A 118,088-nucleotide genomic window follows, 5' to 3' on the forward strand; every position below is an offset into this window, starting at 1 on the left:
GACAGAGCCTTTTTCACTGGGGGCAAAAAAAAAAAAAAAAACTTGACTGTGCAGGTCAAACCAGACGTAGCGCCGGGATGTCTTCTTTACAAGGCCGGTGGCTTTGTTGAGCAATGTAGGGGCCCGCCATGGAGGGATCCAAGGGTAGAAAAGGAGACCACTGAGCCCTAGTGGAGCCGTTACACAAGCATCCGAATTCTAAATCGCCAACTTATCTGTCTAGTTCGTCAGATCAAACTGCGGTGCTTGCAGCCAGCGGTATGCGAACCTATTCAAGTGCTCTACTGGTTGCAGGAGGAGCTCTGTCAAATATCACTCTGCTGATTCTGTGAAGTGATTCTCTGAAATGAACTAAGAGGCTGAGAGCTGGAAAAAGTAGTTTCTCCTGATTCTGTGAAGTGATTCTCCATCCTGATTTTAAGAGTTTATGCTAGAGAATAAAAAAGAATCACTTTCAGCTATAGAATCACTTCACTCAGAGAATCAGCTCCCATAGAGAATCAGAATCAGATGGAGCTCTACCAAACACATTAAAAGGCTAGAACATTTGATTATATACCGGCCGGCCTACTTAAACTAGTCTAGCTACATGAGAGTGCGTTGATCTTAATCTCTTCAAGGGTGGTGACAAAAAGAAACATGTTCATCACAAAGAGAACAATCAGATTTGCGATCGTGAGTATTTCGGCGTCATCAACATTGTATTGGATTTTTGTTAGTTTGCCTGAGGTGTGTAAATTAAATTAAGATCTCGTTAGAAAAGTTTGTGCTCCTTTAATTTCATTTTGGGAGTAGGAAAGCACAAAGAAGTATCATGATATCAATTGTTAAATGTTTTAGTACACGTACAATGAGTGGATAACTCTGTGTGAAATGCAGCACAAAGAGTGGCAACTTGCCAAAGTTCTTGTTTAGACTATTGAGAACTTTAGATTGGGATCCTCACTTAACAGTCCTTTTTTCCTTCTCATAGCTCGAAGCTCGAGAAAGCAAAGAGCTTTATTAGGAGAGCAACTACTGGGTATGAATATATCAAACTCTAAAGTGATTCGCATGTTTCCGGGGATTCAATCAGATTTCCTGTTAGGATTTCAAATTTTGGCGGGAGAGAGCTTGCCATGACAATTAATTAAACTGTGGATATACTATATCATCATATCACGCACAGATATACATTGCTAAAAAAATGTTGAATTGTTTAGTAGAAAATGTTATCAGAAAATATCTGAGTGAATCTCTGCTAGAATATTCGAAGAAACTTGTTGGTTAACTCTAGTTCTCTTAAAACGGTCTATTACTCTCTAAATCATTCTTTATGTTCTTCATCATTTTCCATTGAGCGTCAGGAAATTATACTCCCTTATTCCCTTCTCCAAATGGGAGTGGAAGAGATGAATTTCACAAAAAAGATACCATTCCATCAAACAAAATTCACAAAAAAGATAGCAACTTCAGAAGGAATGCCATTCCATCCAGCAAAAATTGACAAAAAGATAGTAACTTCAGAATTGAAGGAATGCATTCCATCCAACAAAATTTCACAAAATTAAGACTCACATTAACATGTGCTACAAGAGAATTTGTACAGCTGCACTCACTCTATCACTCTCACTCACGCACCCACCAAGGCACCAACCGATGCATCATTGCATTGCATCACTCTTGCTCGAGACCTCGATCACTGCTTGGACTCAAGCACTACACTGACACGCGCGCATGGCCGGCCGGCGGCGCTGGCAGCTAATTCGCCTTGGCAGCTCGGCTGACAAAGACGGCCTCCAAATCCGCTGGCACGCGGAAGAACTCGTCGAGCACCTCGCCGTCGTCGCAGTTGCACCGGCGACCGGCGCCGCTCCTGATGATCGACACCGCCGTCCTGGGCTTCTTGGGCGCCGGCGGGCACGTCGCCGCCTCCGCCGGTATCCTGCACCCTTCCCCCCTCGGCGTCACGGGTTCCTCATCCTCTCCCTTTTCCCCGCCGCCGTCGCGCTCCTCGTCGTCATCGTGTCGCCGGCGACCGCCTGTCTTGACGGGCTTGAGCTGCTGCAGCGGCAGGGCGATCCCGCCGATCCCGGACATGCCCAGGACCCAGACCTTGGCTCCGTCTTGGCTGCGGTCTTCGTCTTTCACTTCCACATGCGCATCATGGCGGCGATGCTGATTACGCAACAGCTTCTTCACCTCTTGGATCCCCATGTGTTTCTACTATGCAGCTGATGAGCGATAAGCTAGCCTTGTGTAGTTGTGTTCTAAGATGCTACTGCTAGCTGAGAAGAATGCAACCAAGGGAAGAAGGGCAATGGAGTGTAGAGTGAGCTTTGAGCAGAGAAGACAGAGAGAGGGTACTGGAGGCTAAATAAGTGAGGCTTTAGGCTTTCTGTGCTGGCTTCTTTTGTCAAAGCTTAAGGGGTTTATACTCTATTTATAATGGAGGTATGCATGATGAAGCCAAGGAAGAATGGACACACTTGAAAAGCTCAAAAGAGGCAATCAATCTTTTTTTTTTTGAGAGGAAAAGAGGCAATCAATCAATATAGTCCTTTGTCAGACATTAGTTACAAACGGCCCATTATTCATGGGCTGCCAGTGCCAGGCCCATGTAGAAAACCGGGGACATGTTGCTAATAATACGGCCCAATGTAAATCTCACTAGCTGACAACACCAATTTTCCTTCTTGCTTTGGCAGAGTCAGTCAGTCAGTCAGTCAGACCAGTGGTACTCACACACTGTAGACTGTACCAGCTTCCACATGAGAAGAGATGTGACTGTGTGGTTGCTGACCGGTCTACATGCATGAATCCACGATGTATGATGACCACCGTCCTGTCCATGTCCCATCATGTCCCATCATACAAGTAGATCAGACTGCAATCAAAGATTATTAGTAAGCACCTAACTAACTCAGCAGGCCTGCACACTCAACTCATGAACACTTGTTACACTTCACCAACAAGTTCGCTGAAGTTACTGAAACTGTTACCAGCTAACTCTCTCACATTTGATCTCACTCAACCATGATGATAGCAATGCTGTGTTCAGCTCTGATTACTTGCTGACATTTCAAGCCAAAGCAACAAAACCCCTCCCTTTGTTGCTGTTGGGAGCTAGTGACATGGGAGCCAGCTCGATTCTGCTGCATTGCATATGGCACAAGGTCACCATGGCATGGCACCTACCGTTTGGCTTTGGCGATCGCCATTATAATACAGCTCCCATCTCTTAATCTCAGGCACCTAATTTGGTCTCAGATGGAGAAAAATTAGGGAAGATCTTGTGTACCTAATTGTCGTGGTGGGGCCCGCATGACGTCCGCGGCATGCGCAGGGACAGCTCAACCACGAGAGGCCACCCGTTCTTTCAGAAGGAGAAGAAGAAGATCGTTTCTGCCTAATCTGACTGTGCCTGCCAATCCAACATATGATCTAGCAATCATTCTTTCAGAACATGAGGACTCCAGGGTTATAAAAATGGGAAATCGGTATAAACAAAATGAAGCAAACAGCGCATTTCAACTGTCTTTTGTTTATTCCTCTGCAAGTGCAGTCAAGTATAAAGACACTGCTCAATCTTCAGTATGTCTTCTGATTCTCCTTGCATCTGCATGTGCTATGTTCCTAATAAACACTTAGCGAGCTCAAGCAGACATGCCATTTTCCTGGGCTCACTTGTCAATCACATGCTGGAAAGTGTGGGTCCACTGGATCCACTCTGGAAACCAGCCTCTTGCATTGCTTGGTGATTCCCATTTCATCATCATCCTGGTAAAAGGTGGCTGCTCCCTTGGCCAACTTGACCACTTGCCTGCAAATGCACAAGCTTTCCATCAGAAAGCTTCCCTCTTTGCCCCCTTTCTCCACCCTAGGACCTAGATGCCTGTTTGAGGTCCCAGTGTTCCTAGCATGCATGCCTGATCTGCAGTTGAGATCAGCTAGCATGTCTGATGATCTGGCGGCAATTCCTCATATACCATTAAAAAAGTTTGCAATTCCATATCCACCACTGAAAAACTTGAGGCGCCTCTCATACCATTACTTCAACTTGTTTTTGACCTCAATGCCATTGCCGTCTAATTTGGAAGGACTGAGAGCTAACAGCGAGACGGAATGTCTATTTTACCCTCTCATTACTATTTCCCCTTTCTCTGCCCCATCCAAGCGGCTCCCCTTGGCAGACCATGGAGCCCCTTCGTGTCGTCCACGCCCGCGCAGCCCGTCCTCTTGCTACGCCCCCGCGTCGTCCGTGGCGCTCCGCCCACGTAGCCTCCGCAGCGCGTCGCATCACTGGGATGGCATCCGCCACCCGCCGGAAGTCCTAGTGCCAAGGCCATCTTCTTCACTCCGAAGCCAAAAATGGCGCCCCGAACACACACTGCGAGTGCTATGTCGAGGGGTCATCGGGTGTGGGAGCGCGTACAACATCGGCTGTCAACAACCACGCCGACCTCCTCATGAGCTTCATCGCGCTCGGGCCTGACATTTTTCAGTCTCACCATTTTCCTCTGCAGCAGCCTGAGCAATCGCAGCAAAAACGCCTGGTTTTTCATGGATTGAATTTGCCCGGATGTCCATTCCGGGCAAATGAAAGGCTTCGATTCAGCGTTTATGCTTGTTTCATGGAAAATATGGAAGGAACGCAATGAAAGAGTGTTTGCAAGATCGCCACCAAATGATGCCTCACAACTGCTGCAGGAGATCATTCAGGAAGGGCAACTCTGGTGCGCCTCTGGTGCAAAACACCTAGCTGCCATAGGCTGGCCGATACCATCATGTGTTTTAGATTAACATTTCTGATTTCGGCCTTTCTGTGCCATTTGTGTTGTCGTTGCGGTGATGTAATGTAAGCTAAAACATGCATAAACCCGTGTGCGTGCGCCCGGATAGGCCCGCGATGTACAAAACTTTTTTCTTCTTAATACAAAGATACGCAGCTCTTCTGCGTATTCACGAAAAAAAATTTACCCGGATGTGAAGATTGTTCCTCACTGTTTCTACTGTCCTTGCCTCCTTGGTGGTAAACATTCATCTCCAACTGCGAGCAGGCAGGGAGCAGGGGCCAGAAGCCCAGAACAAAGCAGCAACGCCCCGCGACGCCGCGAGGCGAATGAGAGCGAGGCCGGCGTCCGCCCTCTGTTCTGCCACGGTCCGCGGCAGTCTGGCCGCTGGACAAAATGGATCGACGAAATCACGTGAGGGAAAAGACGGAGGCAAAAACCAAAAAGAAAAAGAAAAGAAAATGGATGGAACGTTCCTGTAAGCAGGGACAGGGTATTGAAGTCATTCTTGCAAATAACTGGCAAATAACTGTCATCTAACGGCGACTTTAACACCAAAACTAGACGGTAATGGCACTGAGGTCAAAAAAATGTAGAACGGATGGTATGAGAGGCGCCTCAAGTTTTCCGGTGGTAGATATGGAATTACAAACTTTTTTAATAGTCTGTGAGGAATCGTCTCAAAAAAATACAGTATCGTCTTCAAGACTTCGAGCACTGTTCACTGCTAGAAACCAGATTAGCCTTTTCTGTAGTGATCATTACAAGTCCCAAGTCATGCAATCGTACTCAAAGAAAGGAAGAAGACCAAAAGGGGTAAAATTGTACTCTATCCTTATCCAATCAACAAGGCAGTCAAGGCACAGATATAGGTTTGTTTGTTTGATTAACTTTTTTTCTTAAAAAAAGAAAACATAGAAAAGTACCTATAAAGTAAGTTTAAGAGTTGTAACACATGCAATCTAAGGCTTTGTGGATCTAGACGAGAACGCAGGACAGCGGCGGAGCTAGGATCAATACTTGGGGCAACTTGCCTCGTGAAAACTAAGTATACACATATGCTAGAGCAATTAGTCACTAACTAAAAAATTGCAAATCATATGAACTGTGACATAGGCCAAGATGGTCAGTTGTTCTCGTTTGTTCCTCCTCAATTGTCAATTTGATCAAGATCAATATGTGTGCTACTTATTCAAATTTTATCGATTCTAAATTCCCCGGTTCATATTTGCATTGGAAAATATAATGACATTAGATCTGGCGTGCTAGCAAAACTAAACTACACGAGAATATGATGCAAAAATTTTCATGCGGCCAATTAATCAGCCTCCAATTGCTCACGACTTCCTTGCGGGACGAATCTACAAATCAATGAACTGTTACTGGCAGTACAATGCCAGTTTCTTTTTCACTGCAGTAGAGGGGGCAAACATTAGCATCGTCGCCATCAGCATCAGGCTGCCAGCCTATCCATGCTGCTCGAGCTGGACGGATTCACTCGCTCGGAAGCTAGTGTGAGCTACGAGTTAGACGCGTACACGACTCCGGCATTGGTGATTGCTCCACGGAGCAAACACGTACTGACACGTGACACCCTGCAAAAGCTATAGCAGCCATTGTCAATACTCGGAGACCATATGCACCAGAGGAATTCAGATCATAGAAATTTTGCAGGAATTTCACAAGAAGCAAATAAATCTTTGTAGAACCAGAAAAAAGTTCATAGACCAACAAGCATTGGCGACATTTTGCAAGAATTTTAATTTACAATAATTTTGAATCGGTTCTCGAAAAATTCGTAACCGTGAATAAAATTGCTACGTTCCAAAGGAGGCCTGTATTCCAGGTGGGGCCTGGACGCCTCGATCTGAGGTGGCACACCGGATAGGAAAATGCAGTTGCATCCACGATGGAGCTGGCAATGGAAGATGCTCTCAAATATGGCTTTATGTGACGTATGGCTTTAGTACATCTTGTTTGTCCTCCACATCCTTCTCAAATATTCCGGGGCTGCCTGAAATTGCTTGAATTGACGTGCCATATGCTGGATGACGTGGATTAAGTGAGAAATCTGTAGGTTGCTATGACTTTGGCGGCATAAGATGACAATACGGCTTTAGCATGGCCGGTGCTGGTGTTGGTGTTGCCGGGTGCTCGTTTCCAATCACCACCTCATATTCGCAGCTGCTGTTGCCTTCATCCAGCGAAAAATTGGGCACCCCTCCTCTGCTTTTAGAAGAGAGAGGTCCATCATCTCTCTTCTTTTTTTCTGATCCACCTTTTTTCCTTTTCTGCCATGTCAGATCATGTCACATGTGAAATTTTGCCGTTTCAAAAAAAAAAAAACATGTGAAATTTTGGATATATTATGTCATATATAAAAATGGAAACTGTATATGCACAGTAAAAGTCCTTTTCTTTTCTTTTCTGACTTCGCTTTGACATGACCAGAATTGCAGAACAATTACGGCGTTGAAAGAAAAAGATTTGTTTTGATTAACTCATTGACCTATGCTTAGATTGATCTGAAAGGACCCTGACTGACGATTATATTCCAAGGGGCAAAAGCAAACAGTTCCAGGAAACAAAACATCAACGTCTGAAAGTTTTTTTCCAAGCAAAATGATAGAATCTACGTACGGTGCTGAGTCAGACCTGGAAACTTTGCTGATAAGGATTTTGCCGAGCAAGCATGTCAATCCTCCAATGGCGGCGCCATGAGCTTCCTTCTTTCGGCGAGGCGATATGCTAGGATAATAGCACAAGCGCTTAGCATTACCTGCCTCAGGTTTTCATAATTCGTAGCAGGTGATGGACCGTACCTGGCGGCGAGGCTTCTTTTCTGCTGGAAGAATTTGGACTGCGTGAGATGGATCCAGCCAGAGAGGCGCTTGTGGCTGGCCAACTTGGTATTTTCTTGTCCAGAGACCAGAGCGATTGAACATGTGGAATTCTTTTGCTGCAGATCACTGTCAGCAGCAGCCACTTGACTGAATTCAATATCCTGGGGCTTCCAATGCTCCGCCTTTCTCTGTCCTTGTGCTTCAGTAATCTTCAGAAATCAGTCCACAGTGAGCAACCTCAGCACCATAATTCTGAATGCTAGAACGGGTTAAGAGCTCTTGGTCATATACCGCAGCAATCATTTCATTTAAGATTCAGGAGTAAAGGTGTAGAAATAATGACATATTACTAACATAATGTGTTGTCACGTGAATTTGAAAGAAAACATTTTTTTAAAAAAAAATGAAAGCAATTTTGAGTGCAAGTTTAACAGGACATTACACAATAATGACACCAAAAGGTGAAGTTACTTTCATGCGGTACTGCTTTTCCCTTGATTTGCTCCGGGCTGCAGAGACATCGGCCGAATCTATTGTTCCCTTGCGCTCCAAGTGCAATCTGAGGTAAGATGAACACAGAGATCGAATAAATAGTCGAAAGTGACTAAAACATACGAGGGCAGCCTAACCATTAGGAGAAAAATTGCACCATAAGGGATTTTGTAAGGTCCAATCATGTTATCTGATATGTGAAGCCAAGCAACAAAAAGAGCAGATAATAGTATTCTCACACCAAAAACTAAACTTTTCTTTTGAGCCGCACTCGGGAAAAAACATTAAGATTACGAATGATGAAGGATCCAAAAATGATACTCCCTGATCAATTATCGATCCAATAATGTCACACAGAAAAGGTTCTGTGGGTCCATCAATGCAAGAACGCAGGCACACTTGTCCAGCCACCACGACCATGTGCCTCACGTACCAGTTGGCATTTTGGCACCTAATGCTGACTCTCCATGTTCATTGATCTGCCATTTCAGGGATAACTTCTCCCGCTTAATCAAGATCACACTTAAGCAAGTGCTAACTCCCTGTCAAGAGCACTGTCAGTCTGTCACTGCTTCCTAACCTCTGCTCAGCAATAGAAAACATATTGACAGAGGGGCAGAGGAAAGGTTGGTATAAAGACCACCAGCTTTTCGAGCGCCCACAAGCCTTTTTCAGGGAGAAGCCACTCCATCTTTCTTTTTTCCTTTTCCTTTCTTCTTCTTCTTCCTCCTCCTCCTCCTCCTCTTCTCATTCTGATCTGGAGCGATGGCAATGGAAGATGAAACACGAGAAGCAGCTGATGGGACGGTAAGAAATGGTTCTCTTAGTCTCTGAACTTCTGCATCACTTGCTTGCTTCTGTTTTCCTGCATGCAACATACTTGTGGAGATGAAGAGCTACGTAAGTAGCTTCATTGTCCCAGATGTTTATCAGCTTTATGATGAGGATATCGAGCATGCTTCTATTTATTCAGTAAATTTTGGCCAGTTTGCAAGGAAAACCATTGTGGTACCTTATTTCTCATTCCACAGTTGCTACGTGTTAATCTCCATTAAGTATCACGAAGGATTCTTCTTCTTCATGTAGTAAACTGTGTAGAATGGCACTGCACTCATTTCTTTTATAGTTGTTACAAGCAATCTTCTAAAGCAAAGAATTCTCCTTACAGAATGGAAGAAGTGAACCCAAATAAGAAGAATCATCTTGTTCTCGTCGTTTATAATAAACTTAGTTTATATGCCTTCCTTTTCAAATTTTATTCATGTTGATTTGAATAAGAAAAAGGTACATGCAGAATAGGTTAGTGTTGCAGTATATGTCTCAAGGATCAAGGGATCAAGAAAATAACTCAATGGACAAATAAATATAAGTTACAGTTCCATAGGCTATTACCTGTGGGCTGTGGTAAGCATCAGCATCACTGTGATATGCTCTGCTCTTCTCTTTTGATTACCTAGAAAGTAGTATACTGCAACAGTGCAACTACTTTTTCTCAACCTGGTACTGCTCTCCTGAATTTGATAGATGGCATGTGAATTCGCCCAATATTGAGAAAATAATGTTAGTCAAAGGATTATAATACATTTTCTGCTCCTACAGTCTACATATCCACATGGGAAAAATATTAACAATAAAGATAGACAAGTTTAACGGTTTGGTCAACTGTTGTGATGTGAATGACAGAATGAAAAGGTTAGGTTAACATGCATAAGCAATTAACACTAATTTACACTGAGCGTCAACCAACCAGTGTGGTGATGAAAGTCAGAGGCATGAAGAGAGAAAAAAAGTCTACTTAAAGCATGCCAAAACATAAAATCGCAGCACTAGCACACTCAATAGAAACATTCAGTATTTCTGACAACTCCTCCATGCAATAATTATCCGAGGTTTTTGTAGACGAAAAAACTCATCTGGCCGTGTACTTTTTGACAAGTCAGTATGTTCATGGTAACTCATACATGTACTCAACCTACATGTGCCATTTACTAGCAAGACAGTTGGCCAACGAGAAATGGCCACTGTCATGCAGGATGGTCTGCTTGCACTTTTTGCAGTGATGCAGTATCTCATGGCTGGATTTCCTTTTGAGTAAATTATGGCTGCAATTAAACAAAGTCAATGGATAGTGAATATAAGATTATATAGGCTAACATTTCCTATTCTCTTCCTACTTTTGGTTCATGACTACGGAAAATATTTATTCTAAAATATACTAACATTCATTATCTAATGTTAGCCAGTTAAATATGTATTAATATAGTTATGACTATCCAATGTGACATGAAATGCACTATTTTAATGCTGGATTTATTAATACCTTGTCCAGGAAGTCCAAGTAGAAGCTGTTGATTTAGGAACAGTCCATTTTGAAGCACACCCAGAAGTCAAGCTTCCGTCTATCATGGAGATCAAGAATGTGGGAGAAGCCATCGATTCAACTGCAGGAACGTTGGAGATTCCAGAGGACCAAGTTTTAGTAGAAGCACCCTCTGAACTCGAACTTCCTCCAGAACATAAGCTAAATGGCGAAGCATCTTCTCCGAATGGCCATATGGACAAAGAAGAGAAGATTTCAAATGCGCAGCTGCATGAGAATGATCAGGAAGAAGCAGAACTAGAAGGGACAAGTGCCCATCAGAGCAATGGAATCAATAAAGAAGAGGTGACTGATGGTTTAAGCCATGGAGAAAGCACAACAGAACATAGCAGCCTTCTGAAGCATGAGAAAGATGAAGAACCCAGGGATGACCGACAAGATTCAGAAGGTGTTACAGTGGATGATGACTTGGTTCAGGAAGACACACTGCAACCTGACAATTCTATTGAGCAGACAGATGATGGTCAGCGAGATCAGAATCAGGAGCCAGAAAAGGCAAACGAGGACACACAACCTGCCAGCATCGCAAACAATGCCGATAGTGAGGAAGCTGAGGCACCTACTGGATTCCAAACTCCTGTGGAGCCGCATATGGATGATTCTGGTGCTGTTCCAGTAACAATTGATGAAAAGATAGAAATGGAGGAACCAGCTAAGGCAGATGATGTTGTGAATCCTGACCACAAAGAGAGCTTTCCAGAAGAAACATCTATTGCAGGACCTACAGAAGAGGTGGCCAAAATGGAAGATCCACAGAGCCAGCAAGCTGATGCAGTGGATGCAGATGTGGTGCAGGAAGAGGTGCCTAAATTTGAACATGCTGATGAGCCAGCAACCAATGCTCATGAAGTGCTGAATCAAGAATCTACTGAAGAAACTGATGGCCCAGTGAATGAAAAGACTGAAGAAACTGCGCACCAGAGTAACATGGCAGTTCCTGAGGAGACAACACCAGAAAATGACACAATAACAGGGGAGCCACCTGTAAATATTCAAGTGCAGAACCAGGAATCAGTAGAAAAAATAAAAGATGCTGAAGAAGTTGATACTGGAGCAGCTATGCAACAAAGCAGTGTTGCTTTTGAGGAGGCAGTTCCAGAAGATCAACATAATTTAGGCATTACAATGGATGGTGACATCGTGCAGCAAGACACACTGGAAGCTATTGAGCAAACAGAAGATCCGCAAGGCCAGGATCTAGAACCAGAAAAAGCAAATGAGAACACACAACCTGCAACCATGACAAACATTCCTGATGTTGAGGTTGTATCTGAAGCACCTTCTGGAGTCCAAACTCCTGTGGAGATCAATCTGGACAACTCTGATGCCATTCCAGATACTGCAGGTAGAAACACAGAAACAGATGAATCAGCTAAAGCAGAAGGTACTACAGAAATAAGTGAACCACAAATGACTGAAACAGAAGAAGAACCGAAGGACATTGAAGCCACTGAAGCTCAAGAAATCACCGAACACAGCCATGTTACTCCTTCCAAGGAACTTTCAGCAGAAGATGATTCGACAGCAGATGAGACACATAATGATGATATTCAGCACACCCTTGGACAAGATTCGGTTGAAGTTAAGGAAACTGTTTTTACTTCAGAGGACACTGTACTAGATAATGTAACAGCAGAAGAGCCAACCTGTGATAGTCAAGAAGTAGATAATGCAGAATCAACCGAAGAAACTAAGGGAAACACAGCTGAGAATATAGAAGAAGTCTCTGATGTGGTGATTGCTGATGAGGCAGTTAAAGAACAGGATGTGCTACAGACTGAGGATATTGCTGAAACGCATATGCAGGAGCTAGAACCAGAAGAAACAAAGAACACAGAACCTGTTGAATCAGAAGAAGCTTCTGATCAGATGAATGATGTTCTATTCGATGATTTAGCTCAAGAAGATACACAAGAGATTGATATGCAGCAGACAGAGTCAGCAACAGAAACCACTGAAACTGAAGCAGCTCCCCAGGAAAGCAAAGACTGTGTTTCAGATGAGCCTTCTCCAGAAGATCATAAGATAGAAAGTGAAAAAGATTGTGACACTCAGGGAGTAAGCATCACAGAATCTTTAGAAGTAATTGATGGTGACAAAGACATCATAACTGGAGGAATCTCTGGCCAAAGCAACATGGTATCTGCTGGGGAGTCGGCTCAAGAAAACTATGTCCCTGAAAGCAAGTCAACTGCTGATATTCAGCCTGTGCAGGAACCGGAACCAGAAGAAATAAAGAACACTGAACTTACAGAAGTGAAGGAAACATCCCATGAAATGAATACTACTGTCTTTCAGACGCCAACCAAAGAAGATAATCCAGCCACAATTGATCTGCATGAATCAGCAAGAGAACTGAGCAACATTGAAGCCACTGAAGCAGGAACACCCCACCAAAGTGATGCTGCTCAATCAGAGGAGCAAGCACCAGAAGGAATAGCAAGTGAGCCACAAGTACTGGAACCAGAATCAGTCGAAGAAATGAATGACACTACAGCCACTGAGACTACAAATATCTCCAATGCTAAGCTAACATCTTCCTCTGGGGAATCTGTCCCAGAAGAAATTGCAACAGAAGATAACACAAGCACTGAACCAGATGTTGATCATCAACAAGTCCAGGATCAAGAATCAAGTGATTTCATGGAAACTGAAGCCGATAAACCTCAAGGAATTGCGTCATCTTGCATTCTTTCTACTTCTGAGCAGTCCACTTCAGAAGACAATGCAACGGCAATAGCAGAAGACAATGCAACAGCAATGGAACCAAATTCTGACACTCAAGCAGAGAGTTTACAGCTGGCAGAAGTAACTGAGGGCACTGAAAATGTGAAAAGCAACACTGCTCTTGGTGAGGCAGCAGCTCCAGAAGAAAATGTAGAAACAGGTGCAACTGCTGATATGCCATCAGTGCAGGAGCCAGAGCTAGAAGAGACCAAGGACGCTGAACCAGCTGGAACAGAGGATATTATGACATCAATTGACCTGCCAGCAGGAAATATGGACATGGAAACCATGGGGACTGAAGCAGTCCCTCATGAGAGTCATGTTGAAAGTATAAAGGAACTCACTGAAGATGGTACTGAGCCAGTTCTGGAGCTAGAATCGTTTGAGAACACGAAGTGCACTGACACAATGGAACATCCAGGAGAGCCCCATGGTTCTACTTCTGATGAGACTACTCCAACAGAAGAAAATACAACAGTAACCGAGCGTGCTTTTGACACACAGCAAGTGCAGAATCTGACATCTCAAGAAATCAAGGACAGTGAAGATGCCAAAACAGATGAATTCTCAGATCTCAGTAGCTTTCCTACTAAAGAGGCAGATCAAGAAAGTAATTTACCAAGGACTGAGCCAGCTACTGATGTCCAACAAGTGCAAGAAACCAGAGACATTGAATCCGAGGGAACTGAAAATCATCAACAACACGGAGTTTCTACCTTTGAGGAGCATGCAGTAGACAGTGAGCCCAATGTTGATGATCAACAGGTGCACGAGGACAAAGTACCAGAAGTAAAAGACAATCAAGCAATGGAGGCTGAAGAAGTCATCCAGCAAAGTAATATTGACATTCCAGATGATGCAACTGGAGAAAGGAGTGAACTGACAAGTGAACCAGAATCTTATGTCCAACCAGCACAGCATGTGGACAGTGAGAACAGTCAGCTTGAAAAGGCAGAAGAAACCGCAGGCACTGTCGCCATTGAAGAAACACCTACAGAAGATAGTATTGCGAGTGAAATTGACCCACCTGTTGATATTAAACAAGAGCATGAACTAGAACCAGTGGAAGAAATCAAGGCTACTGATGCCAATGAAGCTGAAGAAGAATTTCATACAAGCCAAGTTGATGCAATAGAAAAATCAGCTTCAGAAGGTAATATGGAATCAATAGAGCCAACTTCCGATATTAAACAAGAGCCAACTTCCGATATTAAGCAAGAGAACGAATTGGAGGCAACAAAAGAAATTAACGGCATCGAAGCCGTCAATGATGGAGAGCAAACAGAGAATGCTACTTCAGAGGACCCATCTCCAACAGATAATGAAACAACACCAGAAGGGCATTCTGCAGAGTTGAATGAAGAAATTACGGGGAATGAAACTGATGATGTCAAAGATGAAATACAGACGTCCGTGGAACTAAAGGTATCTGTATTCTGTGCATTAACCTCCCTTAGGTGTAGGAAATACTTGTTTAGGATTTCTAATTACTTGGAAAGATGAGATTTGTTTTTTATGAAGCATAACAAAAGGTGGTTTCTTATATAAATGTATGCATTGAATTGAAATATCATGATAAACCTAACATCATTGCAGCAGTTTGAACAGTAAGAGGCACATAAAAAGATGTAGCCCCCAAATTCTTATGTATGTAAATACTATCAGATCATAGATTGACTACAAGTTTTATCTTACATGATGGCACCTACCAAAAATAGATCAACTTTTAACCAATTACTATCAGACTTTTCAGTAAAGTAATTGAATAGCAAAAGTATACCTATCAGTAGTGCCAAAATGCAGACTTAAAAAATATATAAAAAGAACTAAGTATTGCAGTCTGAGTATGACATTACTAGTTTGAATGTGAGCATACCTTGCAAGACAACTCACTAGTATGTATTTTATCCAGGATGGTGCATGTGATTTGGGCGAAACTGTTTTGCCAACTCAGGGAAGTGAGAACATGACTGATGAAGATGCTGTTCAAAGTCCTGGTGATGATAGACTAGAGACTTCAAATACCGATCATGTCAAAGAAGAGCAAAAGGATGGATGTGAACATAACTCAAGCGAAATGTCAGGTGTGCATAAAGAAGAGAACACAATTCATGTTCAGGAAAGAGATATCAGTGGGCAACTTCTCACAAAAAAGGGCACTGAAGAAGCAACACAAGCTTCATTTGAAAGTGATCCTCAGGGAGCACAAGATGTCACAAAAGAAGATGATACCACAGAAGATGGTGAGCAAACTAGTGATCTTAACAAGCAACCTGATGATGTAGCACTTCAACTGCAAACATGTGAGGCAGATGCTTTATCCATTGGGAGACAAGATGAGGTTGTGCAAAAGGTTGACTTGGATCAACAACAGAAAAAAGATGAGGAGATTGAAAATCAGAAGGAAGAAATTCAGGCAGATGAACAGAAACATGAGGACAAGGGGGATGATTTCACCATGGAACCACTTGTGGAGCCCGATGATATCGAAAATGGTGCCAAAAATAGAACAGAAGACACTGATGTATGTGAGGTAAATACCACTTTAGGACTCATTGCGTGTGTTACCTTTTCAGGATTTCTTGAGTTAGAAACTCAAAAAGAGTAAATTCATACTCAATGCAATCTTTGCAGGCTGAACAAACAGAGGCACTCATTACTGAAATTCTTAAGCATGAAGAAGCCCCACATGTATCTGAGGAATCCACCCCAAGTAGCACGGATATGGAGGTTGACAATGTTAAGGGAACAGATGAAGGAACAGAAGAAGATGCTGGTGCTAAAAATGATAATAAAGATGAGAAGGAGAGTGCAGAAAATAATGACATAGTAGCAAACGATTCTACTGATGAACATGATGAAACAATTTATGAAATTAATAATGAAGAGGTCAGTTCAGAGTTTCCATCAATGAAGTGTGAGAAATTAGATCTACATTCTTTTGTTAATATCATCTGAAAAATGTTCTTTTGTTAATCATATTGGTGTTGGATTCCCAAAGATCAAATTAACTTTCCAAATTAGAAATGTAGAGAAAAAATAAAGAAAGCATGGCGAACAATGAGCCAGAACCTTCCTTATTGTTGGTCCATCGTGTCACCATCTTGAGAAAGCTCCGGGAAACGCCAGCGACTACTCTTAGTACATCAAATTATTATGTGGGATCACTATTAAGTAGAAGTAAAAGTAATATAGGAGTAAATATATAAGAATGGCATTTACAGAGACCAAAGAACAATGCAGCAATTATTTGTTAATAGCCTCTAATTAGTCATTACCCATACTAAAAGCACTGCTACATTTTACTCATTTTGCAGGTTGAACCTGGTTTGGCATCCTCTGGTCAAGAAGCATCTGAACCGGCTCCTTCAAATGATGCTATACTAGAGAATGTAAGATCTAATTGACTGAATATTCCTCTAAAACAATTGACTGAACACTGCCAATGATGTTTTGAAAGCAATATGTGGTAACCATTCCAAACTCCAAAGGTGCATTTTTTTTGGAGTCGGTTTTCCTTTCTTTTTTAAAAGAAATATAAAGAGACTCCCATAAGAAAATTTTAAAGTGATAGACATAATAATATTGGTATACAGGTAAAAACAAAATAACAAGAAAACAAAGAGTGGGGTTTAGTTTTGCAGCCCGTACAAAAAAAAAATCTTCGCTGCATCACCACATGCAACTTCAGGGCCCGTTTGGTTCCCTTTGCTTATTTTTAAGCAAGTGTCACATCAATATTTAGATACTAATTAGGAGTATTAAACGTAGACTATTTACAAAACTCATTACATAAGTGGAGGCTAAACAGCGAGACGAATATATTAAGCCTAATTAATCCATCATTAGCAAATGTTTACTGTAGCAACACATTGTCAAATCATGGACTAATTAGGCTTAATAGATTCGTCTCGCCGTTTAGCCTCCACTTATGTAATCGGTTTTGTAAATAGTCTACGTTTAATACTCCTAATTAGTATCTAAACATTCGATGTGACGGGTGCTTAAATTTAAGCAAGTGAACCAAACCAGGCCTCAGTGGCATTCATCACTAAATTTTTTGTAGTTCCAATGGTCAGATGGCTCTTCAATTAGGTCATCATGCATCTGCAGTTCGAGAAACATCCATAACAGTAATTCTGACACCATAATAATCTCAGGAGCTACTATATTTGCTGTGCAGGATCCTGCAGCTGTTACTCAGAATGTTGAATCAGGAGAGCATAGGGAGGATAAAGAATGCACAGACAAGGTTAATGATGATGTCCACACCATTCAAGCATCGGAGAAAGAGATTGCAGGTGAAATAAATGAGAATAAAGAAATTCAAAATGAAGACAATGCTATCCATCATGATGAATCACAGACAAAATCTGAAAAGGATGAGGCGCCTCAACTGCATGCCAGTGAACCATGCGACATGGATGCCAAAATTGATGATACAACAACTCCAGGCGAAGAAATAATCGATGGTAATGCAAGTATAAAGCCCAGAGAAATTGAAGAGATTGGAGAAAACAAGGGACTCGACTCCACTTCCAAACCTTTTGTAGAATCATCCATACAGAACAATGTTGAGCAGGACTTAAGCAGACATCACAAGGTCAGTACTAATATCCTTAACATGTACCAGTCTTATACGGGTCCAAATTCGTTTTTCTTGTCAAATCTTCTCTTAGTAAAATTCTATGCCATTTTTTTCCTGCAATCAGGTTGAAGACGAAAATCTTTCAATGATGGAGCAAAATGATGTAGATATTGAAGCTATGCAAGAAAAAGCTGATGAATCTGCCTCAGATATAAATCTAACCAAGCAATGTCAGGAAGAAATTAGTGAAGATGATGTTCAGCAACTTGAAATAGAAGAAAGTTCATTTGACAAAATTGATGAAACCATTTCACATGAGAAAACAGAGACAAGCACCACTGAAGCGGTAATAGTCAATGACACCATCACCAATAAGGTCAGTAAGTGAGAGAAATCAATGAATATTGGAGTTACATTCTGTATTGCTAATCTAATTTTCCATTTCCCATGTAGGCTAGTGGAGACGATGGTGAACCATCTGATGGAAGTCTCAAAACCTTTAATGACACTGGAAGGGATCTTGATGTTTCATCTGTAATTACAGCATCAAAGGAAGAAAGTGTGAATGAGAATATGGAAGACCATAAGCTTGCTCTTCCTGCGCATGCTGCACAGGACGAAAACACCCCTGAACAGAAAGACAAGACGGAAAGAGAGATGCCTTCATCAGAGAAGCTCCTTACTACTGAACCAGAAGAGAATCAAATTCCCAATGAAATAAATGAAGGGGAGTTACAGGATGAAAATCAAATTCCAAATGAAAAGAATGAAGAGGACATTCAAGATACAGAAATTGAAGATGCTCAGAATGATGTTGAACCAGATTTACCTGTTTCTCATTTTCTGATGAATTTAATATTAGGAAAAAAGAACAGTGTTGCAGATGAAAATTCAGAACCTGGGGCTGAAGGGAAGCAAGGAGAAACCACAGAAGACAATACCTGCGTGCTCATTTCTAAAGAAGAAGAAAGTGTGGGGCCACTTTGCACAGAAAATAAGGTGGATGACAATCTCACCTTTGAACAAGAAAAACATGATGCCAAATGCTCCGAAGAAACACAGGAAATGGTCAAAGAACAAAGTGATGATCTTAAGCTGGACACAGAAAGATCACTACATACTGATGAAGAGTCCAATAAGAACACTCAAGGCAATCCCCAAGACAAAATTTCTGATGAACTGTTATCAGAAGAAGCAGCTAGTGTTTCTACAAATATGAAAGCGAGAGATATTGAGATTTCGAACTTTGAGCTGGATGATAAAGCAGTTGATACTGTCTGTCAGGAAGACACGGAGGAGTCAACAAAAGTTGAAAATGGAAGCTTGAAGAGCAACATAAATGATTTAACAAATACAGAGGCTTCGGAAGAGGATACTCTAGGGGAACAACAAACAGGACTCTTGCATGAATCTTTACCTGAAGATAATAGTGCTGATGCAGTGTCCGCGCCCTTGCTGATAGAATCAGGTGTGGTTGATGCAAAAGATTCATCTTATGATGCTGAGGCTGCCCAGAACCTTACCTGTGCAAAAGAAGATGATCCCACTGAATCTTCCATCATTGAGGCAACAAGTAGTCCTCATATTCAACTGGAGTGTGAAGAAGTAGAGAAGAAAGAAGAGGAGCAGCATGCAAGCAAGGGCACAGAAAACGTTCCCAAAGAAGCTGTAGAAAGTTCAAATGACAATCCTCAGAAAAGCACAAGCTCTGAAGTAACACCTCATGAGCAAGAACCTCATATAACGGAACCAGTTAGTGACACTGAGAAGATTTTGGCTCCTGAAAAGGAAATTTGTGAAGGCTCAACATGCATGGATGAGAAAGAAAACTCTAACTTCTCAATTAAAGGAGTAGAAAACTTTCAAACAGCAGTTGAAATTCAGGCTGACAGTCCAAACATGCAGATCAACCAAGATAAGAAAGATGAAGTTGCTGACAACAAAACTGCAATGGGACCAGAAAAGCTAGGGGAATATGATTTTCAGGAGCAGCAGGAAACTGATAGGAAACATGAAGTTGCTGACAACAAAACTGCAATGGGCCCAGAAAAACTAGGGGAATCTGATTTTCAGGAGCAGCAGGAAACTGATACTGAGCGAAAGTCTCCTAAAGTGAGTGATGAAGGAGACCAGCAATTTTTGGTCAAAAAAGAGACCATGATCAAAGAACAGGTTGTGCCTGGAACAGTTGAAAGCCACGAGCAAACAGTGAGTATAAAATCTAACGAAAAGCAAGAACTGTTTGATTCAAAGGTCCAGGAACGTGATCTCAATGTAGTTTCACCCAGAGAAGCTTCTGAGGCTGAAGAAAACTTTGTGGGCGTAACCAAGCCAGAATTCAGCACAGATGAAGAGCAAAGTCCAAAGGCTGATGTAGATGAGAAAACTTATGATGAGAAGATAAAGGACGTAGAGGGAACTAAGGATTTCACTGATGGAGCAGCAACGAAAACTGAAGCACCAGGAGCAACAAAGAAGGCACCTAAAAAACTCAACCTATTGTCTGGCGTTGGATCAAAGGTAAAGCACCAACTAGCAAAGGTGAAGAAAGCCATCGTAGGTAAGCCTGGGAACACAAAACCAGACTCACCAAAGTCATAGTGATGCATTCACCTTAGAGCATGTATATTATTGTAATGTTTGTACTTTGTGAGCTATTCATTTGAGTGGTAGAATGTTAGCGACGGGACAGGAGAAGCTCCTCTTCACAACCATCGCGTTGAAATATTCCTGTGATGCTGAAGACGTTTGTAAATATGTCATAGCGTGTAAATCTAAGTTTCCATGGTATTGTTTCATGGAACTTTACGGTGGAGTCAAGGGCGTGGACCTGGTGGATTGCTTGTATTCTTTATTGATATATGCACATGCATTTTTGTGGTCATGATGCGGTACATTCTTCATTTTCCTAGAAAAACATGTTCTGTCACTCTGTGTCTTGCTCCTGTTCTGACCCTCTTCTAAAGTAAAATGCGTATTGCTATTCCAATCAGATCATGCTGGTGGAAACTAGAACCAAGCAGGCAAGAAATGACAATTCAGTTTTACATTTAGCAGTAACTATAAACAGGTCTTGGTGTTCAACAGAGTCCCAAATGTTGGTGGGCAAAATTCAGTCCAAGGAGCGTGGAGATGAGATATACAGTAGATACCTTGGTGTGAAGACCGAACGCGAGGCAGCTTTCTATGTCGCGGATCGCCGCAGCTTGACACCTCGCGCTGAATCCGCACCGCGTTGCGGACCAGACCGCACGTCGCGGACTCTGCAGCATCCAGGGCCGCCTCGCCGTGCGCGCGCGGGGCGGAGATGGGCGAGCGTAGAGCAGGCGGTGGGCACGCCGCGCGGCGGAGGCGGCGGCGATTTCTAGTTCTCGACACGTCCTCCCCGCCTGCACGGCCGTTCCCTTCCACTCCCCTCTCCAGCTTGGCGGCTGCAGGAATGGCGGATGATGGAGACGATGCATTGCAGGGCTGCAGGCGCGCGAAGGAGACGGAATCAAATTCATCAACCGGCGGCGGTCCTTTCGTATTGGAGTTCTTTTCCTCCTTTATTACCGTTATATTTTTTAAGATGTTGGAGTGTTTTTTTCCTTTTCAGACAGCTATTGTATTTCAATTTCTATCCACAGTCTCAATGAAGTTTCATGAGCATTTCCATCCACCAAGGCCAGTCTCAATGAAGTTTCATGAGAATTAAATTTGTTACGACGTCAGCTAAGTTATTGATTTGACAGGTTATTACGAGGGGGAGTTTCGTCAAATGAGAGAAAAGTTTCATCCCATGAAACCTAACATACGCAGTTCCTAAATTTCTCAATCTTGATAATAATGTAATGACTATGCATTAAAATTGACCTAAAAATAGAGGCTGTGATCTCATATGAACCTTGATGGTTTCGAAATAGAGAGCCTGTGTTGTTTACCTGGTGCAAAATTGACAACACAGGTTGCACAGTGGTAGCGCAAGCCCACAATCTCTGTTAGAAACTTGTTTATGTAGGCTTGGGCAGCCCCCGTGGAATCTTTAAGGAGGAAAAAAAATATCTTGCCGTACAGTCCCAAATTACTATTCATTTTGGTTTTTTCTAGGTTTATAGTCTTTACTATGCATCTAGATATACGCTATATCTAGATCCATAGCAAAAGCTATGTGGTTAGAAAAGCCAAAACTAATTGTAATTTGGGATGGTGTGAGTATAGTCTAATTTTTTGATTTTGAAGATAATTCACACGTGTTACACACCACAACCACCTCTCTCTCAGGGCAATACAACAAAGCGTTCCTTGTGGCTACCCAACAAACTTATTGACAGGCCCTTCCAAGGGAATATTCATGCACTGGCTCGTAATAACTAGTGGCGATTGGAAGGCAGTCAGGGACGAGGTATTCGGTCGTGACTTGTAAACCAAAATTGCACAGCCAGCACTAGGTAAGGCACGAAGACTAGGTCACTTTGTGCGAGATCTTTATGTAGCTCATGAGCCTTCTCAGAGCATTACCACTATCGATGGCTTCTCTCGTCCGGTCAAGCGCAGCGTTGATATCCTCGGCTCCGCTGCAGCCCAGCAAGTGGTCGGCCATAGCTGCGTTAAGAACTATTCGGTCATAGGCCGCTCCTTTCTCACCGCCTAGTGCTGCAAGACCCAGCTCCAAGTTCTTCAGGACCTGATACAGTTAGGGGGATCCAGTCAGAAGAATAACCCATACCGGCAATTTCTGTTTGAAACGTAGAGTGTTAACAAACATGAATGTATGACGGCAAGGGGCCATGGAAAAAAGGCTTACTGATCTATCAGTTCTTGGTGTTTCAGTGGACTCAAAACCAAGTTCCTGTGCATTCACAATAACCCTGAAGCTCTCTCTAGGAATACCTGAAAGGTAAGAGAGAAGCTCATCAGACTGAAATCACTTCATAATAACCATTCTCTTTTGCATTTCACAACAAGGTATCTGGAGTAGAATTATTTGTGCTTAGTTATTAATGCCATTAACAAAGCAGCATATTGTTTTATATGAATGAACTGCCAAGGTGAAGGAGAATTCTGAAAACAATTGACATATCCCTAACATAGGTAGCAGTAGTATAATCCCTTTTGCCATATGAGTAGTGACCTGTATCAGAAAAGTGTAGCAAATACCCTATAATTTGCAACATATGCTCAGTGATCACTAATAATATGAGGGCTACCTACAGTCAGTAAAAAGTGTGGAAGGCATCATTTTTATACCATCAGTCTCTGATGAATTTATGCTGTTTGGTGTCCGGAACCCTGAACAGTGGTTAACTGGAAGCCCTTTTGACGCATGAGCTGATCTTTCCTTGGTTGTCATTGAAAGTGCACCTTCCTCCCCCTATATGAGCAACATATATTTGTCTTAGGTTTTTGCAGGTGTAAAAGTCAATAAATTTGAGATAACAATCATATCCATCAATACAATTTGTGTTCTGACAAAAAGACAAAGGGACTGAAACTGTATTATCCATGGGAAATCACACTCAAAATGATTTAATTTATTCCATAGAGGACAGATTAATGAGTTCTCCAAAAAGGCACCAAATAAGATCATTGCGCTTACCTTTACAACTAGTCCAGCATGAACAGTTCTCCTTCTCATAAGCATAAGCAAAGGATCTTCATAGCCTTCATGATAAAATCCTGCAATCATTGATTCTCTTCCCCGTGCCTGACAGAAAAAATAAGACCAATAAGCCATTCGAGGGAAAAAAATCATGAACCAATACATGGCCAAGCTGCTTTTACAATTCTTTTTGTAACAGAATACACTTGAAAAAAATGTCAAGTAGTGCTATGACACTGCTCATTCAACTTACAAAGAATGAACAAGCACTCCCAGAAAATAGTAGGCAGTACAGATTATTTGCTTCGAAATTCTTTATGACACTAAATTGCATTATTACAAGAAGTAACTCATCTTGATTGTCGGTAAAAGTTGAAATTCTCACACGACTTTTGTCTAAACTAACCTATTGAAGAAATACTTTGAAAACCAAAGCTAATAAACCTCCAGGCAATTTATTGTGAAATGGTAATGGTATATTTTACTAAACCTTTACGTCAGTAGTTCATTAAAAATCAGTAAGCTTTCGATCAACTCTTTGAAGAATTAAGACCAGATTTCAGTCAATTAAATACATGGTATTCATAGTCACAAATGGAGATAAAAAATAAGCATAGAATCCTACAAAGAGTAGAACAGTTTAATCATCAAAATGCTCATGCATTATCTGCTCTTACAATAAAAATTCAGAAGTGGATGAGAAAGAGTAACTTACTCTCACAAATTGTTGAACTTTCTCAGAGGTAGCAATTGGTGGTCGTTTCTTAATATGCTCCCTGAGCCCAATAATTGAATATCTGCAAGAACGCTGAGTCAAAAAAAGTGCCCCTTCATGCCACATGAGTATATGAATTTATCACATAATAACTGCTTCATTTTAGCATGCATCCAAATGTAAATTGTTCATTTCAAATTTGACAAACATATATGTTTCCTGCACTTTTAATAAGAAAAGCTAGTGATTCCATCTCCACAAGAATATGAAGAAATGCCTTTGGTATCAGGATTATAAGGTTACCAAGGCAATGCCAAACTTACAGTGGTGGGCAAGCTTCTTGAAGATTTAAGTATGCAAAACCAGCGTTCTCATCCTGAAAGCAACCAGAAGGTTGATATGATCAGAGCAGTTAGCAGTGAAACGAAAGAAATATACTGGGTTGCAGAAAAAGTGCGCAGAAGGCGGAGAGCTGTACCGCCTACCGCACCTCCAATAGTGTCTTGGCATGTGTTGGAGATAGGCGTATGTTTGCACCCATGAATTTAAGCATCTGTCCTTCTGTTATTCCACCCTGAAAACCTTAATCATTAAGCCATACAAATAGCTCTCAAAAATAACTGACAGATAAATTCATCATAGAACTACAAGATAAATATTACTACAAAGTAAAAACACTTGCAGATGACTATTCTTGCTGTATATGTTTAGTAGATTACTGACCTTGGGTGGCATCCATTCAACACCGTGGAGCAGGGAAGACTCACCATAGCAGGCTCGAACCGCTGCAACAAACAGAGTACTCCTAAAAAAGCGCGTATTTCCATCATATGGTTCACCGTAGTGCGTCAAGGACTTAACATCAGCAACTGGAGGAGGACCTGATAAAAAGCCATGTAAATGCCACTATTGATTTCTCTATCCAGTTTCAAAGCCCACTCAGTGTTACCTAATTTCTCTGAAGTTACCTAGTTCATCATCAAAGGCTAGACAATATGCTTTGAGCTCACGATCAGTTTCTCTGTTCATCCGCTGTCCAATCAAAAATGCTGCTAGAAGCGCTTCACTAACCACAGTTGAACTTGAATTTGATCCAATTGGCAAAATATCCTTTAGTACACATTGAACCTCCTCATAACCTAAATGGCCACCAGCAAGTACTTCCCTCAAAGCACCAACAAGTCTCATCTCTCCAGTTCCTTGACCAACATAACGAGGTCCTGTTAAACCATTTGCACCCATGATCGTTCCTTCAGGGTCTGCTATAAACTTCACCTCAGGAGGAAGAACTTGCACAAGGCGTGGCCAAAATATGCTCATGGCTCGCCGCTCACCCTCACTCCACTGAGTGGCCTCTGGAAAAGAATTAGCTCTTATTGTCATGCCAGCAAAGAATGCACCCAGCTGTGCACTGGAGACTGGCTCCTCTTTGAGTTCTCCCATTGCTACAATATTTGCAAAGAAAATGCTGTGTAAGCTTCTTATGGAAGGCAAGGAAAATAAAGAAACTCACAGCAGCCCTACTGTCTGCAAGCATATAAGTCAAAAACTAACCAGTAACATAAATTCATTTCAATTATGCAGATTTTACGGGTTTCAAGAATTAAGACAAACAATGTGCATCAAATTTGCATTGAGCTTCTAAATTGTAATCATACAGAGTCATTCAGACTTCCACCAAAATTAAGCGGCAGAATTTATCAGCAAAACCAGCTCGTTTTCAAGCAGCCCGCGCCATTCCGAAGGAGGAAGAGCTAAGTGAGCTCACCGGAGCGGAGGATGGTGTCGAGGACGCGCATGGCCTGCTCCTCCCCGAGCGGGCGCGTCTGCCCGGGCCCCGTGCACACCCGCCCCTGCGCCTCCAGCACCGTCGCGTTCGGCCGCGGCAGCCCCGCCGGCCGGTACGAATCAGATACCGACGGGTTCCTCCGCCCGCCCTCCTCCAGCACCTCCACCCCTGCCTCCTCCATCCACGACGGAGCCGCCGACGCCGCCACTGACAGCCCGCGGCGGCATCTCCGCCCGCCAACGGCCAGCGCCGCCGAGCCAAGCCTCCTTGCCGCCGGCGACGGCGAGGCCCGGCGCCTCGCGCACAGGCTCGGGCCCGGCAACGGCGGCCTCAGGAGGGAGTTCATGGCGAGCCACCAAGGTCAAAGCTGAGGAGAGAGCACAGAGACGGAGCCGGCGACCACTGCACTGCAGCAGCCAAGCGACGGGAGGAAGAGCCGAGGCGGGCCGGATCGGGCCCACCGCGCACCGAGAGAAGGGATGGCCGAGTGGGCCCACTCCTCCAACGCGCACCCGTGGCCCGCGGATCTACGCGCGCTTTGAGATCCGTGCAAGGGCCACGCGGGGTCCGGTCGGAACGGACGGCGGAGAGCGGCGGGGGAGCTGCCACAAAGCGCAGCGCTAGCGCCGCCCCCATTTCTCCTCCTCCCATCCCCATCTCTCGCTCTCCCCCTCGCTCTCGCGGAGATCGAAGAGAAGCGGAGGCTCCTGCCCTAGCGCCGTCCCGCCGCATCAGCCATGGCGCTGGCCGCTCGCATGGTCTCGCGGTCCCGTCAGGTTCGTTCGCTGGCTCCCCCCCTTGGCCTCCTGCGTCGCGTCCCGGGGGAGGAACGGGAAGTCGGAACCCTAGTTACTCGGTAGATCTGATCCGGCGCCGTCTGCCTCGGCGTGACCGGGTGATTCGCGTGGGATCTGTGGTTTTCCTGTAGAATTTCTCCGGGAGCATCAATCGCAATGGTGGCGGATGTTCGGGTCCGATTCGTTTTTCCTGCTTCGTAGTATATCGCATTGACTGAGCGGTTGGAGTGTGGCGGGATTGTTTCGATTAGGAGGGGATGTTTTTGAGGTTGTTCGCTAGATTGGGAATTGGAGGTCAGGAGGGGGCAGCCAGACGAGACGATGATGTATCTTGCAACAGCTCCAGATCCTTTCAAGTCCGAAAACAGTTTTCCATTTTGACTATTTGGTAGATAACCATGTTTGCACCAATGGACATACTAGCTCTGGGCATTGCCAAACCCCTCAGGAAACAATGTTCCTTGTTCATGTAGTTTGTCCTCATTTCTATTGCCTTTGAGCGCTGTATCTAGTATGCTGGTGTATTTTGGAATTGACATCAATGCAATAAAACATACCAGTGAGTTAACTTCTATTGGTGATTGCACATGGTTTGATCCATCCTAGGTCTAGGTGCTGTTCTAGTTGGTCATTGCTGTCTTATTAAATGCAAGCATGAGAGAAAGGAGCCATTAGTTTACTTTACGTGAATGTGCCCATGGTTAATGGGATTTCAGTGTGGGGTTGTTTAGCATCAGCATATTCTGTTATCTGCGCTTGACATTCTATACTTATTGCTGTGTTTACGCTATAAAGTTCATTTGGTGATGCTCCTGCACCTGCAGCTATATTCGGCTCAAACGGCTTTGGTGAATGGAGGTGCCACTCAAGTTCGTTCCTTTGCCAAAGATGCAGCTCCAGCTGATCGTCCTCCCATCAATGGGGATGGTAAGCTTCTGATATTTTTATTTTGTGTGCTTTTATTGTTTGAAAAACTGCTTTGGTCATCACTATTTTGAAGTAACTGAACACTAACGCTTAATGGACATGTAATTCTCACTTCTGGATAAAGTCACAAAATCGTTCCTTCTTGAACTCCTGTTTGTAAGATACTAGATTTTCATACCATGTATCATATTGGCACTGCAATGTATGATGTTCCTGTATGACGAGCAGTGGTCACACATGGTGGTGCCGCAATCTGCATCATAGGAATTTCTTTTGAGCTATGTCTTTGAACAGAGCATATAATGACAAGTTTTAACTTTAAACTATATACCTATGGTGTTTACAGCACTTTCTTGAAGTTTTCTGACTCATTTAAGCTGTGTCTTTTAATGATCGACTGTTCAATTCATGCCTTGGCGTGAAGATGCTGCACGTTTTGCCATTTTGAATTTATGTTGGATTTTGTTAGATTAAAGTTTATCTTGCATGTTTTTGTAATTAGTTATGTAGAGACTGCTTTTTATGCATTCCGGATTCCTTACAGTTGTTAGTACTAACTTGACTCTTTTTGCCATCAAGATCTCCTGAAGGGCATATTCTTTGAGGTAAAGAAGAAGTTTGAGACCGCACTTGGTGTCCTTAAAAAGGAAAAGATCACTATTGATCCAGATGACCCAGCGGCAGTTTCTCGTTATGCTCAAGTTATGAAGACTGTAAGGGAAAAGTAAGACAATTTGTGGCCATTTGCTTTCCACTGTATTTCTTTCAATTGTCTTTGCTCGTCCAAAATTTTCTGAGTGTGATGAGAGCTGGCAATGCTAATTCCTGTTTAAACACAATAAGGCACAACCATGAATACCAGAGAAGCATAACTCTTTAATTCAGGATTACTTACTGTAATAGATTTTGCCATGCATGTGCTATAATGTTGATGTTGTTTTGTCATTCTATATCTAATCAGTTTGAATTCACATTTGTGAATGGAATCCTATCCTCCACAAAGCATTCATTTCTTTGATTCACTTTTGTTTTGTGTAAATTCAATAAATCTCATTGTTACTGGCCTGGTCATCTGATTATGCTACTGTTATGTAAATGCAGGGCAGATCTTCTCTCTGATTCTCAAAGAATCAAATATACTATTGAGACCTTTACCAAGGGCATCCCTGATGCACGGACTTACCTGAACACTCTCCAGGAGATCAGAGTAAAGTACGTCTATTGCCATTATCACATAAGCTTCCTTTATTTCCTGTTGAATTTGGCTGCTTGATTTCTGTGTAAAATCTTCAAGGTTCAATAAAACGCTAGGCGCTAGGCCACTGATTAGCGCCTAGGCTGAGTAAACGTAGATTAAACGTGATTAATCGTTTGTGAATTTATTATTATTTTCCATAATATATATTAATTTTTGGATTTATAAGTGAAAAAAATAGAAATTCATGTAACATATTATGTTGTGCAATCATTTATTATTGTCTAACTATCCAGATCAACATATATGTGGCCGGTCCCAGATTCTTAATAGATTCACTGGTTTAATAGAGAAGGTAAAAGGAAAAGAAAAAATGAAGGAGATTAGGCACATATGGGCCACCGGCCTGCTGTTTCCTGGCCCAGCCAGCCCACCACTTGACCTAGTTACCCCTTCAATCCAGCTGCTCCCACACGTACCCCCTCAATTCCACCCGCCGCCGCAACTCTTCCTCTCTTCCTCGCCACTCCACTCTCCTCGCAGGACAGCGCCGCGTCGCCGCCGATTGCTCGCCGCCGAGCACCATCTCGCATAAGAGATAAGTAAAATTGACAGCCAGCGACCTCCTCTTCACTCTGGTGTCCTCGATTTCACCTGGAACCATCTCCATTGATACAAATGTCGCTCCAATGGCACGGCCGGCGCCATGGCTGCTTCATCTCCGGCATAGGCCGTCTCGCACCCCTCTGCCTCCTTCCCTTCCCTTCCTATCCTCCCACCTGTTCTCCCACGTGCTTTTTTCCCGTCCTCCGGCCTGCCCGCCGGCACTCGGACTATTTATTGGGCGCCTAGGGCCTAAACGACGTGCTAGGCCTCCGCATCACGCTTAAGCGCGATTAGGCGTGCGTTTAATTACGTTTTCTCGAACATTGAAAATCTTGCATGTTCCTCATGTAAAACCTTAGTGTGTATTTTTTTCACCTTTATATACATTTTTGGAATCCAGACAGGCCTCATACATCTTGAATATGGAAAATATTACAGTTTCTCATTGTGTTCTGTGATACAGGAGTGGCCTTATAGATCATCTTGGCATTGAGCCTTTGATGATGGAAGCTCTCGAGAAGATCGAGAAGGACATTAAGAAGCCACTATTGAGGAGTGACAAGAAGAACATGGCCACCCTCTTGGCAGAGTTTGACAAGATTAACAAAAAGTATGCCAAATATCTGTATCTTCATCTCAATAGCTTGTTTTTAGTTAGCGATATGGTTAAATGGGTTGTGGAGATTTTCATTGATTGCTCTCCCAAGGGACGCATCTGTCATTATTAATGGTTATTACTGGAGGGACGTGTATAGTCTCAATCGAATACTTGACAACAAGGCAGTATTACCTGAATAGCTTTACTAGACATTGGATGACATTGATCCCTTGTGAATGATCCATAGATTGTATATTTCATCTGTCAGGATAGTCTGATTCTGTATTGTAAAGATAACGCTGATGATGGCATGGCCCATTTATAGGCATCCGGGTATTCTGTAGGGCTTCTTTTGGATAGGCAGAGATTAAGCCTAATCCCTTTGGATTGGAAGGTAGAATGACTAATATCCCTGCCAATATGTAGCGAGTAAGCCTGATCCCCTACCAGTGCAACAAAAAGCCCATTTAGGAAACCATTTTGTTTGCATTGAGTTGTGCGCCTTTACATGTCTAACTTATTATAATTAGTGTCATTCTCATGTTCTTTTGCATTGTGAACCTTGAAATAGGCTTGGCATTCGGAAGGAAGATCTTCCCAAGATCGAGGAAGAGCTCGAAATGGAAATTGCCAAAAGTGAGCTGACGGAACTTAAGAAGGAATGCATTGAAGCGATGGAGACTCAACTAAAGAGGTGTGTCCCTTAACTGAAATCACTAATTGCTTAGAAACCTAAAGAGGTGACTCTCGCTATACTGTGGTTAACCTTACTAGTGAGTTAATAGATGCTCACGTTTATATTTGTTGTCTGTGCATCTCTTATATTGCATGATTGTATCACGCTCATGCTGTCACACTTTTGACCAGGGAGGAGTTTAAAGATGAGGAGATGCCTGATGTCAAGAAGTTGGACATCAGAAACTTCCTGTAGGCTTGATCGACGATAATCCTTGCGGCATTTCAAATTGCCCGACCCACCCGTGATTTTTCTTGGTTTTGGTTTCAAGTTGACCGGTGCTGTAAGCTACACCTATGAATGCCCCTCTTCCCTTTTTGTAATAAAAAACTGCACCGAGGTACAAAGAACTGTCAACCGTTGAGTTGGATTGCTTCTTGCCTTTCCCGCTGCTCTAGTGGTCACATCTACAATGAGGTGTCGTGTGTTATGGTAGATGAACTGATAATGATACGAGGCATTCAGGCAATGATGATACCTGTTTTTTAACTTTTTTATTTTTGGTCTATTTAATATCGCCTAAGAGATTGTTTCTCTTCGTTTGGAGTAAAGATCTATTTCGGTCTTAATTCTGTTATTTCATCACGTTGTAAAGGAACCTTTTGCGATTTCTGCTGGGCTTGTCTTGCGAAATCTGCAGCCTCTGTTCAGCTAGCTGTGGTGACGTCTGGGGGAACGATGTACATACGTATAGTGGGGCCCTTTTCGATTCTTTTGAAATAGACATGGGCTGTGGCCATGCCTACACAAAGAAGGCCCACCTGATAAAAGGGCATCTTTAATAGGCCCACAACATTCATTTCTTTTGTCTAACTCTTTCTTATATAAACCGGACTTATCGCGAGTGTGAAATTCTTAAATGGTTAAGAAACAGTTTATGTCATGACATTCTAAAATGGCTTGCACTCTGATGACAGTAAAAGGCCGCCTAAATCAGCAATGGCAAGATGCGATAAGCTACATTCCACTCAAAATAAAAGTAAAACACAGTCATTAAAAAGAATTAACCACAACAGCACAAGCTCTATAGACGGCAATGGACACATCAGCCATAACATATAGTACAACGAGTACGCAGCATCAGCATGGAAGCAAGACCTGCATAGGCAGTCTACATGGAAGCATCAGCCAGGTCCTTCCTGAACGGCGCCGGCTGGTCGGCGTCGGCGGCGGACGCCACGGCCTGCGCGCCGCCGGCCTCCACCTGCCCCTGCGCCCGCTCCGACACCGGCACGTACGTGGACACCGTGTCCCTCCTGAACGTCAGGTAGACGACGAAGACGAGGTAGGCAGCCATGAGCGCGAAGACGACGATGGAGACGAGCGCGTTGGCGTACTTGGGAAGGTGGTTGTGCACCAGCCAGTCCACGTAGGTCCACACCAGGAAGTAGGTGTTGACCACGATGAGCGCGAAGCTCAGGATCCACGCGATCACCACCGTCTGCATCCATGATTCGATCGTCAGTTTATGATGGTGGCGTAATTGTTCATCGTTTTTGTTTCTGGTCAGGCAAATGAACTGGTGAGTAGTTTCAGGTATATCAGTATAAGGAAGCTTACGTAGATGGATTCCTTGAGGGGTCCTACTTTCTTGCTGCTGTTGCAGAACTTGAGGAGAGGGATGAGCGCGAACGGCATCTCAAACGACAGCACCATCTGCAGAGAAAATTTGTACCAGTTATTGCTCAGGTGATTTCCAATAGCGAGTGCTGAAACTGTGTCGAGGGATCATCTTACCGATGAGAAGATGATCAACTTGCCAGCACCAGACGGACCGCTGACAATGGAGACAATGAGGCTTGGGGCAATGGCGATGACTCGTGTGATGAGGTTCCGTACCCAGTTCTTCATCTTCATGTCCAGAAACCCCTGAAAATAGATCATAAAATGAGGATAGCGCAGTATTAACTGAATAATGCTCGAGAATGGACAGTGTTGGCTGGGTCAAACAATTTTTATGAACTCGATGACGCTTGGATGAGTATTCTCAGTAGTATTGATCACCTGCATGATAACCTGCCCAGCGAATGTGCAACTAATCGTTGTGCTCTGCCCAGAAGCTAGCAGTGCAACAGCATACACCACAGAGCTCGATCTCCCCAAAACGTTCTGAAAGGAAGCGAAGAGCGTGAGTTCATCTATATTTTCTGTGGTCCTAGATGAGAGCTGTTTGTATTACAGGACAACATGCTATAAATATTTTTGAAAGTGGTCACTTCTTAGGTGCTAAATCACCTAACATACCCTGAGCAACATAGGTGCGGACTGCAGAGTAAGGTCACTGCACGTGTTTGAATCGGTTGGAGAAAGATTGTCTGCATTGCAGATGGTTCCCGCGACAACGACCACCGAAACATTGATTAGGAATGCCACTATGAATGCAAGGCTACACTCAATAAGGAAGTATCTGCAAGCAGCCTATCCAAAGCAAACCATTAGCCATTCAGCAGGATAACAACCATGGAATCGTGACAGCATTATTTTGTCAGTGCAACCTACTCTGATGCTTTTAACTGATCGTGGCGTCTTTCTTGAGAGGACAAGGGCAGAGTGCAAGAACAAGTTGTACCTGTATGGCCGTCACAAGTTTGTCGTGTTTGAGGTTTTGAACATGGATCGAATGTGAAACAATCTTAGTGACCACACAGCTTGATGGGTAACAGAATTGCTTACGGTGTGATGATAGCGCCAAATAGGGCAATTGCATTAGCAGCAGCGCCCTTTCCCTGGAGCGAGGGAACAAACATGCCCTTGACGACTTCTTTTGCGGATGGCCTCAGGTAGCTCAACTCTCCGAAGAAGCAAGCCGCCATGGTGAACATGAAAGCAGCTATAATGAACTCCAATTTGCGGGCCTGTGTGGTGCACATAATTAGGCCAAGCCATCAACAAGTTATTACCATTATGAATGTTATGGTAATCATGCAGATATCCAAAAAACAGTAGGGTGTGTGTACCCCGAATCTCTGCACCCCAAGGAGCAAGAGGGTGCTGAATACTGTGAGGATAACTCCAGCCCACACTGGAATCTTAAGCAGTATATTGAATGCAAAGGCTGTGCCCAACACTGCAGTAGCGAAACAATATGTTACTCAATGGCAAACAGAGCACATCCAAAAAAGAAAGAAAGAAAACTAATAGTCTATTGATCAACCTTCAGGGATATCATCAGATATCACTGCAAGCTCCGCGATGATCCACAAGCAAATGTTGACGTAACGTGGGTACTCTTCCCTGCAGAGTTCAGCAAGATGTCTCCCTATACAAAGTTGACCAATAGCATGAATTTGATGAGGCTATGTGCCCATGCAGGATTTGATATACAGAGACCAACATGGTGTTAAGTGAAAGGTACCTGTCTTTACTCCAAGGTTGGCAGCTAGTGTTTGGATCAAAAGTGCAAAGATCATTCCAACTAAGACCACCCAAAGAAGCTATTTATAATAAAATTACATTACAGAGTGAGATGACCAACAAGTATTCAAGATTAAAAAGGAAGAAAAATGACTAGTAAGTTTGCTACTCTGCTCCATGTTGGTCAGTTAAGGTCTGGGGCGCAGCATTGAAAAAAGCATCTTGACGCTAAATAATTGTGGTAACTCGTAGTCCAAATTATGGTACAACCGATTTATAGTAAATTACGACATACAAGAATAGACATATCAATTCTAGTAAGTCGACTACATTGTTGGCTATTCTATAGCCGGCCATAGAGTATATATATATAGAGAGAGAGAGAGAGAGAGATAGATAGATAGAGAGAGAGAGAGATGTTTTTAGTTCAGGCGAAATATTATATGCAAACAATGCACTTTCAGCAAGAACTAAAGTATATTAATTTAGCTACGAAGTCAGTAAAAAAAAAATCTGAATGTTGACAGGTTAGTTGATGAGTGATCTATCAAACTTAAACTTTATATTCTAAAATGGACTGAATGGAACCTCAACTAGAATTTTTCAGACAACAATATCTTTTTCTTTTCTTTTCCTTTTGCACTTACTTTTCAGCTTTTCCAGAAATTTCTCTTTTTGCATCAATTTTGCAATTGAAATTTTCCATTAAGATATTTATGGGTTGGATCACAAAAACTTGACTACAATTTGCTAATTAATTGGTGGACTTAAGGGTCAGTCATAAAAAGAAGCGAAGAACTATGTAGTACCTCATATTTGAAGTCAGCCCCAGCTTGCATGTCAGTTTCCACTGTCAAATCATAGTTCAGAACCACACAATACCACTAAAATTACTTTCTATTTCTTCTTAAAGAAACACTATCACAAATTCACAACAATAAAGATCATGCAGCTCTGAGGAAAGGATGAGAGTTTACAGTTGCTAGGATCCAGGAAGCCAATGGCCACAAGAGCTCCAGGTCCAACATGAGCCAAGAACTTCCTCCATTTTGGCTGTTACCACCAACAAAAATTAGCTGGGGCAGAAACAAAAAAAAGGGACTGAATTAGAACTGCAAACATGGACAAATGTGATTATATACCTGCCCCTGGAATTGCTCATCTTTTTCGAGCTCGACAGTTTTGTCTTTGTGATCTCCAGTGTCACTGCCACTCTGAAGCACACCATGGCGAGCTTCCTGTCCAGTCTCTCCCACCTCACGAGCCCGCTCCATATTCTATACTGGCAAATTGGTATTACCCCTACCACTGAAACTTCGCCAGAGGCTCGCTCTTTTCAACACAGCCCCGTTCTTCTTCTGTATTTTATAGGCCAGAGACCCGTTGAAGACTACCCCATACAGACACTGAAATGTCAAGTACAGTACAACGCTGGGTGAGTAGCTGCCATCATGGTTCCTGCCCTGATTCCTCACCTGTTAGATGCTTTTGAGATCTGAACTCTTGCCTGGGGAAAACGTATGGCTGCGGTTACAATTGAGTTGGTGGGACTAACATAGCAGGCAGCATGTTGTAAAGCGTGCACTGCAGTTTTCACTCACCACACGATCCAATTAATGTGCTTAAGCTGCTCAAAGGCAGCAATTCACTCATACTTCAACAGTCCCAAGCACACAATGATTGATTTGGTGTCGGTTGCTAACCTAGATGTAGGAAATTCTGCTCACCACAGTTTTGGTGAAAATAAAAGGGTGTTTTTTTAAAAAAAAAGATGAAAAGAAATGGTGTCGATGGAAGGTGTGACAAGGCTAATGGTGGCGTGGCACAATTAGATTTGAGAAGGCCATCACCAATAAGGCAATAACTAACACATCGAAATTGCATGACTCAATGCAAGGGGAACAAACAAAAGGAATTGAGCTTTTTTTACAGTGCACAGCACTACCAGGTAGTAGTATAGAGTATAAGCTATTTTTTAGTATGTGTAAAATTATAATTAGCACAATATATATTATTCGGGGATTTTCCGCACGGCATTTTCCCGCTCGGCCATCGCCACCGCCTGCACGCGGCGCCCGTCTATCTCCCAACAATACCATTTTACATATTTCCAATCATACCCCTATATTATCCATACTACTCATGCATACTACCTGTACTACAGTTCAGCTTAAGGTTTTAGTAGTATACAATTAATCTCAACCGTCGGATCCTTACATGCGAGTCCTTTTTGAACAGTAGTATAAGGTAGTATTCGTAAAAGAGTTCAAAAGAATTAGATTTAGGAATCAAACATCTAGGCATAAAGATCCATGGATAACATGAATCTGGTCAACTGTTGAATGCGGTAATCTAACTACTAGAAAATTTAAGTACCTTGTATGTACGTCCATAATGATAATGAGTCTCAAGTCCTCCAATACTTGGGCTCATGTATGGAGTGTAGTCTGTTCTTTTACAAATAAAAAAACTAGGTGTTGTCAGGAAAAGCAGTAAACACCTAAATGCTACCAATGTGCCTTTTATTGGCTGTTTCCTGCCGAACATTTGGAGCCTTACGGGCAGCCCTCTTTTGGTGAAGGCAACCTGGTAGAAGAAGAAGAAGCTCAGACCTGGTACAGCCCACACCTGTGTATTATATGCATATCGTAGCCATGCAGGTGATATCCTTAAGAACATGCACGGCAACAGATGAAAAGACAAGAAGTGCACTGTCACATTGTATTAAAAACTCTATGATTAGGGGCCTTGAACTTCCTCTTTGTTGGAATCCACACTCTATTCATCAACTTGGAACTAGGAATGAGAGAGCGTGATATACTGATACGATATCCGCTCCATGGAGGGTTGACGATATTCCAATCCGTAGACCATGTCTCATCGATTGCCGATGATATTTTGAAAGAAGAGTGGAGTTGTTCCTATCAGTGCTACTTTTCAGTCAGCTCACCTTATCAAAATGAACGGAGCATTGGATGTATTACTAAAAAAGCACTAAATTATTCGGTTGCATACTAGTGAGCACTGTAACTTTAGTAATCAAAAGCGACTGATTGAGGTGTCCCTTGATACCTCGAACGGCTAGCCTGGCTGCCTGGAGTTCATGTGCAGCTACATGTACAAAAGGTGGCCCAAGAAATATCGAACCGCATCATCCAGAAATCATGGTGAGGCCGCGAGGGGGCAGATGTGCGAGAGGGAAGAGGTTAGGATGCTTACCAACAAGAAGGCAAGAAGCCTATGGAGACTTTTGTACAGAAAACCACTGCTACGGCTCCAATGCACCTGCAGCAGCAGAGGTGGAAACATCAATGGTAGTATGGTACTCCCCCACGTAACAACACTATCAGAAACGTGGATTGGTGAGATCCGTACTCCATACTGATCACGGGCGCATGAGCGACGTAGCCATGGTCTGCATGGAGCTCTGGGACGAAGGCCCATCGATGGCATTGTGGCATTGCATTGGCGTGTCTCCTGCCGCTCGGTGATCACCATTGTCTGCGGCTGGCAATATGAGCCGCGCGCACTGCCGCCTAATGCCGTGGCCATGCAGTGCACAGCGGCCGTCGTCAGTCGTCGCGCACGGGCCACGGGCGTGGCAGTGCCGCTCACGCATACCGTCGAACGGTTGGTGGGCAGGTGGTGGCCGCGCCCTGGACGGCAACGCCCACGCGACACATCATCCAGCGCCGGCATCCACACGGAGACCTCGAACGACGCTGCAACCGGCCGGTCGACGCAAAGGTTCCGTGGTGACCAGCGTCGCCAGCCCAGCAACGGAGGGTGGGAGGAGCTGCACCGCGCCGGACCACCTCGAAGGCGGAAGGCTGCAGCAAGTCCCGCCGTTTCCCCCGCGGTCCCCAGTGCGGCGCTGATCTCGGAGCTAATTAAGCGCGTGGGATGGCGCTTGCTTGCTTCACGGCATGGCAGCAGCAGCATCCATCAGCACGGCGGTTCGTTCGAGCTCCTATAAAAATGGCAATTAGCAACCGAGTTCCGGGGAGCGAGGCTCGAGTCGATTGGAGCCATCGTCTTCGTCTTCGCTGATCGATTTCTTCAGCTTCCTCCTCGCTCGCAGCAGCACGTGGAGATGGAGGTTCTCCATGGTGGCGCCCCCGGAAGCTCCTCATGCTTGGCTATCTTTCATCTCCGGCGATCTGCCGCCTGTCCTATGCTCAAGCTTCCTTTGCTTCGGATTCCGCACCATCGCAGATGGACAGGCCAACGAAATGTTTTTTTTATTAAACGGGCACCCTATTTTTCAAACGTCGCTCGAAATTAGCATCACCCGCTGCAGCGTGCCTCTTTGGGCATCACTTCAGGAACACGCTGTGGAGGGCCTAAGTGGGCTGGTTGGTTGGTGCCTTGTTGGGCTTTGCGTTTGCCATGCCACTCTAGGAAACTGTTGGGCCAGGAGCCCAGGATTACCAGTGCAGGGTCAGACAGAACTGCGGAACACTGACGAGAACAAGGCTAGCTTCAAACAACTTACATCGAGATCTAGGAAGCTACATGTTCAAATTTCAAAGTTTAGTAATGTTTCAAATACCACTGCAAGGATCAACTAAAACGGTCTGAACTACCTAACCAAAATTCAAATCAAATGAGGTAGTGCATGTTCCAGCAGAACTAATTAATAAGCTGCCCACGGCTGCGTCTCGAGCCCGAACCCGAACGGGAACAGGGGATCGTAGTGCGCGTCGCCGGCGTTCATCGGCAGCTGCTCCGCCGACCGGAACCACGTCCGCGAAAGCTTCCCGGTGAACCCGTAGTCGCCGAACAGCACGTCGGCGACGCCCTGCCCCTCCGTCCCCGGCAGCCACGCCGCCACCAGCGCGTCGACGATTCCAATGTACGGCTCCACCACCAGCGGCCTCCCGGAGACGAGCACGACGACGCACTTGATGCTGCCGCACACGTTCCGGATGACGTCGGGCCCGGGCGCCGGGATGGTGAGGTTGAGGTTGTCGCCGAACGTCTCGGCGTACGGCGGCTCGCCGACGACGACGATGGCGTAGTCAAAACGGACCTTGTTCTGCTGCATGAAGCCGGCGTCGGGGTTCTTGGCGTAGACGACGTCTATGGCGGGCTCGACGGCGCGCCTGATGCCGTCGAGCATGGTGGTCCCCGCGGTTAGGTTGTTCCCGGTGAGGCCCTGCCAGGTGATGGTCCAGCCGCCGCACTGGCTGCCGAGGTCGTCGGCATGGCTGCCGGCGACGAGGATGCTGCCTCCGTAGGCCTTCTTGGGCAACGGTAGCAGCGGTTTCTCGCCGGGCTTGCCGTTCTTGAGCAGGACGAGGGACTTGCGCACGGCCTCGCGCGCCAGGTCGCGGTGCTCCTGCTTGCCGAGCTCGCCGGTGAGGCTTGGGTCCGCGTAGGGGTGCTCGAAGAGGCCCATCGTGAACTTGACGCGTAGGATACGGCGGACGGCGTCGTCGATGCGGCTCATCGGGATCGTGCCGTTCTGCACCAGCAGTGTGAGGTCGTCGATGAACTCCGTGTACCTGTACGGGATCATCACCTGCGATGCACAACATGCATGTAAGAATCCTTTGCTTATGATTATTTCCTTTGTTTTGTGAACTGTTATCTTTACTTTTATTAGATCAGTTTTAAAGCTGAACTTCTGTAAAAGATTGGTTTTGTGCAGTCACGGAAACAATTCCATTTTCTAAAAAAAAGTATCCAAGTTATTTTTTTAATTAATGGTGAGATGGATCATGGGTAGGTGAGAAGTACATCGGACGATTGAATGGAGAGAAATCAACGATTGAGATAAGTCATGTGATCATATATTCACATGTACACATGATTTTGCATTTTTCAATGTAGTAGTGTTCAACTAGGTTATACCATGTCGATGCCGGCTAGGATCCCCAGCTTGACGGACAACACGTAGTCTGCATGTTGAGGGGTCGTCAACCTATCGATCCCTTCGTAGTCGGAGATTACAAAACCCTAAAATGGAGATAAGCATTGTAATTCTAGAGATGTCCATTATACATTGATGTCAATTGAGATCGATGTAATATTGCCATGTTCAATAAGAGTCTTTTTTGTTCATCATGGAGGGTATATGGAATTAATGGAACATTTAACAAAAGGTAAATTGTAATGACAGCAACAAACCCTGAACCGGAGTTTCGTTTTGAGGAAGTCGGTGACGAAAGGACGGTTGGCGTGCATCTTGACCCCATTGAGGCTGGAGAACGAGACCATGACAGTGGAAACACCACGGATGACGGCGTTGTAGTAGGGCGGCATGTGGATGCTGAGCAGCTCGTGGAAGGTGGCCACCGTGTTGTTCTCGTTGATGCCATTGGTCGTGCCGCCATCGCCGACGTAGTGCTTCGCACATGCCGCGACATTGCGCTGCCCGGAGACGAAAGGAGCTCCAAGGCGTCCGTTCGCCGGAATCTCTCCTTGGAAGCCTGATATGATGGATGTCATCTGCTGCACGAGCTTGGGGTCCTCGCTGAAGCTCTCATAGCATCGGCCCCACCTTGGGTCTCTACACACCTATATTCAAAATTAGTGATAATCAGAGATTCAGAGCATTAGATTTTTGGTCCTATATGTGCATTATTAGGAATGATGGGTCCCCCCCCCCCCCACCACCCTAATTTTGAAGGAATTAGACATTGTTTCTGTCAAATTTCTACAAGTAATCTTGTCTACAAATAATTAAGCTTCTACCTAGCTTAAACGGCATATGAATATGATTGTGTTCAAGTAAATAAAGGTGATGTTAAGGATGCAGGCTTGGTTAATTACCGCAATACATGGCGCGAAGACATATGGGATTCCAGTGGCCCGGACCTCAAGAGCAACCGCTGCTCCAATCTTCTGCACTAGCTCTGGATCTCTATAGAATGAAATTGATTCACAACATTGGTAAATCTTATTAGTTCATGATATATTTACAGTATTACTGCTAACATTTGCTAGTAGAACATAATCAAGTTGGATTTATGTCTGTTAAACTTTATCGGTGATCATTTGTATTGCTCTACTTTAGTTGTTGGATGTTGATCTCATATACGTCAAAGTTCAAAATGGGGATAGGATAAGTCTAACAACTTCGAGTGACCATGTGCAACTTGAGAGTTTACGGATCTTGATAAGTACACGGGAGAAGGTTAGAGACTACTTATAAGATTCACTCAAATTTTAATTTGCCATCGGGAAAAATTTAAGCTATTGATTCCCGCTAGCTCTCCATTTGAAATCGCACTGTTTAATTTACTGAACTGTGAGGGTCACGTGCGAATTTATTTGGTTATCATGCAGTACTACTAGAGATTTGCGGCTAATTCAAACGACCTATAAAGTACAGGTTAAATTACAACCAAGTGGGCCAAGTTGATCGAGTTGCCGTCTTGGTACATTTAATAACCTTTCTTCAAATTTTCTCCAAGTGGTATATTCAAATTGTCATTTCAGAATTGCATATCGTCTAGCTATCTTGTTCTTGGTGATTTCATAAAGTTTCTATGGAACCCATTCTCTCGGTCCGTCCTTAACTACTTATTGATAGTACTAGTTACACTGACTAAAAATAATGTGTGCGTTACTATCATGTAGTTGAAGCAAACCCATCTGTCCCACAAAGTTAATGTAATTAGATTAATATTCAAAAAATGCTTTCCTATACATAATCAGTAGTTTTATATCACATAAATATAAAAATAGTATTATATGGAGTAATTGTTGGTCGAAATCTTGTCCTAACTAAAGGAAAAACGTCTTGCAATATTCCAAATGGACCCAGTAGAAAAGAGTAGTGAAGGACCGCGAGCAATTCACCTGGTGCAACCAAGGCCGATATTGTGGGGGAAGATAGTGGCCCTGTAGACGTTGTTGTGGCCGTGGACGGCGTCGATGCCGTAGAGCATGGGGATCCCGAGGCGCGAGGACAGCGCACCCCGTTGGATCTCGTTGACCATCCGCACCCACTCCGCCGGCGCTGCGTTGGGAGACGGGACGCTGCCGCCCCCGCTCAGCACGCTCCCTGCACGCATGCAGAGATGATCGATGCGTCGTTGATAACAGCAGCATGCGTTTTTCTGTTTCTGTTGACCTCTCGATTTTAACGTCTCGATGCTTAAAACTGACAGGTCTATTTTACTACATTCAGTGGTTCACTTTATCCGTTTAAACATCTGTCTATCTGTAATGAAGTTTCGTTCTCACTAGTTAGTATGCTTATATTCGGATTTACATTAAGCTTAGATAAATAGAGAGAAGAAGCAGCTTCATCTAGACGAGACTAGATGTGCTCCATGAACCTTAAAATTAGAAAAAAAATCCATTTTACTCCCTCACCTATCCACTTCCGTTTAACCTCATATAAAAATTTAGGTTTAATTTATTCTCCTCAACTATTTTAGTTGGCCCAATCTACCCTAATGAAATTTGTCTTTTATATTTCTTCATGTATAAGTTGGGTTTTGAGTTCAAATTTTGTCGGGTGACTTATAACACAATACCCAAAATACATTACAAATTTGAATTTACTCAGAAAATTTGTAAATAGAGAAATTTGTACGTAGAGAAATAAACAAAGACAAATCTCATTAGCGATTAGATTGGACAAAGCAGATGGATAAGGCAATTAGAATTAAATGCTACTATGTGAAACCTATGAAATAACAACATCATGGCTGTATGCTGAACTTATGTACACGGTATCGGCATGAACACATACGTACCTATGAAGTAGTTCCGCATGACGTCGGCGGTGGCGTTCTCCCGCTCGATCTGTGACATCTGGCCGATCTTCTCCGCGAGGGTCATCCGCCGCAGCAGGTCGTTGATCCGCGTGTTCAACGGCTGCTTCGGGTCCTTGTACCTGGCGGCGGCGCCGTACCGGTGCTCCCCTCCGCCGCCGCCGCCGGACGCCATTGCCGCCGCTGCAACGACGACACAAGCGAAGTACCACAAGATCAACGGCGCCGCAACACCGGCCCAGCTGCGGCTGCGGCTCTTCTTCACCACCATGGCTGCCTATGGGCCAGCAGCTCAATGCAGCTCGCAAGCTCTCCGGCTGTCAAATGATCGGCGCTGGCCTTAATCTGTTCCAACTTCCAACTACATTGTTAATTACTGTATCAGAAGCAAGAGAGGAGATTATTTGCACAAGCAGAACCAATCTCATAGTGAAGAACCAAAGAGAGAGAAGCTAGCAGTTTACCACTGACGCAGTGTCTAACTGCTTGAGCTTGAGCTGTGTCAGATTCAGACACAAGCTCGCTGTCACCACACTACTGTCTGAAATGGAGTTGTTCTTGGCTGGTCCCTCTGTGTATGCATATTTATTGGCTTGATTAGTGTGATCTAGTGGCCGTATAAAAACTTTACGAGCTTCACTGAACACGTTGGCCAATTTGCAGTTTAAATTACCTAGGAGTTTGGAAGACAAAATGAATGGATAAATTTGCTGCTTGGAGTGAGAGCCTTTGCATGATTGAGCCGTTAGAGACCGTGCTTCTCAGGACCACTCTCAACGGGAGTTTCATTCTCCATACGCCACGTAAGCGAATATGGTGACATGATGTTGGAGTTATGGAGAGAGATGAAATGAGTTTTATGGGATGAAACTTAGTTCACACAATTACCAAAATAATGAAACTCTTCTATGTATCTATTGAGAGATGGAGTTTCATTTCATCCCATTCCATATCCAATTATATGCTTCCACATCATTCATGAATTAAATGTTATGGGTAGTCTAGGAATGAAATGAAACTTTGTATTGTAGAGGATGTTTCATTCATGATTTCATTGCACTCTAGATGATCTGGCAGTTTTGGTAATTGTGCGATGAAACTGGCCATTGAGAATGGCCTCAGGAAACGTTTGACCGGCCACTTCTCTGCAGGCTGCAGCTGCCAGCATGACACGTGTGCCATGCCCCTTCCTGCTTCAACATGCGAGTGAGTCGGCCATATATAGCAACCTTATCAAAGATAATCACTAAAGTGTGATTGTAATTATATTGTACCGCTGATTGACAACATCGATTAATTTGTTTCAAAACCATCTTAGCAGTCAATTTTGAGCTTCTGTTGGGTTCAGCTCAAACGTTCATGCTTCTGTATCTTATATTTGTTGTCGGTGCTAGTCATGAAGCTTATAAATTAATGCAAGGTTGCTAGCAGGCTCGCTTATGGTCCCTCCATCAAGAAATGACAAAAAATAGAGTAAACCAACTATTTCCTTTTGAACATCTCAAGGACGAGGGATAACAAAACCTAAACAACTAATTCAGAAAACTTCACAGAATCATTTTCAAGGAAAATTTTTTCTAGAAAATATCTTTTAAGAAAAAGCTTTTCAAGAAAATAAAAAGCTTTTCTATGAAATGTTTTTACAAAAAAATGTTTCCTAAAACAAATGTCAAAATTTTTTTCAAAGATATTCTATTTGGAAACCACTTATTGTCATACTAGCTTAGGCTTTCCTAGTGCAAAGTCACATCTTATTGTCAATTGCGTACCGCCCTGCACCAACCTCCAACCTCGTTCACTCTATAAAGGGAGACTATTACAGTATTCGTAAGCTTATTATGTTTGTATCACTATGAATTCATAGTTCAACTAAACATAAAAAATCCAGAACCAATTAACCAACGAGTCTATTCTCATCATTAAGGGTCTGTTCGGATTTTACAGGAAAGTCTAAGAATTTAGCTCAAATTTGAACTAAATTTCCAATACTTCCAATGAGATACCGCAGCTCCAAAACACCCTCTAATATGTCGACGGCTTTGTCTCAAGCCCAAAACCAAACGGGAACAATGGATCGTAGTGCGCGTCGCCAACGTTCATAGGCAGCTGATCCACTGACCGGAACCACGTCCTCGACAGCTTCCCGGTGAACCCGTAGTCACCGAACAGCACGTCGCTTATGCCCTTCCCCTCCGTCCCCGGCAGCCACGCCGCCACCAGCGCGTCGATGATGCCGATGTACGGCTCGACCACCAGCGGCCGCCCGGAGACGAGCACGACGACGCACTTGATGCTGCCGCAGACGTTCTGGATGATGGCCGGCCCGGGCGCCGGGATGGTCAGGTTCAGGTTGTCGCCTGACGTCTCGGCGTAGGGATGCTCGCCGACGACAACGATAGCGTAGTCGAACCGACCCCTGTTCTGCTGGATGAGGCCGGCGTCGGGGTTCTCGGAGAAGACAACATCCGTGCCAGGCACGACGGCGCTCTTTATGCCGTCGAGGATGGTGGTCCCGGCGGTGAGGTTGTTCCCCGTCATGCCTTGCCATTTGATGGTCCAGCCGCCGCACTGGCTGCCGAGATCGTCGGCGTGGCTGCCGGCGACGAGGATGCTGCCGCCGTGGGCCTTCTTGGGCAGCGGCAAGAGCGGTTTTTCGCCGGGCTTGCCGTTCTTGAGGAGGACGAGGGACCTGCGCACGGCCTCGCGCGCCAGGTCGCGGTGCTCCTGCTTCCCGAGCTCGCCGACGAGGCTCGTGTCGGCGTAGGGGTTCTCGAAGAGGCCCAGGGTGAACTTGACGCGGAGGATCCGGCGGACGGCGTCGTCGATCCGGCTCATCGGGATGGTCCCGTTTTGCACCAGCGTCATGAGATCGTCCCTGAACTCCACGTACTGATACGGAATCATGACCTGGGACATTCGTGACTCATGGTTAACCAAACTATATATACCTTGCCTAACCATCTCCAACTCCAATAAGAGAACGGCCAGTAGGGACTGGAGGTGCTCCTTACCATGTCAATGCCAGCAAGGATACCCAGCTTGATGGAGAGAGGGTAGTCAGCATGTTCTGGGCTTGTGATCCTATCAAGTCCTAGCCAATCCGAGATTACAAAACCCTGAAACATAAAAGTGAGAAAAAAAAATTTAAAGCCAACCTACTCCATCTTTTTCAATCCATTTCGAAATGTAGGTCGTTTTAGTTTTGTTTTGAGTCAAAATTCTTTAACTTTGACAAAATTTATTTTGATGCACTAGCTATCAAGACATATTTCATGGTGAATTTAATTAAAATGATTTAATGTTGTTGAAGGTGGCGCATTTTTGTACAAACTTTGTTAAAATTAAATAAATCTTGGAATAGATGGATCTAGATTATACCCAGTTTTGCTACCTTTAAAGTGTTTTAATCTGTTCATAATCCAGTGTAGGAACATAAGAAACATAGTACTAGCTAGTCATACCAGCAACTAGCTTTTCATGTGCCAATTAAATTCACCATCATCGAAGTAATTAATTTGAGCCTCTTGCTAGCTTGCAACAAAATGGTGCCAAATGGTTAACATACCCTGAATCGAAGCTTGTTTTTCAGGAAATCAGTGACGAGGAAGCGATTGGCGTGCATCTTGATCCCGTTCCAGCTCGAGTACGAGACCATGATGGTGGAGACGCCTTGGATGATGGCATTGTAGTAGGGTGGCATGTGGATGCCGAGCAACTCATGGAAGGTGGCCACCGTGTTGTTCTCGTTGATCCCGCTTGCCGTGCCGCCATCGCCGACGTAGTGCTTGGCGCATGCAGCCACATTGTGCTGGCTGGCGATGAACGGGGCTCCTCGCCAGCCGCCCGTTGGGATTTCTCCTTGGAAGCCGGAGATGATGGAGGCCATCTGCTGCACCAGCTTGGGGTCCTCGCTAAAACTCTCGTAGCACCGACCCCACCGAGGGTCTCTGCACACCTACACAAAAATCAATCAAGAAATCATAAGTGTATTGGTTGGGCGCAAGTTAATTGTATACTTTGTGAAATTAGGAGGCTTAATATTAGCATGATCATGACTACACACCGCCAGGCATGGAGCGAAGATGAAGGGGATTCCGGTGGCCCTGACCTCCAATGCAACTGCGGCTCCAATCTTCTTTGCGAGCTCAGGGTCTCTGAACCAGCAATTAAACAATGCTTGATATTGATAAATAAAAAGGTCGCCACACATCACCGTCAAAATTCTTTTTCATGGCCCATTAAATTTCTATGATAATAGAACAACCATGCATTTAGTTCTCCCTCTATATAGGATGATAATAGAACAAGCTAGCTAGTTTATATACATATGAAGATATAGTACTCTCTCTATAGTTTCCAAATACCATTAGCTCGTTTTGGACAATGATTTGGTCAAACTATTAACATTTGGCTACAACCAGTAATTTTAAAATATTTACTTTTAAAAAAACTCCAGTCATTTGCATAGGGTTATCTTAAAAAGTGTATTTTTGTAATACCATACATGTTGATTTTATAAAAAAAATATGACAGAAAATACTAGTCAAATCGTATTTTGTAGACCGTATTATTGTCCTAAACAACAAGTATTTACAGACTGGAAAAGTATAGTATCATAACAACAAGTAGTATCAATTATCGATGGAGACAGGCAAAAGGACAAATCCTCATTGATGCCAAAAGCATCGGCACGTGGACACACTTCAGATCTTCGATCTGAATGAGCAGCGATTCGATTAATTTGTGGTATACAAAGACTCGGATCGGGAGGGTCAATTTTGGATGGTTACCTGGTGCAGCCGAGGCCGACGTTGTGCGGGAAGACGGTGGCCTTGTAGACGTAGCCGTGGCCGTGGACGGCGTCGATGCCGAACATCACCGGGATCCCGAGGCGCGTCGACAAAGCTGCGCGCTGTATCCCCTCCACCATCTTCACCCACGCCTCAGGCGGCGCGTCCGCCGCCGGCACGTTGCCTCCGCCCCTCAGCACGCTCCCTGCAGAGCCGTGATGTGCTTACTGGCAAAGGTTTAAAGGATTTCGAGAATTCCTAGGAGCTATGCTACGCACCTATGAAGTAGTTGCTGATGACGTCGGCGGTGGCGTTCTCCTGGTCGATCTGGGACATCTGCCCAATCTTCTCGGCGAGCGTCATCCGCCGCAGCAGGTCGTCCACCCGCGTGTTCAGCGGCTGCTTTGGGTCCTTGTACTTGGCGCCCGGCCCCCTTTTGCCGCCTCCGGCGGCCGCGGCCGCCATTGCCACCGGAGCAACGCAGCCACATAGCTGAACCAAGAGCAAGGCAGCAGCAGCGACCACCCTGCCCCAGCTACTACCACCTCCAGGGACCCCCATGGCTCAGCTCAGCGGTTGCGGTGATTTCTTCAGCTGCAAAGCAACAAGAAGCATGCAGTTAACATAACAGTATATGACAAGCAAGATCTGCAAGAAGCGAGAATGCACACGCTGCAGCTTTGGTTGTACTAGCGTCAGTGTGGATTGGAGTTCCCGGCTTCCTGCTGGGTGGCTTCCTCATGGTTCGTGTTTGTAGTGTGACTGTGTGAGTGACCACGCGTAGCCATACAAAAACTTAGTAGGTGAGCTTGACCCGGAGATCACGTTGTTCAGTGCTAGAAACAGGGCGGATTCAGATCGGTCAGGTATTTCTTGTGCAGGTGATATATTCTATGCAATGCAAACCATTATTCCCTTGGTGCAAGAATTTTAAAAAAGGCAGATTCGGCAACCGTATCTGCATAAAAAAATTCTGAACATGTTCAGTAGCTAGTCCATGGGTGATATATCATCCTTCCAAATTACATGTTCTTGTTTTTTTTCCTTGTTCCTTTTACTTTGCAACTTGTTAGAAATTTTTCTCCTTTCCATCGACTAGCTAGAGCCTAGATGCCATGCTTCTTTACAAACGTTTGACTGGCCAACATTTGTTTCCAAATCCAAGGACCTATTTGGCAGAGATTTTAGAGCAGCTCTTAAGCTGATTCCACGTGAATAGCTCTTCAAAGTCTAAACATTTTTTTTTGAGAAGTGCTTCAAGGCTAATTCCGTGAAGTGATTCTATGAAATCGGTGCTGAAAAAATAGTTTCTCCTGATTCACTCCTTACTCTTTATATTTAAAATTTAACCTAAAGAAATATAGAGACTCACTTTCAGATACAGAATCACTTCTCTCAAATAATCACTTCTTATAGTGAATCGGAATTAAGAGGACCTCTGCCAAATAGGCCCAAAGCGTTCCTAAATGGTGTAGAATTGCCAATAAATTTGAAGACAGCCTGCTAATAAAAATAATGATTGGAATTGTTTAGAATTTGCATGGTTGTGTAATTTTTATAAAACTTTGCTATTATATTAGCTTGGATAGCGTATACTAACTCCATTCTCAAATATACGACATCTAAGACAAGTAAATTAATTCATTTTTAAGGACAGTGGGAGTACTTTCCTTCCCAAGCAGAGTCCGCTACTGAGGAAATGTGGTTCCGAACCTTTCAAGACTTTTCGGTGGGCTACTATAGCGCGGGGTAGCATCCAACAGTTCAAAGTAAAAAAAATTGCGTGAAAACAACCTTGATTATTAATGAAGTTTAAAACAGGCACAATATAGTTATGACTTGATAACTGTTAGCCCTAAACATTGGTGCCCTAGTGAAATTATTTTAAAAAAAAATAATACACATAACCCCCACGTTTTATATGCTTACTTTCTTAGTCAAACCAATGGTGGTTGTTGTTGGCCACAGCTGCAAGATTTGGTAACGAGTTGTTACATCATACGGTAGTGAACCCTACTTAACTTTAGCCAAATCAGTTCCCTCTTAACTTTAAGTCAATCACTAGTTTCAAATGAGCAAGATTTGAGCATAAGAGCACAGTCACATCCATAAAGAGAGCCCATTACATTACTCCGGATCTTATTGGTCCTTTTTCAGATGCAAACTACGGAGATCAACTACAACGGACTAGCTAAGTAAAATACAAATGGTTTCCCGGAAGAAATTAACCCGTGACGACTCTCCCCTCACCATTAACGGTACGGTTTTGTTTGGATTGATGGTTTTCCACCGCGAAGTTTTAAAATTTAGCTCAAATTCCAAAACTTCCAATGAGATACCGCGAATCCAAACACCCTAATAAGTCGACGGCTGAGTCTCGAGCCCGAACCCAAACGGGAACAATGGATCGTAGCGCGCATCGCCGACGTTCATGGGCAGCTGATTCACCGACCGGAACCACGTCCTCGACAGCTTCCCGGTGAACCCGTAATCGCCGAAAAGCACGTCGGCGACGCCCTGTCCCTCCGTCCCCGGCAGCCACGCCGCCACCAGCGCGTTCATGGTGTTGATGTACGGCTCGAGCACCAGCGGCCGCCCGGAGACGAGCACGACGACGCACTTGATGCTGCCGCACACGTTCTGGATGATGGCCGGCCCCGGCGCCGGGATGGTGAGGTTGAGGTTATCGCCAAACGTCTCGGCGTACGGCGGCTCGCCGACGACGACGATGGCGTAGTCGAACCGGGCCTTGTTCTGCTGGATGAACCCGGCGTCAGGGTTCTCTGAGTAGACCACATCGGTGCCGGGAACGACAGCGCGCTTGATGCCGTCGAGGATGGTGGTCCCGGCGGTGAGGTTGTTCCCGGTGAGGCCCTGCCAGGTGATGGTCCAGCCGCCGCACTGGCTGCCGAGGTCGTTGGCGTGGCTGCCGGCGACGAGGATGCCGCCGTAGGTTTTCTTGGGCAGCGGCAGCAGCGGCTTGTCGCCGGGTTTTCCATTCTTGAGGAGGACGAGGGACTTGCGCACGGCCTCGCGCGCCAGGTCACGGTGCTCCTGCTTGCCGAGCTCGCCGGTGAGGCTAGGGTCGGCGTAGGGGTTCTCGAAGAGGCCCATGGTGAACTTGACGCGGAGGATCCGGCGGACGGCGTCGTCGATGCGGCTCATTGGGATTGTGCCGTTGTTCACCAGCAGTGTGAGGCCGTCGATGAACTCCGTGTAGTTGAACGGGATCATGACCTGAAACATGTGCATCATTATGTTAAAACAACAACTAGTTTAATAACTTGTTGTAAACTTTATTTTTATATTAATTTGGTATCTTGTCTAATCAAAATTTGTCAGTGCAAGATAATTTATTGGTCAAAATGTAGTAGCCTTTTGAAATGCAGGGGCTATTAAATTAGAGGCAATTCCTTGCAAACCACTAAAAAAGTTCTCCATTACATATGTACCATTAAAAAAAGTTCAAGAGCCCCACATGCCATCAAGTCAAATATTCATTGGGCCTCCGTGCCACTTCCATCAGGTTTTGGAGTTAAAGTCTCCATTGCATTCCCATTCTTTACAAAAAATGACTACAATACCCTTCTTCACCGATTTTGATTACCGCTGCTCCATTGTGGCCGCCGGCGACCATCACCAGCCATTGCCGCCACCACAACCCCGCGCTCTTGTTCGCATATCCGTGCCCCCCCCTTCCCTAGCCACATCGCTACTCCCCATCGGGCCTCATTGTCGACATGACATTGTACGACGCACGCGGGCCCGCAGGTGGGAGCTCGATGGGCCCGCTGGCGGCGGCAGTCGAGGAGGCGTCGGAGGGTGCCGGGGACAACTCCCGGAACATGGCCGCGTGGGCGACAACGGGGAGCGTGTCGGGCGCCAGCTCGGACAACTCGACCTCTCTGGCCTGGTGGCGCTGGTTGGCTGAGGCTAAGGCGGCGGATGCCGTGACGGTCGCAGTCGCCCAAAGCATGAGGATCTGGTGGCAGCGCCTGGGCATGGGCTTGCTCACGGAGGCGGCAAACATGAAGGAGGGCACGGACGTGGCGCAGGCGGCGTCCAAGGAGGAGGAGGAGGAGGACGCAGGTTGAGGTGGCGGGATGAGGATGTTGAAGAAGCCCCAGGACGGGGTGGGGTGAGAGGGGTCCCTCCACTGCACGGTCTCGTGGGCATGGCGGCCACCGATGAGGCCATGGCCATGGCCTCGAAGGCCAAAATGGAACAGGAGTAGGAGAGGAGAGAGGCGGGAGCCGAGCCGGGGGAACGGCCAGAGGAGAGGAGAGAGATCGAAAGGGAGTAGAAGGGTAAAATAGTTATTTTATCTTGCTGTTAGCTTCCGTTTTACCTCTAGACGACAGTGGCATTGAAGTCCAGTAAAAAAATGATCCAATGGTATGAGAGGCACTAGAATTTTTTTTAATGGTAGAAGGGCAAAATGGTTATTTCATCTCGCTGTTAGCTTTCGTTTTACCTAAACTAAACGGCGGTGGCATTGAAGTCCAGTAAAAATAGAGGTATCAGAATTTTTTTAATGGTACGTATGGAATTGAGAATCGTAGGGAATTGTTCATTAAATTACCATGTCAATGCCTGCGAGGATCCCCAGCTTGATGGACAGAAGGTAGTCAGCATGTTCAGGGGTTGTGATTCTGTCAAGTCCTTGCCAGTCTGAGATCACAAAACCCTGAAAATTGTTGGTACAATTAGGTAAACTTGACGATCATATACCGAACTGTTTCAAGTGAAATTCCCATGTGTTTATTTTCCTATAAGTACCCTGAACCGGAGCTCCTTTTTGAGGAAGTCGGTGATGAGGAAGCGGTTGGCGTGCATCTTGAGCCCGTTCCAGCTGGAGTAGGAGATCATGACGGTGGAGACGCCCCGGATGACGGCGTTGTAGTAGGGCGGCATGTGGATGCTGAGCAGCTCGTGGAAGGTGGCCACCGTGTTGTTCTCGTTGATGCCGTTGGTCGTGCCGCCGTCGCCGACGTAGTGCTTGGAGCACGCCGCGACGTTGCGCTGCCCGGCCATGAAGGGGACGCCCAGGGTGCCGCCCGCCGGGATCTCGCCCTGGAAGCCCGAGATGATGGAGGTCATGTTCTGCACCAGCTCCGGGTGCTCGCTGAAGCTCTCGTAGCAACGGCCCCACCGAGGGTCTCTGCACACCTGCACAAATATGAATGAATTATTAAGTGCTCCCTCTAGCAAAAAAGAAGTATAATTTCAGGCATATTGATTAGTAGAAAACGAATATATATATATATATATTAATTAGTATAAAATGAATTAAAGTATACACTAGCCAAGGTGTAATGTTTCTAGACTGTTTCTTCAATACAAATTTTCTAGTTAAACAATTTCTAAAGTTTAAGCATGTTGACTACCTACACCCAACCCAAACGATAAATTCTTCTGCGATTGCTGTAATAGGGAGCAGTTAATTTTCAAATGTTAATTATAGTAAATTCTACTTACCGCAACGCATGGCGCAAAGATGTACGGGATACCGGTAGCCCTGACCTCTAGTGCAACTGCAGCTCCAATCCTCTTTGCTAGCTCTGGATCCCTGGAACCAGAAAATCATATATACTCAAGTCTATGTGATTGAACATAATTTACAACTCCATTACCCATCTCATGCTACATTAACCCGGACGAAATACCATTCCCTGATACCCGAAGAAGTGTCACATCAGAGACCAGATATGTTCCTAATCATTTACATCTGGAAAGGGCTCGTTTGACAGGGCTGCGGCTGTGACTGAAACAGCTGCGGCTGTGGATTCTTTGATGAAGTAGCTTTTTTTTGAATTCAGCTTGTCCGGAACCAAAAATGTTTGGCAAAATGGCTTCTCCTAGATTTGTAACATGGATTAAAAATGTGAAATGTCCATAATGCCCTTCTTTTTTTTCTTTCCTTTTTCTTTTTTCTCCGTTCCTTTTTTTTCTCTTTCCTTCATTTCTTTATCTCTCTTTCTTCACGCAACGCCACCCCCTACGCTGGCATCCGCTTGCATCCTTTTTTTCGCCGCTTGCCTTATCCGCTCGCCCTACGCTCCAGCACGCACCGCCAGCCACCTCCGCCTCGCGCCCGCCGCCTGCGGCGGTCCTCCACCCCTCGCCCACGCCGTCGGCCATCCTCCACCCCCGCGCCCGCGCCGCCACCGATGACGTCGTCCGGCCTCCCTGCGCCCGTGCCATCCTCCAACCCCGTGCGCCCGTGGCCAAGATGGGGATTTTGGCCCCACGAAGGGGACGAAGCCGCGGGGAGCCCCTTTTTGGACTTCTCCTCCCTCTCCTGGCTCCTCTCAGCAAGATTTCCGGGGCTTCAGGTATGAAACCGTTTCGTTCATCACCGTCTGGTAGGACTTCTCAAGAAATCAGTGGTGAAGCCGGTTGAGAAGCCCTACCAAAGGGAACCTAAATATAGCTCTATATTACCGTTTAAAAGCATACGCGAGTATGCTAATGATGGTAGTTATTTGTGACTAGAAGGAGACGATTAATAATTATGGATGCATCCAGCCAGACAAAAAGGTCAACTCTCTTGATGCCGAGCAACGTGTATCAGCTATTCGAATCTTATCCTACCACAACTAGGAGTAGGTCAATGTAGCAGGTCGATGACGGAGATAATTTTAAGTATACAAAGACTGAGATGCACGGATCGGATGGGGTGATCATTAATTGCATACCTGGTGCATCCGAGGCCAACGTTGTGGGGGAAGATGGTGGCCTTGTAGACGTTGCCGTGGCCGTGGACGGCGTCGATGCCGTAGATGATGGGGATCCCGAGGCGCGTCGACAGGGCGCCGCTCTGCATCCCGTTCACCATGCCCACCCACGCCTCCGGCGGCGCGTTCTTCTCCGGCACGCTGCCTCCGCCGCTCAGCACGCTCCCTGCACGCCGGAGCAAGCGCGTTCGCCATTATTGCACGCTTGCCAAATCCAAATGATATTCGTATTTTAAAAAGGCAGCTTAACCCAGGTGATGGGATCGTGTTTATGTTAGACTACACATTTTCGTTGACTTGGGTCAGTGCGTCAGTAATGGTGATCTGGAGTGATACCACTAGTTTAAATTTGAACTGTCCTCACTGTGTACAGGGTTAATTAGTACAAAATAGACCTAGCTTGGACCTAGCAATGGCAGTATGGCACTTCTTACGTACCTATGAAGTACTTGTTGATGACGTCAGGGGTGGCCTTCTCGCGCTCGATCTGCGACATCTGCCCGATCTTCTCGGCGAGGGTCATCCGCCCAAGCAGGTCGTCGATCCGCGTGTTGAGCGGCTGCGACGGGTCCTTGTACCTGTCGGCGGACTTCATGGGCAACTGCGCGACGCAACCGAACAGCTGCAGCAACAGCAGGAAGGCAGCTGCAGTGGTCATCACCCTACCACCTCCTCCACCAGGGACCCCCATGGCTCACCTGATCAGGGTTTCTTTCTTGACCTAGCTGCAACAGCATCAGTTCCGCAGTCAGCAACGTCTACGAGAAGAGTTGCGTGATTGAGACCATGCAGAGAATGAGAGCTTACAGAGGATGTAATGAGCACTATCTACGAGACTGCTGCACAGTGCGAGTCTCACTGCAGGGCAGTGGAGTGTGGCCGTGTGGGGCTGTGTGGAGTGGAGCTCGCTTGGAGGGTGTTTTTATGGACAGGTCAGCGAGCAAGCGCTCGTACAAAATATCTGGTGTGTTCAGTCGAGATCACGTTAGTTTGAGTTGGAGTCTGGGCATATGAATCATATAAAAAGGTCCAAGATTCCTTCTTTTAGATGAATTGCTGAAGATTTCTGACATTACGATTACTCTACGTAGAGTGGCGCCTCACATGGTGAATTTCTTATAACCAGAGTAAACTCTTTATACTGTATGCTAAGACGGTGCCTAAAAATGAAGAGCAACTTGATCTTATATCAACTTGTGCACGTTTTCACTACTCTATGGAGTGCGTATGGGAGTGCATGGTCCAGGAATTAGGCGTACTGGAAGACATAGTTTATGCTATGACCATGTTTACAAGAAAAGAGAGAAATGTCGTAGTAGCAAGTCGTTGTTCAAGGCTTCAAGCTAGCGTTCGATAGAGAACGTGAGCTGTTTGTTACTACGCATGCACATCGAGACATCTGATTGTGCTTCTCGATCTCGTTTGTGTCGGTTACCTCCCCATGGTTTAGCATACCACATACATCATGCGTGCATAAAAAGAGTGAAACAAGCAAGTATATCATTATTCTACGAAGAAATTTCGGTCCTACTGGTCACTGCCCGTAAATGTCGATACCGGTAATTCCTGCTTTCTTGGTGAAATTCGTTTAGATTTTCAAATCCCACCCAAAATTTAATTTTGAAATTTTGGTCGGTTTTCGACCTACTGATCTTACTAGTCCCCTCCAAGTTTCAACCTTTTCTCCTTTTGTTTTCTTTCTGAAAAGATTGTATGTATTAGGCCAAATATTTATTACTTCTCCGATCAGAAATAAAAGACATTTATTGAGACAGTTTCCATATGAAACTTTGGCTATTAATAACTATAAATAAAATATTTAAAATTGAAGTGTCAATTTTCATAATAAATCTAATGTCAATAATCTATATAAAATTTTAGATATGTAATAGTAAAGTTAAAAATTGTTGACTTATAACAAATCTAAATGAACTTATATTAATTTCCTATCGGACGAATTATTAAAAAAACGTGCATGCATTGACGATGAAAGACCTCGAAGAAAGCAGAAGATTGAGGCCCACGGTATCCTTTTCTTGCCACAAAATGCACTGAGGTCATGTCACTGACCAGTTCGAGCTAGGTCGTCGGCGGCAAGGCTGCAGAGCTAGTTTGAGCTTGTCAGTTCGAAGCAGTTTCCGGATTTTTACTAGTACTGGCTTTTACTAGTTCGGCAACAGTTAAGTTCCTGCCATAACGAGTGTTTCGTACTAATATAAAGTCAAAGTAAACCATGGCAATGCAAAAACAATAACTTGATCCATCACTTCGATCTATCACTAGCCGCCCACCCATGATGATCTGCAGTCTGTACACTGTAATATTATAAACCTGCAAGAAATTCTGAAACTGAATTACACTGGTCTCTATCGTGGATCGAGGAGATCGCGATCGGGCGAAACAGTTTCTAGGCTTACTCCACCACTGATACGATTCAGATCTCGGTGGAGAAGATCACTAGCGCGAGTCTCTCGTTCGAGGAAGTGTGAGCGAGGTCCGTCGTCCAAACGAGCTCGTTCATCCGCCTTGCCGCCTTGGAGTAAAAGACCTCGGAGACCATGTCTATACCGACAAGTAAAAGACCTCGGAGACCATGTCTATACCTAGCAGTCTATCACCGGCACCAAAAGCTAGCTATTCATGCCAAAACGAAACGTGTTTCTTCGGGTCGCTAAACCACGCCAAAAGCAACCACCAGCTACTATTCTGTACCTAGAATTTTTTATGTCAAGATCGATTTTGCATGGTCAATAAAGCTCAATGTATTTGTTGGTCCTAGTCTACAACGCATGATAATATGCATGCAACATTTTACACACCTTGCTACTAGTATGAATCGAACCATGCTAATTTTAAAGAACTTGCAATAATTAAACGATTTGATATACTCCCTTCGTCCCAAATTATTAGTCGTTTTGACTTTTCTAGGTTCATAGATTTTGCTATACACGTAGATATATATTATGTTTTGATGTATAATAAAAAATATAAACCTAGAAAAAATAAAATGACTAATAATCTAGGACAGACAACCATTATATATTTTTTTAGATACCTATGTGCCGACCATGGCGGCCTCGGAATGACCTTCGTGATGGCTCAGTTGAAGTCATAGCGGCGATGGACTTCATCAGACAGAACTAGGCACCGGACTGTAAAGGACCAGCATCCCCTCCTCCCTGTGTGCGAGCTGAGGCTTGGCCAAGAACAGCTGCGCGCCTACATGATAGGCCACCACCGATCAAGCCCGAGCGCGGATGCACTACTACAGAAAAGGCCTTCCCGGTTGGTCTATCACCGCCACTTTTAATAGAACCGGCGGTGATACACATTCACAGCCGGTTATTGAGTGAGCGGATGCAAAAAATAGTGAAATTGGCGGTGAAAGTTTATATCAGTACTGGTTTCAATCACGAACTGGCAGTGATACTTTTCACCGCCGGTCTCAGCCACGACCCGTCGGTGAAGGGGGGGTACTTATCAACTGGAGTTGAATGGGCGAGTGGATTGTCAGGCCTTCCCCTCTTATCCATACCCGCACGCGACCCCCTCTCTCTCTCACCCGCAACCCCCTCCCTCTCTCTCACACGCGACCCTTCTCTCTGCTCTTCCCCATCTCTCTCTCTCTCTCTCTCTCTCTCTCTCTGCCTCCCCTCTGCCTCCGACCGGCGAGGATCCGCCACCTTCCCTCTATCTCGCCTCCCTTTCCCCTTCCGCTCGCACTTCACCCACTTGCCCCTCGTGGCGGTGGGGTGAAGGGTGGCGGGTCAACAGATCCGACATGGCGGGTCGCGGCCTCGTGAGGTGCGGTGCGGCGGTGGTCGGCGTTCAAGGAGCGTGGAGCAGCAGCACAGGCGGCGGCGCATGACAGGACCGCAGCGGAAGGAGAGGCGGCGACACGCGGGAAGCTGGCTGCACGCGGGGAGCTACGGCGGTAGCACAGCGGCCAGACTCGCCTCTCTCCCTCTCCCCCCCTCTCTGCCCCCCCACACACACACATACACTCTCTCTCTATCTCTCTCTCTCTCTGTGTGTGTTGCGGCAGCGGTGGCGCAGCGGCCAAATCCAGCGACGCACGGTGGGGCGTCGGGCCTGCGGCGGTGGGGTGGGGGAGTGTTGATTGTTGTTAGCACGCCAATTTTGAACGGCAAGCGCATGGATCAGTTGTAGCTCTTCCCTCAGAGTATACCCCTAAGGTTTATCAATTCGTGGAACTTATAGCACAAGATCTATTGTGGAAGCTTATAGATATCATTGTGGAAGCTAATCTTCTGGAGGAAATCGTTGTCGAAATCATGGTTGGCAACAAGCCTCCTCTCAATATTCTTGTGCCTCTCCTCCTCCTTACTCTTGATTGTGAAGCCATAAATCGACTTCTTTTCAGTGTAGCCACTATGAGAGCGAGTCCCTCTCCTCGAAGGTTTCGATGCAGCTTCGGGAATTCCACGCGGTTCACTAAACCGCATGGAAGAGCTTCTTGTGTTCATCCCACCAAGCAGCATATGGTCGCTGCGTGGTGGCGCCATGTCGACGTCATCGCCTCACGGCAACTTGAAGACCGAGTATCGCTGCGAAGCGCTCGATGTAGATGAATTGTCTGCCGATGAGCATGATTTCTTCTTCCCAAATAGCCTTCCAATGCTCTTCATTTCTGTACACTTCAAGAAAAACTACCTGCCGGGGTTACTTGCCGATGAGAATTTGCACAAGAGCAAGAACTAGTAAGAGGTGCTTGCTGAAATTTTTATTTTGCTAGAATTTTGGTGGAGCTTTGATTCACGAATTTTTCAGAGGCTACACAAGGTGTTCTTGGTGTTATAAGTAGAAAATATGATGAACAAAAGTGAGAGGGGGTACTGACCAAAGGGGGATGCCGGCTGAGCCTCACCAGGCCGATCGGCCTGGTGCTTTTTCTCCTTCTTTGCTTGTCATCTTTCTCCACATGATTGTTGGTCCATTATAGCACTGAATTTTTAGATCTTCACATGAAGACCACTGCCAAAACAATCTCCTCCACTCCTTCGTATTGTCACTTTGTTGAAAATCATGCACCTATGTGTTATAGCCTTTGTTTTTCCTTCAATCATACTTAATTCCTTGTCCTTTGAGCTGCAACAACCAGGCATGGAAGACCACTCTTTATTTCTTTTTGCATGAGTGGTAGGTGAGAGTGCCTCTTGATGATTCTCGTACTCTTAAATCAAGTCATTAGTGTTAATGAATCTCATAAATCCTTCCAAATCATGTTTACATGCTTTATCCTTCTCTAATTTCAAAATTTAAAAGTTAACTCAGAGCTAGAAATGAGTTCAAATATATTTAGAGAAGTTTTGAAGCATCAAAAACAATTGTACGTTGAAAGGATTTTCGACTACATTAATTTTGGTTTCACCGGTATCGTTCATTCTCATGAATTGAGATGAAGCAATTTTGATTTTAACTGTGGGGTGATGGGTTTATGTTCTAATTTTGGCCAAAAGTGAGAGAGGAATTTTGAATGAAATAAATAAATGTGGCTCAGAAAAATTCTAATTCTAGTAAAACCAATCAATTTTTCAAGCTTAACAAACCAAAAATCCTGGGTTTACGCGAGTCTTTGCATGCATCAAAATTTACAAAGTAAGAATAACGTGGACTCTACTCGTGTGTTTTATCAAGAGAAACAAATCATGCTAATTATCATGGTCAAGATAAAAAGTCTGATAGGATCTAGATAGATGGTTCTAATTTTTCAAGAAAAAGCAAATAAAAATTGGAATAGCTCATATCATTGATTTATGAAACCACAACTAGGCATTGCAACATATATTACTTGAGATGAGATGCATACAATCCTAGACAAGACAATGGTGCTACATAATGCTTGAGTTGAGACCTAGTCACCGTTACCTCGGGAATTTGGGCAACATATATCAAATCTTGTGAAGTTGGTTTCTATACTTGAGCTTTCTTTTATTCTTGTGAGCCAAGCCTCCAAATCCACCGTAGCCAATCATTGGGCTTCAACTATCCTTGGAAACCCAAACCATTTGAGGCCGTTTCATGTTGGTGATTTTCTCTGTCATTTGGACACTTAAAATATCATAGAATAATCCTAAATACCATGGCTTGGTCACTTGAATACCATAATTTGGATCAATAGAATACCATGATTTGGATCTTACCAGGGTTTGGTTTGCTTTCTTAGAACCTAGAAAACCAACCTACAAAATGCATTCTAGACAAGCCATTAGTCTCAATAACTATGTTTACTCAATCACCAAAATCATAAACTATGGTTTAACGGGGCATGTTCCTGCAGACTTCGCCTTCTTCTAAGCATACAGGAGAATTCATATTTAAACCCATTGACATTGCGGATAAGGATAAATGTTGAAACTGCTGAGCCGCATGCCCGATGACAGTGGCAAGTACTCTCTCCACCAAAGTGGCTCTAAGACCTAGAAATTTTAGGTTGTTGAAAATTATTGTTGCTTTTTTATTAGTCCATGTATAGTGTGGCGCTCCACTTTTTACGAAACATGATACAGCACAGATCCTCATGCTCACTTTGATTGTTTATTAGGCATCTTAATGATTTTACAAAGACGGGACCAATCTCTCTTCACTTGCTTGCCGTGCAGCGCGTCTGTCTAAGCACAACTCTTGCAAGTTGCACCATGCTTTGGTGTAGTAGCTCTACAATCTGTGAATTGTTGAGGTTGTACCTGGACATTACCCAAGATGGAGACTCCCGTCTAAAATTTCGACGGTTGTGTCTCGAGACCGAACCCAAATGGAAACAGGGGATCGTAGTGCGCGTCGCCGACGTTCATCGGCAGCTGCTCCACCGACCGGAACCACGTCCTCGACAGCTTCCCGGTGAACCCGTAGTCGCCGAACAGCACGTCGGCGACGCCCTGCCCCTCCGTCCCCGGCAGCCACGCCGCCACCAGAGCGTCGATGGCGTCCAAATACGGCTCCACCACCAGCTGCCGCCCGGACACGATGACGACGACGCACCTGATGCTGCCGCACACGTTCCGGATGACGTCGGGCCCGGGCGCCGGGATGGTCAGGTTCGAGTTATCGCCGAACGTCTCGGCGTACGGCGGCTCGCCGACGACGACGATGGCGTAGTCGAACCGGGCCTTGTTCCGCTGGACGAAATCGGCGTCGGGGTTCCCGGCGTAGACGACGTCGGTGCCGGCGGGCTCGATGGCGCGCTTGATTCCATCGAGGATGGTCGTCCCGGCGGTGAGGTTGTTGTTACCGGTGAAGCCCTGCCAGGTGATGGTCCAGCCGCCGCACTGGCTGCCGAGGTCGTCGGCGTGGCTTCCGGCGACCAGGATGCTACCGCCGTAGGCCTTCTTGGGCAGCGGCAAGAGCGGCTTGTCGCCGGGCTTGCCGTTCTTGAGAAGGACAAGGGACTTGCGCACGGCCTCGCGCGCCAGGTCACGGTGCTCCTGCTTCCCGAGCTCGCCGGCAAGGCTCGTGTCGGCGTAGGGGTTCTCGAAGAGGCCCATGGTGAACTTGACGCGGAGGATCCGGCGGACGGCGTCGTCGATGCGGCTCATTGGGATTGTGCCGTTCTGCACCAGCAGTGTCAGGTCGTCGATGAACTCCGTGTAGTTGAACGGGATCATGACCTGAAACATCGTGTCTAAAATATCACAAACTGGAGTATGGATTTAGAAATTCATAAAAAATTCCAAACCCAAACCTCATGGAACATTTTAAAATGGACGGAGTGCACATTACCATGTCAATGCCAGCAAGGATCCCTAGCTTGATGGAGAGAAGGTAGTCAGCGTGTTCAGGGGTCGTGATGAAATCAAGTCCTTGGTAGTCCGAGATCACAAAACCCTGAAACAATGTAGGTACAAAGATAATTTTGAAAAAAAAATGCATTCATGTACAAATTAAAACACCTCAACAATAGTGTTCCATTTGAAAATTCCATTGTACCCAACGTACCCTGAACCGGAGCCGTTTCTTGAGGAAGTCAGTGACGAGGAAATGGTTGGCGTGCATCTTGACCCCGTTAAAACTGGAGTAGGAGACCATGACCGTGGCGACCCCCCGGATAACAGCGTTGTAGTAGGGCGGCATGTGAAGGCTGAGCAGCTCGTGAAAGGTGGCGACCGTGTCGTTCGCGTTGATGCCGCCGGCCGTGCCGCCGTCGCCGACGTAGTGCTTGGCGCACGCCGCCACGTTCCGCCGCCCGCCGGAGGCGACGAACGGCACGCCCTTGCGGCCGCCCGCCGGGATCTCACCCTGGAACCCCGAGATGATGGAGGTCATGTTCTGCACGAGCTCAGGGTGCTCGCTGAAGCTCTCGTAGCACCGGCCCCAACGAGGGTCTCTGCAAACCTGTACAGATTCAGACATTCAGTAATAAGAAATTGAGAGCTAGCCCATTTTGTTGCGAACTGATGCAGCATCTTCGGAGCAGGAATCACATTGTTTCATTTGAAATTAGTATAAGAATCATGTCAAACTCTCAGAGTTTGAATTATAATATGGCGATCACGTACCGCAACGCATGGAGCAAAGATGTAGGGGATTCCGGTGGCCCTGACCTCTAGTGCAACTGCTGCTCCTATCCTCTTTACTAGCTCAGGGTCCCTGAACAAGTTAATGTTGAATAGACCTCATGCTCAATCATCCCTCGCCACCAAAAAGGAAAAGAAAAGGGTGAAATAAAAAGAAAAATAAAGACAAAAACAACAAGGAAAAAAAAGTAAATGAATGCTACTTGCATAAGTAGTGGTCAACCACTAAATGGCAAACTACAGTTGTACGGCAACATACCTGGTGCATCCGAGGCCGATGTTGTGGGGGAAGATGGTGGCCTTGTAGACGCTGCCATGGCCGTGGACGGCGTCGATGCCGTAGAGCATGGGGATCCCGAGGCGCGTCGACAGGGCGCCGCCTTGCATGTCGTTCACCATCTTCACCCACGCCTCCGGCGGCGCGTTCGCCGCCGGCACGCTGCCTCCGCCGCTCAGCACGCTCCCTGCACCCCGCCGTGCGCGTCATGCATAAGAGCTGAAACAATTACCGCCGGACCGACGATCATGGTATTCCTACTACCTATGAAGTACTTGTTGATGACGTCGGGCGTGGCCTTCTCGCGCTCGATCTGCGACATCTGCCCGATCTTCTCGGCGAGCGTCATCCGCCCCAGCAGGTCGTCGATCCGCGCGTTCAGCGGCCGCGTCGGGTCCTTGTACCTGGCGCCGCCACCTTCTTTGGATCCGGCCGCCGCCGCCACGCCGCAGCTGCACAGCTGCAGCAAGACCAAGGCGGCCGCTGCGGCAGTAGTGACGACGGCCGCGGACCTGGTGCAGCCACGGCTACCGCCATCAGTAGCTGCAGCAGGGACGACGACCCCCATGGCTGCTGCTCAGCTTATCCTGATGCTAAGAATCGAAGCTGATTGCGGCCGTCTCCATTACTCTAGCGTTATATCCTCGGGCGTGGCGTCGGGCCGGTGTTCAGTTTCCATTTCATAATCCGAGTTTTCTGGACGTGTAAAACGGTCAAAGATCTCTTGAACATTACTCTAGCATTTGTTGTCAGTCCCTGACAAGATGACGAGTTTAACTTCTTTTGTTTTGTGCCTGCTTCAAGCAACAATTATCAAACGCGGTGATGTGACCAGCTCGTGTCGACTGTGAGCTTTAGTACATCAGTCCGAGTAGAGTTTGGTGTTGGCGTGTTGCATCAGCAGCGAGCGGCCGGAGTCCATGCCGGTGGCTTGCGAGCTTGGTGTACACTGAATTTGTGGACATCTCGACCGAGCTACTACTTGCATTGGTGTTGGAGTTTGTTCATACAAAAATGTTCAGAACTGGTGAAGTACCAGCAGCAAGCTGATGCGATGTGACAACGTGTTCTTAAAGTTAAAAGTGAACCACGCCGGAAGCAACAGCAACTTGATCAGATAATTGAGGGATCAGTATACTGGTATTGACATATTGTTAGCGGAAATTAGGAGGTCTGAATGTCCGGCAGATTCATACAGTGCTGGAGGAAAGGCATGGGCGAAATTTGGGAGGAAAACAAGGATTCAGATCAAAGATTATCATTCACGCATGTCGCAGTTTGCATTGGTATCACTGCCGGAAGCAGAAGACGACGCTCGTCGCCGCCCATCATCCGTCGAGCCGGAGCCGGCATTAACGCACCAGGGCCGCCGGGCATGTCCGCTCGCATCTAGAACGTCTCCATCATCTCCTTGCTCGCTCCTCGGCACCCACCCCCGCGCGCGCGACACCCTGCACCGGACGGCCGCGACCGTCACTCCGGCGGCCTCGTCGAAGAGCGCCTCCCGCGCCACGCGCCGCCAATGGCGCGCCACGCCGGGTGGCATGGCCCGGCCCCGTTAAGCGCCCGCGGGCAGGGACTCCCCGGCGACGACGCCACCGGCACCTCGCACTCGAGCGGCTCCAGGAACGCGTAGGCCTTCTCACTGAACAAGCAGAAACGCGAACCAACGCCGCCGGGCGACGCCCTGAGCTGCGCGCGACGAGGAACGCCGCAGTCGGGGTGGACGGTATTCCATTTACCGTCCAGGGGTGGACGGTAAATGAAATACCGTCCACCCCTTGGCCTCCCCTGGTCGTTGGATCCGCCTCGTGCGGCCAAGATCGACGATGCTTCATCCAGGGAGCCGCGGGCAGTGGAAGGCAAGCTAGCTGGGGAGTGGGGACGCCGTGCTCTGCTCCGGCTGCCTTTGCTCTACACCACCAGCCGGCCCGGCCGCATTGCTGCAGCGCTGGTTCCCGCACGGCGTCGCCATCAGCACGTGTGCAATGCGCATTGCCCGTGCGCGCCGCCGTCCAACCCGTCCGTACGCGCGGGAGCACGCGGGCGCCGGAGGAGCTGGTGCCGAACCGTGCGACCGCGACGGCCTCAAGCCGGAACACGCACGCCGCGCACCGACCTTCCGGGGATTGAGGTCTACCATGTTGCACTGAAAGCAACACCGCCGACCTTGCCGCCGCCGCCGCCACCCGCGCCACGGCGGACGCCGGCATTGATGCGGCGGCGTCCCCCGCCGTCCCGCTCCCGACCTGCTCCCTCGCGCTCCTCCGCCGCCGCCTCACCGTCCACTATTCCGTCGTCGCGCGCCCCGTGGGACCTGCTCAAGAGGCTCCACCCCATCCCACCCCACCAGACCCCTCGTCCTCGACGGCCCCGCGCGGGGCGCCGCTCCCGCTCGCCGACGCCGTCTGCCGCCGACCACGGCGTCCGCGCCGACGCCCACGCCTAAAACTTATCACTTGGTGTGCCATTCCAAGAAAGCCAAATGCGCCTATACTGCGCTCATCACTACCAATAACTATACAGATGAATGAAGAACAGAAATAAGAGAGAGAAAACAAGATTTTGACAGTGACGGAAGCCAGAAGACGACGCTCGCCGCCGCCCGGAGCCGGTATTAACGCAGCGGGGCCGGGCATGTCCGCCCGCGTCCTCCATCATCTCCTCGCTCCTCGGCGCCTGCCCGGGCGCGCTCGACACCCTGCAGCGGACGGCCGCGACCGCCACTCCGGGCTCCGGGCGACCTAGTCCAAGAGCACCGCGCCGCCGGTGGCGCGCCACGCGGGGCGGCATGGCCCGGCCCGACCCCGTTCAGCGGGGCGGCATGCACTTTCTAGTCAAGAAGCAGAAGACGATACTCGTTGCCGTCGCTCGTCCCGCGATCCCAGATGGCCACCGTCACTCCGGCGGCTTCCGTACATCCAATCCAAGCTCCGTTGCCGTCATCGCAGAGCCCGAGCATCCCGCACCACGCACACGCATGCGCCGCGCGCCACGCCGTCGGGCGGCATGGCCCGGTCCTGTTAAGCGCAGCGGGCAGGGTCGCAGGGACTCCCGGCGACGACACCATCGGCACGCCGCGCTCGAGTGGCTGCTGGAACGCGTAATTCTTCTCGCCGGACATGCAGAACGAGAGCCGGCGCTGCCGGGCGACGCCGCTAGCTGCCTGCGGCGAGGAACGCCGGAGTCCGAGCATCCCCGCGCGCCGGCCGGTGGCGCGCCACGCCGGGTGGCATTGCCCGGCCCCGTTAAGCGCCTCGCGCAGGGAACCCCCGGCGACGCCACCGGCACACCGCACTCGAGGGACTGCTCTGGAACGTGTAGGTCTTCTCGCCGGACACGCAGCCCGGGCAGCCTCCGCGAGCTGCGCGCGGCGAGGAACGCCGGAGTCGGGGGCGGACGGTATTTCATCTACCGTCCGGGGCCTTGTCCTCTCCTGGTTGTTGGATCCGCCTCGTGCGGCCAAGATCGACCTGAATTGTTCCAGGCAGCCGGCCAGGGCTTCTTCTGCCGCCCGTCCGGCAGCGGGAACTCCGCCCGATCCGGCGCCCATGGGCAGCACGCCGGCATGCGCGTTTGTGCGGCAAGGGCTCCAGGAGTTCATGGCCGGAGGTGCCGAGTGCGCGCACGTTGCAGCAGCGGCGGTGGAGGTCAGCATGGCGTGGTTCTCTTGGACGATCCCGGCGACGACGGACGCGACCCGGCTCGCCTGGTCATGGGGTGGACGGCGGCGCTGTGCGCGTCCCACCGCTCCGCCCGGACGTCCCGTTCCGTCCGTCACTCCGTCCAGCTCCGCCGCCGCGCCGCGCACTTGCTGGGCGCTGGCGGCTTAGCAAGCCCAGGGCGCGGCATTGCCGACACTTGGTCCGCGCCCAGCGCGGACCGAGGCTCACCAGCGACGCCGTGGACATTGCCGGCGCGCGCGGCCCTCCGACCAGTCTACGTGCGCGCGCGACCAGAGCCACGGAGCACGCTGGTGCCGGAATTCATGGAATACGATTCACTTTCAAGATGATCAAGAAAAGAGTACCTATAATCACATGAAAACCATGAAAGCCAGTTGCTAAGAAAAAGGTAGAACCATAAATACTATCCGAAATAGTGGAGGGTGCTTGGTAATATTCCATTCCTTGAAAGCCACCGCGCGCTCGCGACGGCGTCCAGCCATAAGCCCAGAACACGCCCGCCGACGCTGGTGTCCGACGCTTCTGTTGCATGTAATCCTCTGTCTGCTGTTCATTTCTTTCGCTGAATAAGCTCGCCACGTTCATGGGTTGAGCGATGCGCGCTGTTCGTATGGGGCGCGTCAATAGGAGGGCGCGGTGTGATTGCAGGACATGGGGGGTGGCGCACGCCATGAGCGGCTCACCGTTCTTGTAGGAAGTTGTTACTCTTTATATATGAAATGCATCAGAGAAAACGCTGCCAATTCAGCAGCCAAAAAAAAGATCACCTGTGATCACAGTGCATCTTCCTCCTCGCGTGCGTGTGTGCAGGTTTGAGTTGAATTTGCCTGAGTGCACAACTGCCGGGCGACGGTGCTCACCGGAGTTGCTGACAATTGGCATCAGAGCCGCATTCGGTAGGGGCTGGACTCGGTCGCGGCGCGGTATCGCTGTTGGAATCGAGACAAAGCAATCCGCTACGCGCGGATGGCCAGCGACGATGACAAGAAGACACCTCCGCAGTCTCCCGGCAAGGAGGCCCGCGGAAGGGGCACTGAAGTCGGTGGCAGCGGCAAAGAGGAGGCTGTCTGAGTCATCAGGGAGATCGGCGGGCCGGCCAACAGGTCGATGCTCACGAAGAGCAATTACACGCAATGGTCTTTGATGATGAAATTGAAGATGCAGGTCAGGAGTATGTGGGAGGCGATCGAGCCGGGCGGTGTCCCGTTTCATGAGGATCGTATGGCGCTCGACGCAATCACGAGCGCCGTGCCACCGCAGATGGTGGCATCACTGGCGGCGAAGCCCACGGCACTGGAGGCTTGGAGTGCGATCAAGGATCGCCGTGTCGGGAGCGATGCCGTGAGGAAGACGAAGGCGCAGCGGCTGCGGCGCGAATTTGAGACCATCCGGTTCGACGACGGCAAGAACGTCGACGACTTCACAACCCGGCTCCAGAACCTCGTCGCCGCTTTGGAGTCCGTTGGAGACGAGGTGGAGCCCCAGGAGTGGTCGAGAAGTTGTTGCGTGTCGTTCCCAAGCGCCTGTCGCAGGTGGCTGTCGCGATTGAGGTGATGACGGACCTCGCCAAGGTGACCCTGGAGGACGTGAGTGGGCGCCTGCGCGCCGCCGAGGATCGGGCAGCCGAGGACGACGCACCGCCGCCACCGCGTGCCGACGGGAAGCTGCACCTGACCCAGGAGCAGTGGATGGCGCGGATGCGGCAGGTGGAGCAAAGCGAAGGCTCTGGCGGTGGGAGCAGCAACTACCAAGGCAAGCGCAGGTGCGGGCGCGGACGCCATGGAACAAGCGCTGGGAGGAAGGATGGCATTTCGAGGCCGCCGTCGCAGCCCGGCAGAGACGTTGGGCCGAACCAGTGCTGCCGGTGCAAGAAAACCGGGCACTGGGCCCGTGAGTGCCCGATGAAGCCCAGGAAGGGGGAGACCCATGTGGCCCAGGCAGAGGAGGAGGAGGGCCCTGCCCTCTTCTTTGCCTCAGTGGCAGTCAACGCCGGCATAGATGCGCTGCCGGCCGTGGTGCACCTGGTGGAGGAGAAGGTCCTAGCTCAGCTTGACGGAGATGGACCTCGCGACGCTGGGCTCTGGTATCTGGATACCGGGGCCACCAACCACATGACGGGTGCGCGCGAGGTCTTCACCGAGCTCAACACCAGGATCTAGGGGACGGTGCGATTTGGGGATGGATCCATGGTCACCATTGAGGGCCGCAGGACCATTCTCTTCGAGGCGAAGATCGGCGAGCACCAGAAGTTGACGGATGTCTACTACATTCCACGGCTCAAGGCGAACATCGTGAGCCTCGGGCAGCTGGACGAGGGAGGCTGCCCCGTCCACATCGACGATGGGGTCCTGCGGATTTGGGATCAAGGAGGGAGTTAGTGGCGAAGGTGCAACGCTCCGCGGCGAGCCTCTACCTGCTTCAACTGACGGCGGTGAAGCCGGTGTGCCTCGTGGCGCGGCGCCACGAGGAGGCGTGGCGCTGGCACGAAAGGTATGGGCATCTCCACTTCGACGCGCTGCGGATGCTAGCGCGCAAGGACATGGTGCGCGGGCTGCCCAACATCGAGCACGTCGAGCAACTGTGTGACTGTTGCATGGCGACGAAGTAGAGGAGGACCTCGTTCCCGACAGCGGCGAAGTACCGGGCGGAGGAGCGCTTGGATTTGGTCTACGGCAATTTGTGCGGACCAATCACGCCAGCGACACCAGGAGGGCGCCGACATTTCCTGCTGCTCGTCGACGACTGCTCAAGGTACATGTGGGTGACTTTGCTCGGCACCAAGGATGAAGCTCCGGCAGCCATCAAGCGCTGGAAGGTGTTGGTAGAAGCTGAGACGGGGAGAATGCTCCAGGTGCTGCGCACAGATAATGGGGGTGAGTTCACTTCTGTTGAATTCGACGAGTGGTATGCAGACCGTGGAGTACGACGGCATCTGGTGGCGCCGTACTCTCCTCAACAGAATGGCGTAGTTGAACATCGGAATCAGACGGTGGTGGCAATGGCACGTAGCCTGCTTAAAGGAAGAGGCGTTTCGATGGAGTTCTGGGAAGAGGCTGTCGTGACCACCGTCTATCTGCTGAACCACGTGCCGACGAAGAGCCTTGCCGGGCGTACTCCGAACGAGGCCTGGCACGGCAGGAAGCCCTCAGTGGAGCATCTGCGCTCGTTCGGTTGCATCGTGCACGTGAAGGACGTGAAGCCGCACCTAAAGAAGCTGCAGGATTGAAGCACGAAGATGGTGCTGCTCGGATATGAGCCAGGCGCCAAGGCGTATAGGGTGTTTGATCCGACGGCGCGGCGAGTACACATGTCGCGCGACGTCGTCTTTGACGAGGCAGCTTAGTGGGACTGGACGGCGTGGTACGACGACGAGGAGACTGACGGCGTCCACGACATCTCCACCGGCACGTTCGTGGTGGACGGGGAGTACGTGCCCGGTGGTGGCAATTCTGCGGAGGGGAGCTCTGCATCCACGACACTGAGCACATTGTCGACCGCGACACCGAGCACGACGACGCCGAGCGCGTCGCCAGGCGGGCAAGAGATGCCAGCAACTCCAGTTGCTGCTGCGACACCCGTGTTGCCCGAGTTGGTGGAGTTCGTGACGTCGCTAACTAACGCGCAGGAGATGGTGGATGCAGACCACGACGAGGAGATGCCGGCACGATTCAGATTGCTAGACAACATCCTGGGTCCAAGCTCACCACCAAGGATGGCAGAGCGGGATATGGAGGAGGGTGAGTTGATGTTTGCCAGCACAGAGGAGCCTGCCACGTTCAAGGAAGCTAAACATGATCCAAGTTGGAAGCAGGCCATGAAGGAGTAGATGAAGTCCATTGAGGAGAACAAGACATGGGACCTCATCGAGCTACCTGCTGGGCATTCTTCAATTGGACTGAAGTGGGTATTCAAAGTCAAGTGTGATGAACATGGAGCCATTGTGAAGCATAAAGCACGGCTGGTTGCCAAAGGGTATGTGCAGCGCCCAGGTATTGACTTTGATGAAGTTTTTGCTCCAGTAGCTAGATTGGAATCTGTGAGGGTGCTCTTGGCTTTTGCTGCTCAAAAGGAGTGGGAGGTGCATCACATGGATGTGAAGAGCGCGTTCCTGAATGAAGATCTGAGTGAGGAGGTGTATGTTGCACAGCCACAAGGATTTGTTGTTGCAGGGGCAGAGCACAAGGTGTTGAAGCTGAAGAAAGCGTTAGGCAGGCACCTAGAGCCTGGAATATGAAGCTTGACAGCAGTCTCACCTCACTTGGGTTCAGAAAGAGCACAACAGAGCATGGTGTGTACACTAGAGAAGCTGGAGGAGCACGGCTTATTGTTGGTGTATATGTGGACGATTTAATAATCATTGGAGGTGCAGGCATTGAGGAATTCAAGTCAGAAATGAAGAAGCTATACAAAATGAGTGATCTTGGTCTGTTATCATACTACTTGGGGTTAGAAGTGAAGCAGACAAAGAAGGGGATCAGCATTGGGCAGGCAGCTTATGCAGCAAAACTTGTGGAGAAAGCTGGACTGACTGGTTGCAATGCCTGTGCAGCACCATCAGAACCCAGGTTCAAGCTGAGCAGGGTCAGTGAAGCCCCCTTGGTTGATGCCACCGAGTATCGAAGCATTGTTGGAGGCCTTCGGTATTTGGTGAATACACGTCCTGATATTGCTTTTGCAGTTGGGTTTGTAGGACGTTTCCTAGAGCAGCCACATGAAGATCACTTGGGAGTGGTGAAGCACATTCTTAGGTATGTTGCTGGAACTTTGGATCATGGGCTGTTCTATGGAGGAGCAGAGAAGGAAGAGGCTAGTGCTCAGCTTAATGGATTCAGTGATAGTGATTATGCTGGGGATGTGGATGACAGGAAGAGCACAAGTGGTGTGTTGTACTGCCTAGGACACAATCCAATCACCTGGCAGTCCAACAAGCAGAAGGTGGTGGCACTCTCGACATGTGAGGCTGAGTACATTGCAGCATCTGGTGCAGCCTGTCAGGGTGTTTGGCTTGCTCGCCTACTGAAAGACTTGGTTGGTTCAGAGGTTGGAGCGCCTGTGTTGAAGATTGACAACAAATCGGCAATTGATCTTTGTAGGAATCCTGTTCATCGTGATAGAAGCAAGTATATTGAGACCAAATACCACTACATCAGAGATTGTGCGGAAAAGGGCAAGATTGTGGTGGAACAGATCTCTACGAAAAATTAGTTGGCAGATGTACTGATGAAACCACTTGGGCAGGCTCTGTTCCAAGAGCAGCGTTGCAAGATCGGGGTCGTCAAGCTCAAACTCCAGCAGCAGGATTAGGAGGAGAAATGTTGCATGTAATCCTCTGTTTGCTGTTCGTTTCTTTGGCTGAATAAGCTCGCCACGTTCATGGGTTGAGCGATGCGCGCTGTTCGTATGGGGCGCGTCAATAGGAGTGCGCGGTGTGATTGCAGGACGTGGGGGATGGCGCACGCCATGAGCGCCTCACCGTTCTTGTAGGAGGTTGTTACTCTTTATATATGAAATGCATCAGAGAAAACGTTGTCAGTTCAGCAGCCAAAAAAAAGATCACCTGTGATCACTGTGCATCTTCCTCCTCGCGTGCGTGTGTGTAGGTTTGAGTTGAATTTGCCTGAGTGCACAACTGCCGGGCGACGGTGCTCACCGGAATTGCTGGCAGCTTCCATAGCTGCCAGTAGCAAAGAAGGACGAGGGCCTCGAAGTGCTCTGCTAGAACGCCATTCGGTCTCGGTGTCTGGTGCAGAGCGCGGACATTGTGGGCCGCTGGCAGGCTGGAACCCAATGCCACCCAGAACGCCCGCGAGAAGGGGCACTCGAACATGATGTGTTCTGCTATTTCGGTGCCACTCCCGCAGATTTCACAAGTAGCATCTTGCACAATCTTCTTCACTTGCAATCTTTCTCTGCTCTGGACTCGATTGTTTGTGAGGAGCCACCCAAAGAATTGCACATGTGGCGGGGCGATGTTCTTCCAAACGAACCTGGAAGCAGCGCTACGATCACCCTGCGATGTGCTCAGCAGCTTGTAGATGGAGGAGGTGTGTAGTTTCCCATCCGGCCGAAGAAACGGGCTCAGGCGAGCATCAAGGGCGCTGGTGAGCGACGTCTGGGCAATGATCTCCGTTATCGTCCGCAGTTCCGCCTGAGCAGTAGACGAAACTCGCGGCACCATGTATCGGTTTGGGCCATGAGCAACCATGTCTTGCACCGTTTGATTACTTTTCCTGAAGTGGGTTAAGAGCGCCGGGAATTTGTCTACCAGACAATCATCCCCATGCCAGACATCAAACCAGAAGGACTTTGTGCTGCTATCTCCGATCCGCACCGTGAGGTAGGATTGTGGGAAACCTTCACGTCGGCAACCCAACACTTGGAGGCCTTCCGGGAGGACGTCGTCGCTCATGTGCATTGGGACCGCTGTGCTCTTGTCGTAGATGATTCGAAGCCCAGTTGCAGCCGAGAACTGGTCGCGCAGTAACTTCAGGCGCTGCACATCTCGTAGCTCTCCCCGTAGTAGGATCAATGTATCATCAGCATACTGTAAAATGGAGCAAGGGGCACCTTCCTCGATGGGGTGTCGGACGCCCATGTCCATCTTGATCAGTGTCTGAAGGACATCCGCTACCAGCAGGAACAGATAGGGTGACATAGGATCTCCCTGCCATAAACCTCGGCGGCAACTGAACCAGGGTCCGGGACATACATTCACGAGCACTACCGAGAGCGTGGTGCTCAAGATCGTGTGTATCCATTGCTACCAGGTGTCAGTGGATCCACTTACCTCCAATGTCTTCATCAGACTGGACCAGGGGCAACAACTAAACTGCCGCCCTTTTCTTCCCTCCATTATCCATGTCGAATTTTTTTTTTTTGGACCCGTTGGCAAGAGGAGCTTTATTCAATCACGGCAGGATTTCAATCATCCATGGTAACCATCTCCTTTAACCAGCCCGGAGTGTATAGTTGATCCAGGAGCATAGTAGTAGTACAAGATGCCAAGATTAATATTAGTGCTCCCGGGTTTGCATCTCTTGCCAAAAAAAAAAAAAAGAAACCGAAAAAGAAATTAATGACCTGCCTAACTCTTGGGAGCTGATTGTGGCGAGTTTTTTTTTTCTATTAATAATGCATTGCCTCTACCTCCAAACAGATCAACGGAGCAAGAGCAAGAAACTAAAATCAGCAATGCAGCTAACACGAACATTTCTAGCAAAAGGGCAGCCTAAATAATGACTACAATGGCTTCTAAACGATGCGACGATGACATACTTAATTATATATATCTTTTACTTCAGCAAAGTATTATTCTGCTTGATCCGATATTATCCTAACTATCTCGAGATCATGGATGGAACCCTAGCTTATAAGTATGAGGTAGCGTTCGTCGTCGCATCTAGGTGTTGGCCTTCCGTCGCAGTTCCAGCAGGCGGGGCTGGCGGGCACTCCGGGTTGCAGATGGGGCAATCGGCCTGGCAGTCGGCCAACGTTTCATGGCATACTGCTCCAGGAGGCTTCTGGCAGCAATAGCAGATGGCATCGCCATGGACGCCATGGCAGTAGCATTTCACAGTGCAAAATATCAGTTTCAGCTTGCTCTCATCATCGTCTACGACGACGCTTGGGCATTCGATCTCGGAGTGGTAGGCGCTTGTGTTGCCTGCAGTACCAGCTAGAAAAACTCCCCTTGTGCGCACAACCTTGTTGAGCAGCTGAGAACGACCTGTAAAAATTTTGTGTTTGTCACTTTGTACATACGACATATAATAATACACGTAAATTTGTTCGCGATTTAAGCGCAAGATCAAAGATGCATGGTGCATACTTACATTGAGCAGACGATGCTAGGCATCCGAACAGAACAGCGAGCCATATGACAATCACATATAGCGAGCTGCCGCCACCATTGCTGACCTTCATAGTGTTTATTTGTATCTTTACCCTCTCTTGCTTTCTCAGCTAAGCCTCTGTTTGAGAGAGGTCAGATTGGAATGGAGCAATGGCCTGACTGCTCAGCACAGTATATAAAGATAGTAAACTAGTCTTCCCTGCTAGATGCTTTCATTTCATTTGACTAATATGGAAACGATTTATGGATTAGATATCAAGAAGATTACAAAATTTATGGACATTAATTGATATACAAAGTGGATAAGCGAGATATGGTGGATATTCACTCCATCCTGAAATATAACTATATAAGACGTTCTGGCAATGTACCTGGACAAGTATTCATCCATGTACATAGCCAAAATGCCTTATATTTCAGGATAGAGGGAGTATATGGCAATCATTCTTTGTTTTGGTATGACCTGTGAGACTTATCATGAATATAGACATGTATATTATATCATGAATATATGACGTCTGAGACTTATCCTTTGCAATCTGCCATATCAAGATTGTCATGGACACATTGGCAAACATGTTAAAAGATGTCCTTTTATAATATATGTCATGTTTTTTTTTTTTTGGGGGGGGGGGGGGTTCGGAAAAAAATGTCATCAAGTTGACATGTCCATGTGGTAAGATTACTAAGGCATTTTGATTCAAAGCATCTAGGCCAATCATGAGATCATTGTGATTAACGTGTTCTTTGAACCAACGTTAGAATTTTTTAGGTCACTATATGTCAATATTTGGGATGATCTTGCCCCCATTGTGGTATTTATAGTCATAGTTCACGGGATTTGATGGTCGAGTTCTAAGTGTAGTTTGGAGTTAAAAGACACACCTAGAGTAGTTTCTAGCTGAAGTTAATTTGTGTTAGTCTCAAGATTCCTACACACCGTGTGATGTCCTACAAGAATAGCCGCTAGTTGAGAAGTCATTTGGACTTTAATCGCCTGATGTTCCTGTGATTGGGTTTTTGTCTCTCAACTTATTTTCTTGTGACAACAAAAAAAATGTGAAACTCTAGTGGTTCGTTTAAGGGCGGGGTCTTATGCTAGTCTCAATGCACGGTTTTATTGCATTGTTACCTAGACTGCAAACTAGGTAACTATACCTGCTAGGTTTTGTGGGGATTAAACTTCTCTCTCATTTCATGAAACTCCACAACTTATTTTTCCTGTGAAAAGAAAAATTGTGAAACTCTAGTGGTTCGTTTAAGGGCTGGGTCTTAGGGTAGTCTTAATGCACAGTTTCATTGCGCTGTTACTTAGACTGCAAACTAGTTAACTGTACCTGTTGGGTTTCATGCGGATGAAACTCCTCTCTCATTTCATGAAACTATATCCTCCCTCTCCTCATAAAGACATTGTCAGCAAAATCGTCGATGTGACATAGAAATTAATGCTGATGAAATCTCTATGAAACTCCCATTGAGATTGGCCTTACTTCACCATCTTATTTCTTTGAGCTCATTGTTCTTTCTAGTTCATTTATTTCATAGCTACACACTGAAAATAAGGGCAAGATTTTTTCACTAGAGTGATTTTCATGTTTCTTAATTAAAGATATAGTGAGTTATTACTGGGTACATCTCTTCGGCCTAAATTAGGTCAAATGATGTTGTTTGCTTGTTGCTCTTAGCAAGTAGCACCGCCTTAAGGCTTGGTGGTGTTTTTTTTTCTTAATGAGAAGTTCCAATTAAGGAGGAGCTTTTAATTTGGAATACCAAAGAAGTACTGTGCTCCGTTTGGAGTCACACATCAACCTTAGGAACATGGGTGAATTTCTGAAGCATGTTAGTTTTTGTTAAAATTCTTAGAGACTAATTCAATCACCCCCTTCCCCTTTCTCTTGGATATATTGATCCTTCCAAGTTTCCTACTACCAACGAATTCGGTAAACTTCTTAAGCCCTGTCCAAAAATTAAAAAAATGGAAACATGATCTTCTTATATCTTGACTGGACACACTACTAAAAAACACAATACTTTCCAACGCAGATATTGCTAGAAAAATTGGACAGAAATGGTTCACTAGGTCGTGGTTCGAACAGGAATGTTAAGTATGCAAAAACTATGTAACCGCGCGGGAAAATATCTGCGGCAAAGACGCATAACTCATGCTTGCCGGAATTAGCAGAGTGTTATTATTTCACAACGATATGGTTTTAATTAACGTCATATACACATCACTAGTGATCATGCAAGGAAGCCGGCGCGGTTGCAGGCGGGCATTTGGGGTTGCAGAGGGGGCAGTAACGTTGGCCTGGCAGTCGCCCAACTCGTCGTAACATACCGGCATTTCACTGGAATAATCTCTGGTCAGCTGGCAGCAGTAGCTAGCACACGTCATGGTTCCCATGGCAGTAACATTTCACGGTGCAAAATATCAACGTCAGCTTCTTCTTTGCTCTTATGATCACCTCCCGCCGCAGTTGGGCATTCGATCTTGGTGTGGTAGCCGCCACCTCCGTTGGCCTGATCACTAGCATTTAGATACAGTCCCATTGTGATGTGCCTGATGACCTGCTTGATCGGCTGAGAAGAACGACCTGTAAATATAATTGATGTTCAATTATCCGTCAATATTGCACATTACAATACACGTAGAATTTTATTTGATCTAGATTGAAAAAATTTACAACGAGATAATATATATGTATATATATACATATTGTGCAGACCATGCTTGGCATCCAAAAAGAACGGCGAACAAGCAGATGGCAACCACATACGCGAAGCTGCCACCACCACCGTTGCCACCCTTCATATCTGGTGGTGGCTAGTAGCCCCCCTCGATCTCTTAGCGCTATCGACAATGGCAGACGTGTCGACTAATTGACTTGGAAATGAGTAACCGATTAGATGCAGAGATAGCCCTGCTAGTGGGGGGTGTACCCGCCCCTCACCCACCCCTACCCGCAGTGTACTAAATTAATCACCTGCCCCAACCCCACCCAAAAAAATAAATTAATCACCCTGCCCCCACCTCGCCCCATAAAAATGGGTACCCATGGCTTGGCAGCCCCATCGCAGCTGCATGCCATTAATTTACTGCTACAGCTTCAAGACGATCCTTGAAGGTTGTAGCTGTTAGCAACGGCTAATCAGTCCTGATTAGGCAGATTTGGAACCTTCAAGGATTCTAGAACTCTAGCATTTCCAGAGCTACAGCTAAAAAAATAAGTGTCTTAAGCTACAGTTAAAAAAACAAGTCTCTTGATCTACATAATAGACACTTCAGAAGCCATGTCCAATCAAAACCTAGTCTTCTAGCTGCTCGCCCTGGTTTCTTTGACTTCTTCAGTATCAAGGTGAATTATCCAATCCATTCCAGCATCCTGTAATAATCAAACAGGGGACATTTGCATCAATTCACCACGAAATACAAGATCTTTTAAAAAAAAACAACACCTAGTAAAATGCCTCCCATAGTTATCACACATCATTGTAGTCATGTCTATGCTAGCTTAACAATGATGTAAAGTCATCAGACATGCCATTGATATGGCATTGGAGATTGGGAGCATTGCAGAAAAGTAAGATGATTAGAACATTCTGAATTTTTAGTCAGTAGCTGTATCAATCACCTTGTTAAAGTTTGTTAAAATCACCTAGTAAAATGTCTATTTCATTACTTTCAACTGTATGCCTACACTGCTACACTCCCAACTTGTGTTAAACTATTGACGTCATATATTGATATTTGTACCGCCGAGCTCAAAAACAAGACCGACACATGATTAATTCCCGTCATCATTTGGGTTCAAATAAAAAAGCAAAAAGTAGCTGAAAATTAGACAATATGAAGAGCACTGGTATCTGTAGTGTTAAGACAGATACAGCTTGTATAGAAATGTTAAGACAGCATGGAAATGTTTACAGCTTGGTGCGAAGTGGTGGTGCATGAGCATTTAACATGACATGTTTACAGCTTGTATAGTGTAACAAATTATGGCACTGAGTATTGGACTATGGAGAAAAATATGGATAAAAAAGTCGCAAGATGCATACAAACAATGCTACAGTAGGATTAAGATCTAAAGTAGGAGTTGGGTTGGAGTTGCTCTAAGATGCTGTCATCACAGAAATGGACAGAGTAACAAACAAGTAGCAGACTGCTAACTATACGAAGAGTTAGTACAGAGGATATTGTTTGGGTACCTTTAAGAGTCATTTGAGCTTCTTCGAACTCAAAGAGGCATCATTATCTCAGGTGGCTGCAGATGCAAAGAGGCATACTGGAGACATCAGTACATGTATATGCAGTAACAAGTTGCAAAGATATAACTATCTTAGTAACATACTAATATGTTCAAAAGAAAAAATTTGGATGCAGCTCAGCTCAGAAACCTCAGCTAGTAAAAATTACCTTCATTGGTGGGATACTTGTACAGTCAATCTTTGCAACAGACCAAAGCTTCAAGAGTTTCTGGTGTCATTGAGCTTCGATTGTCACTAAGAATCCGACCACTCAAGCTGAATGTTGATTCAGAAGAAACGGTGCTGAGTGGAATTGCTAAGAAATCGCGTGCCATCGCTGACAGCACAGGGTACTAGTTGGAGTTTGTCTTCCACCAAGTCAGAATTTCAAAATTTTCATCTGTTCTCACTGGTGGTTCATCTAGATATGCATCAAGTTCTGATTTTTCAATCCAAGTCCCTCTCTTCTGATGCCTATATTCAGCAAATTCTTGTTCTAGTCTTCTTTTTCCAAGAACTAGCACTGGAGAACGGTTCACCATGCTCCTAGACGCACCAGTTTGTGATACTACATTTGTATCATTTTGTCTAATAACCTCTTCATACTTCCTGAAATACTGGCGAAGCCACTCTTTAGCCTGATTTTTGCTCAAGTCAATGTCAATAAAGTTCCTGCACACCTTCTCATAAAAGAAGTCTAAGAAGTCAACTTTTGTTCTTGGATCAAGTATGCTGCAAATAACAAGGACCATATTGTAATTTCCATTCCAATACTTATCAAATTTCCTCTCCATTGCTTTTGCCAAATCTGCGATAACCTCATCCTCGTACCATTCTGGACTATTTAGAGTTTGATGGATACAAAGCACATTATCCAGGAACATGTGGGAAGTAGCGTATCTATCAGCTGAGAACGTCCTGGTAGTTTCTTCAAAAACTCCAAGAAACTCACCAATGTACTCAACTTTGCTAAACTCATCTTCAACTGGAGGTTGATGGCACAGCAAGCACGCATAGCAGCGGGAGACATCAACCGCAATGGCTGGAAGCAGAGGGAAAAGGAAATCGACCAAGACGACTTACAGCAGCCCCACAGTGGACGCAGCAATTTATTGAAGTAATTCCGTAGAGTCGCGGATAGGGCGTCGTCGTTGCCGCTGCTCCTAGGCTGCTTGCCGGTGGCGCCTTCCCCGCAGATCTGCAGCCTGTTCAAGGGGAAGGGGTGAGCCGGTGACAAAAAAAAGGGAAGGGAGCAACAGGAGGAGGAGGTAAACTGGAGGAGGTTTACCTCGTCGTCGAGAAGGTGGTCGCGCGGGAGCGGCGGTGGCCGGCGGTAGCGCTGCCTTCCTTGGTGGAGCCCCGCCCCTGTGAGATCTGCGTGCCCACCGTGAGACCTGCACCCCCCCCCCCCCCCGCGTGAGATATGCGTGCCCCCAAGAGCGGCGGCAGCCGGCGGTAGGAGCGGCGATGGCCGGCGGCGGTGGCGCTACTTCTTGCGCCCGCAAAGCCATCTCCGTGAGCTGCTGCGGCGCTGCACGAGGTAGGACCGTAGGATAGATCCGTTCGGCGGTGGCGTGGGTGTTCTAACCCGCCCCGACCCGCAAATGCAACACCCCAACCCGCCCCGACCCGCTGGCCTCTAAACCCGCAACTACCCATGAAAACGAATCCCCACGTAATAACCGCAAGTTGCAGGCGGTGGCTGCTCGGGCATTCGTGGCGTGAGGGCCAGGCAGGGGCGGCGCGCGCCCTGCTGCGCGAAGGAGGCGGAGGCGGGGCGCCGTGCCAGATGGCGGCGGCGGCGCGCAGGGCGAGTTCGCGAGGGATCGTCGGCGTGGGCCAGAGGGGCGGCGCAGGGCGAGGGGCGGCGGCGCAAGGCGAGGGGCAGGGGCGCAGGATGGGAGTCGTTGGATGGGAGGCGGGCGCAGGCCAAGGGGCGGCGCAGGGCGAGGGGGGGCGGCGCAGGATGGATTGGTCGGATGGGAGGCGGGCGCAGGCCAAGGGGCGGCGGCGCAGGATGGGAAGCGAGGAGAACCAACCAGATGAGGGCTTTTCATCGAACGGTGGGAATGAAATTAAGCGCGGGACGAAAGTGAGCGGACGTACGACCTACGAAAATTTATCTCGGTTTTGGTTTTTTTAGGAGTAGAGATTATATAAATTCTGAATTTGAATAAGTTTCCGTTTGCATATATACGCGGATACGCCACGTGAACACATGCTTGCGCCGCTAACGCAAATCCAGTTTGGTGTAGTGCGGTGAGGTTCACTATACGGGGTTGTCTGTGATCTGCTTGTGTATGTATTGTAGGTGCTATAAATGTGCTCAAAGTACAATGTTGGTAATACATGTTGGAAATTGGAATAAAAAATTATGTCAAATGTTATCAATAACAATAACCAATGGATGAGCATTTAGGTGAAGTGGGCTTGTTTGACGCGAGACCTTGCTCTGACTGAGCTGCTCGTTTCTTCCTAAAACAGCTCGCTCGTCCCGAGCATGGCTACAGGAGCCCGTGTTCAGGAAAATCAAGACAACCCCAAATGTCCAGGAGCCCATGTTCCATTGCATGCAAGTGTGGCCAAGAAAAAGAAAGGGAATTAGGGCAATAGACAACCTAGCTAGATGTCCAGCTTCTTCCTCATGCGGGCTACTACTTCCGAAATAGACAAGCTAATCTACAAACGCGCGCCGGCTGCAATCCAAAGGTCTGTGTCCTGTTTGATCCGGAATAGGATGCTCTGCCACGCCCGACCGTTGAGCAAGCTCCTTCCAGAGGTGCCATCCCACCAACATGAACAACGAAGAAGCTCCCTTGCGTCTGTCTGTCCGGGGCTGCTGCCGCCCTGTCGTCGTCGTTCCTTCCCGCCATATGGCATTAGGGCAGCGGAGAGGTCGGGATCGTCCGCTGTTCCCTTGGTTCCTTATTTGGCCACAGACGCAACGTCCGCCACTGCCCTCCTGTTCCAATGCTACAAGCAAGCGCAGTTTCAATGCTGCTCAGCTTCTTCAGTGACATGCATGTTCGGTGCTGGAACTCTACCAGGAGATGTCCACAAGCCCATGCACACGTCCCGTCGGTGGCCGAAGAAACCAAGGGCAAGGGACCCAGCAGATGGTTGAGGCTGAGCATTAGCAGTCATCCCATGAAGAACTTGGAAAACAGAAGATGGTATCCATCTGGAGCATTGAGGTGCAGGCGTACGTCGTCAATGATGTGTTGCTGCAAGTAACAGTAACTCATCGCATGCATATAAAGGGTACATGTTTACAAAGTCCAAGGATTGCATGCAGGCGCGCCACACGAGCTAACAATACGTCGATCGATCCGAGCTGGGAACGTATTATTTACCACGTAACTTTAACATTAATAGATTCACAAAATGTTGTCATAATGAAACGATATACGCATAAATAAATGAAAATATTACATGCATACTTGCCATTGGTTTGGAGATTGCACGATGACAAGCTTCTGGGCCAACGGAACAACATTGCTCTGCAGTTAAATCCAATGGGCTGTATTCCATTGTGGGCCGAAAACATGGCCCAATCGTTTTTTCCGCGGTACCTTCGAGCTATGATATCTGCGTGTACTCGCTTTCGCGGCCCACAGCCTTGTCCTTTGCCCGGGCGGTCCCACCTGCCTGCCCTCCAGTTCGTGGAGCACCGGAGGCAAGGCCGGTCGGTGATGGCGGCGGCGGACGGCCGCGGCGGCGCGCAGGTTTCGAGGAAGACAAGTAGTAGGAAGAAAGATTGGCATTGCTCGAAAAGGAAAAGGATCCTGTAATGACGTCAGGCAAGGCATCGCAGCAGCCGATCCTGTATGAATCTGGCTCGATCCTGATCATATTGAAAAGTCTGGTCTGAAAAAAAAGTGAAAATTGGAGAAGCTTGCCCTGCCCATGTTGACTGCAGAAATCAAACCATCACGCTTGGAAGTTTGGAATAATCTGCCAACGGCAGACACCGATTGTTCCACACTGATGAACATATGAATGAAAGAACTGGCGCCAGTAACTAGAGAGCCTCTAGCAGAGAGCATGCATCGGACGTACAGTATATTCAGAGAGCCTCAATCACGTAGGTAATTTATTGTATATTCAGTAACTACTGATTAATTAGTGATTACAACCATATCAAGCTGGTTCGGGCATCTCAAAGGCATTATTACATTTATTTATTTTTCAAGCAGGAACAGGAAGGCATCACAGCAGATCCTGGTCGTCAGAGTTGAGGCATCAACCTCTCGAGCGCAGCATCCTAGACGTGCTTGGCGTTCAGCTTCCTGTAGTAACCGGTGCAGCCATCCACGCAAGCCGCGACGTCGGCGTCGGTGAGCCCTGCAGCCATAGCCAGCGAGGCGCAAGCACAAAGATGATCAGAGATTCACAGATCGAGCTAAAAGCAAGCCAATTCGCCCATGTCCAATTCTACACTACAGTACTACACAGGCGGCCTGAGGATGCGGAGCTGCGTCTTACCATCGCCGCCGGTCGCAGTCGTGCCGGAGCCGCCGACGGAGGCCAGGCAGATCTCCCTGCAGGCGTTGTCGTCGCCGGCGAACTCGGAGGCTGCAGCAGCCACCTCGCGGTGGCGGTCGCAGATGGAGTGGCATCTGATCCTGCAGGCCCACGTAGGCTTGTGGGTCGTCTGGCAGTGATCGTAGCACTCCCGGTAGCACTTGTCGTAGCCCGGCGGCTCGCCGGACACCCGCGGCAGCTGGCCGGACAGCAGCACGACGAGCAGGCAGACCGCAAGAACCGCCGCCCTCATCTTCCCTTCCATCCCGATCCGCTCACTGGCCCTGATCAAGAGGCAACTCGGATCATCAGATCATCAAACAGATAGAACTCACTTGGATTAGAAAAAAAAAAGATTGGATGAAATCGAACTGTAATTGTGGACAGCCATATGCATACTGATGCTACATCGTTCTTTTTTTTTGAAACTGTATACCCGGCAGAGATCGCCGGAATTGTATTAATTAATAGAAAATAAAGTCACAAGACCTAAGCCAAAGTATAAAGGAAAAATTTATACTAAATTTACATAGGGACGGTGGGAAAGTGATCATTCGTCAACTTAGCATATAGAGCTCAAGTACCTTGCTCCTGCTAAAATCCAACATCGCGTCTCCTCCTTGATTTTGCCGAGTAGTTGGTCAAGGCTTTTGAAATTACGTTGAAAAACTCTAACATTACGCTCCTTCCAAATTTCCCAAAACACGAGAATAAAACACGAGAATGAGAGGAGAGGAGCTTACGAGTGATGGCTTCTTCAGAGTTTTTTTAAGCAGTTTCTTCAGAGGATTGCACTGGAGCTTCTGCTGGTGCTTCTGGTGCTCAAGTAGCCCTCCCCCCTCCTCACCCCCTGTATATATAGCACTGGAGGTGCTTCAATGGCCGGAATATGATGTCACGTCACGCTTACGCACGCATTTCTGCAGAATTATTTTTCGAAAGATCACTATGGAAATTGAGCTGGTCTGTTCATTTCCTTATGAATGGCTGCTTGATTGTCAAAACTTTTCCATATGAAATCTCATCATGGAGTTGTGTTTCTACCTTATTGAGGCAATAGAGAGGAAGTAGTGGGACATCAGTTTTGTTTGTACGCAGCAGCAAGGAGAGATCAGAGTAGAATGTTCATGAAAGCTTGGTTGAAGTGAACTGCACACAACATCCATACTAGTATACTACTAATACCAGGACAAGATGATATAGTAAACGCTTGGTGGCGTACAGTCTCAAAGTAACTGACGCAGTTGTCCACACAAGCTGGAGATTCACTGATCCAGCATCTATCAGTTGGCCTTGCAAGATGCAAGCACAAGGTTCAGAGATGGAACTAACGTTCAGCGTAGCAGTCAGGGTGTGGTTCTTCTTCCTGCTCCTGCACTTGCAGTCAGGGTGCAGTTTCTGTAACACTTGCATGCCGAAACCTTACATGCTGACCATTAGCCACACCTGACCTGACAGCGACACCTGTGACAGCAGGACCATGAGCATGTAGGCAGCAAGAGCTGACACCTTCTTATTTCCTTCCATTCTGCTAAGTGCTAACTGATCGATGAAAAGCCGGATCTGGTCGTGGAACATTGAAAAAAAATCACCGGGATTCTTCTGCAAATATGTTCTGCAGAGAATGTAGATGAGATCATATACATGTGACGCATTTTCACTTTTTTTTAAAAGGATGACGCATTTTCACTGATTGTTCTTTTTTTTCAAAAAAAGGAAAAGGAGAAGAGATAAGTTGGGGGAAAGTGAGGTGAGCTGTTTGTTTCCGTACGACGACTCTGCTTTGTCGCCACAAATTTCCCAGAATCCCATTCTGTAGTTTTGTTTCTACCTAGAGATAGAGAGGAAGTGGCACATGAGTCTGTGTCTTTCAAAGACAGACGACATCATGTCTAACCATTGTTTACAAGCATGCCCATTTTCAGTTCGGTTGGCATGCCGCATGTGAATCCTGCTCCTAATCTTGAAAAGGTTGGTTTCGAGGTTTTTTATTTTTGGAAAAGCTTGCTCTGAGCCTTTTCACTCCTGATGAAATCAAAATGTTTCCACTCGCAGATGCCGAGAAATCGTTCCATCTGAAATCATTCATAAAACATCTCGTATCTAACAATCGTTCCGTATGTAAAATTTAACAATGTTGTAATGAATCTGGCTCCTGATCTTGAATAGTATCGATCACGTAGAAGACGTGTTATTTTATATTCAGTAACTAACAATTACAAGCATATCAAACTGGTTCAGAACCAGACATCTCAAAGGAAGGCCGCACTATTACATTTATTTATTTAATCAAACTGGCCGTCGCAGTTCAGGCATCAACCTCTCGATCAGCAGTTCCTAGACGCGCTTGGCCTTCAGCCTCCCGTAGTAGCCCGTGCAGCCATCGACGCAAGCCGCCACGTCGGCGTCGGTCAGCCCTGCAGCCATGGCGCCTGCAAGATTCAAGCACAAGCAGGATGATCAGAGATTGTTCGAGATAAAAGCTAGCCATCCCAATGCTAGTACATAAGCAGCTGCTTCAATTCTTACCACCATTGCCGGCGGTCGCGGCGGCGGCGTCCGTGCTGCAGCCGACGGAGGCGAGGCAGATCTCCCTGCAGGTCCCGTCACCGCCGACGAGGTTGCGGTCACCCCGTGGTGGAAGATGCATTTGCCGCCGCATCTGATCTTGCAGACCGGCCTAGGCTGGTGGTCGTTGTTCCTGCAGGGAGTGTAGCACTTCCGGAAGCACTTGCAGTACTTGTCCTTGTACTTGACATGACGGACCCGGACACTGGCGCCGGCTGGCCTGACAGCAGCAGGACGAGCAGGCTGGCGGCAAGAACCGCCGCCCTCGTCGTCTTCCCCTCCATTCTTCGATTCAAACCCTGATCAAGAGGCAAATCTTCTGGTCATCATCAGATCACTAAACGGATATACAGAACTCTTAGATCTGAAACTTGGAAAGAGATTGCGGGTGAAATCAGACTGCAGTAATTGTGGACAGCCACATGCATACTGAATTACTATGAGGACAAGAGATGCTTACGAGAGATGGATGGCTTATTCAGGGAATAGCACTGGAGCTTCAGCTGGTGCTTCTGGCGCTCAACTGGCCCTCCTCCACCTTGTATATATAGCACTGGAGGAGGCTTGAATGGCCTGAACTTGCTGTTACGCTTAGGCGCGCATTTCCGGGGAATTGTTTTCCGACTGATCACTACGGAAACTGAGCTGGTCTGTTCATTTCCATGTGAATGGTTGCTTCATTGTCACAACTTTTCCATATGAAACTTCATCATGCAGTTATGTTTCTACTTTGATTTGTTGAGCACTAGAGAGGAAGTGGTGGGACATCATCAGCCTGTTTGTACACAGCAGTTATAGTACCATGTTCCTAAGACAGACTGTACCATGTCCAGCAATTAGAGGAAATTAAGCACGGAGAGATCATCAGAGTAGGCTGTGGCGGATTTTCGCACGTACCCGGAGACTTTGTGGCTGCTATGTTCAAATATGAAAGTTCTGTTGAAATGAACTGCACGCAACATCCATGCTACTAATACCTTGATATGATAAAGATGTAGGGAAACCGAATTAATATGGGCATGATACCTTGCTCCTAATCTAGCAAAGGCATCAATGAAGACTGCACACATAGTTTGTTGCAGACGTGTGCAAAAATCTTGCTCCATGGTGAAGTAGGAGCACCCAGAGGACATTTAATTGGATGCATGGACTGAAGAATTTGTTGGTTATACGAGCAGTTCAAGAATTATATATGATTTAACTGAAGAAAGATAAGCTGACCACATATGCTATCTGTACGAGTCATTTCTATCTCGTGGTTCCCATACCAAGATAGGCTGATTAACTCTAGTAGAAACAAAACATCAATACTTTCCTCCTATCACAAATGCCGTGCATTGTAACTAAACACTTGGACTCTGAGCAGGTATTTAGTAGAACGTTTACTGGTTATAATCAAGTGCAGCTCGCGACAACAGCAGGCTTCTTCAGTTTCTCGATCGTGGACAGGCAGCACCCTTTAAATGTGCTTGGTGGCAGTCTCCTAGAAACTGACGCAGTCGTCCACACGAGCTGACAAGCTGCAGTTTCAGCATCGATTGGCCCTGCAAGATGCAAACACAAGGTTCAGGGATTGAACTAAGGTCGTTTGCCCGCGTGCCGGAAACGGGCCTAAAGACGGATGCACTCGTTTTCACGGTCCGCGACCTTAGCCTCTCACCGGCCCTCCAGTACTCTGGCCCAGACACGGAGTGTGAGCAGGTGAACTGGACAGGTTAGTCGCTTGTGCAGGTACACACGACAGAGGAGCGCAAGCGCAACTAACCTTCACGGACGTTGATTCCGTCTTGAAAGGGGCAACAACCACTTGTCGTCCTTGAATCAAAGCCTTAATAAGCGCAGGCATGATGGCCATTAGTATCCCTACAAGCCTGGTCTTGACTGCCACTTGCAACTTGAGATCCACCCTGCAAGTATTAGGCGAATCAAAAGAACCAGCAATCGTTACTGTCAGTATATAATAGCAGTTGGTTTTATTAGCAACTGGTAACACACGAGAGGAGCATCAGAACTGACCAGTCATCTGGAGCACCCTTAATTTGCCGCTGTCACAATGGGCAGACTGCGAGCACCTTCTGGACGTTTGGTTCCCTTTACTTATTTTTAGCACGTGTCACATCGAATGTTTAGATACTAATTAGAAGTATTAAACGTAGACTATTTACAAAACCCATTACATAAGTGGAGGCTAAACGGCGAGACGAATCTATTAAGCCTAATTAATTCATCATTAGCAAATGTTTAATGTAGCAACATATTGTCAAATCATGGACTAATTAGGCTTAATAGATTCGTCTCGCCGTTTAGCCTTCACTTATGTAATAGGTTTTGTAAATAGTCTATATTTAATACTCCTAATTAGTATCTAAACATTCGATGTGACGGGTGCTTAAAATAAGTCACATAACCTAACGTACCCGTGCGAAAGAAAATTGAGCAGTTCCTTCCCCTCCTTGGTCCGCAGTTCCTTCTTATAGAAGGGCAGTTGTACCTCGGTAAGCTTAGGGCAGTAATGTAGATCGACATGCTGTATGGATACAAGGCTTTGCAATCCTCCGATGGATGACAACTCCCGGCAGTCATGTATAACCAGGCATTTGAGCATGTTTGAGCCAATCGAGTTCAACGAGATGCACTTGATGTTGTGACAACCATCCAACTGCAGGAGGGTGAGAGAGGTGAGGTTCTCTAGGCAGGCTGGAAATGACCTTTCCAGCTCACCGCAGCACCCTATGCAGAGTCGCTGGAGAGAGGGGGGCAAAACCATTTCCTGTGGGCACTCCAGCTTCTCACAATTGTAGATTTTCAGGTCCCGTAGGCAAACAAATCCCACAAAACTGTGGAACGGTATTGATGTTAGACTCGAACATTTGTCAAGTACTATCGACTTGATGGATGGCAGTTTCTCTGGGGTCAAGAACTGCTTAAGATTTGTCAGATTCGTGCAATAGGAAACACGTAAATCAGTGAGGCGTGAAAAGGCAAAGGGCGCAATGCCATTGCTGCGACTGATGCTGCCGGCTGCATGCTGCGTTCCATCATCACCCCTTAAACCAACTTGTGTCCCATCAGCAAAGCAGGGGATTGGTAAACTTTCGATGTTGCAGCAATTGGAAAGCTCCAGGGTTATTAAAGTTGGTAGGTCTTCTGGCTTAAACCAGCTTGGAAACCTATCACCACAAAAGCCATGGACTTTAAGGCATTCAATTCTTGAATGAGGACGCAAGCCTTCAAGCACTCCATTCTCAGTACTGCACGGCACAGGAGGACAAAAGTCTCGAAAATGTAGAACAAGTTCCTTGAGGTATTGCTTTTCAACAAGTCTAGCCTCAAAAGCCTCTTCCTCGCTCCTAACAGTGTAAAGATATCTGATAGAAAGCTTTCCACTGAGCTGATTCATGAACTTCAGCTCACCAATTCCCCGTCCATTCTTTTTTGCAACTATAAAATTACTCAACCTTCGTAGACAAGACAGATTTCCAAGCCCACTTACCCTTGACAAGGCACGAGAGGCTTCTGCTGGCAGAACTAGTTGACGCAAGTTAATTAGCTTTGTTACGTCCTGATGAATTGTTTTCAGACGTGAACGACTTGCATCAAAAACTTGTAGGCTGTAGAGGCACCAGAGTTTCTCGGGTAATTCTTGCACATTGCTATGAGATATATCAAGATAACGAAGACTATTCAACTCACATATGCTATCGGGTAGCTTTACCAGCTTGCAACCTTTTAGGCTCAAAAATAGAATGTTGGAAAGTTGATTAAACCAGGTTATTTCAACATCAAATCTGATTCCAAACCTAAGTGAGTGCAATTTATTCAAATGTTGAATGTCTCCCATTCTGGTCAAGGATTCACCATCCACCTCGATTGACATGTGACGAACTGTATTCTGCATTCTGCTCTTGTTCTGGTTTCTTAAATCTTGCATCACCAAGCATTCATCCATAGAAAAGGACACTGCCATATCATGGATCAGATCGTGCATTACGTATCTTGTTTTATTCGGGAACATCGGATCAGTTTGGAAAAGAAATCTGTTCCTCAATTCATCCAAGTAAGTAATCCCCACATCTTCAGGACGTATGCTTCCCCCTGGCGCCACAAAGCCCTGTGCCACCCAAATGTCAACTATCTCCTCTCTTTCAAAGCTATAATCTTTCGGAAACATGGAGCAAAATACAAAACATCTCTTAACCTCTTCTGGGAGATACAAATAGCTCAGTTGAAGGGCTGGTAATATCTCATTCTCTTCATGCCGTAGCTCCCACAGTTCACTCTTCTGGATAGCCCTCCAGTGTCGTTCTGTCAGGCTCATATTCAACAAGCGTCCCAGTGTTTTTGCTGCCAAAGGCGACCCACACAACCTAGTAGAAATGCTCCGAGCAATATCTTGCAATTGAGAATATGACTCTGGGTCATTTCTACCAAATGCACACTTTTTGAAGAAGTCCCAAAATATACCAGTAGGCAATCCTTCAAGTTGGACAGGCCTACAGTTGCTTGTGGTGACACGAGTAGCAACCACTGGAGATCTTGTGGTCACTAAGATCATGCTGCCTTCAGGACCATACTTCAATGGTGCATAAAACGCCTCCCAATCAGCATTAGCGTTCGGCCAAATGTCATCCAACACCAAAAGGAATTTTGGGCACGTCTTCAGCCGCTTCATCAATTCAATTTGAAGAGCATTTAGACTGCTCGATGAGTTGTATTCCTCACCAGGGATGGATTCAATGATCTCCTTTGTTATCCTTCTCTTGTCAAAGAAGTCTGAGACACATACCCATATCATGACACCAAAGTGGTGTTTCACCCTTGGATCATTGTAGATGAACTGAGCCAGGGTAGTCTTCCCCACCCCGCCAATGCCGACAATCGAGATGACAGAAACATTGTTGGTGCAGTTAGTTTCAGCAAGTCCAGCCCTGCCACCGTTTCCTTTTGGTTGCTTGGCTCTGGATGTAGATGCAACACCATTGCTTGCTGCTGCTCTCTTCCCGTTAGACCCTGCAGTTCTACCAGTACCACCTCTTTTCCCAGTGAGTGGCACTCCCAATAGTTTGATCACCTGATCCCGTGGGACCTCACGCCCAATCATCACACCAAGCATCTCGACCAAAGCATCTCGTTCACCGTCACGACCAACAACTTCCGGAGCGCTGATGACCGAGCTTGTCTCCGGCATGATCTGCGATGGCTCAACACTCATAAGACCCATAAGATTGAGCATCCCCTCGATCTCAGCCACAACCTTTTCAAGCCTATCTTGTGTCTCCCTTATCCTTGTTTTGCTACGGCGGACCAAAGTTTTTGCAAGATTAAGAGAGGAAGATAAGAGTTGACCTGCTCTGCTCCGGTCAGCGTCCTCTATTCTTTTCCGCAACACCTGGTCATCCAGCTCGCGGAGAAGATCCTCTGCATCGTACGTGGTGTCCTTGAGACGCGAGACAAGCTTCGCCAGCTCCTTGTCCTTGAACATGCCCCACTCGCTGCGACAGATGAGCACGCGAGCCTTGGGCAAGGTGTCTCGGAGGCGCTCCAGCTCGTTGTTCAGTTGGTTCGCTTCGAAGATGTCGGTCCCGGCCGAGAGAATCCATTGCAGACTTTGCAGTGCCTCTATGGCCGTCTTCATAATCCTCCTCCACGGACAGCAGCACTCAGTGGAGAGGCCGGCAGCGACGGCCGGAAGCCGGCGATGAACGGATCTGGAGTTCTGGAGAGAGGACGCTGGATAAGAATGGGGTGGTTGGGCGCACGAGAAGACTCCGGCCGGTCCTTATGAGTGCGACGAGAAGGTCTCCGGCGCATGAGTGCGACGGTCCTTGGAAGTATTTCGCCCCGTAACGACGGGGAAATTTCGTGCCAGCCAGCCATTCTTCAAGATCCCTGCCGCTATCTGCGTCAGTGGAAGTTTGGGATCTCCCCCCACAAGGTGTCTGCAGCCTCGGCGGCGGCGACGGGTCCTGCAGGGAGATCTGCCTAGCCCCCGTCGGCTGCAGCACGGCCGCCGCCGCTGCGACCGGCGGCGGTGATAAGAATTGAAGCAGCTGCGTATAATTCATCTCTGATCATCCTTGTCACCTTGTGCTAGCGGTGGCTGCAGGGCGGACCCAGTACATCGACATGGCCACATGGGTGGGTGTACGTATGTACACCAAATAAATTTAAAAAAATTACTATGTGTATGCATATACATATACTTATATTTAGATTAGTATGTGTATGTACATTTGATCCCCAAATAAGCAAAATAACCCACTCCAAATGTTACTTTATCGCTTCTCTCATGTTGGGCTAGCCTGCTTTCAAAGTGAGCGTCGTCGCCTCGTCGGTCATCGCGTTGACGAGACTGGTTCATTTGTTGCTCTTGAATTTTTTTTATTTTAGTATTTTGCAGAAATATATGTCCAAATAAAAAAATTGTAAATCTACAGCTATATAGTCATTTGAAATCAATTGAATTGGCGGTATGTCCCTTCTCTACGTAGTGCATATTAAAAAATTATAATTTTTTATATAAACTCGATGGAGACAAATTTTATATAAAAATTGTAGACATGCAAGTTCGTGGTTTTAAAACTTTTTTATACAAAGTTCAGGTCTAGAGTTTGAATTTTACTACAGCGTGGCAATAGGATACAAATGATTTATAGAGAGTCGGTTCAGTTATATTTTTATGTCCTTACGTAAATGGTCGGTTCTATTATATTTTTATGTTCGATTAAAAAACATCCCTATGTAAATGGTCGCAGAAATCATTTACTTCCACGGTGTAACGACTACCTGGCGCTTATGATGTTTAGCTCTAGCTTTGCTAGAGAAATTTGAACTTTTGTCATCACGATCGTTGGTTTCGTAGAATTAACATCATATTTCGTAAAATCACCACTCGAATCGTTAACAACTTAATTTTATTGAAATTTTCTCTCTTTTACTCAATTTTATCTTGTTTCCATTCTTCACGCACATGAAAGGACTAAAATAACTCATGACTTTTTCGCTATCTCGCACAACATCCTCACGTTGCGGTCGCTGCGCCCAGATAAGTTTCTCCAAGGTAGTTGTCTCTGCAGTTGGGTCGTTGACATATGAGACCAGGCCCACGTGTCAGTACCTTCTCCGACGCCGACATCCAGCCCGCCGCCGTCCCTCCCCATGCCACCGTTAACGGCCACCTCTCCCCGCGGTGCCATCGCCGACCGCCTCCCCACGTGCCACGGCAACTTGTAGATGTTCCATGCTGCGAGCCGGAGTTCAGAAGCAGAATCAATGCCGAGCAAGCAAACGTACTGTATGTGTATGTGAAGATGACTCAGTAGCAAGCATCAAACGAATTTTGCAAACAATAAACTAAAAGAATCGGTGCCTATCAGTCTGCCATCCAACGTTCCGCGTGTTGCCTGTCCTTGCCGGACTTTTTTTTTGAGAATCCAGGAGGGGTTGAGAACCCCTACTGATTAAATATATTAATAGATAAAAGTTCAAACCTCAAAAGTACAATTAAGAAGCAAAAGAACATAAGACTGGAAGGGAAAAAAGAAGAAACCAGCAACAAAGTGAAAGAGAAAATGAAAGAGAAAATTAAAGAGATTGAATCCAGTCCTCAAGCCGAGAGCGATGTCTTTGGTTGATCCGGATCGAGAGATCCTTGAGCTCAGAAACGAATTTGCGCTTACATTCCAAGCTGAGTGGATCAATATTATTGAACATCCAGTTGTTTCTTGTTGTCCATATGCTCCACTCCATCAGAATTATAATCTCCATCGAAAATGGTGTTCCTAATTTCCTTCTTAATTGCTCTAAAATATTCAAGATCGTCCTTGTATGCACATAAGTAATCCCAATACTTCTCCAGCAAGCCTTTGCAAAATTGCAGCGGAAGAATAAATGATATGTAGTTTCTCTTTTTTGTCTGATGCAGAGCTCGCAGTTGTAAGATTCCAGTGCCATCTGTTTTCTTCTTAAAAGATCTCTCGTGTTTAATCTGTCGACAAGTAGTAGCCAGAAGAAGATTTTATGTTTTCTTTGACATTTCGATTTCCATAGCCATTTGAAAGCTTGGTGTACATTCCTAGTACCCATGATGGAGTGGTATGCCCTACTGGTGGAAAAAAATGGCGACCCCCATATATAGGACCAAATGTCATTTTGTGAATCCAAATGAATTTCTGTTGTCTGATGTTGCAAGATTGTCAGCTGGCCATGTGCCTCGGTTGACAATGGCGTGTTAAAGTTTTCTATGAAATTTGCCTTTTCTTTGACTGCTTTGAATGATGCATTTGTGTCCCTTGCAAAGGATAGGAGTTCTGGAAATGCATGTGCTGGAATGCCCCCTTTCCACAAGTCATGCCAAAATAACACTGTAGAGCCATTTGCTATTGTGACTGACGCAATTCCTTTATATTTATCTTGAAGTTTAAGAATGTCCTTCCACCAAAAGGAACCTCTGCTTTGGCCTACTGGAAGCCTTCCGTTTGAGTAGTATTTGTTCCATAATAAGGTTACCCACGGTATGTCTTCTTTGGAGTAGAATTTGTGTAAAAATTTCATTAGCATGGCTTCATTGTGTGCAACTATGTTTATCACCCCTAACCCCCCATTTTCTTTAGACTGACAAACCATATGCCAGGCAGCCTTTGATGGCTTTGTTGAATTCTGGTCTGACCCCCTCCAGAGACAATGTTTTCTGAATTTGTCAATCTGCACTATTACTCCCTTATGCAATTTGATTGTTGAGCAAAAGAAAACCGCTGCCGAAGAAAGGACTGAGTTAACCATTTCAAGTTTACCTCCTTGGCTGAGGAACATGGACATCGAATTCAATCTTTTCTCCATCCTTTGGATGAGCGGCATGAAGTGCTCAATCCTTGGTTTGACTGATCCCAGAGGCAGACCCAGATAGGTGAAGGGGAGAGATCCTGTCTGACACTCAAAGCTTTGTGCTAAAAATTGTAGTCTTTCTTCTGTAATATTGATAGGCATCATCACAGATTTGGCGTAATTGACTTTGAGGCCAGTTGAAAGGGCAAAAATATGTAAGGTTTCCTTCAGGATCCTCAACTGATTAGGGCAGGCTTCCATGAAGAGAAGGGTATCATCAGCATATTGAACTATTGGGAAATCTATTCCTGTCCCTTCCTGGATAGGGAGATTTAAATTCCCTAAGTCCTTCTCATGATTCAGAATAGACTGTAAAACATCTGCTGCCAGTACAAATAATAGAGGTGATAAGGGGTCTCCCTGCCTCACTCCTCTTTTACAGTGGAAGAATTTCCCCGGCACTCCATTCAAAAGAACTGAAGATGTCCCTGATCCAAGGATTTGTTGGATCCATTGGACCCATCTGTTGCCAAATCCTTTGTGCTTTAAGATTTCTATGATGGCCTTATGTTCTATCTTGTCGAAAGCTTTTTCAAAATCCAGCTTGAGAACCACAATTTGCTTCTTTGACTTTTTGCAAATATGCAGGAATTCAAAGGCCCATGCTAGACAATCTTGAATATTCCTTGTTTTTATGAATCCATATTGATTTTTATGAATAAGAGACCTTATGACCTGCTGCAATCTCTGAGCTAGGAGCTTTGTTATTAATTTAATGGTTGAGTTAAGCAATGATATTGGTCTAAAGTCTCCAACATAGAGTGGACTTTCCTTTTTCGGCAGTAAAGCTATGAAAGAGGAGTTGATACTCTGTAAACATAAGTCTCCATGAAAGAAGGATTGAACTAGGCTGTAGAAATCTTGTTTGATGGAATGCCATGTTCTCTTGAGGAACTCCCCATTAAATCCATCTGGTCCTGGTGATTTATCATTTGGCAGTTGTGATATAACATTGTCAATTTCTTCTTCTGAGAATGGTTCTTCTAGCCACTGAAGGTTCGGCTCTCTTTGTAGTAAAAGTTGTAAGTCAAGATACATGTGAGTGTATTCTGATGTGCCCATTCTTTCTTTGAATGATTTCCATAAAAAATCAGCCTTTGTTTCGTGCTCTGTGAGTTGTGTTCCATCCTCCGAGTAAAGGTGTGTAATGGAATTGTTCCGGTTTCGAACTGAAGCTTGTGCATGGAAGAACCTGGTGCACTCATCGCCCGATTTGATCCACCTGACTTTCCCCCTTTGTTTCCAGTAAATTTTTTGTTGATGTAAAAGATTCTCCAGATGCAGCTGTATTTCTTTCCTGAAATTCCATTCTTCAAAGGTTAAATCCCTAGATTCTTCAATTATGTCCATAAACTGCAAAATGGTTTTGTTGTTTTGAATTGTAGATGCTAGATTTGGCAGCTGTGCTTTCCAAGCTTTCAAGACTTGGCGCAGGTTTTTGAATTTGGCGGTTACTCTTTTAGCCTGGTCCACGTGATCCAACGGCAAATTCCAAGCGTGTTGTAAAATGGGGGTAAAGTGCTCATGTTGCAACCAATAGTTCTCAAAGCGAAACGTGGCCGGCCTGGGCATTTTTGTTTGCACAGATATGACACATGGGGTGTGATCAGAGATGTCTCTGGAAAGAGCCATAACCGTTGAGTTAGGGAAGGAAGTGGTCCAGGCAATTGAAGTGAAAAACCAATCCAGTCTCTCCAGGAGAGGATTTCTCTGTTTGTTTGTCCAACTAAATCTGCATCCCTTTAGGGGCAATTCGATGAGTCGTAACTTGCTAATAGCATTGTTGAAAGCTAGCATTTCTTGACAGTTGGCCCCTGGTTTATTCCGATCTTCCGGTCTTCTCAAGAGGTTAAAATCTCCGACAATCAGCCACTTATCCTCATCTGCAATATCGATTTCTTTAAACCATCTGATGAATGTTGCTTTTCCTTCCGAAGTACATGGAGCATATATGTTGATGAGATACCAAGAATGTCCAGATACTAAACAACTGACTAGAATTGTCTGAGCATATTCATTCTGAAATTCCAGATTTGCACAAAATTTTGAGCTATTCCAGACAATTATGGAACCTCCTGAATTTCCTACCGAGGGTAGGAAGACGAATGCGTCCAATTGAGGGGGGCAGAATTTTTTAATATATCCGGAGTCAAAATCATCCCTTTTTGTTTCTTGTAAACACAATATATCGCATCCAGATTCTTTAATCTTGCTGTTGATGGCTTCCCATTTTGCTGTGGAATTTAAGCCCCTGATATTCCAAGAAAGGATGACCCACGTTCTATTTCTTTGTGCTTGATTCATAATGGAATTGGATGGGTTATGTGAATTCATGAGAACAATTCTTACTGCAGTTAACCTCTGTCATAACCTTGCTCAAATTCTGCAGATAACCAAACGGCATTGCCGCCCAGATATTGAAATTCCAACTATCTTGCTGGATAACCTTCCAGCCAATCACAGACAACAGAAAGTTCAAAGTACGAGTGCCCATAACAAAATACAAGACTGGATGAGGTGTTAACCTCTCCACCAAAATTCTAACAGAGTTTGTCGACATAAATCAGGCAGAGGGAAGACAAATCCAAAAAGACCCTAAAGATTTTAGGACCTGGGGCCTGTACCCGAGCATTCCCCTTCTTCCAGATCGTGGGGCTTCCCATCATTCTTGTTTTTCTTGGAACCGGCATCTCTAGTGTCACCTATCGCCTTGACTTTAGCTGTTTTCTTCTTGAGCTTTTCGTCAGATAGGGTTCCTTTTGTGACTTTACAGAAGTCTTCCCCCAGGGCTACCAACGTTTTTGTGGAGAGGCTCGGAGGGACAGCAGCGCATGCAAGACAGTTTCTGGAGGTGCAGCTGGAGTGCTTGAAACCGGCATTCCGAGTCCTAATTCTTGGACTTCTTCTGGCTTCCGTTTCTACCAATGGTGCTGGAGTCTTTGTCCTTTTCTGGGCACGAGAATTAGAGTCAGAGTTAAATCTATTCTCATCTTGATCTTGGACAGGACTAGAAGAACAACTAATGTTTATTTGTTTGGGGCAAGATTTTGGTATTGACATAATCACTGATTTACTGTCGCTGGTACCATTTAATAATAGGTGACTTGCCTTTGAGGATAAAAAAGAACATGCCCATTCAAACTTATTGGAGTTTAAGAGGTTGACAGTAAAGAAAGGTGCCCATTCATTGGGTAGAGTGATCACCTTTTCTGGGGAGCCATCCACTGTGAAGAATCTGTCCCAGAGTTGTTGCAGGTCTGGGCTGGTACTCCTTGCCTCTTTCCCCTTCCTCTGCCAGTCGGCCCAACCAGGATCAGCTCCAGCATTTGGGAGAGCATCCATCCTGAACATGTTAAGGTTGAGGTCATTGTTTGGCAAGTTATCTGGGCCTGCCTCTTGAGCTGGCTGGATTGGGTGGAGGAATTCCGGCAGGTAGTTGTCCAGTTGCATGTTCTGGGCCTCCATAACTGGCCCTTGGGGCTGCATCATATATTCATTGAAGGCCTGCCCAGGTTGATGCCCTTGGAAGTTTTGGTTGGCGGGAATGGCCAGAACGATCTCCTGAGCTTGGACTCCCTCTTCTTGTCCCATGTTCTGCTGAGAAACTTCACTTAGCCCCTTTGCTTGTTTGTCACTGTCTTCTTCAGACGAGGATGGGTTAATAGGTGCAGACAAGCTTAGCTGTAGATCCATCTCTAACTGGCCTTCTTCTTGCTGAATTTCTGCCTGCTCAGGTGCTTGCTCCTGAAGATCATCCATCAACATTTGCATCTGCTCCTGTATATGTTCATCCTCCTCCGGATTTTCATTAAGGTCTGGGAGCTGATCAATCTGTTGGTTGTTGTGTGGTTGTTCCAGTAGGTGCTGTTCATGCTGCTGGTGGTGATTCTGGAGATGTTGATCCTGCTGTTGTGGCTGATTGTGGAAACCAGGGAAGATGAAGTTGTCCTCAAATCCTGGAGGTGGAATATCTTCATCCTGCAAGAATCCACCTAGAGGGTTTTGTTGCATGATTTCAACTTGGACAGTCGTTGATACCCCTTCAAAGTCGTCACCTTCTGAGAAAATCAAGTAATGCGGCACATCTTCCAGATCAGTCACTCTAGCTTTTACTACGACCCTGGCCATGATGTTGTCCTTTTGCCAGCATATCAATCTCCCAAAAGACTTAATGGCATCTCTAATATCATCAAGATTCCTAGAATCCAAGGGAAAACCTATCAAAAGCAGCCAGCATTCTCTGTTGAAGAGTACTCTCCTGGCATTTGGCCCCCTATTGTGTAGCACAAATGAGAAGGACAATCCATTCCGATTAAAAGGGCTATGTTGGACCAAAGCATCTCTATCTGTTGCTCTATTTAACCTGACAAAAGCTTGAGCTCTATGAAAAGGGCATCTCTGGATTTCTTGAATATGGAGTTCCAACTCATCTTCTATCAGCCCGGCTACCGCATTCTGAACATCAGCAAAGGGAATCTCACCGGGAGGGAAGTTGCTGATGGTGACGATTGCTAGATCTTCATTTCCTGGTTGCGATCTTGGAGTAACCACCCGGGTGAACTTCGGTCTTCCTTGCACCAGAACCCGGTTGAATCCGGGGAACATCAGGGGTTCAGGATCGACGTTGAGGAAGGCCATCTGTGCTGGTTGATTCCGACTATCGCCGGGGATTGCGAGGGGGGGAGGAGATTGTTCTTGACGAAAGGGGGCTGGTTGCTGATCGGAAGTGGAAGTGGGAGATGAAGTAGCCGAAGGGACGTTTCCTCGATATCTGCGCGCTACCTGTCCCAACTCGGCCAAGGAGGAGCAAACTGGTGGGCTTGAGTAAATAGGCCCATTGTGTGTCTCGAGACGGCCTTTGAACCAATTAAGCTCAGCGTCTTTAGGCCATTTACTTGCATCAGTGAAAGGAGAAAAGTTACTCGAAGGCGCTGCCGTAAAAGAGGCTTTAAACCTCTGTAACTCTAGCCAATTAAGACAGGTTTGGAATCTATGCCCTGGCTCTTTGCAATGCCAGCAAGTAGGCTTTCTTGAGAAGGTCCTGAGCAGGTGGTTGGAGGTTGCTCTTTCTCCTTGGTCCCTGTGAACAGTAACATAGTCTGATAGAATCTTCTTCCCAGATCTTGTAACATAAGACTTTTGACTGACAAAGCTCTTCCTTGAATTGTGGCTGAACCTCGATACCTGTTTCATTGGGTTCTGCAACCTTTCGAAAACTGATCTTCTCTCTGGGTACTGGATTCTTTGAAAGACCGAGCAGCGAGGTAGAGAGGAGGCGGATTTAGATGAGGCAAGGCCTAAACCGTTGGGATTAGGAATAGGTCTCCCCAGAAAACTATCAGGCCTGGCACTAAACCCCTTAATGCTAATAGGAGTAGCATTAGCCCCTGTTAGGGGAATATTATGACTAACCACTGAGGCAAAGGAGGGAGGCCTAAACTGCGCAGAATGAGAAGGTCCTGGAGGAAGATGAACTGGAGTTACCTGCTTCAAGGATGTGTCTTTATTCTTGTATGACACAGATTGCCAATGATATGAAGGTCCAGAATCCATCTTCGCAAAGCCAAGAGCCTGATTGAACCCATTGTCGTTCAGAAGAAAGAAGGATATCTTGAAGAATTCCGAGAACAAAATCCCCCTATCAATAATCAGAAAACCCACTTCCCTTGAGTTGACTGAGAATTTGAAAATCTGATCATCCAATTCTTCAGCTTGGAAGAGTTCATAATGGCCACCCAAAACGGATTGCAAGCAAACATTGACGGAGTCTGAAGTGAGACGAAATCTGTTTTGACTAAAAGATACTAGCAGGTGAAAGCCTTTTCCTGCTAGTTTCCTATCCAGATTAACCTTTGAATTAAGGCAATCCTGGACTCTTTTCTCGAAAGCAAGCCCAATGTCAAAATTGAATTTAGAGTAGCCCATCCGGAATGAACAAGGGAGAAGGAGCAAAGGCAGTGGCTAGAGAACTGTCCTCAGGGAGCCAGGCACAACTTTGTCGAAACTCTTGAGCATGGCAACAACATGATCCAAAACAATTACCTTGCCATCAGGGTCATCCTCCCCGGAGTGAGGAGCATGCCGAGCCCAGAGAGGACTTAAGGAAGCATGACGTGAGACTGCCGGCGATGACGAAGAGGATGTCGACGGGGGACGGAGGTAAGGTGGACGCCGGACGAAGAGGATGTTGGCGGGCGACGAAAGGAAGGTGGACGCCGGGGCCGGAGTGTACACCGGCAGGAGAGAGCTCCCTGTCGGATGGGCGGTGGACGCCGGGACCGGAGTGGTCACCGGCGGGAGGGAGCCCTCATGCCTCTCTCACTGCTCTCTGGGTCGGAAGGCCTTCCTTGGAATCTTTTGAGTTGATGACATTCCTGTCCTTGCCGGACTTGATCGCGGTTTGGCGAACGGCGGCTTGGGAACAGCCTGTCTTGCAATCAGGATCGAGATCGCGATCGGCGTGTGTTGCGAACGACACCCGGTGATCAGGACGAGATCGCGTCGCGCGGAACTGGTGCGGTGCCGGAGCGCTGCAGGTTCCGAGTTCCGATGCATCAAATCGAATCGCCCCCAATTCGATAGCTCCGCTGCAGCTTTCCGTTTAGTGAGTCCGTCCACGACGATGACGGCGGACGGCCGCTGCGGCACGATTGGAAGGAGGAAGACGAGTAGGAGATCAAAAGCGAGATTGGCATTGCTGGATGAAGAGAAAAAAGAAACAGAGAGACGACACTGACAGATGATTCATCCAGACAGACGCCGTTAGTTGTGCTGGTGCTCGAGACCCCCGAGTTCCAAGTTCTGACCAATGCCCATCGAGCAGCACAAGTACCCCTTGCTCGGCGCGCATGCACATTGCACAGCCCCTCCATGGCGCACCCGTCCCTCACCACAGAGCTTGGGGGACAGGGGGAGTCGTGTTTCTTGCAGGGAGGGAGGGAAGCACGTCGAGAAGTAGCATTCGCAGAAGCCCTTGCTGAAGATGATTGTTTGTACTAGTAGAACGTATATACGGTAACTATAGTTTTCCAAATGGGCCGCCCGGCCCTAGCCCGGCACTAACCCATCCTGGCCCGGCACTATTAGGCCCGAAGGGTTTTCGTGCCGGGCTGTGCTGGCACTGCGTGCTGAGGAGGCTGCCCAGGTCCGGCCCGACGACCTTTTTATCGGGCCGGGCCAGCCCACTAACACGACGGGCCATGTCGTGCTAGTGCTCGGCCCGGCACTAGCAGCGGCGGCCGGCTCCAGTTGCCCTCGGAGGGTGGCGACGGCCGGCCTCCCGCAGACGGTCGGCCCCCGACGTCGGCGGCCGGCCCCCCGCATCGGCCCCTGGCGGCGGCGGCTGGCCCCCCTTGGCGGCCTCGGGCGGCAGCGGCTGGCCCCCTGCGGTGGGCATGGCGGCCACCGTCCCCAAGCAAGCAGGAAGGTGGGAGAACCCGGGAGGGAGGTGGAAGGACCCTGGGAGGCGGACGGGTGGACGGCCAAATGGGGAAAATTGAAAGGATAAGTTAGGGTTCTGCATTTATATGGTAGTTAGATCGGGCCGCATCGGGCCGGCCCAAAAATCGTGCCCGGCTCGTGCTGGCCCAGCGTGTGTTGGGGGAAATATTAACGACCTCCTAATGCCGCTTAAAGCAACAGTCATGAAGGCCCAGGCCCACCTGCGGTAATTACGATTACCACCGACCCAGTAGAGGCAGAGAACATCCCACTCCGTCTCGCCCGACCCAGGGCCCCGGGGTCGGACAATCCCGACCCCTCGATGGCGGGACTCCGCCTCGCCCGACTGCGGTCCCAGGGTCGGGAGCGCCCGACCCCTCGCCACAAGGCTCCGCTTCGCCCGACCCAGGGGACCGGGGTCGGGAGCGCCTGACCCCCACCACAGAAACTCCGCCTCGCCCGACCCTGGACGCGGGGGTCGGACTCGCTCGGGTCCACAAGACAAATATTCACCTCGGGCGCGGACTGGAGGATCAGGATGACGATCTCGTGGGTCCCCCTATCGACCTTGCCATAAATGCGCCGCAGCCCTGTCAAGCCAAAAGGGAGCGGCGTCCCCAACGTAATCGGTCCCGAATACCGATGCGCGGCCGTGCGGCGCGAGCTGCAGTGGCCGCGGCTCCTTCTGATTCGCCACATAGTACTCATGAGTTGCGCCGAACGGCACAGGAGGGCGCATCGCTTGCTCTCGCGCCCCGTGCTCCCAACGGCAGTTCCAGGGATGCGACGTCCGGGTCTTACGGTAATCAGCAGGGCAACAAAATCGAACCTCCTCCCCGACGGGCACGGATGTCGAGGCTGAGGCTCATCATCATGCTCAACGGCGACGACGACCAGGGAGATCATCGACGAGATCGGGGAGGAATCGCCCTTCCTCGTCGGACGCGCTGACAGGGACCAGAGGCCGGAGCAAGAACGGCGGCCTTGGGGCCCTCCCCTTGTATTATTTTTGTACCTGGCTTACCCTTTCTACCTCTTCTCCTGACGCCCGGCTCGACTGTAACCTCGAGCTCCCTCTTGTGCTATAAAAGGAGGACCGGGGATCCTAAGACGGGGGCCTCCTCTCAAGCAAACAGTACACACTCACACTCCCTTAGAGCACAAGCATACTCAAGAGACCTGGGATCAGTTCCCTCTCTCGCCCATCTGTAACCCCTACTACAGAACCCCGCGTGGGTAACACGAGCAGCCCCGATACTGGACGTAGGGCCTCCTTTGGCCCGAACCAGTCTAACCCCGTGTCTTCCACGCCACCATCCGAAGTCTTACGCGCATAAAAGAAATTTACTAGTCTAAAGTCTTGATCCGCAAATCTTGACAACGACAGCGTGCCAGGGAGGGGGCCCAGGCCCGGCACTATCATCGTGCCGGGCCAGTCCTGGCACTATTCACTTCGTGCTGGGCCCGTGCTCGTGCCGTGCTTTTTAGTGTCGGGCTTCGGGCTGCCCAATGGGCCTGGCCCATTTGGAAATCTTTGACGGTAACTTATAGCGCTAGGCTTCTAGGCAGTGCTTAGCTTACAGTTTTAGTGATTGGTGCTTTCATTGTGTTAACCTAGGAATAGTAGCTCAACAGTGGCTTTGAAAGTGACTGGACCTGTATAGGTTCCCTTGCTTTCCTGAAAATAGACTGGTCACTAGGAACTGGATTACTGGACCAGCAATACTTTTCCCTGGCTTTCCTTCAGTGCGAACAGAGCGGCCGGCCAGCTGCCTGATTGGACTCAAACCAGCATATGGTTCAGACTTCAGACTAACCCAACTGCACTTGGGCAGGAGGATTTCGTTTATCTCATTCCTGGAATTATACAGACGTGGTCAGTATTGCTGACCAATCATCTTGAGACTTTGTAATAATCACACGAAACCGATTTGGGGTTAAGATGCCGTCAGCCGTTTGTGATCTCCATCACTCCATGAAAGCAGAGGAGATCCCGTACTTGCTGCCTCGCCACGGCCCACGGGCAGCCTGTTGCCGGCGCACGATGGTGGCGGGAGAAGGTCGCTGCACATGCACAGTAGTCGGTGCGCGCCGGACGGCCGGTGGGATGAAGCAGAGTCCGGACGCCACGACAGAACGACATGACTGGCTGATGGCGGACCCAGTAGGCAGTGAGCCCAGCATCGAGCCTACAGGTTGACTGGTTGAGCGCGCAGCAGGTTGAGTTGATTCATTTTCCACATGTATACGGGACATTAGACTCATTTTACTCTATATTAGTTACATATGACTTTATTTTTCCTACATATACCACATCTTGTTTTTTTCCCCTGGTGTGGTGGTGCCAATCTGATGTCGATGCTGCATGGGCGTGTTCGCCTGTTCGGATGAACGGCTGCTGCCTGCTGCCAGAGACTAAAACCTATATTAAACTGGAGTATGTCACAAATAGTATGTATGTTCTATATTAGATATGTTTACCATACTCAGACCTCATAATTTGGATGATGTCATAATATGGCGCTCGCTATATACGTATAACAGTACAAAATGCCAACTTTTTCTTTATCTAAAAAAGTAAGTTTAAATGTAAAAGACCGAAACAATCCACCACCGGCATTTTAACCCCAAATCAATCCAAACCAGTCTCTTCTATATAGTTTCTAGCTTTGGTTCCAAACCAATGACTCAGTCAAATTCGCGAAAAATTTAAGGTGAATGCGAGATTTCAGTTTTAGAACCCGGCTTTTGACGTTAGGCTCATATGTAGATATAGTCACACCAATCTGCACAAAAGTAGCTTATTGACATTCCAAAATATCTTCAACAAATTTTAGTCAAAGTTGCTAAAATTTAAGGTGTAAATATGGTATTTTAGTTCTAGGGTCCGGCTTTCAACGTGTGGCCCACATGTAGATCTCGATGCACTAATTTGCACAGAACCGTTAATCATCATATTAACTCATCTTCAACAAGATTTAGTCAATTTTCAAGTGTGAGCGCGAGGTTTCAATTATAGGATCGACGACCGAAGTCAGCAGGGGAAGCTCCTACCTATTTTTTTATAATTTTTTTATTTCAGACCTATTTAATTCACTCCCACGGGGAGTCCAACCCGAGCCTGCTGGATGCTACTTAGGTGCTCTAACCACTAGGCTAGAGGCCCTTTCACTTAGGATCCGTCTCTTGACCTAGGTCATATATATAGCCATAATACTTTTTCTATTAGTGAATCTTTTGAATCAGCCAAACAAACATCAAACCAATTATAACTGATTATAGTTGCTAAACAAATCAAATCAAACCATTATACATCTCACCCCATCGCCCACCTTACCGAGCTAGTCCAATTAAGAAATCGAATCACCAAAACTAGTTTGGGACCAATCCATTAGCAGTATTACACTGACAGCATGCAAGCATGTCTACAGCTCTCGTGAGCATAGGATTTAATGGTAGTACATGACTCCTTTGTTGGAGTTCTTTTTGGTTAAAGGAAAAGCAATCCACCACGATTGATGGTTGCGTGCAAATAAATGATGAGGTGTGATTCAACTACGAGGTTTAAATATTTTTTGTGGAAAAAAATGAGGTTTAATGATCCATACTCCTTGTTGGTATGCCACTTGGTAGGCACATGACAAGAGATGTACACATGTAGCCTAAGCTATGGTGTGAGCACATTGTGCATTCATAGTTGTCCTTATATGTATGCATAATATGCATCTTCCTTGTGGTTGAAAACAAACAATCCATGCAAAGTGGTGTGACATAATTTTATTCATGGCAAAAAAAACATTTTTTAAAAAAGATTGATCCATCCTCGAGCACATACCAATAACAGGATAGAAACAAGGGGAATACTGAAATGGAAACAATATCATGATTGACCCTCAATATAAAACACTATATGCATCAATCATAGCACACCGTCGTTTATTTGCATACAAATGTCCAAGGCAGTCACACATGCAGAAGGCCCTGTGCAAAATTAAATATTTAAACCTCATACATGAACGAACAAAACTACATCCATAACACTATGTGAATTGTAAGGCAGTAGTAAATTCATGTCATTTTCTCTAATAACTAATTATACATTTTGAGACCCAATTACTAATTTCAAAGATGCATCAAATAAAGCACTGATTTTTTAGTATAGTAAGAGGTGCCACCAAGATACCAAGAACTAAAGCACCAGTCGTACAAAGATATTCAAACAAAGATATTAAGACTTCAAAAATATAAACTCTATAACATTTTGTGCAATAGTAATTGAACAAGACTTCAAATAGATAGAATAATTACCTTCTGTGTTTGTAAATCAAAATTAGCACCACTTGCGGCAACCTTAATATTTTGTCAGTTAGACTCCACTCAATAACTGAATAGTTTGGTTTAGCAAAAATTTCTTAATCAAGAAAAATTTATTAATAGGTATACAAGCAGTAATTTCCTCAAATATATTGTATTTTACCAAATCACAAGTGATTTCGTGGTTATATCTCACATTGCTATTCAGAATTGTAAGTTGAAGTAACAATCTTGGGAATAACAATATTCCATGATAGATATATTATCTCCGCATTGTAAGCTGCAGTAAACTAAAAAATAAGAGTATCATTTTATCAAATTTTATCATAATAAAACACTGCATATTATCTTAATCAGTACCTGAAAACTGAGAATGCTTTTTGTGCAAGGGTTGACATGGTCCCATATCATTATTTTTCTTGAGCAACACTAGTAAGAAAGTGAGATGTTATTGGGCTGGAAGATAGTCCTTGTACCTAGATACAAAAAAATGAAGATGTTATCATTAGATCGGATATGAAAGATCACAGTAAAACAATAGATCGTTCAGTAGAAGGTAAAGGATAACGGACTAGAACCAACAACCAAGGCATTGGCCTTCTTCCTCCTCGATCTTCCCTTTAAACCTACTCCCCTTCTCTTGCTGCTTCCCAACCTCTCTGATTCCCCCTCAAATTACACCCAAACTGGTATTCAATTTGCACCTCATTTACTGCAAATTCCTTTTGTATCCGTGCCAATTTGGCGATTGAGTATCTAGAACCATAACCGTGTACTCTAGATTCTCTCACCAAAATCTACCATTACGCTGAGTGGCAAGAGAGCAAAGAAACCATGGAGGCATCTACAAGAGAGTTTGTAGCGTTGGGTGGTGGAGACCCCTCGAAGTAGTTATCAATGACCCTGAAGGGTAGCAGCCAATTCCCATCACCATCCTTCAATCTCAGCTTTTTGTTGTTGCTACTGCGAATGGCAGGGATGAGAATATGTGACGAACATTTACGTAAGCAGAAGAGGAATTTGTGAGACACATGGCGTCGCGCGATTCTGGTGGCCGCTAGTGGTGGTACTGTCAAACTACAGATCCTTTGGGATAAAATAGTTCTCGATGATGTCGGGGTCGGAAGTCCATGCTGATGCCAACTCTGAAAGACTGCAGGAACGAAAGAAGCGGTGATATTGCGTCAGAAATTATGCAAGCAACTTGTTCAAATGGCGTTGCGCTCCTCTCCACACTAACGATGGCCACATTCTATGTGCTGCTGTCGAATTGAAGGGTTTCCTAAGCGATAAAGTATCCCTCGATCATGTTCAAGTGGGAGGTTGAAGTCAACCCTGAGTACCTTCAGAACGGAAAATGGCGGTGACAAGCAGAAATCGAGAGAAGAAATCGAGGAGGAGACTTGGGCGTACTCAAGCAGAAGGTTTCCCGGGTCCCAAACAACGATCATGTCGCTCTTCAGGTCGGCGCGCGAGAAGCCCAGTGGCCAGCTTTGACGAGGAGCACATGGCCTCTATGGGTCGTAACCAAGATAAGCGACAACATGGAGCCGGCGATGGGACCTTGACGACCAACTTGAGCAAGTTGAGGTCGGGGGACCGCGTCGCGGCGCGGAAGAAGAAGAGGGGGGTTAGGGACCGGGAGTTGAGCCCGCCGCCAGTGAGAGGAGGTTAGAGAAGGAGGTGAAGGGAGGGCCAATGCCACCATGGGTGACGATGACATCACCTTCACCATGTTTTTCCCCTTTCAGAGGGGCAGGCCGTGTTCATTTGTTCAAGTCGAGTCGGGGGAACGGGAAACGGGTCGGTGTTGTTGCCAGCCGGTTGTACCTATGGGTGTTAATGGATAACCCTTGTACTTGCTTCACAATTCAACTTAGCATTATCTATTTTTAGCTCAAAGTTATATAATATTTTAGTTCGATATTTATTGAGTTCGATCAGTTATACCTGGCGGTCCCACTCACTCATCACTCCAAGGAGAACGGCGGTCTCGGGCCTCTCGCGACTCACGAGGTACGACAGACTCACGAGGTACGACAGCCTGGGCTGGGCTGATGCGTTTTCTTCGTTGGCACGGCACGCGCAAGAAAGAAACGGGCCTGCCCCATTGCTCCACCGGCCCATCACCACCACCGCGCACATGGGCCAATCTGGGTTTCAGAGTTCATCCTCCCCATTCCCCGGAATTTACTGCCAAGCAGCCATCTACTACAATCTTGAAGTCTGAGTTCGGTTGCTTTCTAGAATCTTTTTCAGAACCATAGGTTCACTCTACAGCATACTTGTACAGTTCCTACAGTTACACACATGCAACATGCACACGACGAGAGCCCAGCCAGGTAGTGGCGCCACACACACGCACACTTGCACAGCCACACACTGTGTACATGGCAGCCAGACAGACAGCTCTACAAAAGATGTTAGCGAACAGTATCATCTCCATTTCACCAATCAGTTAACCTATGCACAACCATTCTTTACCTTACCCCCCATCCCCGGTTCTCTGTTCACTTCCCACCACAGCAAAAACTCTTAAAAACTATGCTGCTTCCATCCCATGTACATCACCATCAACCTATACGCTGTAAAGTACTGTAAAACGCATGCGTCTGCCACTCCCTATTCTTTCCTTGGAGAGGGCACCTGCATAAGAATCGCCCAAACAACCCGATCCGCCATTATTCTCTAAGCTTTGCTTAATTTCACCATTGCGGTTTTTCCCTGAATGGACTGCCTTCTAGCAATGGAGTCGAAGACGAAGACGAAGACGGCAGAGCTTGTGCCCTAGTAGCCTCTTAGTCTTACGAACGAGCCTGGAAACCACTTGGCGAGCAGGTGGTGTTTCAGCTTGATCACCAGCCTGAACACCACGTAGCATGGAAGTTGCATCACTGCGACCGCTAGGTACCTGCATATGCCAATTAGTAGGAAATCAGTTAAATTTGCTGTCACATTAATTTGCTGACTTGCAAATGTTTGTGTGGAATTTATGAGAATTTGATCTTTGTTAATGAGGTGAAGGGCCTTACCACAAAGGTGCCAGATTAGATGACAGGTCAAGGAATGGGTAAGGCCACCTGCCAAAAGTCACATAGTGTTGGGTTAGCACTCTATGAAATGCAGCTATGCAAGTAGTAATACTTAGCTCTTGAATTGGGAGCTGGAAAGTTTACCAAATTGGAGTTGCTGCATGGACAATCCATTGGAAAATGACGTAAAGCGCCGTCCAAAGGAAGAAGTATGCGATCCGGAACCAAGGGAAGCTCTGTGAAATCATGTAAAATTGAAATGTGGTCAGCAAAATGATGTAAAACACCGTCCCAAGTTGAAATATGCTTAGATTGGTCATCAAGTTCAGCAACCGCTCTTGTTCTTACCAAGCTGTTCAGGGCTGCCTCACCAAGCAGGAAAACAGCATTCACCGAATGCATTCCTATCAACAACTGCCAGAAGAGAAATCAGCGAATGATTAGCGCATTTTTTTGTGATAATGTGAGATGCCTTGCTGGGGAGGACAGGAAACATGTGTACTTACGAAGTTGAGATTGTAGTCCTTGACTGTGAGGAATGGGAAAATGATGAACCAGAACACACAGTCTGTCAGCATCACTGCACCCGCATTTGCCTGTCGATAATAGTAAACAAGTTACGGTACCGCTGTAAAGATCACGGAGAATTCTAGGACATAATCAATTTAAAAACTGGATGGTAAAGTCTAAAGTGCAGCTAATTGTATAGTCCAGTACTAATGGGGCACGTTCTGAAGCTACTGCTCCTAGGTCATCATCCTTAATTATCAATTAATTCTTCTCACAAAGCAGAAGGTGAGATTTCCACACTGTCCTATGCCAGCCTAGGCAGACATTCAGTCACCATTGCTGATACAGTTAGGCCTAGCAAATCAATCCAACGGAAGCAGGCTGCCTTTATTCCTGATGCCACAATCAAAAGAGTCAGCCCTACACTTCTAAAAGTTGGGGAAATGTGACTCAGAATCTCCAGCCCTTCAAGCAAGCAACGAAATATGAGGTGTTCAACGTGCAGAGATGTATTTTGAACACTTGGGGTTGGACCATTTGTAAGTTGGCTCATGTAGGAGCAGCTACAGGCCATGGAGGTGTGGCCACACAAAGATGCTAGTGTGTGGGCACATCTGATCTACAGAAACAGAATCCAATCCATGAGCACATACACTAATAATGCTTTAGTCGTTAGTGCATCATGGTAACTACCCGGCACTAATAATTGCACCTGAAAAGCAAAACTAGACCCCCTTCATGTATGCAACACCAAATCAGCAAATGTCAGTGCACAATGCAGATGTCCCTCTCCAATAAGAAACATGAAAGGTTCCCAAGTGGATAATATTTCAAACAATTTGGTGGTGTGGAGGCCTCTCTCACCTGATAGATGATCTGGAGCAGGTAACCCCAGAATCCAGCAATCTCCCTAGTGCCATCGTGTTCGTCAAAGCTCGGTTTAGCAGCCGCGGCATGGGTAATGTAAGTGGTGCCAAGTTCCATGTCTGCCCTCGCAGCGGCGACATTCTCATCGGCGAACTTGCTGCAGCCGTAGATGGACAGGGCTGTGCCAAGCTGAAACAATTCACAGACCAATTATTTCTCAGAGAAAAGATTGTTTAGAAGTCATTGGAATGCATCATTGGCTTCAGGAATTCAGTAGACAGATAAATTATTTTGCTGTGGTTGTGAAAGAGAAAGGGCCTACCCCGAAGTAAATCGTCACCAGAATGAAGGTCCACCTGCACGACAGACAGTTCAACAACCATTAGAAGGAGCTGGGGACAAGTGCTACTTCTAAGAGCAGAGTTACAAAGCAGAAACACTGAAACAGCTACAAGATCTTTCAGAAAAAATTGGTGCTACCAACCAGTCACAATCTCAGTTTTTTAATAAAGGAAAAGAGGCTATACTACAGAGCTGTAAAACAAAACAGTATCCAAAAGGCAGGTATTTATTTACAATCCAAAATGCATATCAAAATTGTTCAGGCTCAATGGAACAGAAAGTCTGAAGGCCGTTTAGTTGGAGTGGGTATTCTCACAACACTATCCACTTATCATTTATGAAGCATGGAGAAGCTTGACCACACAAACAGAGTTGCAAAACCCACCATCGGTGGTGCTTATCAGTTGCTACTATTATACTGCACAAATATTGTTTCTTAAATGTGCTTCACAAGACATCTACAATGAGGCCCTTTTCCAATTAACAAATTAAAGCGAATTCACCCCAAAAATACTCTTAATTTGTACTACAGAGGTAGAAATGCAATGGTCAAGGGGAGAAACTCCAACAGATGGTGGGTCGCTTGCTGTGCAAGCCAACCAGCAAATTGTTGCCAGCAGCACAGTAGTATAACAGAAAATGCAGTGAAACTGATTGATAGTTCCATTACTGTTTTCAAGAACCTTGTTCAACTCTTCCAACAGAAAACGTAACAAAGTTCAAAAAACAAGTTTGTTCCATGGAAAAGCACCCTTTATTCCCTGAAAACTCAAAGTATTACAAGAGGGAAGAACAAATGCCAAACTTGCTGACCAATTGCTATTTCAAGCACAAAAAAGAAAGACTTAATCAGTGGAATGGCAGCTGGCAATACACACTGCACTGTTTTTTTTATAACCAAAAAAGTTTTAAATTAAAGAGAAACCTTTTATCCAGCTTTGCATCTAATCCACAAACAAAAAAATCAAATCAGGAAAAAAAAAGGCAATGGGGAGTGAAAGAAACAAGAGGTGGTAATAAGCGATGGACTTACTGCGTGTAGTAGTAGAAGATGTTGCCGCCATCGGAGATGACAATGACGACGAGCAGGCTGAGGAGGACGAAGAAGGAGATGAGCCTGTACGCGAGCAGCCACGCCGGATGGATGTCCCGGAGGCAGGGCCGCCACGCCTCGTCGTCGTACAGCACCCCGGGCCGACTCCGCTTCCCGCCGTCGACCCCGTCGCCGCCCGCCGCCGAGGACGGGGACGCGCCGCCCGGGCGGCGGTCGGCGCCGGTGCCCTCGTGACGCCAGATGAGGTAGGAGGCGACGGACATGCAGCCGAGCACCCAGAGCGCGCACAGCCCCACCTGCCAGTGCAGCCAGTAGCGCAGGTCCGTGGTGTCCGCCGTCGCCATGGGCTCGTACGACCGCGCCGACGATGAGCCGCCTCCGCCGCCTGTGGTGAAGAAACGCATGCCCGGAGCGTTAGCTTAGCTAGCTTCGGATCGCCTTCCTCCGCTCCGCTCTGCTCCGATTCCCTTCGAGAGCAGCCGACTGGGGCATGAACCGTGACACGAACGGACAAGCTCCGGCGCTGCCGGCACCGCCGCAACCAGACCAATCGCTGGCCGGAGCAATGCGCACACTTAACAGTGGAGCCTACGTCCTAGACTCCTAGGGGACCGCCGCGCTCGTCAGATTCTTGTAGCTAAAGAAGAAGGAGAGGGCAATGCGAGCGCGAAACTGACAGCCAACCAACGGCGGCGAGCGGAGGCACACACGGATTGCATGCAGCGCAGGCAAGGGGTGAGGGAGGAGTGCATTGATGGGCAACGAACAAACAAGAAGATGCCAAGCCCGGCGTCACAAGCTGTGCCTGTGCGTTCCCTCCCGGCTACTCGCACCTCTCAATCTCTCGCCCAGCAGGACAAGCAACCCAACCGGCGACAGAAACGAACAAACAAGGCGAGCACGCCTGCCTGCTGCCTGTCTGTACTGTAGCAGGAGGGGGGTTATTCAGAGCTTGCAGCAGTAGAATGGTGTTACAGACTTCAGAGGGGAGGATGAGGGAGGATTGAGGAAGATGAAGCTAGGCTGGAAGGGGGCAATGCGAGGGGATTAAAGAGGAAGGGGAAGGGAAGATGCTTGCACGCAACAGTGGGGAATGGAAAGCTACAAAAGGGAGGCCCGGGGGTGGGGGAATTGGATGCTTTGCTTCTTCCACCTTTGGAGGGAAATGAAATCCCTCATCTCAATCTCTGCTGGTTTATATACATGCCACACACACACACACACATGGGGATGGGGACACACACACCACCTCATCTCACTTGTTGTTTATCTGCTGTGTGGAACTAGAATCTCCCTTGCCACAATCAAGGGCACAATCAAACCATTCCTCTCTCTCATCTCTCTGTCATCTATTTCTCTCTCTCTCTCTCTCTCTCTCTCTCTCTCTCTCTCTCTCTCCCTCCCTGATTTGCTTGGCTGGATGGTGTTGCTTCCAGAGTTAGAGAGAGAGTGATGTGTGGTTTGGGCAAGGGGGTAAAATAGGGAGGCTGGCTTGTGACAGGGGCCATTGCAAGCTTTGCAGTTGCCATTTGTGAGTACAGTGCACAGAGCAAGGTAGCTTTTGGATTGACCAGGGTCAGCCTGGCTGAGTGGGTCCTACTACCGTCCCGGGTCACTTTCCTTTGCATGGAACCGAGGCTGCTTTTGCTGTGCTGCCGTCAAGTCGTCCTCGATCTGCCACACCAGACCAAACACCATGCAAGGCAAGCCAACACGCACCGACACGGCCTGTGAGATTTCAGTTTTCATGCACGCCGTCGCAAACAACAGGGACCCTGCCATTTTTTTCAAACCCTTCATACTGGCAATGGTGGTGACTCCACAGCTGTTTCAGGAAGTTCAAGGAACCAACAATACACTGGGAGGGGGGACACAAGTACATCTGTCTGCTAGGGTGAAAAGAGAACTTTTCTTTTTACTTTGCTTGACTGGAGTTGTAAACCAGCCTTGACTCGTTGACTGCTCTAGGAGATTTAAACCTGGATTTCTTTGCTATGAACGTTGATGAGCATGCAAAAAAAAAATGAATCTTTTGTGAAGCATATATAGTAGTTAATTTGAGTTCGCCATTTCAAAACCCCTTCTCCAGAACGCATCTCCCAGGTTTTTAACTGAAACTTTGCTGTTATCTTTGCAACAGACACAACAAGAAGCTGCTTTTACAGTTCTTGGAGGAATCTAATCTTTGGGTGGGAAAGGTGATTTCTCCGACATTGTAGCAGGACATGAAACCTTGCCGGCCAAGGCTTGGAATATGCCTAAACCCAGCAGATAAGGCCACCGCCAATGTTTCATCAGCATCACCATCCCCCTCTTCTAGTCTTCTATCTAAGGTTCCCAGCCTACTCTCTACTCCTCTAGCGGCGGCAAAGAGAACAGAACATGCTATATAAAAAAAGGGACATGCAAGCATGATACTCCCGTTTGACAAATCTCTACGTGAGTACAAACTAGCATGGCATTACCAGCCTAGGCTTAATCATGCTGCTTTGACGAGGTGTTTTTTCTAGTATAATGACCTAGTGTCCGAGACTGAGCATAAATGGATAGATGCACGCGGACATGGAGATCAGAACGGGGAGGGCAGTTGCGTCGGGGGCAAGGAGAGACGAGACGAGACGGCCGTGATCGATCGAGTGCCCAATGACTGGCCTGTCCGTTGCCCTTGTCCTCTTCCCCTGCTGCTTTTACCACTTGCATGCACGCTGCTGACGCAGAGGCATCTAGCTGGCATGTCTGATGCCTCTCTGGTCCATCCATGCTCACCTCGCCATGCACGCTGGCTGCTGCTGATGCAAGGCAAGATCGCGAGCAAGAACAGGAGGAGAAGGCTCGTCGTCGTCGTCGGTCGGTCGGTCGGTCGGTCGTTCGCTGCCGCATGGTGAGATGATCCTCCGGCCGGCAGCGTGTGACCCGGATCATGGACTTTTGAACCGGGTGTTGTGTGACAAGATTGCCAAACAGAAGAGCATGACCGCGCCGGCCAGCTAGCTAGCTAGCTAGGGTAATTGGGTAATTAGTGACCACAGGGGTTGAGTGAGTGAAACTAGACTAGATTATTTGGTGCAATTAATTAATTAATTAATTATTAGGGAGGATGGTGTGTGACGGACTGATGGTCATGATGAGTGACACGAGCTGATCTTTGTAGGGCAACGTGCTTGATTAAGGGCTGGGGGGATCCTCTGCGGCTGCTGATCGATTGCTTTATGATGGATCCCAATGTGTGTTTCATGATGCTACATTGCTACTCCTTCCTTAATCCTTACAAGGTTGGGATAAACTAACACAGCCTAAGCTACTAGTGGAAAAGTGCAAAAGAGAGTAATGGACACGTCACAACACTATGCTTTTGAGTTTTATTGACCCAAATAATGACACATGTATTGTTCAATATTAATTTTCCTGTGGAAATCGACCTATCACCAGTTGATTTGAATATTATTTAAAAGTTGGTTCCTGAAAAGTCAAAATTAACTATTTAGAAGTTTTTCAGGTATGAAGCCTGCCTGACCTTATTTTCAGTAAGTGCTTAATTAGCTCTCGACGTGTTGAACTAACCCGAGAGAGCGAGAGAGAGAGAGAGAGAGAGAGAGAGAGAGAGAGAGAGAGAGAGAGAGAGAGAGAGAGAGAGAGAGAGAGGGGGGGGGGGGAATCCTAAAAGTTTCATTAATGGCTGCATGCATTCAGATAAGCTCCCCAATCCAAGCACATGATCAGCCCTTGGTACAGAGAAAGCAGGGCAATCAATTGGCGCGCAGAGAATCCTTGGTCACATGCCCTAAGGTCGGAAAGACGTGCGTGTCTGCTTGCAGATCCTAACTAATTTTCGCAGGGACAATAATTATATACACTAATAATAAAGGAGGAAATGTTAAGTGTACGTAGCGCCGCAGCAGCAGCAGCAAGCAGAAGGTCAGACATCACTCTCCATAAATAAAGAGCAAAGCAAAGAAAATCTGACCGATCTGAGGAAACAAATTAAAGGGGAGGGGCGAATGGGCGATGGACGCAACGCGAAAAAGAGAAAGGCAAAAGGCATGCAAATTAAAAGCAGCCACCCTGCTCCGTCAGCACTTGTTTCAGCGTCCAGCTTGCCACCGCACATGACCTACTCAAGTACGTATCCCGGAGAGCAGCTGATGAGCTGATCAGCTCCTGTACGTATTGGCACGCGCATTGTACTTATATACAAGTAGTGGTATAGATATTTTTATACGTACTCCATCGGTCTCAACTTGTAAATCGTTTTGGTTTTTCTAGATATTTGTATGGGTCTAAATATAAGTGTATTTAGCTTTTGATCGTGCCTTTTGATTTGCAGCACGAATCAACTAACGACCACGATTTTACCTTTTTTGCCGCCGGGCCTCTACTAGTAGTCTGCTAATAGTTTTTGGAATTACCGGGGTTTGTTTCGTTTTCGTTGGGATGGGATTCGGCCTTAAATTTGCTGCGTCAATTTTTAGCCTACTATCAGTATTACAGACATTTGGTAGCAACAGACGAGCAGGGGAAGATTAATTGGAGACGACAGCCCTAGTCTGATGGCTGCAACGACTGCAAGACGACGCCGTTTTCAATTGCAGGCCGCAGGCGTCAGGGTTCTTCGGACTTGAAGTTCCTGCCTGCTCCGCGCGACCGTGCCGTGCCCTTGCCTTGCCTGCATGGCACGGGAATCGGGAAATGGGATAGGCGGGGGCGGCTCATCTCACAGTGATCGGAGGATCCGCCCGGGTCGAATTGAATGGTCGGTGGCCGGCGCAGCGCGCAGGCGGGCGCCAGTGTGCTGTGTGCCACGGAGAACGCGTGCAGTGAGCCAGTGAGCCCTGCCGGATGCTGGCTGCTGCCGCCGCGCGCGGTGCGCCGCTGCCCATGCTCTCTGCGTGCATCCTCGCGTCGGCGCTCCTCCCATTTCTTTCCCGTCGGTCGCTGCTTCCTGCATCTGCAATTCTGCGTCGTAGCGGCGTAGCGGGTGGAGCCAGGCAGGGGCGGGGACAGGCAGCGTCGCTTTCGCCGCAGCAGCGGTCTCTGTCTGGGCGCGTCGGGGGCCGGGAAGGGAACGACCACTAGATAGAGGGGTGTGTGTGTGTGCGCGCGCGCTCTCGCGCCTGTGCATTCTCTCGCTTCGTCACACGGATTGAAAGCCCGCGCGCACTGTAACTGTGAGTTTTTATCATCATCCCGCCCTCTGCGTTGGCCCGCTTTGTTGGTATTTGTTTGTTGCTTCTCAATGCAAGTCGTCCAGACAGGACCGCGCCCATCTCCTGCTCGCTCACGGTCGCAGCTAAGCTAGCGGAGTCCGATCTGAGACGCCCGTCCGTCCGATACAATTCAATCAGGCTCGTGGGGGACAGACATACATACTCTCTACCTCGACAAACAAGGACAGACCCCCCACAGCAGCACTGCAGCAGCAAAGGACACAGAGGTAGCTAGGTCCAAGCGACCAAGCAAGCTGACCCCCTACGAGCCTCTGACGATCGAGGATTTGCCGGGTAACTAGCTGCCTTAACCCGTTACTACGGCGGGGACGCCGTACCTGCACTCCAGGCTGCCAGGCTAGCCGTGGAGTGAATCGATCGTCGCCATCACGGGGGA

The 118,088-nt window shown here is 47.0% G+C and overlaps 10 protein-coding genes and 1 long non-coding RNA gene across 23 annotated transcripts; 2 read left to right on the forward strand and 9 right to left on the reverse strand.

Moving 5' to 3' along the window:
- Positions 1–6,410: 6,410 nt before the first annotated feature.
- On the reverse strand, positions 6,411–10,441 carry LOC117852940 (uncharacterized). 8 transcript variants are annotated; one of them, XR_011897650.1, is made up of 6 exons: positions 9,500–10,441; positions 9,120–9,197; positions 8,058–8,986; positions 7,595–7,824; positions 7,428–7,520; positions 6,411–7,063 (listed from the first exon to the last, which is right to left on the reverse strand). It is a non-coding gene; the product is annotated as an uncharacterized lncRNA (long non-coding RNA). The 8 variants fall into 8 exon arrangements; XR_011897652.1 differs by having other exon boundaries at positions 8,058–8,972; positions 9,120–9,212; XR_004639984.2 differs by having other exon boundaries at positions 9,120–9,212.
- On the forward strand, positions 8,774–20,686 carry LOC117852890 (uncharacterized). 2 transcript variants are annotated; one of them, XM_034735181.2, is made up of 8 exons: positions 8,774–8,914; positions 10,437–14,639; positions 15,127–15,747; positions 15,849–16,103; positions 16,532–16,606; positions 17,398–17,817; positions 17,927–18,178; positions 18,256–20,686. In XM_034735181.2, the coding sequence occupies exons 1-8, from the start codon at positions 8,873–8,875 to the stop codon at positions 20,401–20,403; spliced, it is 8,016 nt and encodes a 2,671-aa protein (XP_034591072.1). In that variant the 5' UTR covers positions 8,774–8,872; the 3' UTR covers positions 20,404–20,686. The 2 variants fall into 2 exon arrangements, with proteins under 2 accessions (XP_034591072.1, XP_034591080.1); XM_034735189.2 differs by having other exon boundaries at positions 15,127–15,738.
- Positions 20,687–21,993: 1,307 nt separating this feature from the next.
- Positions 21,994–26,293, reverse strand: LOC117852902 (uncharacterized). Its single transcript, XM_034735202.2, has 10 exons — positions 25,867–26,293; positions 25,067–25,543; positions 24,822–24,979; positions 24,589–24,672; positions 24,422–24,474; positions 24,099–24,180; positions 23,381–23,488; positions 23,032–23,155; positions 22,589–22,674; positions 21,994–22,468 (listed from the first exon to the last, which is right to left on the reverse strand). Exons 1-10 carry the CDS (start codon positions 26,231–26,233, stop codon positions 22,247–22,249), a joined length of 1,761 nt encoding a protein of 586 aa, XP_034591093.1. The 5' UTR covers positions 26,234–26,293; the 3' UTR covers positions 21,994–22,246.
- Positions 26,294–26,504: 211 nt separating this feature from the next.
- On the forward strand, positions 26,505–31,243 carry LOC117852932 (probable ATP synthase 24 kDa subunit, mitochondrial). Its single transcript, XM_034735244.2, has 7 exons — positions 26,505–26,663; positions 27,509–27,611; positions 28,191–28,335; positions 28,713–28,823; positions 29,876–30,022; positions 30,582–30,704; positions 30,878–31,243. Exons 1-7 carry the CDS (start codon positions 26,625–26,627, stop codon positions 30,939–30,941), a joined length of 732 nt encoding a protein of 243 aa, XP_034591135.1. The 5' UTR covers positions 26,505–26,624; the 3' UTR covers positions 30,942–31,243.
- A 350-nt stretch (positions 31,244–31,593) lies between these two features.
- On the reverse strand, positions 31,594–35,582 carry LOC117852906 (metal transporter NRAT1). The gene is made up of 13 exons (XM_034735215.2): positions 35,243–35,582; positions 35,078–35,153; positions 34,910–34,950; positions 34,102–34,180; positions 33,901–34,005; positions 33,704–33,813; positions 33,420–33,601; positions 33,246–33,315; positions 32,991–33,164; positions 32,751–32,855; positions 32,484–32,615; positions 32,307–32,402; positions 31,594–32,187 (listed from the first exon to the last, which is right to left on the reverse strand). Exons 1-13 carry the CDS (start codon positions 35,372–35,374, stop codon positions 31,858–31,860), a joined length of 1,632 nt encoding a protein of 543 aa, XP_034591106.1. The 5' UTR covers positions 35,375–35,582; the 3' UTR covers positions 31,594–31,857.
- Positions 35,583–38,552: 2,970 nt separating this feature from the next.
- On the reverse strand, positions 38,553–43,539 carry LOC117842025 (uncharacterized). Of its 3 annotated transcripts, none has more exons than XM_034722377.2 (7): positions 43,297–43,539; positions 42,815–43,177; positions 41,910–42,114; positions 40,878–40,968; positions 40,233–40,622; positions 39,957–40,061; positions 38,553–39,624 (listed from the first exon to the last, which is right to left on the reverse strand). In XM_034722377.2, exons 2-7 carry the CDS (start codon positions 43,101–43,103, stop codon positions 38,737–38,739), a joined length of 1,968 nt encoding a protein of 655 aa, XP_034578268.1. In that variant the 5' UTR covers positions 43,104–43,177; positions 43,297–43,539; the 3' UTR covers positions 38,553–38,736. The 3 variants fall into 3 exon arrangements, with proteins under 3 accessions (XP_034578268.1, XP_034578260.1, XP_034578251.1); XM_034722369.2 differs by having other exon boundaries at positions 42,815–43,193; positions 43,297–43,538; XM_034722360.2 differs by having other exon boundaries at positions 42,815–43,208; positions 43,297–43,538.
- A 1,176-nt stretch (positions 43,540–44,715) lies between these two features.
- LOC117842047 (uncharacterized) lies at positions 44,716–48,416 on the reverse strand. 2 transcript variants are annotated; one of them, XM_034722387.2, is made up of 7 exons: positions 48,294–48,394; positions 47,901–48,216; positions 47,623–47,827; positions 46,896–46,986; positions 46,398–46,787; positions 45,844–45,948; positions 44,716–45,739 (listed from the first exon to the last, which is right to left on the reverse strand). In XM_034722387.2, exons 2-7 carry the CDS (start codon positions 48,181–48,183, stop codon positions 44,855–44,857), a joined length of 1,959 nt encoding a protein of 652 aa, XP_034578278.1. In that variant the 5' UTR covers positions 48,184–48,216; positions 48,294–48,394; the 3' UTR covers positions 44,716–44,854. The 2 variants fall into 2 exon arrangements, with proteins under 2 accessions (XP_034578278.1, XP_072146962.1); XM_072290861.1 differs by having other exon boundaries at positions 47,901–48,416.
- Positions 48,417–49,727: 1,311 nt separating this feature from the next.
- On the reverse strand, positions 49,728–55,280 carry LOC117842056 (uncharacterized). 2 transcript variants are annotated; one of them, XM_034722410.2, is made up of 7 exons: positions 55,167–55,280; positions 54,798–55,084; positions 54,321–54,525; positions 53,101–53,191; positions 52,402–52,791; positions 52,205–52,309; positions 49,728–50,859 (listed from the first exon to the last, which is right to left on the reverse strand). In XM_034722410.2, exons 2-7 carry the CDS (start codon positions 55,048–55,050, stop codon positions 49,978–49,980), a joined length of 1,926 nt encoding a protein of 641 aa, XP_034578301.1. In that variant the 5' UTR covers positions 55,051–55,084; positions 55,167–55,280; the 3' UTR covers positions 49,728–49,977. The 2 variants fall into 2 exon arrangements, with proteins under 2 accessions (XP_034578301.1, XP_072148337.1); XM_072292236.1 differs by having other exon boundaries at positions 54,798–55,080; positions 55,167–55,245.
- Positions 55,281–60,884: 5,604 nt separating this feature from the next.
- LOC117846124 (uncharacterized) lies at positions 60,885–63,762 on the reverse strand. Its single transcript, XM_034727240.1, has 6 exons — positions 63,435–63,762; positions 63,153–63,357; positions 62,876–62,966; positions 62,316–62,711; positions 62,100–62,204; positions 60,885–61,987 (listed from the first exon to the last, which is right to left on the reverse strand). The coding sequence occupies exons 1-6, from the start codon at positions 63,736–63,738 to the stop codon at positions 61,097–61,099; spliced, it is 1,992 nt and encodes a 663-aa protein (XP_034583131.1). The 5' UTR covers positions 63,739–63,762; the 3' UTR covers positions 60,885–61,096.
- Positions 63,763–88,314: 24,552 nt separating this feature from the next.
- LOC117853616 (disease resistance protein RGA2) lies at positions 88,315–91,966 on the reverse strand. Its single transcript, XM_034735930.2, has one exon. It carries the CDS (start codon positions 91,678–91,680, stop codon positions 88,435–88,437), a length of 3,246 nt encoding a protein of 1,081 aa, XP_034591821.1. The 5' UTR covers positions 91,681–91,966; the 3' UTR covers positions 88,315–88,434.
- Positions 91,967–109,105: 17,139 nt separating this feature from the next.
- On the reverse strand, positions 109,106–113,923 carry LOC117857546 (uncharacterized). The gene is made up of 8 exons (XM_034740268.2): positions 112,467–113,923; positions 111,414–111,447; positions 111,089–111,280; positions 110,221–110,310; positions 110,063–110,128; positions 109,859–109,950; positions 109,715–109,762; positions 109,106–109,593 (listed from the first exon to the last, which is right to left on the reverse strand). Exons 1-8 carry the CDS (start codon positions 112,889–112,891, stop codon positions 109,470–109,472), a joined length of 1,071 nt encoding a protein of 356 aa, XP_034596159.1. The 5' UTR covers positions 112,892–113,923; the 3' UTR covers positions 109,106–109,469.
- Positions 113,924–118,088: the final 4,165 nt, after the last annotated feature.

Source organism: Setaria viridis, chromosome 1 (assembly GCF_005286985.2).
Source record: "Setaria viridis chromosome 1, Setaria_viridis_v4.0, whole genome shotgun sequence".
Lineage (NCBI taxonomy): Eukaryota > Viridiplantae > Streptophyta > Magnoliopsida > Poales > Poaceae > Setaria > Setaria viridis.

Coding starts and splice junctions, on each gene's coding strand:
- LOC117852890 (XM_034735181.2), top strand. CDS start 8,873: ATGGCAATGGAAGATGAAACACGAGAAGCAGCTGATGGGACG. Junction 14,640..15,126: donor AGACGTCCGTGGAACTAAAG/GTATCTGTATTC, acceptor TATTTTATCCAG/GATGGTGCATGTGATTTGGG. Junction 16,607..17,397: donor ATGATGCTATACTAGAGAAT/GTAAGATCTAAT, acceptor TTTGCTGTGCAG/GATCCTGCAGCTGTTACTCA.
- LOC117852902 (XM_034735202.2), bottom strand. CDS start 26,233: ATGAACTCCCTCCTGAGGCCGCCGTTGCCGGGCCCGAGCCTGTGCGCG. Junction 23,156..23,380: donor ATGCTGGACTAGTTGTAAAG/GTAAGCGCAATG, acceptor TTGCTCATATAG/GGGGAGGAAGGTGCACTTTC. Junction 22,675..23,031: donor AAATTCATCAGAGACTGATG/GTATAAAAATGA, acceptor CTTACCTTTCAG/GTATTCCTAGAGAGAGCTTC.
- LOC117852932 (XM_034735244.2), top strand. CDS start 26,625: ATGGCGCTGGCCGCTCGCATGGTCTCGCGGTCCCGTCAG. Junction 30,023..30,581: donor TTTGACAAGATTAACAAAAA/GTATGCCAAATA, acceptor ACCTTGAAATAG/GCTTGGCATTCGGAAGGAAG. Junction 30,705..30,877: donor ATGGAGACTCAACTAAAGAG/GTGTGTCCCTTA, acceptor ACTTTTGACCAG/GGAGGAGTTTAAAGATGAGG.
- LOC117852906 (XM_034735215.2), bottom strand. CDS start 35,374: ATGGAGCGGGCTCGTGAGGTGGGAGAGACTGGACAGGAAGCTCGCCAT. Junction 32,616..32,750: donor CTGGGCAGGTTATCATGCAG/GTGATCAATACT, acceptor ATCTATTTTCAG/GGGTTTCTGGACATGAAGAT. Junction 32,188..32,306: donor CCCTCAAGGAATCCATCTAC/GTAAGCTTCCTT, acceptor TCATGGATGCAG/ACGGTGGTGATCGCGTGGAT.
- LOC117842025 (XM_034722377.2), bottom strand. CDS start 43,103: ATGGTGGTGAAGAAGAGCCGCAGCCGCAGCTGGGCCGGTGTTGCGGCG. Junction 40,969..41,909: donor ATCGGCCTTGGTTGCACCAG/GTGAATTGCTCG, acceptor TTCATTCTATAG/AGATCCAGAGCTAGTGCAGA. Junction 40,623..40,877: donor TCTTCGCGCCATGTATTGCG/GTAATTAACCAA, acceptor TTTTGAATATAG/GTGTGTAGAGACCCAAGGTG.
- LOC117842047 (XM_072290861.1), bottom strand. CDS start 48,183: ATGGGGGTCCCTGGAGGTGGTAGTAGCTGGGGCAGGGTGGTCGCTGCT. Junction 47,828..47,900: donor CATCAGCAACTACTTCATAG/GTGCGTAGCATA, acceptor ACGGCTCTGCAG/GGAGCGTGCTGAGGGGCGGA. Junction 45,949..46,397: donor AAAACAAGCTTCGATTCAGG/GTATGTTAACCA, acceptor TTTATGTTTCAG/GGTTTTGTAATCTCGGATTG.
- LOC117842056 (XM_034722410.2), bottom strand. CDS start 55,050: ATGGGGGTCCCTGGTGGAGGAGGTGGTAGGGTGATGACCACTGCAGCT. Junction 54,526..54,797: donor CATCAACAAGTACTTCATAG/GTACGTAAGAAG, acceptor TCCGGCGTGCAG/GGAGCGTGCTGAGCGGCGGA. Junction 52,792..53,100: donor TCTTTGCGCCATGCGTTGCG/GTAAGTAGAATT, acceptor ATATTTGTGCAG/GTGTGCAGAGACCCTCGGTG.
- LOC117846124 (XM_034727240.1), bottom strand. CDS start 63,738: ATGGGGGTCGTCGTCCCTGCTGCAGCTACTGATGGCGGTAGCCGTGGC. Junction 62,967..63,152: donor ATCGGCCTCGGATGCACCAG/GTATGTTGCCGT, acceptor TAACTTGTTCAG/GGACCCTGAGCTAGTAAAGA. Junction 61,988..62,099: donor TCCTTGCTGGCATTGACATG/GTAATGTGCACT, acceptor ACGATGTTTCAG/GTCATGATCCCGTTCAACTA.
- LOC117853616 (XM_034735930.2), bottom strand. CDS start 91,680: ATGAAGACGGCCATAGAGGCACTGCAAAGTCTGCAATGGATTCTCTCG.
- LOC117857546 (XM_034740268.2), bottom strand. CDS start 112,891: ATGCGTTTCTTCACCACAGGCGGCGGAGGCGGCTCATCGTCGGCGCGG. Junction 111,281..111,413: donor TGGTGACGATTTACTTCGGG/GTAGGCCCTTTC, acceptor GAATTGTTTCAG/CTTGGCACAGCCCTGTCCAT. Junction 109,594..109,714: donor TCTAATCTGGCACCTTTGTG/GTAAGGCCCTTC, acceptor TGGCATATGCAG/GTACCTAGCGGTCGCAGTGA.